The sequence below is a fragment of the Sorex fumeus genome, unplaced genomic scaffold (assembly GCF_029834395.1).
Source record: "Sorex fumeus unplaced genomic scaffold, SorFum_2.1 ptg000036l, whole genome shotgun sequence".
Classification (NCBI taxonomy): Eukaryota; Metazoa; Chordata; class Mammalia; order Eulipotyphla; family Soricidae; genus Sorex; species Sorex fumeus.
The window spans coordinates 7,672,936-7,817,114 of record NW_026606093.1 but is presented as its reverse complement, the minus strand read 5'-3'; the positions used below and the strand labels follow the sequence as shown (position 1 = coordinate 7,817,114).

At 39.8% G+C, this 144,179-nt stretch overlaps 1 pseudogene; it reads left to right on the top strand.

Moving 5' to 3' along the window:
* Positions 1 to 53,493: 53,493 nt before the first annotated feature.
* On the top strand, positions 53,494 to 113,742 carry LOC130027126 (cysteine-rich PDZ-binding protein-like; annotated as a pseudogene).
* Positions 113,743 to 144,179: the final 30,437 nt, after the last annotated feature.

The following is a 144,179-nucleotide window of genomic DNA, read 5'->3' as shown; positions in this document are numbered from 1 at the left end:
AGTACCCTACAAACCTCAGGGCGACCCTAGAGGCAGGCCGGCTCAAGAAAAGACCAGAAATTATCACTGCTATAGAGAATGAGGAATCTAGGACTCTGCAATGACTAACTCAGTCTGGGCCTACTCTCAGTGTCAAGGAAAAAAACCTGGAAACCAGGATTTCTCCCACCCCTGAAGAAGGGATGGGATGGACTCCTTTCTGCCAGGACATCTCTGTGGAATATGAGGCCTGAAGGCTCGAGGCCATCCAGTTCATCGTGGGACATCTTCTGGCTAGGCCTGGGTAGCTCTGATGTGCCAAATCAGATTAATGCCACTATTGGTGTGTCTCCTGTCTTTAGTCAATCCCCAGGACTTCTCAGTAAATAATGGGGTATCCGAAATGGAGAGTTCTCTAAGCTTACTGTGTTTATGCAAAAGAACAAGCCAGGTTTGTTAAACTATCTTGCAAAGTTTTGAAATGAAGGTGGAGAGAAAACCATGTTTCTGTAACTTGCTTTTTGTAAGAATCAGATTCTAATTCTACAAAGGTGATTGAATAAATGTATTTAATCTTGGTCTAAAAGGTAACCCTCTTTGGGAAATTTAGATAAAACCTGGTTACTCTCTGTAGGAAAACAGCCTAATCTATAAAGGAACTCAATGTTATACATGCTGTCACTAGTCTGATCAGAGCATTGGAAGTCAGAGCTTTACTAGGGTGAAGCTCATCTCAAAGTGCAGAATTGCTTTTCCCCTGTTTGTGAATTGGCAAGAGTGTCAAGAAAGGGCATCTAAACTGGTTAAATTAGAATGGATTAATATCTAGTTCTAAAATGCTGTGAATTTTCTTTCTATACTTTCTGTATTGCATCTCATTTTCTGTGAACAGTCATTTGGAGAGAACAAGGATGTTAACAGCTCTTAATTTTTGTTGCATCATGGGATTAACACCAGAGAATGTTTCCTCTAAGCAAGAATGCTCTGCAGAAGAGGAACGACGGACATTGGAGGTTTCCAAAAGGAAGATGATGGATGATTTACCAACAAGGAAAGTTGCTAACTCCTGGACCAATGCAGTGGAATATTATTAAAGAGACTCAATAGCAAGTAAGGTAGAAGTAACTCAGAACTGTGCTTTCTGTGCCATTAATGAACCTAGTGGAAATCTTGATCCTTCTCTCCTAACACCTGTTCAACATCAAGGAACTTAGAGGAGGATCGCAGCTTGACTTTATGCAAATGATCAAATGCTCATATGTTCAAGGTATAAATATCTGTTGGTTCTTATTGATAGCTTCAGTGTATGGGCAGAAGCTTTTCCAATCTGCACTGAGAAAGCCAGAGAATGGCTTGGTGTTTCTGTGTCCAGTAGAAAAATCTGGACACAGGAAGTCATTTTTCTATCAGCCAAACCTGTGGGTAGAGTACTCTGTCCTTACTGGGTCAGAAAGGAACTTCTACTCCTCCAGGATCTAACCATTTCAAAGTGATATCCCTCAGTCTAATCGAACTGATCTTTTCTTTCAGATAACTTCAGGAACCCAACCAATTCATTGCTGAGGGCCACTAAAAAGCTGAGGTAGCATGAGATTTCACCCCTTGTGTAGGCAGGGCCAGCGCCCCATTGTCAGCATGAAGCAGCTCCAGAAGATGGACCTTCTGCCATTCTCCCTTAAAGATTCAAGGTGGTGGAATCTCTGGGGGGGGGGGAGCAATAGGATGTAGGCAGGTAGATAGGGAAGGCCCCCTCCCAAGGCAATGAAGAATGGGGATTTATGTGTGGTGTTGGGAGAAAAATGCTGCTACTCTATACTGATCACACAGGGATGGTCTGAGACTTCACGGCCAAGCTCGGGGAGGGCCTTGAACAACGTCGGAGAGAAAGGGAGGCCTGGGAGAATTGGTTTGAGTCTTGAAAATCCTCCTAATTCTGGGTAACAATACTGGACCCTGCCCACTGAGGAAATTACTCCTCTGTATGAAGAGCCCACTGAGGAAGATTCCTCAATATGAAGTAGAGAAAGGGAGGAATGTTAGGTCCCTAGGGACCCTGAGGGAGATTCCAGAGTTAAAACTCTATAAATTAGTAACTCTCCCTTTCCTGTCCTCCTTATCTGTTACCTCCCTTAAGAACTCTTCCCTTATCCACCTCCGGAATGCAGGGCTGAGAATCAGAGGAAGCAAGGTGATAACCAAATGTCCAAGTTACCTGATGCCCACTAGTCACAATGCCTATGTACGTAAATGCTGATCTTTGAATCTATAGGCTAAGGAGTGATGTACTTCTACATGGATTGGTTAAGAAAGCATATGTTGTTACAAATCTATTGGCTATGAAATGCGCGGGCTTTGCTGTAACGGCCAGTGAAGGCCTATATAAGATCCCCTTTGAAGAGGTTCGGGGTCTTGCCTCACCTAACTGACCTGCGTGTCTGTGTAGGCGGCTTGACCCTGGCTAGCCAGTCTTACAATAAACCTTGCTTGCTGTTTGCAGTCTCTGGAGTTTCTTTGTCGTTAAAGGGAGATCACGATCCGTGCCCTAACAACTTTTTTATTTTTCCTCTTGAACTCATCCTGTAGTTCTCTTCTATGTTGTTCTTTCCCAGACTATTTTCCATTTTACATTATTTTGTAGCAATTTCTCAATCTAATCTTGGAGCCCACTGATCTTTCCCCGAGACACTGTTAATCTGCCGTTCAGAGTTTCTCATGATTTTTTTAAATATCGTTTTCCATTCTCTTTATTTTTGGTTTCAGTCTTCTCATATCAGCACTGATACTTTCTTGTGCTTTGTTGACTACCTGTACCATTGTTTCTTTTCACTTATTAAACATCCTCACAATGGTGTCACTAAAGTCTGCAGATTTACTGAGCTGGTTGGTTGACCCTTCTGTATTCTTTCTTTCACTCATTGAGCTTAGTGTGCTTCAATGGATCTTTCCAATCGGGTTTGTTGTGCATCTCCTCTGCTGTGTGTAGTGTGAAATATAGAGAAGGTATTGCACATATATATAGCCACATGCTTCAGGAGTTGTGGAGCTGGGACCTTTGATCTGGTTTAAGAAGAAAGACGTGGAGCCTGCCATGCTTATGTGGAATGAAGGGAAAGGAATCCACCCACTCCAATTTAAAAATGGTCCTGGAGTTATCAGCCAGGGGAGAGGTCTACCTGTAAGGGTGTGATGGTGTACAGAGGTTTAGGGTCTATGGGACTGTGCTCCTTGATATTTTATGTATTGAATTTTAAAGACTGCTATATTGCTGTACTGACATTGTTTTTAACTATTTTTTACTGGAATATTTAGGCTATTCTATGTAAATATTATGCCATCTGACAAAAAAAAGTGTTAGCTTAACTTCTCTTTCTATTTTTATCCTCTTGATTTATTTTTCTTCCCAAATTTCTGTGGCAAGGACTTTCAAGACTATGTTGAACAATATTAGAGAAACTGAACATCATTTCCTTCAACTTGATCTCAGTGGAAGACTTTACATTTTTTCTTATAGAGTATTATGTTAACAGTGAGTTTGTTCTAGATGTCCATTATTATCTAGAGATTTGTTCCTTCTATCATTATTTTGTTAAGATTTTTTTCCCTCTAGAAATGGATATTGAATCTTGTCAAAAAAGCTTTCTGTGCTTTTACTGAACTTATCATTTAAAAAAATTTTTTTTGATCAATTAATCACTTGACATCCCGTTAATCATTGATTTGCTTGAGTGGACACCAGTAACATCTCCATTCATCCCTGTTGTGTGCTAGTGTAGCTCAATGGTGTCTGCTCATTCTAGGAACACGAAGAGCCTCAAACTAATTGTCAGGGTCTTGACGAAGAAGTCTGACCATCTCGTAGGTGGGCGGCCATGCAGTCTTTTGATGTCCCGTGAAATCAATTCGGTAACGGCTCTATTCCTGCAGTCATCTCCAAATCTCATTTTGTGTCCAGCCCATCTGATTTTCAATGCCCTGGCAAACGAGACAGCATCCCTGTTTCTTGACGTCGACGGAGGTCAGAACTCCCGATTCTTTCTCTCATTTGAGTGAAGTGTGATACTCCAAGCATAGCTCTTTTGATTCCTCTTTGGGGACCTGAATAGAGTTCTCATCCTGTTTTCGTAGGGCTCAGGTCTCTGAGGTGTATATTAATGCAGGAAGAACAGTGGAATCGAAGAGATGTGCCCAGAGCCGGAGGTTCTTCGTCCTCTTAGCTATTTCTTTACCGCTCTTGAAGGTGTTCCAAGCTGCTCTCTTCCTCCCGTGCAACTCAGGTGCCAGGTCATTTGTCATGTTGAATTCTTGATCTAGATACACATAGCTGTTGCATTTGGAGATGTTCGTTCCGTTGAAAGTGAACGGAATGTCAGGAATGAGACCGTTTCTCATAAACATTGTCTTCATGAGAGTCAGCTGTAGTCCGACCTTTTCACATCCATGGTCGAAGTCTGCCAGCAATTGTGCTGCTTGGCTAATGTTTGGTGTTATTAGAACAATGTCATCAGCAAAACGGAGGTGGTGTAGTTGCCAACCATCTATCTTCACTCCCATTCCTTCCCATTTCAGTCGTCGCATGGCATTCTCGAGGGTGGTACTGAAGAGTTTTGGTGAAACGGTATCACCTTGCCGAACCCCTCTCTTAACATGGACGGTCACTTCTTTGTAGAATGGTGAGATCCTGGTAATGAATCCGTAATACAGCTCATGAAGGATCCTGATGTATTGAGTTTGAATGCCCTGTTTGGCTAGGGCTTTGATGACTGCTTCAGTCTCAACAGACTCAAAGGCCTTCTTTAAATCAATATACATTAGATAAAGTGTCATCTTGAACTCCCGAGAAACCTCAATGAGCTTGGTTATCGTGTGGATATGGTTGATGGTGCTGAATCCTTTGCGGAACCTGGCTTGTTCACATGGTTGTCCTTCATCTAGTGTTCTGCCAATCCTATTCAGGATGACTTGAGTGAACAGCTTGTAGATGACAGACAACAGGCAGATCGGGTGATAGTTGCCAATATTGTGGATGTCTCCCTTCTTGTACAGTAGTACAATCCTCTGGTTTTCCACTGGGACGGAATCTTGCATTCAGACAGGTAGCATGTGAAGAGCCGAGCCACTGTATTGATGAGTACTGACCCCAGGTTCTTCAGGTGTTCAGGTCTGACCTTTTCTGTGCCAGGTGCTGTTCGCTTCTTTACCCATGAAATGGCACGTCAGATTTCAGAAAGGAGAATGTTGGGAACGACATATCCATCTTGCAGAATTTGATATGTTGGCAGGTAGACATGGCTATTGAAGAGATCCGAGTAGAAGTCATGGATAATCTTCTCCATTGCTCTTCTGCAAGATGTGATAGATCCATCAGGATGTCGGAGGGCAGTCATCTTGGTCTTGTAGCTGGCAAAGGACAGGTGGGTGTTGAAAATGCTTTTCCCGCTTCTGCTGCAACTGCCAGCACTGATGCTCTTCTCTCTTTGGGGTCTTCCTTTATCGCTTCTCTGCACTGCTTTGCAAGCTTGGACATTCACTTACAGTTGCCTGAAGCTTGTGTCAAGTCACGTTGGTGAATAAGCTCAAGTTTTCGAAGACAGGCGTTTTGTTGTGGCTATCTTTCTGTTGGTGTTGCCTGCACAATCATGGAGGTACTGAACCCTCGATCGTATTCCTCATCAATGTTGTCAACTATGGCATCTTCCCATTTTGCTGCAATAGTGCCAAAGAGCTCCCAGTTGGTAGTGTTCTGGGAGTTCTCTTCTTAAACTTTGCAGCCCTTTCTTCTCTCTCCATGAAGTAGAATTTTGCACGAAGAGACGGTGGTCCAATCCTGTTTGGAATTTTGGGACAACAGCGACATCGGTCAGGCAAAACCGTCGATTGAATATGATGTGGTAAATTTTGTTGTGGAACCGCCCACCGGGAGACTCCCATGTCCAATGTTTAGATTCGGCCTTCTGAAACTGTGACCTCGACTACCTCCACTACCCAGCTGCTGCCATGCTCCAGGACACTTTCCAGATGCTCGGGCCGAGACTCACACATGAGTGAAGCCCCACAGAACCAGGTAAGTGGAACTCTGTAACCTTGGACTCCAGGCTCAACGGACCGGGGAAAAGAGATCCTCTGCTTACTACCACCAATTGCCAGTGACCAAGGAATTAAAACCAGGAGCCCCACCCCACGCTGCCCTGTCTGCTTCCACCAACCACCGGCTACCCAGGATTACACACAGAAGACCCACCCTACCAGTACCAGACAAATACCTCACTGGCCGACCTCCACTACCTCCACTACCTCCACTACCCAGCCTCCGCCACACTCCAGGATGCTTTCTGGACTGCGCAGCCGCAAAGTGGCCAGGCAACACATCATAAAACACTTAATACCCATCTTTTGGAATTGCCACACCATATTTATAGGGTTCAATGTGGTTTGAACCATGGGAACACCTGCAAGGGCGATTAGAGGCCACCCTAAAAACCTCTATCCCTTTGGGAGAGCCTGGCAATTTACCCAGAATATCCTGCCTGCATGGCAGAACCTGGCAAGCTATCCATGGCATATTTGTTATGCCAGAACCAGCAAATACAATTTTTTAAAAATTTATTTTAATTTATTTTTTATTTTTATTTATTTTATTTTATTTATTTAGTTTTATTTTTCTTTTTAGCTGGAGTGGTAACACAGTGATAGGGCATTTGCCTTGCACACGGCTGACCCGACTAACCTGGGTTCAATTCCTCTGCTCCTCTCGGATAGCCTGTCAAGCTACCAAGAGTATCTCGCCTGCATTCAATATGCCAAACACAGTAACAACAAGTCTCAAAATGGAGACGTTACTGGGCCCACTCGAGCAAATCGATGAACAATGGGAGGACAGTGACAGTGACAGTATTTTTATTTACTTTTTATTTTAATTTATTTTATTTTATTTATTTAGTTTTCTTTTTCTTTTTCAGATGGAGCGGTAACACAGTGGTAGGGCATTTGCCTTGCACATGGCTGACCCGACCAACCCAGGTAAATTCCTCTGCCCCTCTCAGACAGCCCAGAAAGCTACCGAGAGTATCTTGCCCGTACAGCAAAGCCTGGCAAGCTACCCAAGACGTATTCGATATGCCAAACACAGTAACAATAAGTTTCACGATAGAGCTGTTTCTGGGCCCACTTGAGCAAATCGATGAACAATGGGAGGACAGTGATTGATTTGACTTTTCTTTTTGTTGATATTATGTATTATATTAATTAATTTGCATACATTTAATCGTCTTTGCATCTTTGGAATGAATCCCACTTGATCATAATATGATTATTTTGGCATATTGTTGAATATATCTTTCTAAGAACTTATTGAGGCTTTTTGCATAGATTTCCATCAGGGATATTGGTTTTTAGTATATTTTAGTCATGTCTATGTCTGATTTTATGCTAGCATAATGTCTTCATTGAAGCTATTAGGAAGGATAGCTGTCTCTTCAATATTTTGGAGGACCTTGAGGAGTATGGGCAGTTAATCTTTGGTGAATTGGTAGAATTCATCAATGGACTTCTCTGAACTGGAGTTATAAGCTTAGCCGGGAGGGTTGAGACTGTGAACCTGCAGGACTAGGGTTTTGGCTGTGACCAATCATCCTAATGGGTGGAATCCTGCTGTGCAGTGCTCATCTCCACAATGAATATTCCCAACCTGGCCAGGTATAGTTGTCTTATGCTTTTTTTTTTTGTGATTTTTTGGGTCACACCTGGAGATGTTCAGGGGTTACTCCTGACTTTGCACTCAGGAATTATTCCTGGCGGTTCTTAGGGGACCATATGGAATCTTGGGATTTGAACCTCGTTTGGCAGCGTGCAAAGTAAATTCCCTACCCGCTATACTATCACTCCAGCCCCATCTTATGCTTTTTTAAAAATTTGGACCTAAGAAATCCCAAGACCGTATCCTCTGAGATTGAGTACAGAAGGGAATTCTTTGAAAATCTTAATTGGTCAGTCGGAATTTGTCTTGTGGGGGTAAGAAGTAGGGAGGTAGAATAATTACTTAGGAGTATCATTATTTCTGAATAGAAGCAGAAGTACAATCCCATTCCCTTTTATTTGATTTATTATTTTGAGTCACACCCAGTGTTGCTTAGTTTTTACTCCTGGCTCTGTGCTCAGAGACTACTTCTGGCAGGGCTCAGGGCACCATATATGCTGCCAGGCATGGAACCTGGGTCAACCACATGCAAGGCAAGCACCCTACCTGCTTTCTATACTGCCTCTCCAACTCATAATCTCTTTCCCCTTTAATATATTTTAGCTAAGGACTTGTCAGTCTTTTGCAGCCTGATAGATATTTGTTATCTATTATATTCTTTCCTTGGTTCATTTTTGCAAATCTCTGCTTTCCAATACCTAAACTATTTTACCAAGAGGTTTATTTCATCCTTGGGTCTTTTTGTTAGGAGGACAAATTCCAACATCTCCTCCTTTTTTATTTTTTAAATGGGGACTTTGGTTTCCTGTGTGTGTTACTTTTTTTACTTCTCTGGTGTGAGTTTTTTCAGTTTGATGATGATATTGGTTTCTGAGAAAGGGCCCATTTGATTGGGAGGTGTTGACACCATCTCTGTACCTGTTACAGAATATAATTAGCATTGCATTTCAGCTTCTGCAGGAATTCAGCTTTTAATGGTATTCCAAAATTCTAGCTATATGGGATTGAAGTTATCCCACCAATCCCAGTGAATGCCCCACTCCTGCATTGCTTATTGGTAATGAATCATTTGCTGATGTAATAAAACATTAATCAATTCTGAACAAATTTTAGTGAGATCCCATGCATCAGTGGTCTACTTCATTGCAGTGTACTATCAGGGAGTATGATACATGCGTGACTAAAATAGGGTCACAGATGTAGCAAACCTCTGCTGCAGGCCTAGATGCTCAACTGCCAACTTCAGTGCTTCCAGCTGGATCCTGATTTACTTATCAATGGAAGCTGGAGTTAACTCTTGAATAGTGTTTTGTAAATTCTAGAGTTATTAGATCAAACAGTGCTGTCAATGAGATGTAACAATGGTGGAATGCTAGCTGCTTGCTATCATTGAGCAAGGTCTGTATTTAGAGTGAATATAGCATATACATATTATATACATGATGTGCATCCAGCATACGGATTAGTAAGTATAACAGTACTATCACGGCTAACGTAGATAGGGATTTATAATGTTCTGGGGATTTGGCTTTTGAGCATCACTTCTGCTTATTTTCTTGCTCTCTTGAGGCCTTGCCATGTGATGTTAGATGCTGCAGTTCTAGCTGTTTTTGTGCCTTGAGGGGAATGTGTCTGTTCTAGCTGATCCAGCTTGTACCTAACTGTGAAGCATCTCATAATCCAGAGGAAAGGAAGTATGACTCTGGTGTTGTTTCATGGTAGGACTTCACTCTTCTTGCTGGGAGCCACAATAGTGGTGCTCCTCTTAAGACACAGGTATGCCCTTGCCCCCTTGTTAATTCCCTTCACCTTTCCCAGGTATATTTTGGCAAGGGTTTAATAAGAAATTAATGTTTTTGTAAGCAGCTTATGCAATTTTTGAGAGTCCTTGAGCGTAAAGTTTTTTAAAATTTAAAGAAAATAATGCAGTACTTAATCATATTTTGGCCCATGTCCTCAAGGTGCCAAAATTGAACACAAGAGACCAGAGAACAAACTTGGAAGATATTTTATTTGAGAGGAGAACATGGAGGGTGGGAAAGCTTTTGGAGTATCGGTATTTTTTTAAGATTCCCAAGAAAAACAAAAAAAAACTATTTCTTTTTATATATTTTTAACTAAGAGGGATGGGAAAGCACTCTGCCTTGGTGTGTGGGTTATAATAGAGCAGGGTGTGAAGAAGAGGAGAATGTTGGTCACTCCAATCACCCCCATTTTAAACTTTTTAAAAAGAGCTTATAGTTAGGTGGGCTGATGCAGATGGCTGGAGCGATAGCACAGCAGGTAGGGCGTTTGCCTTGCATGCAGCCAACATGACCTACCCGAGTTCGATTTCTCCGCCCCTCTCGGAGAGCCCGGCAAGCTACCAAGAGTATCTTGCCCGCACGGCAAAGCCTGGCAAGCTACCCGTGATGTATTCAATATGCCAAACACAGTAACAACAAGTCTCATGATGGAGATGTTACTGGGCCTGCTCGAACAAATTGGTGAACAACAGGAGGTCCGTGACTGTTCACTGATGCAGATGAGTGAGGAGCCGTGGTGGGTGTCTCTGTTCATTCACGATTCCCAGGTTCTTCATTATTTTTAAGAATGGAAATTTTATTTATTTATTTATTAATTCAAAAAAGTTTAGTGAATCACTGTGAGATACAGTTACAGACTTAATGAAAATGTTGAATTGCTCAGATTCAGAGTTGGAAAGTAGAAAAGTTTACTGGAAAGTAGAAGAGAAAAGAGAATGAGCTCCTCAATTGGGGAGGAACTTGGTATAGGAATAAGTTAAAAGTAAGAGTTAGTCTCCTTGTGAGCCTAAAGGCCTGGAGCATAATTTTATGATGGATAATTGTTAACTTTCTGCTTATCAGAAAAAGTCCAGGAATTTGCAGGGAGTAAAAAATGTAGAATGGTCTACCTTAAGGTGGGACAGCTCACAGCTGCTGGGGAGGGTAAACTGAGGCTTCCTCTTTTAGTCTCTTTCTACTATGGCTTGATCTTGTGGATTGTTGAATATTTTGTGGGACAATTTAATGCCCCAGCAAGAGAAGAATTGTAAAAATCATTCTGAAATATAATCTGTACCATTATCACTTTTAAATTTCAAAGTTTTTCTCCAGAGAGCAAATGCTGACATACAATGAACTATAACGGCCATGGTTTTATCTTTATAATGGGTGGTAGCATGGATAACATTAGAATAAGTATCTGTAGATGCCTATAGATGGGAGGCATCCACAGATGGGAGGAATAGAGATGTTACTGGCACCTGCTTGAGTAAATCAACAAACAACGGATGACAGTGGTACAGTGATACAGTGATCGATAGATGCACTAATATACTAGATGGGAAAAACTCTACATAATAAGTGATATGAATTTGCCACAAACCATTTGGCACCTGACATTTTAGGTTAGTTCCCAGATGAGTCAAAAGACCCTGTTCTTTAACATTCTGGTCTTCTTCACACCCTGCTCTATTATAACCCACACACCAAAGCAGAGTGCTTGCCCATCTCTCTTAGTTAAAAATATATAAAAGATATAATTTTTTTGTTTTTCTTGGGAATCTTAAAAAAATACCCAGACTCCAAAAGCTTTCCCACCCTCCATGTTCTCCTCTCAAATAAAATATCTTCCAAATTTGCTCTCTGGTCTCTTGTGTTCAATTTTGGCTACTTGAGGACAAGATTGTTTGAGTATTTAAAAAAATAAAATTATTTTATTATCAGTGTATACTAATATATATGTGCTGGAGCAATGGCACAGTGGGTAGGGCATTTGCCTTGCACACAGCCGACTCGAGTTTGATTTCTCCGTCCCTCTCAGAGAGCCCGGTAAGCTACTGAGAGTATCCTGCCCGCCTGGCAGAGCCTGGCAAGTTCCCCGTGGTGTATTCAATATGCCAAAAAGAGTAGCAACAAGTCTCACAATGGAGACGTTACTGGTGTCTGCTCAAGCAAAGCAACAAACAATGGGAGGACAGTGCTACTAATATATATGTTTATTAATTAAAAAAAGTTTTATCCGTTATGAATGTGAATTGATAATTCCAGGCAAATGCAATTTTTTTTGCCTTTGTTATTGACTTCTGAATATAGAAAAATAGTTTTATTTCTTCTTTGGTTTTTCAGTCACCACTGGCAGTGCTTAGGGGTTGCATCTGGTTCACAGATCAAGTATCACTTTTGGTGGTGTTCAGGAATTGGTGATGCTCAGGACTGGCATCTGGTTGGGCTCTTACTTTGCTTTCTCTGTCCCTATAGTTTGATTTTCCAAGGACCCTCAGAAACAAAAATGCTTAAGATTCCCCACTTATACTTTCCTAAATTTCTAGGAGCCTGAAAAAACCCTAAAATATATAGTAGGATGATTTATAACCTTTGTAATAGGAAGCATCACAAGACAATAAAAAGGGTTAACTGAGCAATTTTAAATGTTATAAAGTGGTATGGTGGACTTCTAATTGAATCATGAACACTTAAAACTCAGCTGTCCTGACCAGAAGAAATTTATGATTTCATTCTAGAAATGGAATAAAGAAATGAAATAAGGTCTAATTCCAATATGTAAATTAGGGAAATCTAACCCTTCCAGTTTGGTCTTGAATAAACTGCTTCCTATTTGACATGCTGAAAAGCAGAGTCTTCCTTTTAATTTACACTGTGGAATAATTGCCCTGGTGGAAATTAGAAACATGCAATGTAATATATTAGTTTTACTCAATGATTCTTGAGAGGTGATACCTCAATTAACAAATCCTCAGGACAGTGTTGAAAAAAATGCTCCAATTTTTATCTTCATAAATCAAGTCAGGCAGAACTTCCTCTAGGCATTGGTGTAACATCACCTCTGAACAGGGACTCTTAGCCATGCTTAGATAGAGGCCATGGCTATGCTCTGACAGATTCATAAGATATATCAAAATTCTTTTGTTTTTGCTTTACTTTACTTACTTTACTTTGTTTAATTTAATGTGAATAAATTTTGATGGATGAGGTAAATCAACCAGATCTCTGAATTCGAAACTTCCACCAGCTTTGAAAATCTTGCTTCTTTTATCTGCCACCTTGCTGTCTCCAGGAGCTACTTCACAAACAGAGAATTAAACTAGAGATGTCAGATGGATACCGTAAGGCTTTATTTTCTCTCACTTGAAGGGATTCAAGCTTAAGGAGTTTGTGAGAGGAAGGTGCTGGTGAATGGAACTGTCTGGAGTGGGGGTGACAGAGAGGGAGGAGTAGGTAGTGGGTCTTCTCTAAGCATGAAACCATTAATTCATCCCAGGTGTCTGATGAATGTGTCAGAAAGTGGTGAGTTAATTTTCTTTCATTCTTCACTGCAATATTTTTGTTTTGTTTTGGAGCCACACCTGACTGTCCTTAGGGTCTGGTTCTGCAATCAGGGATTACTCTCGAAAGACTTGGTGGACCATATGAAGTGGCAGGAATTGAATCTGAGTCAAGGCAAGCACCTTAATCATGTACTACTTGGCCCTGCAGACTTTCCATCTCTGAGAAAAATAGAAGGGCTCTTGGGTGCTTGTTCTTCCTGTTCCGGTTATGATGCTTCAATTAGGACCAGCAATAGGTTTGCTGGGACCAAGATAAAATTCAAGAGAGAGAACTTCTTTTAGAATTAAAGCTAAAATTCATTAAGAATTTTGTGTCATTCAAATTAAATGACCACTTCACACTAACTAGGAAGAGTATAATCAAACAATAATCACTTGTGGTGAAGAGGTGGAAATGGAAAATGATGCTAACCTTGAAAAATAGTCTGGTATTCCTCAAAGAGTTAAGCCTTTAACCCATCAATTTCAAATAGAAAAAAACCTGTTCTATTTGAAACTTGTATGTAAATATTTACAGCTGCATTATTAGTATTTCATTATTCACCAATAAACATTTATTAAAGCACAGATTCATGCTACTGCGTGGATAAATATTGAAAATATTCTAAGTCAAAGAGGTCAGGCACACAGTATATAATTTTATTTTAAAATAAACATTAAATTATTCAGTCCATAGAAATAAAAAGAACATTGGTAATTACCAGCATGTAAGAAAGAGGCAAATGGGGAGTGGTAATTGTAGGGTTTTATTAGGAATGATGAAAACATTTTTAGATTAGGCAGTTGCATGTCCTTATAAATGCACCAAAAGCACTGAATTGAATGCTAAAAATAAATTTATAGTATGTGACTTATATTTAAAGAAAAATTATGTAAAAGATTTAAGAACACAGGCGCCGAACACGAAACCAAAAGAGTAGTCCCAAGGGTGGGAAAGAGGAACGGCACCACCCTTTTTAGCCTTTCTCAGTTGTCGGGGACTTGTCAGTTTCCCAAGATAAAGTTCTTTTAATGATCACAGTCTTAGTCAAGTCATTTCTTCTAACTGAAGTCCTGAAATATATCTCCAGATTTCTTGTTTCTATCAGTCTTATGGAATATAGTGGTGAGCACTGAATCCAGATCACAATTTGGTAGAAATGCAGAGTCTCAGATCTCTTCCAGGTGTGTCGATTTAGAGAATACCTAATAAAAAAGATTCCCAGGTAATTCATATGTTCATTAAGAACTTGAAAGTCAGAAGATGAATAAGCAGATAGGAAATAAGAGTTCTGGTACTGAATTTGTACTTGGCTGGCTGTGCAAGCTTGGGCAAATTGTTCAATCTTTCTGGGCCTCAGTATCATTATCTCTGAAATGTAGGAATTGAATTTTTAAAGATACCATATTTGGTAGGACTAGAGACATAACTCAATGGGCTAAGCTCATGCTTTGGGCTTGGAGGCCTGCCTTAATCCTGGGCACTGCATAGTATCTTGAATATCGCCAGATTCCAAGTGTGGCTCCCAAATCTAAAACACACACACACACACACACACACACACACACACACACACACACACACCCCTCAGATACACACAGACACACACACACATACACACACACAGTCTACAAACAGGTTAATGGTTATATAAATATCTGCTAAATGTGAGTACTGACTTTGAACAACTCAGATCTACCTGACTGGCTGAGGAGTCTCTATGAGACTCCGCATGGGGATAGGCATTGAAATGCCAGGGAAATGGGGTGGGTGGGAGGAGTGCAGAGTTCTCCAATGGGGCAGGGACTTGGCGTTTCCATAATGAAGCAAACTAAGCTTTTATCATTGAAAGCACATGGTGACAGATTTAAAGCTTGAGGTTTTCTGTGCTGACTAGATTTTATCCATTTGCTAAAGGAATGTGACAACTCTGAATCCCCAAGGTCTTTTTCATATATTTTTTGTTGTTCTTTGGTCCCAGCACTTTATCTGATTTACTTGTTGGAAATATAACCAGTCATAGATTGATTACAAAGAATTAGCCAAGACTTTAAAACATGAATTACTGGTAAAATGGTAAGCATTAAGAGAATATAAAATAATGAATATTTATTTCATATTATCTTCATTTGAACAACTTCTATTTCCTCACTCTAAAATTTGAGGACTGGTCTGTCTTTCTTTCTTTCCCTCTTAATTTCTTTCTTTCTTTCCCTCTTAATTTCTTTCTTTCTTTCTTTCTTTCTTTCTTTCTTTCACATCCACATGGCCTAATGAGTAACAACAGAATACTTTCCCATAAGACAAGTTGTGATGGCAATTTCTTGTCTGCTAGCCTCTGATAATAATTTTGAAAATTGCAGGCCCAGTCTGCTGTTGATGTTCAGTTTTGGCTTCTCCTGAGACCAGGTTTACACCACTATACAGTATGACATATTAAAGTTCATACTCTGAATACAGATTTTATGTTTCCTAAAGGGCCTTATTATGGAAATTACCTTTTGACTGTCAATCTGTCAATGCTTCATTGGCAGTACAGTTGGTGATTTCGGATATATGGAGAGAATACAGGAGGGAAGGGATGTTCTGGAAATGCAGCAGCCCTGTGAGATATGTACTTAAATAAGCAAATCAGGTCACTTGACTCAGAATTATGATTGTTGATTTTTCTAATACATATTCAGAGAAGATTGAAAAATGTATGAAATTTAATCATACTATAAAGCTGTCACAAGAAAATATATACTGAATATCAAGTAGGGTAACATATCTTCTGGAGAGTTAATCTGTGATAATTAATATAATTAAAGAATATTATGGCAGCATAAGTAACCAAAAGAAACAGAAGGCACTAGGACAATAGTTTTAGGGAAAAAATTAGACAAATCAAATATAACAGTGAAACATTTGATATTTCATAAGTTTCTTTTAGAAATTTCTATTTTGCTTTTGTGAACAAATTTCTAAGCTAAAAAGATTATTTTAATATATAATTCAAAGATTTAAAAATATAAAAACACTATTTAGGGGCCAGTATGCTAGTCTGGCAAGTGTACTAGTGCCTTTTACACAGCCAAACTGGGTTTGAACCACTATGGTCCTCTGAGCACCACCAGGAGTGATCCCTGAGCACTGATCCAGGAGTGAGTTCTGTGCATATCCAAATGTGGCCCCCAAATCAAAACCAAAACAAACCCCTTCAAACCTCAATATTTAGATAACTATTAATATTGTGATGCTATTAGTATCAGTGAGTAAGTTTGTTCCTTTACATTAAAAATGTGTATTTCTATAAACCATACTGAAAGTGACTGAAATTTATTTTTCTTCATTCATTAAAAGTTTTATCTCGGGGCTGGAGCGAGAGCACAACCAGTAGGGCATTTGCCTTGTATTCGGTTGAGACGGGTTTGATTCCCAGCACCCATATGGTCACCCAGCACTGCCAGGAGTAATTCCTGAGTGCAGTGCCAGGAGTAACCCCTGTGCATTACCAGGTGTAACCCAAAAAGAAAAAAAAGTTTCATCTCAAACTTTAGTGTTCAGCTGAATAAACTGGGGTTTTCTTAAGATGCATTTTTTTTTTTACATTTTTTAAAATTTGGGTAAAATTTACACAGAATTAATCACTAAATTTTTAAAGTTCATAAATCCAGCTGCAAAAATTTCTCGAATATCAACCAGATCCTGAGTGAGACCTCTGGGGCAATCTCAGGAATGGGTGTCCTCCAGTTTCTCTCCCTTCCAAAGCCCCAGCAGCTGCACTCAAAACCCAACAGTTGCCACCATGCCTCTGAATAGACTGCAAAGTTCAATATTCTGGATTTTCTGGAGCATGTGACCGTTGGCCATTCCACATCTCCAAACTCTACAATACTCACATCCCAGTAGGAGCACGCCATATTGGATGGGAATGTAATGTAGAAACCAACTCATCTTGACTAACAAAAACATTAACAGAAGGCTCACATAGGCAACAAAAAAGGGCAACAGGGGCTGGAGCGATAGCACAGCGGGTAGGGCTTTTGCCTTGCACACAGCCAACATGGCCGACACAGGTTCGATTCCCAGCATCCCATATGGTCCCCTGAGCACCGCCAGGAGCAATTCCTGAGTGCATGAGCCAGGAGTAACCCCTGAGCATCACCGGGTGTGAGCCAAAAAGAAAAGAAAAAAAGGGCAACAAAAAAAGGCAACAAAATGTAAATCCTCAGACAAGGAATTTATAGTGAGGCACAGCAATTTTCACAAGTTTTCTTTTATTAAAATATTTTTGAATCTTTTCATTAGCCATTTAATGGTAACAAGCAATATAAAATAAATTATTGTGAGTCTGCCACAGGGACAGACTTGCAGGATGGTTAGGAAAACTGAGACAATAGTGGAGGAAAGGTGATAGCAGTGGTGGGATTGGTGTTGGAAAACTTAATGCATCTAACAAATCATCATGAATAACTTTGTAAACCCCAGTGTTTAATAAAGAGGGGCAAAAAGAAAGTGTATAATTCAGTAGCATTTGGTACATTCACAATATGTATGAACATTGCCTACTCGTCCTAAGACATTTATGTCAACAAGGAAACTCCACCTCCACCAAACAGTCACTCCCAATTTGTCTCTTCCACCCAAGAGTCGGATAATTATAAATATGCTTTCTCTCTGTGTGGATTTACCTATTGAGTTATGTTTTAAATAAATGAGGTCATACAATATGACATCTTTGTTATGTGGTTTCTTTCACTAAAATTTTGATTAAAAGATTCAGGATAGAGACTGAGATACTCATTTTAATACACTCACAGAGTACTTGTAAGGTTTGCTCAGAACCAAACGGCAGGCAGCAGATGAAAGAGTGGTTGTTCCCAGAATTGAAGATCACCTTCCCCAGTGCTGGAAGACACGACTCATGGCCTACCTGGCAACAGGAAGTCACCAGGCTGCATTCCAAGCTTGCTCACCTTGAGCCTCCACAGATAACAAGGCCAGACCAGGCTCACTAGTTCCACTACTCTGTGTTCCCTTTTCCCTGCCCATGACAACTTAAAAATCCCTCTTAGAAATCTCCCAGCACTGGCTCTATTCCAGCCTCATCTGAGGTTCTTCCATCTGGGAGCGCACCCCAACAAAGTTCTCCCACTTCCTTCACTTGACTTGTCTCTGTCTCTGTGCCACCTGAGACCAGCGATCTATTGCTGCAATATTTAATAATATAATAGCACTGTTTAGCACTGTCCTCCCATTGTTTATCGATTTGCTTGAGCAGGCCCAGTAACTTCTCCATTGTGAGACTTGTTGTTACTGTGTTTGGCATATCGAATACGTCACGGGTAGCTTGCCGGGCTTTGCTGTGCAGGTGAGATACTCTTGGTAGCTTGCCGGGCTCTCTGAGAGGGGCGGAGGAATTGAACCCGGGTTGGCTGGGCCAGCCGCGTGCAAGATGAATGCCCTATTGCTATGCTATCGCCCCAGCCCAATAATATAATACTGAATTATAATAGTAATACTACTAATAATGTAATATAATAGTAAGTATTACTGATGATGCTTGGATAGGCCCTAGTGCTTCTAATGGGTGATGGCTGAAGCTTAATGAAGAATAGGTCAGGCTAGCACATTGACTGATTTCAGCAGAATAACCAGCTCATTGCACCTGGTAGAATCAAAGGTACTTATGTTTAAACTCAGACGGGAGTGCTTGCTTGGGTGGTGTGTTCATGGCCAATAGACATTCCCCAGCTGGCCACAGATGAGGAACCGTTGCAGACACATCACCAGACAATAAACACCCTTTATCCCTAATTTCGCAGACTCAATGTAGGGTAGAGCATCTTCCAGAGAGTGGGGGAAGGTAACATAACCCCTGAGTGAGAGGAAGACCAGAGCCAGGCTGAACTGCTTATAGTGAAAAGAGGAGCAGTGATCACAGATTATGGGGAGCCGGCACCCTCTTCGGCACTGTCCTGTCCTTTGCCTCTGAGACAATGTTTCTTCAAAGCTCTTTTGGCTCCAGAAGACTCCCAGGATGTATTATTAACAGGTAGAATCATCTGGTAATGTATAATCACCCCCTTGGGATCGGGAGCAGTGTCAGCACCGGATCCAACAGACTCACTCACACATTTAGACATTGACTTGATATTAAAAATAAAGATAGCACTGTAGTAGCACTGTTCTTCCATTGTTCATTGACTTGCTTGAGATGGCACCAGTAACATCTCCACTGTGAGACTTGTTGTTACTGTTTTTGGCATACTGAATACGCCACGGGGAGCTTGCCCAGCTCTGCCATGCAGGCAAGATACTCTCGGTAGCTTACCCGGCTCTCTGAGAAGGACGAAGGAATCAAATGCGGGTTGATCATGTGCAAGGCAAACGCCCTAACCACTGTGCTATTGCTCCAGCTCAAAACTGATTACAAAATAAAGATATGATATTAAATATATTGTGTTCAAGATATACAACAGGTCTTTCCTACAGAATGTGTTAAACCAGAATTTGTGCAATGCGATTAGTGCTGCTTTATTTTGTTACATTATTTTTGTCATGTATATCAGGATTAATGATAAAGATAAAAGCCCTCCCATTGTTCATCGATTTGCTCGAGCGGGCCCAGTAACGTCTCCATTGAAGACTTTGTTGTTACTGTGTCTGGCATATCAAATATGTCACAGGGAGCTTGCCAGGCTCTGCCGTGTGGGCGAGATACTCTCGGTAGCTTGCCGGGCTCTCCGAGAGGGGCGGAGGAATCGAACTCGGGTCGGCCATATTGGCTGCGTGCAAGGCAAACGCCCTACCACTGTGCTATTGCTCTAGGATTAGGCGGCTGGAGCGATAGCACAGCGGGTAGGGCGTTCGCTTTACAAGCGGCCAACATGGCCGACCCGAGTTCGATTCCTCCGCCCCTCTCGGAGAGCCCGGCAAGCTACCGAGAGTATTCGATATGCCAGACACAGTAACAACAAAGTCTCCAATGGAGACGTTACTGGGCCCACTAGAGCAAATCGACGATCAACGGGAGGGCCTTTACCTTTACCTTTATATCAGGATTTGGCACACTATAGTTTAGGTGAAATACAGCCTAAAAAACAATCTGTTTTTACCAGCCTATAAGCTCAGAATGACTTATTTTTAACAGCTGAAGAATATTTCTTGCACAGCGGGTAGGGCATTTGCCTTGCACACGGCCGACCAGGGTTCAATTCTTTCATCCCTCTTGGAAAGCCCAATAAGCTACCAAGAGTATCCCGTCTGCATGGCAGAGCCTGGCAAGCTTCCTGTGACATATTCGATATGCCAAAAACAGTATCAACAAGTCTCACAATGGAGACGTTACTGTTGCCCATTTGAGCAAATCAATGAACAACAAACGGGAGGACAGTGCAAAAGTGCTACAGGTGACTATTATATAAAATCTGAATTTTGGGGTCCATAAATACTTTTTTTGGAACAAGGCCATGTTAATCTGTTTACTTATTTTTGATGACTGATGTCATGTTGCAATAGCAGAGTTGACAGAAAACACATTGCTAGGAATTCATACATCTTAACTATATGGCCAACCCCTGATATATAAGATAATTTCAGTCTTCAAGTATAGAATAAATACATCAAGATCATCTATAAAGACCTTGTGAAGAGAAAGGAACTTGATATTAATCAATAAACCAGTGGTAAGATAATATTAGGAAAGATCAACTGAGTTTTATAGAGCGCAACTTTTAAAAATGCTCTAGTTTTTCTAGTCAAAATAAAGAGCTAAAGATCAAACTTCTGGTCTTAAACAAGCATTAGAACCATTTTAAAATTTTTTCTAAAAAAAAATTCCTGGCCATCTCTTTTGAGACTCTTACATTTCCATGGCTATAAAGCAGTATGTAAAAAATGTCAAGTGCTTTTAAAGAATGGATTTTACACTTGCAATTTTCCAGAGCTATGGATTTACACTTCAAAAAGCCAGGCATGACTTCATAATTGAATTTCACCTGATCTTTTTTAAGTGACGGGCACTGGAGCTAAGGACAAGCTCAGAACTTGACATAGTTTTTAGAGGTTGAATCTATCCTGAATTTAAGTCTTCGAAATGAATAGTCAATGACTTACGCATGTGAAATGCAGGTAAAGTGTCAATACTTTGAGTTCCTGTCTAAGCTATTTCACAATGTTAATTTTCACAATGTTAATTTTCATGGATTCACAATGTTAATTTTCATGGATTATTTTTTATTTTTAAAAACTAATGAACTAAATGCTATTTGTGGTGTATATCCACACTTAACTGGTGTAACTTTTAAAATAAATTCTAGGGAAATAATATATTGAGATTTTCCCATTTTAAGAACTTAAACGTAAACGGCTGTCATTATTAAAAATAAAAATAAAAAAAGGCTGAAACTTCCTCTAGAAAAGTAGAGATTGGATTAGAGAGATATGATACTTAAGGTGTTTGCCTTGTTTGTGGCTTGCCCCTGTTTCATCTGTGGCATAACTTGCATTTCCTTGAGAACTGCCAGGAGTCATTCTTGAGAGCAGAACAAGGAGTAACCTCTGCACACAACCAGGTATGACTCCTTTATGCACCTCCCTCTCCCCCAGTAGTTGTGGCTATGCAGGATAACAACCACTCAGGCACAATTATGCTCGTTCATTTATCCTTCTACAAAGAAAGAGTGGTCTTTTAAAAAATTGGAGGTTATAAAAACTCATATTCCAGGACACACTGGTGTGTGTGTGTGTGTGTGTGTGTGTGTGTGTGCGTGCGTGCGTGCACGCTTGTGCCCGCATGTGTGTAGTTCGGGAAGCATGAGTGTGAGCCACGCCTGGTTATTCTCAGAGCTTACTCCTAGCAATGCTCTGGGGATCATATGTGATGCCAAGGATTGAACCAGGGTCAGCTGGGTGCAAGGCACGCTCAACTTAATGAAATATGTTTTTCTCTGACACATTGAAAAAATTTCAGGTCACAAGAGCAAAGAAGTTATCAAATTATGTTAAACTGTTGATCCTGGATTGCAAAACTTAGAATGCCAAGTAAGCCTAGCCCCTTAAAATCTGGGGAAATGACAAGAGATGACAGAGGGATACCAGCTGAGGACCTTGAACACTGTGGTTATGAGAAAGTGAGGTAGTTGGACATCAAAACCACCATAAGCATAAAACTACTATAAATGCATAATTCAAAATAAATAATCAATTTTTTAAAAAAAAGATTTAGTTTGCCAAGAAGGTTGGGGTGGCTGGGAAGGGACCATGAAATGTTGGTGGAGGTGTGCTAACGCTAGTGATGGGTATGCAGTTGTATATTGCATGACAACTTTATAAATCACAATGCCTAAATAAAAAATAAAGATCACTATCACTGTATCACTGTCATCCCATTGATCTTCGATTTATTCGAGTGGGCGCCAGTAACATCTCTATTCCTCCCAGCCCTGAGATTTTAGCAGCCTCTTCTTACTTGTCTTTTCCTAACAATTGGAGGCTCTTTCAGGGCCAAGGGAATACAACTTATTGTTGTTACTGTATTTGGCATATTGAATATGCCATGAGGAGCTTGCCAAGCTCTGCCCGTGAGAGTGGGATACTCTCGATAGCTTGCTGGGCTCTTTGAGAGTCATAAATGGGTAGAAAGTGTCTTACAATGTGGAAAGTGGAAAGCGGCCTGAAGCGTGGTGGTGGTTGGGCAGTGGAGGTCGGCTGTTGGGGCTGAGTTCCTTGGAGTGGGGAGGGCTCTAACCCACCTCACAGCTTGGTGCAGAGTCCTCCAAGCCCCCCCCCCCCAAATAACCCCACACACCTTAACCATTTTCATCAAAAAAATAAAGATATAAAGAAGAAAGAATGTCATGAGGACATTTTGTGGCAGAACTTAGACACTTTACATCAAGAAAATTCACTGGTCATTGAATCCTTATTTGATTTTCATATACTATAGTGAAAAAATAAATATCGTACTTACATCTTTATAAAACAAAGTTACAGGCAATAATAAAATATATATAAATGTGACCTAAAATTATACCTTTAGTCAGGACAGTTTTGCTTTTTTATGAAATTTGAGTGTACTATGAAGTTATTTCTTCTAAAACCTTGTGCATAATGTTTGAAATTTTTAAGCAGTGGAGAAAGAGATCCAAGGCAAAGAGCCTCATCAAAAATGGAAAATATAAATTACATTAACATGCTTTCTTCTTTTTTGTTCTCTGAATACTGCAAAGTCTGGAGATGCTGTCTTCCACAGGCTCAGGATTCCCCTTTTTTGACAACTGTGTCAAGTGAGTTATTCTCAAAGTTCCCCTGCAGTTCTATGTTATAATTTACTAGAAAAACATAATTCACGGAAAGTTTCTATTCCTGTGGTTATAGTTGTTACAAGGGAGGGATGCAGCTTAAAATCAGGCAGTGAAAGATGCACAGGACAAAATCTGAAGGTGATATAAACATGGCATTTGTTTTTAGGGTATATTATCTTTCTGACATCAATACAAGGTTAATCACAGAGTATTCTAATCAAGGATACTTAATATGAGCATTGTTGTGTAGAGTTTTTCTGGGCACGATTGATTTTTCACCCATTCAGATGTGCTCAATCACCAGGTAAACTGATACCATAAAACCCAAAGCTCCCTCAAGTAAATCACACAGTTGATTTTTCTTGGAAGTGATTGATCCCGACCTTAGATATAGGTACACCTATTGGGAATCACACAGATGATTTTCTAGAAGCCAAGGGAAAAGGTGAGATCACTTACCACAGAAAGCCATGGATTAAAAAAATTATATATTTTTCTTTCAAAGTAAAAATAAAAAGAATATAATTTTGTATAGAGTAATATATAAAAAAGATTACTAGTGGTATTCTTATTATCCTATGCTTTTTGTAAAGCACATTTTATTGCTTTATTATTACTATATAATTTTGCAGATACATGTTCAGACCTTATAGCACCCTGTGGAAGGTTCCCAGTGCATTTACTCTACCTCCTGGCTTACCTTAAGCAATTTGTTTTGCACTTGAGAATTGTGATTGGAGAATAAATAAATTTCTATATCTCTTAAAGTTTTTTTTAAATAGATTGGACTTCTTTATTATAGTCTTGGATTCCATATAACTTTCAAGACACTTTAAAACTGTCTATATTGTCCACTGTTATAAATCAATTGGCATTACATGCTCAATATATAATAAAAATTGAGGCCTGGAAAAGTATCACATTGGGTTAGGTGCCTGCTGTGTAAGAATGTAGCTGTGGTTTCAAACTGCTGGTGTCTCATCGCACCCAGTGAGATCCTGGCAGCTCTGCTGCCTGTGACTCCTGCCACCACCTATGATTTCTGACCACAAGGCACCAGATATGTGTGAACATCACAACAGGGTCTCGTCCTCAGCAAAAGGTGTGAGAGCGCTAACGTCAGGAAAGGTCACCTGTGTCAACAGCAGAACCAGCGGAGTGCTAACCTTGGTGCCACTGCTGCCACATGTTTAAGCAATCCAGCCTAATACCTGATACCCGGTGAGCACCACACCTATGATTGTTGGCGCATTGCAGTCAGGCATTCATGTGACCTTTGGTCACTTAAGTGACATCAACAACAGCAATGAAGGGACAAAAGGGGCAGAGAGAAAAAACATGTATGTATTTAATTAACCAAGGCACCGATGCTACAATGGCATAACAACTAAAGTAGGAAATATTAAACTTGCAAAATCCTAAAATATTTGCTGGTGGATTTTACAGAAAAAGTTTGCAATATCTGCTATTATCTCTTAGTTTTTGACAAATATTTATTGCAAGACTGTGTTTAATACAATTTCTATAATGCATAGATATTTATTACATACAAGAGCAAAAGTATCTTACTTTAAATTGTGTATTAAATTTTATTACATACATAAGCAAAAATATCTTACTTTAAATTGTGTATTAAATTTTACTTCATATATACCATAGTATAGTTGATAATATAACTTTTATTGCACATTTAGGACTTTTCCTTCAATTTTTTTGGATGTTGTAAACTGCAGTACTGTGTACCTGTATCTTTTTCTATGTGTATAATATGTGAGCATAAATTTATATTAGTGTGGTTTCTGGATCGTGACTGATCAGAACTTAAAATATTTTTTAGAAAACTTATCTAGAAGGATAGTTCCAATCTGCATTCTTAGCAACAGTATATTTTTCATAACAGTACTGATGTTGAGTCCGGTTACAACTCTGTTGTAACCCAGAGAAGCTCAAGGCCCAGCTGCCTAGACTCCCCTCTCTGCCTTCTGCCTGGTCAGGACAGACTGGACTGGAGGAACTGCCTCAACAGCATGTGAGCTAATTACTGCCAGCTATGATTTTTGAAAGTAAGAACTTACAGTAAGGACTGACTGCTCGATTCGCTTCTGTCTACTTGCTAAATGCCCAGATTCTGGGAATGGGTAAGGTGTATCCGTGTATGAAATGGGGCTTAAGGTATACACTGATTGTACAGCGAGTGTTCTGGGCTCAGGTCTCACGGACTTGTCGGTCCCCAGAATGCCATGTATGAGTGAGATGGAATCTGTCTCTCCTCTTTAGCTCTCTCTGGGTCTGTCACTTCTTATGCCTTCAATTCTGGGAGATGCTGACAGGTCTCCCTAACACTGATGGTGTTAAAACCAGACATTTTTAAGGCAAAAAAGTCATATATACGGTAAGCAGATTAATCCAAGCTTCTTTTGGGAATAACATTCACTTGTCCTGCCACAATGATGAAAGATATAAATAATTTTTACTCGCTAAATTAAAAAGATGGTGATGCCCTTGATTACATTTACATTTACTGTTAATTCTCTGTGCTCCTGAACACAGGAGAAAAATAATTATGATAATGAAGGAAGCTATTTTTAAACAAATGTATGCATGTACATTTGGGCATAGAAATTTTATGTTCTCCAGAGAATAAAAAAATGCTTACAGATCATCCCTTTGTTCAAGAAAAAATGTAATATCTACAATAAAACACGAATTTTAAAAAAGTTCATTTCACCTTTAGAAAAGAAGAATGAGGCTGCAGTTCAATTTCTGTGCTCTTTGATGGTAGGCTAAAGGTGTGTACTGACAGTGATGTATTTGGAAATTATTCTGATTCAAGAGTTCACAGAGCCAGAAGCCAGGATGCCTGCTGTAATTCTGCCTTTTACCACCAAGAGCCTGCCTTTTATATTTGGAGGGGAATAAAATACCCAGGTTCAGGAAGGTAAAGTGTGAGGAATAAGGTGGGAAAGCCATTCTCTCCTCATCAGCTTTTCTGAAAAGCCAGCTGGAAATGAAATGAAACTCCATTAACAATGCATTGTGAGGACACTGAGGGTTAAGTTCTTAGACCTTGATGCTAAGCTTCTTATGTTTTAAATCTGTCAAAAAGATTACTGACCTTCTCTTTGATACAATGAAAAAGTTAGCAGGTCGAGTTGGTAAAACTGCAGGCTTTTTAGTCACAGATGAAGCATTATTTATTAAGAAAATCTTGCAGATGAAGCATTATTTATTAAGAAAGAAAATCTTGCCTGTGTGCTCAACTGAGGAAGTAAGTACCTTCATTGTGCAATAAATATGCTCTTTCCCCCTGTTCAATGACAAAGATTTTGGATGCAAATAGCAAATAGGCATGTAATGGAATTTATGTATCTATGAATTAGGTAGGGCATTGTGAAGAAGTCAAAGGGAATAAGCATAATATCTCATTGTGTGGCCTGAATAGGAGACTCACAGACTTCCAATTACTCAGGATCAACTCAGCACAAAATAAAAGGGAGCCTTGGAAGTTAGGTGAAGAAAGCAATAAAGAAAAAACAAAGCTCTTTAGAAATGGAAATCTTATTTTGGTCACTGCCCACTGTTTAAAAGTCTTTGATTTATGCCAGTGTTTCAGCTTTAGTGAGGTAAATGACTGAGATAACTTTTAAGAGAATACCTCCCTATAAAACTACAACAAATGCACATTTACTTTTTTGAACTACCCAGTGAACTACCTAGTGGGCTATTCTTACTCTCACTATGCAGATATCTCAACCAAAATGGACTATATTTTTGCTGATTGTCTTCTGATTCAAGAGAGGACTGCCATTGCCTATAAACAGTGCTTTGCAAATTCAGCCAAATAGAATGTCTTCATTTAGTTTGACTTATGACTGTTTATGCAATAGAACATGAAGAGAAATTCTAGCAATCATGTGGAAATTTTGTCAATGAAAATAGAAAATAGTTAACATATCTAACATGTGTACAAATGTATCAAAATCCAAATTAGCTGGATAATTGCCATCATTGTTTCTAACTTCCTCTTGGTTTCTTTTACAAATTGTAATTGAAAACTGGAACTTAAACGGAAAATAAAATTCTTACGATTGCTGATTAGATCACTCTGGAACAAGGAATATTTTTCTATTGAGTTACTTCCAAAGATTATTTGCTCACTGATAGCTGTTAGACTAAATTTGGATTACTGATTATAATTTTTGGGTTCAGTTTATTAAAAACAAGTCAGCATTACAAAATAGTGAACTATTTAATCATAGAGATAGATGCTAACTTATATGGTTTATTTTAGTTATAGAAATAAATAAAAGGGAATATCTTTTTAAGTGAAATTAAGGTTTTGAAGATCATTTAGTAGTTATCTTAATAAGCTTTTCTTTTGCTAATTTCTCAAATAACTCACAATTGTGACTGAATTGTCAACTAATTCTAAAGATGTTTTATTGTGGTTGATTTTTAAAGTAACATCTGTCTTTTCAGCTTCTGATTTTATAGACTACAATTGTCGTGACTTAATATTTTTATAGAATATTTTTACCTAGATGCAACCATTTATAGTAGAGAAGACTTTGAATTCAGAAGTGAATTTTGTTCTTGTCCCTAAATGTCACCAAATGGAAGTAAAATCATTTTTTCTGCACTTGTCAGGCTTTACAGTTTTCATCAGTGTGTTAACTTTATTTGTAGCTCACTTATCATACTGAATTAGTAGTACAAAATGTACTCTGGTGATTTTCTTTTTTTTTGAAGAGTACATTAAACTCACAGCAGCATGCATGATTTCTCAAAAGCTTAGCTGGATCAGTAATATTTATGGAGGGCCACATGAAAGCTATGCAGTTTATACATTACTCTAACTAAACTAAAACGTTTCCTCTTATTAAGACAAATGTTTTGCTTTATTTTTTTAAAGAATAAACTATGTACCTCAACAATTTCATATTGGCCACATGCAATTTTTTTTAATTGATGTAATGGGAGTTGTAAGGGGATAAACCATTTCATTTCGCCATGGACAGTCCTGAGTTCAGAATAGAAAAATTCCATATTTCAGGAAAATTCATGCATGACAAACCTGGATGGTTGGTCATGCAACCAGCCGATCAAGCACATTCACATGTAATTTCCCCATGTTTTCAATATAATGCTGTGAAGATCTTCATGTATAACCCTTCAGAAAATGGTTATCTTTGATATTCTTGTTATATCCCCTCTGCCATAAGCAACAATATATGTCACCAAATATATTTTTGGTGCATTTGAAAGATTTTTAATTTTCACATTGGAGTTTTTATACAGTATATAAAATACACAGTATATTTATATTTATATACATTATAGGAGTGTAAATGTTTATATACTCCAACGACATAATAGAACATAACTTTTTAAATTTTTTACATAGGATTTCAACTTTTTATTTAGCTTTATCCCATGTATTTCATCATATATATAAAATATATGTACATATAAACATTGATTACATTATGTTTGATTTTTGTCTTATAGCTGAGTAATATTCCCTAGTGTATACGGAGCACATTTTCATAATCCAGTATCTGTTCTTGGACATCTGGGTTGTTTCCAGAGTTTTGTTATTTTGAATTGTGCTCCAATGAACATAGGAAAACAATTTTTTTCTGAAGGTTTTTTTTTTTTCTTTTTGCTTTTTTGGGTAACACCCGGTGATGCACAGGAGTTACTCCTGGCTCTGCACTCAGTAATTACTCCTGGCGGTGCTCAGGGGACCATATGGGATCCTGGGAATCGAACCCGGGTCAGCCTTGTGCAAGGCAAACGCCTTACCCGCTGGGCTATCACTGTAGCCCCTGAAGAGAGTTTTTTGACTCTGGGGTAAAAGCCAAAGAGTAGAATTGCTGAATAATATGAAAGATCAATTTCTAGATTTTTATTTTTGAGAAGGGCTGGAGCGATAGCACAGTGGGTAGAGCGGTTGCTTTGCACGCCGCCAACCCGGCCGACCCAGGTTCGATTCCTCCACTCCTCTTGAAGAGCCTGGCAAGCTACCGAGAGTATCTCACCTCCACGGCAAAGCCTGGCAAGCTCCCTGTGATGTATTTGATATGCCAAACACAGTAACAACAAGTCTCACAATGGAGACGTTACTGGGCCTACTTGAGCAAATCGATGAAGAACGGGAGGACAATACAGTGCAGTGCAGAGAAGTGTCCATATTGTTTTCCAAAATGGCAGATTCAGTCTGATGGATAAGGCTTGTCCCGAGCCAGTGGAGATCGGCCATGAGCATGGGGTGATTGGGTTCTGGAGATTTTCAGCTGCGAGGGCTCTATTAGGCCACTCTATACATTTTAATTTGTGCTTTTAGCCCATTGACATTGAGAGGTATTCTTTTCATGGAGTTTTTGTGCCATCTTTCTTTGGAAGTTTGGCATCTTTGTTAGATTCATCTGTATTAGAGTAGCCCCTTTAATTCTTATAAAGATGATTTTGAGTCTCTATAAAGTTCCTTAATTGCTTTTTATCCATGAAGTTCTGTACTGCCCCTTCAAATATGAATAAGAGCTTGGCTGGGTAAGCTATTCTAGGTGAATCATTCATTTCATTGATTCCCCCCCTCCCTATCTTCCTCTGTTATATTCTGGCGCAAAGGTTTTTAGTTGGTAAATCAGTTATAAATCTTAAGGATGCTCCTTTGTATATAATTTCCTTCTTCAACCTTGCTGCTTTCACTATTCCATATCTATCTAGGCTTTCATAATTCTGACTGGGATGTGTCTGGGGTACCTTTATTTGATATCTTCTAGTTGGCACCCTCGAGCCTCCTGGATTTGGATGTATGCACTCTTCATTTCTGGGAGCTTCCCAGAAATGATGTTTTTGACTGTTGTTTCATTAGGTTTGCCTTCCTGGCTCTGTGGAACCCCAGTGATTCTTATGTTGTTACTCTTAAATCAATTCCAGTTTCCCTTTTCAGAAATCTCTTCCATTTATTTTGAAGCTTCCCTTCCCCCATCTTCTGCTGTTGTTTAGAGATTTTATGTACCTTGTTGTGGAATTCAATGATTCTGTCCTCAGCAGCTGTTACTCTGCTGTTGAGGCCTTAGTAAAAGTAGTAAAGGCCCTCCCGTTGATCATCGATTTGCTCGAGTGGGCCCAGTAACGTCTCCATTGGAGACTTTGCTGTTACTGTGTCTGGCATATCGAATACTCTCGGTAGCTTGCTGGGCTTTCCGAGAGGGGCGGAGGAATCGAACTCGGGTCGGCCATGTTGGCTGTGTGCAAGGCAAACGCCCTACCCGCTGTGCTATCGCTCCAGCCCTTCCAGTGAATTTTTCAAGTTTTATATTATTTATCTCTGCTCTAATTTTTATTAGTTCCTTCTAGTACCTTGAGATTGATTTATTGTTCTTTAGCTAGTTTTTAAACCTGTGAGTTTTTAACTATTGGTAAAGTTTTGAGCTATTGATTTGAGCTTTTTCTTGTCTCCTAATGTAATACTATATTGTAATGAAACACTCATAGTACTGCTTTTGTTATGTACCACAGGTTCTGATCTTTGATGCTCTCTCTCTCTCTCTCTCTCTCTCTCTCTTATCCTTTTTTGTGCCACACCCCTAGCAGTGCTCAGCTCTTAGCCCTGGCTTTGCAGTCAGGGCTATTTCTGGCAGGATCAAGACCATATGGAGTTGTGGGGATTGAACCAGGATCAGCTGTATGCAAGACAAATGCCATACCAACTGTACTATCACTCTGTTTTCCCCCCATTTTGTTTTTATAAGAGGATGAATTTTCTTCCTTTTTCTTTTTTAAAATTTTTTATTAATTTTTATTAATTCACCCAGGTCCTCCAAATTCCAGTAGGCAGGGGTCACACCCACCAACTGGCCCCCTGGCGCCATGTAATCCCATCAGCGGCCAAGACTCAGAGACTATAAAACCCAGTTCCCGGAAGAAAACAATGCTGAGTCTCCTGTCCCCGTGCCTGGCTGTCCTCTCCGGGGCCCCTTGGAGGCAAGCGGGTTGAGTTTCCCTCCCCGCCTCGACCAGGGCTCCGGCAGCCGAAGACCTCCAGAACCAGCCACCACCATGCTGAGACCACTCTCCACACACATGAAGGTACCGGCAGAGGAGCAAAGGCATGCAGGTCCCAGGGCTGAACATTCGCGGCTGCGCGACATCTTATTATGACATCTTATTATCCCATTCCTACTTTGGACAAACTGGCAGGCTACCGAATGTAACCTGCCCACATGGCAGAGTCTGGCAAACTCCCTGTGGTGTACCCAATATGCCAAATACCAGTAACAATGACGGGTCTCATTCTCCTAACTCTGAAAGAGCCTTGAATATGGCACTTTTTAAAAAAAAATCTCAGGGCTAGGACAAAGGAGACGTTGCTGGGGCCTGCTCAAGGCAATTGACGAATAACAGGATGGTTGTGATCGTCGTTGTGATCGAATTCATCATGAGGTACAGTAACAAAAATTTCATGTTTGAACTTCGATCATATGGTCATCAAATACCCATCCCTTCACCAGTGCACATTTTCCACCACCAAATTCTCCAGTATCCCTCCACCCCATTCCACACCTTCCCCTGCCTGTGTGGCAATTTGTAAAATATTCTTTCTCTACTCTAGTTACCTTCGATATTTCGAGACCAGTTCTACAACCCCTCTTATCTGCCAAAAATGCAATTGCTAGACAATATATTTTGTACCAAGAGTATCCTGCCTGCATGGGACAGTCTGGCAAGCTACCTGTGGCGTATTTGATATGGCAAAAACAGTAACAATAACAGGTCTCATTTGCCTGACTCTGAAAGAGCCTTCAATACGGCAGCTTTGGGAAAGACGAGTAAGGAGAGGCTGCTAAAATCTCAGGGTTGGGACGAATGAAGAAGTTACTGGCATCTGCTCGAGTAAAACGACGAACAACAGGATGACAGTGATACAGTGATCGCTTGTTATGGATATAATATAATGTCTTTAGGAATTCTAAGATTTTAGTAATTAGGATCTGAAGAAATCACTGCCGCAAGTTGCTCAGGTCCGAGATTCATCTGTGTGTCTCTGGATCATGGCCACGTGGGAGCTTGAGTAGATGGTGGGCGGATGTGGCATCATCTTGACGTCTCAAGATGATGGGGGGAAGGAGCTCATTTGTTTTGAGGAATTCTTTAATTTGGTGTATATGTCTTGAAAAATTTAAGTTTTCTTTATCTTTATCCCTTAAACAGGATGCAGCGTCCATCCTCATCTCTTTTTTTTCTATCTGAACATGTGTGGATGCCCCCCTTTTAAAAAAAAGTCCTCTATTACTCTATGTAATTGTTTTCTAACCTTTAATTCTAAGTTGATTGTGAAAGTTCAATTATTCTCTTGCAAGCAGCTGAAGGTTGGATTTTGTTTTATAATCCATCCAGTCACTCTGTGCCATTTAATAATAGAATTCAGTCCATTAAAATTCAGAGAAATTATTGGTTAGAAAGCATTTTTGCATTTGGCATTTTTTCTTTGGTAATGTTCTTTCTGGTTGACTTCAAAAAAGCAGTTGGCATTTTTCTTTGAGGATTTTTGTCATCTTTTGTCATTAAACATTTGTTTTTCTTTTCCCAAATAGGAGAGCATTTAGTATTTCTTTTTATAAATAGGAGAGCATTCTTTGAAGAGCTAGTTATAATAGACCAAAACTCTTCAGTTGTTTGCCAGTGAATGTTTTAATACTCCCTCAAGTCTGAGTGATAATCTTTTAGTATAGAAATATTTTGGTTATGGTCTGTTTTTATTCAGTACTTGAATTTGTGATTTCATTCCTTTCTTGCTTGCAGAATTTCAATTTAAAAATTTTAATTGTTCCTATTGTGGGCTGGAGCGATAGCACAGCTATAAGGCGTTTGCCTTGCATGCAGCCAACATGGCCAACGCGAGTTCGATTCCTCCGCCCCTCTCGGAGAGCCCAGCAAGCTACCGAGAGTATTTTGCCCACACGGCAGAGCCTGGCAAGCTCCCCGTGACGTATTTGATATGCCAAACACAGTAACAACAAGTCTCAGGATGGAGACGTTACTGGGCCCGCTCGAGCAAATCGATGATCAACGGGGGGACCGTGACTGTGACCCTGACTGTTCCTATTGTATGTGAGTCTTTGCCTCTCTCTCTCTCTCTCGCCACTTTAAATTGTCTCTCTTTGTCTTTGGTTCTTCCAAAGACATTACAACATGTCTTTCTGTTATTCTACTTGAGTTTATTTTGCTTGTTTCTTTTTGTGCTTCCCAGATCAGTGTAAGAGTCTCTTTTCTCCTACTGGGGAAATGCTCAGCAGCCCTTTCTTCCACCAGCCATTCTTACCCTTTATTTCCTATAAAATTACCATGATTTAAAGATTGTTCTTAGTTCTGTCAATTACACATATTAAATTTTCTTCATCATTTTGGTGATGATGGGCCCCAGGTGGCTTTTGCAAAGTGAAGAGGAAAGAGACGGCCACTTTCACAATCCACCTCCACCACTCTGGGCCTGCTGGGAAGTCTAGGACTGATAAAGCCTGTGATGGGCTCCTGCATGGCACAGACCTCAAGCCCTGGCAGCCCCGCTAGGTAGTGATCAAGCCACACCTGATGTCCACTTGTTCTGTGTAGCATGGGAGTTAATCTCCACCATGTGATTCAACCTGAGTTCCCATTCAGGGAACTCAGGTTGGAGAAAGGAATTGCTCTTAGCAGGAAAGTCAGTCAGTCTGAGGCCTTGTCTAGGCTTTTCTTGGGTCCTTTGCCTTTCTCACAGAAAGAATTCCAGGAGATGAGCAGTTACGTGAAAATAGATTTTGAGGTTTTTGAGGAAAGAGAAGGAGGGAGAGAAAGAGAGAGTTACATGCTCAGAAGAGAACACTGATTTCTTCAAAGATGGAGAGAGCCCCTGCACACATCCCAGCACTAGATATGAGAGCAAAAAGTACACATCTCAAGACAGGAGATGTGGACTACACATGTGCTTGGGTACATGTACTTGGCCATGACACATAGACACAAGCAGCAGACGGGCTAGGGCAGCACATGCATATGCTTCCTTTGTTCAAATAGACTTTGATAGGGCTTCTCCCCAGCTGCCCCAGCTGCCCCTAGGGGCTTTCTCCCTAGGTAAGAGTCCATTGCTAGGGTGGTTGCCTTGGCCTGTAGTTGACTGTGGGTTTGAGGGTTGATCAGATACTGTCATAAAGGAAGGAATGTAGAGCTTTTGGGGAAATTTCCTTCAGGTCCTTCTCTTTCATATTCTTATCACGGTCTTTGCTGATTTGTTCTTTCTGAGGGAGGGGTCCAGCCTCCTTACTGTCTGCTGCTGGCTGTCAGGTGAAGGTCTGATCAGGTCTTAGATCCTATGTCCACAGGTGGGTCTTGACAACCTCAGGTCCAGTTGTTTTATTACCCCAGGAATTTCGTTGCCATGGGGGCACTTCTCCATTTACCTACCTGCTTCAGTTTCAAAATATCTTCATTTCTTCTTCTATATCCCAATTAATTTTTGCCTTATCTTGGAGGTCACTCATTTGATTGCCAGCTTCTGTTTTGCTACAGAGTCTGCTACTTGCTCTGTAGCTCTTTTTGTTATTTGTTTTAGTTAATTGCTTAACCTATAAAATAAATCTTTTTTTGAGGTTATTGAGTCTATCTTCCAATTGTTATCAGTTAAATAAACATTTAAGGGATTCTTGGTCTGCTATCATTCTAGGTATTGTCAAAAGTTCTGGTGTTCTTGAGAGTTTTCCTGGACTCCTGAACTCATCTAATAATGCAACTGCATCCCTTTAGTTTTTCATTATTCCTTGTGTTTTGTGGGCACTAAGGTGGCACTTTGAGTTTCAGACATTCCAAACTGCAATCTAGTGCTCCCAGTTCTAATATCAGGTTATCATGCAAATATCTACAGGTTGGCAGCTTTATAAGAAGTCTTGAGTATTTTCAAGAACAGCCTGATGCCTGCGGCTTTCATTTATGTCCACCTGTATGACAGCAGGGACTTGAGGCTCCTTTGCCCTCCAGCTGCTAGAGTCCCGAGATCTAGTAACCTGGACTGTAGCCCAGGGTTCACAGTAATTGGTGTCTGACAGAGTATGTGGTATTGCAGTCCAACTGGATAGAATCGTTTTTGGGAATTTGTTCACATCCAATAATGTATGTTCAACAATTGTTCTTTAGCTATAGGAGTATTTTCACAATGTTTAGTCACATTTTCGTGTGATTGCTTTTAACCATTTTCTGTTCATCAATCACCTTTTCCCATTTCCTGATGAGGGCACTTTTTCCTTTTTGCTTGTTTTTGCATTGAATTTTCTGGATATTACCTTTTATCTGATCTGTGATGTGCAAATATTTTTTCTCAATCACTGGTATGCCATTTTTATTTATTTATTTATTTTTATTTTTTAATTTAATTTAATTTATTTATTTTTTTAAAACAATTTATTTATTTATTGAATCACTGTGGGAAAAGTTACAGAGCTTTCAGGTTTAGGTCTCAGTCATGTAAATATCAAACACATTTTCCTTTACCAATACTTATTTTGTACCACAAACCCCAATAGGACCCCACCTCCCACCCCTCCCAATGCCTGTGAGGCAGATGAATTCTAGTTAACACTCTATCTACTTGGACTAGATTCATTGTTTCGATAAAAGATGCACCATTATTATTTTGATTTTATCCCCCCCCCCCCCAATCAGACATGCTGAAAAAGCATTGTGAAATGATTTGCTTTCTACAGCTGGGTTCAAGAATTAAACGTTGTCGCATGGTCACTATAGCGGCTGCACGGTTTTGGATTTCTGCTATTTTACTTATTAACCCTGGAAGTATTTCTACTGAAAGTCAGATAATTAAGAGATTGGTTTCTGTGCTCTGGAGTCATGGCCGTGCCGGAGAGCCGCTTGTGGGGGGCAACTGGTGACCTCGGTAGGGCGTGAAGGACGGGCCGGAACGCCCCCCTTCCCATGAGGTTTTTGTCGCCCCCGATCTCCAGTTCATACCTGCTGTCCACAAGGCTCCCGTGCGGCCGCCATCTCGCCATTTTTATTTTAGATCTCATTTCTAATAAAGCTACAGAAGTTTTTTAGCTTTATGTAGTTATATTAATTTATTTCTGCTTTCATTTTCTCTGCATATATATATATATATTCATCCTTTAGCCTGTATGGTTTTATTTGAAAGGACTGCCTTAATTTTTTATGGAGGAGGACTTAAAGGTAGTTTTCAGATTTTCTCTTGGCACTTTCAAGATAGTATCTAACTTTCACTCTTTCCAGTTTAATTGTGATGTGTCTTGATTTTCTTTCTGTTAGGAACTCTTTCAAATTCCTAATCTGCAATTCTCAATTGAACATCAGGTTGGGGAGGTTTTTGGCTATAATTTCTTTTGTCAAAATTTCTTCACTCATCTCTCATGTCTTTCTTTCCAGTGACTACAACTTGGATGCTGTTATTTGTTAGTCTGTTCTATAAATCTCTGATGCTGTCTTTATTTTTCTATATTCCCTCATACTTTTCTGGGGATTCTTTAATTCATCTTGTCTTCTAGAATACTGATTCATTCCTCTGCTTCTGTTATTCTACTGGTTATTCCCAATTTTTATTTTCAGATCTTTTGCTATGCTCTTCAGATCAATAATTTATAGTTGAAATATTCTCATACTATCGCTTTCCTTGTTTGAATTCTCTTGTTGTTTTCTTAAATTTAGTAAAACAGTTTAATCATTATCACTTGAATTCTTTATCCAGGAGACTAGAGAGGTCTTCTGAGAATTTGGGTCTTTTGTTTTGGGGCCACATCCAGTGGTGCTCAGGGTTTACTCCTGGCTGTGTGCTTAGGGATCATTCCTGGCAGGGCGCTGAGGACCATCTGAGTTCTGGAGATTGAACCTGGGTTGGTCGCATGCAAGTCAAGTGCCCTACCTGCTGTATAATGGCTCTGGTCTCCAAATTTAGGGTCTTTCATAGGCTATTTATCATTGTCCATCGGTGGAGATGAACTCCTCTACTTCTTCATTACTCTTAGCATTTTAGTTTGCTCCCCAGGTGAGAGTCTGAGTGGAGAACCAAGATGGGTGGGATGTGCTTTCTTTATGGGGGAGAGGGTTGCCCACCATTATGCAGGAATTTGCTTGGCTTCTTGCTTGGGTTTCAAGGAGTGGAGCTAGGCTAGCCACTTCTTAGTGTTTATAATTTGAAATTATAAAAAATTTATGCCTGGAGTTTGTGCATTTTAATTAGATATTAGACATCATGATTTTTAGTTATTTAGCTGGGTTTCAGGCATACAGTGCTCCAACACCATTTCTGCAACATGTCAATCTACTCCACCAATGTCCCCAGGTTGCCTCCCACTCCACTTTTTTTTTAATGTACGAGTACTGCTATTTATTCAGCCATCAACTAAGCTGATTGAACTGGGGATGAATTCCATATTAATCACTTAATCACTTAATCCCCGTTATTCATCGATTTACTCGAGCGGGTGCCAGTAACGTCTCCATTCATCCCGGTTGCGTGCTAGCGTAGCCCAATGGTATCTGTTCGTTCTAGGAACATGCAGAGCCTCAAACCGATCATTCAGGGTCTTGACGAAGAAGTCTGACCATCTTGTAGGTGGGCATCCACGTGATCTTTTGATGTCCCGTGGAATCCAATCAGTAATTACTCTAGTCCAGCAGTTGTCTGTAAACCTCATTACGTGTCCAGCCCATCTGATTTTTGATGTCTTGGCAAATGAGACAGCGTCCCTGATTCTTGAGAGTTGATGAAGATCAGAACTCCGGATTCTATCTCTCATTTGAGTGAATCGTGATATTCCAAGCATAGTTCTTTCGATTCCTCTTTGAGAGACCCGAATAGCGTTCTCATCCTGTTTTCGTAGGGTCCAGGTCTCTGAGGCATATGTTAATGCAGGAAGAATAGTGGAATCAAAGAGATGTGCTCGGAGCTGGAGGTTCTTTGTCCTTTTAGTTATTTCTTCAATGCTCTTGAAGGCATTCCAAGCCGCTCTCTTCCTCCTGGGCAACTCAGGTGCCAGGTCATTCATCATGTTGATTTCTCGACCTAGGTATATATAACTGTTGCATTCGGAGATGGTGGTTCCGTTGAGAGCGAATGGAGCGTCAGGAACAAGGCTGTTTCTCATAAACATTGTCTTCGCAAGATTCAGCTGTAGTCCGACCTTTCCACATTCACGGTCAAAGTCGTTCAGCATTTGTGCCGCTTGGTTGATGTTTGGTGTTATTAGAACGATGTCATCAGCAAAGCGGAGGTGGTGTAGTTGCTGACCATCTATCTTCACTCCCATGCTTTCCCATTCCAGTCGTCGCATGATGTTCTCGAGGGTGGCACTGAAGAGTTTTGGTGAAATGGTATCACCCTGCCGAACCCCTCTCTTGATATGGATGATTACTTCTTTGTAGAATGGTGAGATCTTGGTTGTGAATCTGCAATAGAGCTCACGAAGGATCCTGATGTATTGAGTTTGTATGCCCTGATTGGCTAGGGCTTCCATAACCGCTTCCGTCTCAACAGAATCAAAGGCCTTCTTTAAATCAATGAATGTTAGACAGAGCGGCATCTTGAACTCCCGAGAAACCTCAATGAGCTTAGTAATCGTGTGGATATGGTCGATGGTACTGATGGTCAGACCAATGATGTCGTACTTGATCTTTCGCGCTTGTACCATAAGGTCTTCAATGGATGCAGTAGATGCCAGCGTACGAGCATTAAAAGTACAGACAATCATTTTTGTTTTTCTGCGTTTTGGCAGAACGTCTAAATGTTTAAAGTAATATGGTCCATATTACTTTAAAAATATTTTAATTGGATATCCATGAGATAGACCATTACAAAACTGTTCATAATTGGGAATCAGTCATACAATGATTCAGCACCCATCCCTCCACCAAAGTATATCTCCCACCACCAATGTCTCCCATTTCCCCACCACCATTTCCCAATCTCCCACCTTTTCCCCCAGACTCCCTCTATGGGAGGCACTTTCCTTCTTGCTCTCTCTCCTTTTCCTTTTATGCATTTTGGTTTCAATACAGGTGCTAAGAGGTCATGATGTTTGTTCAGGGCATTCGGTATTTTTATCGCAATGGTAAGACTGGAGTTGCTTTTCTATTGGGGTGTGGATGTGACTGCCAAAGCTTCTTGAAGTACAGGGAGGTGGAGGGAGGAGTGGAGGTGGGGAGCGGTATCTCATCCCAACACCGTGAAAGCCTGGAGATTTCAGTCACAAACGGAATTTTCCATTCAAACACTTGAAAGACATTCCCATATGGTCTGACTTAGAGTTGAGAATTCTTTTAATTATGGGGAATCCTTATATGTGAATCTTTGCTTTCCTGAGGCTGCTAATAATATATTATCAGTTTCTTTTTTGACATTTGCCATTTTAGTTACAGTGAGTTTTGGGGTTTATCTGTTTGAGTTTATTTTGTTTGGAACTCTTTGAGATGCCTAGATCATGTAATAGTTGTTCTCCTTCATAATTTGGGAAAGTTCTCAGCTACTATTTATTAAACAAATATTCTTTCTCTTTCATTTCCTCAATCTTGAGAAGTGAATATTTCTATTGTTGCTTTCCCATAAATCTCATATATTGTCTTCATTTTAAAATATGTCTTTTTTAAATCAGTTTTTAAAAATGGTTTTCTCTACCTTTTCCTCAAATCTTATTCATTTGGTACTGTTTATCTAATTCTTCTGCTAAGGCCTTCTATTGTATTTTTTAGTTTGGCTAAGGCTTTTTGTTTGTTTGTTTCTTTAACAATTATTATCTCAATAATTTATAGTTGAATTTTTCTTGTACTTTCTCTCTTTTTTATAATTTTTTTTTTGTTTTGGGCTGGAGTGATAGCACAGCAGTAAGGCATTTGCCTTCCACGCAGCTGGCCCGGCAGAGCCGGATTCGATTCCTCCACCCCTCTCGGAGAGACCGGCAAGCTACTGACAGTATCCTGCCCTCACGGCAGAGCCTGGCAAACTACCTGTGACGTATTTGATATGCCAAACACAGTAATAAGTGTCACAATGGAGACGTTACTAGGCCCACTCGAGCAAATCAATGAACAATGGGAGGACAGTGCTACAGTGCAGTGCTTTTTTGTTTTAACGAATCACCATGAGATATAGTTACAGACTTACAAACTTTCATGATTTCGTTTCAATCAAGCAATGTTTGAGTACCCATTCCTCCACCAATGCCCATTCTTCACTACCAATGTTACCAGTATCCATCCCTCACCCCCCATCCCTTTCTACCCCCTGCCTCTGTGGCAGGACATTCCCTCTTACTCTCTCTGTCCCTTTGGGTGTTTTGGTTTGTAATACAGTATCAAGCAGCAATCATGTTCAGTCCATACTTTTAGCATGTATCTACTATTCCGAGTGATCCCTCTGACCATCATTTACTTAGTGCTCCTTTAACATCCCAGCTACCTTTCCCCCCAGTGCATGAGATCGGCTTCCAAGCCATGGAGTGATCCTCCTGGCCCTTATTTCTACTGTCCTTAGGTATTAGTCTCCTATTAAGTTACTTTATATTCCACAAATGAGTTCAGTCATTCTGTCTGTCCCTCTCTTTCTGACTCATTTCACTTAGCATGATACTTTCCATGTTGATCCACTTATATTCAAATTTCATGATTTCACTTTTTCTAACAGCTGCATAGTGTTCCATTGTGTAGATATACTAAAATGTTTTAACTAGTCATCTGTTCTTGGGCGTTTGGTTTTTTCCAGCTGTAAATAATGCTGTAAATAATGTAAATAATGCTGCCATAAATATACAAGTTGAGATGTCATTTATACTGTACTTTTTTTTGCATCTCTGGAATATATTCCAAGAATTGGTATTGCTGGGTCAAATGGGAGCTCGATTTCTAGTTTTTTGAGAATCGTCCATATTGTTTTCCAAAAGGGCTTGGACCAGTCACCATTCCCACCAGCAGTGAAGAATAGTCCCCTTATGCCTACATTCATGCCAACACCAGTTGCTTTTGTTGTTTTGGATGTGTGCCAGTCTCTGTGGTGTGAGATGATATCTCATTGTTGTTCTGATCTGCATCTTCCTCGTGATAAGTGATGAAGAGCATTTTTTCATGTGCCTTTTGGCCATTCAGATTTCTTCTTTGAGAAAGTTTCTGTTTATTTAATGGCCTCATTTTCTGATGGGATTGAATGTGTTCTTCTTGTAGAGTTTAACCAGTGCCTTGTATATTCTTGATATTAACCCCTCAATGGAAGGGTATTGGATGAATATCCTTTCCCATTCTGTAGACTGTCTTTGTATTCTGGTCACTGCTTATTTTAAGTTGTAGAAGCTTCTTAGTTTAAGATACTCCCATTTGTTTATGTTTGTTTCCACTTGCTTGGTCAGTGGTGTTTTATCCTTGAAGATCCTTTTGGATTCAATATCGTAGAGGGTATTGCCGACCTTTTCTTCAATGTAATTTATGGATTCTGGTCTGATTGAGGTCTTTAATTCATTTTGATCTGACTTTTGTGCCTGGTGTTAGGTAGAGGTCTGAGCCCTTTTTTTTTTTATAGTTTATTTCTTTATTGAATCACTGTGGGAAAAGTTACAGAGCTTTCGGGTTTAGGTCTCAGTCATGTAAGTATCAAACACATTTCCCTTTACCAATACTTATTTTTAACCGTGAACCCCAATAGAACCCCACCTCCCACCCCTCCCAATTCCTGTGAGGCAGATGAGTTCTAGTTAATACTCTATCTACTTTGACTAGATATATTGTTTCGATAGAAGATGCACAATTATTGTTTAGAGTTTACGACCCCCCCCCCCCCCAATCAGATATGCTGAAACAGCGTTGTGAAATGATTTGCTTTCTGTAGCTTGGTTTAAGAATAAAATGATGCGGCCGCGCGGTTTTGGATTTCTGCTGTTTTACTTATTAACCCTGGAAGTATTTCTATTAAAAGTTAGATAGTTAAGAGATTGGTTTCTGTGCTCTGGAGTCGTGGCCGTGCCGGAGAGCCGCTCGTGGGGGGCAGCTGGTGACCTCGGTCGGGCGTGAAGGATGGCCCAGAACGCCCTCCTTCCCATGAGGCCCCTGCTGCCCCCTGCCCCCGGCTCAAACCTGCTGTCCACAAGGCTCCCGCGCGGCCGCCATCTTTCTTTCCAGAGAGGAGCGGGCGAGCGGGACAACACCCTTTCCCCTCCGGGCAGGCTTGGTGGCACGGTTTAACACACAGTCCATTTGCTTTTCTGCTCCTAGCGGGTGGCTCTCGGTGCTAAGTCCTTGTGCCTCTGGGGCCGTGGCCGTGCCGGAGAGCCGCTCGTGGGGGGCAGCTGGTGACTTCGGTCGGGCATGAAGGACGGCCCAGAACGCCCCCCTTTCCATGAGGCCCCTGCCGCCCCCCGCCCCCGGGTCTGAGCCCTTTTTAATTTTCATGTAGCTGTCTAGTTTTGCCAGCACCATTTGTCAAGGAGACTTTTCTTGCTCCACTTCGCATCTCTTGCTCCCTTATCAAAGATTATTTGCTCATCTATTTGAGGATATGTGTAAGGATGTTCAACCCTTCCACTGGTCTGCAGATCTGTTTTTTTCCCCCCAATACCATGCTGTTTTAATTATTACCACTTTGTAGTACAGTTTGAGGTAGGAGAAAGTGATGCCTCCCATCTTTCTGCTCTAAGTTTTTTATTTCCTTCCTCCTGCCTAGTTTGGTACCTTTAGAAAATGGTCATTTTCTCAGATCTTAAGCTGTGAAGTTAAGATATTAATGTGGTCACTTTCTTTCTCCCTGAAGAATGCTTGCAGAGCTATAAACTTTTTCTTAACATTCTTTTGCTGTGTCTCACAAGTCCTGGTAGATTATGTCCTCATTCTCATTTGTTTCCAGGAATTGTTTGATTTCCTCTTGGACTTCCTCTCTAAGACACTGGTTGCTCAGTTGTGACCTGTTTAATTTCCAGGTTTTTGATTTGATTAATTTTCTGTGTCTGACTAGCCTCTATTTTCAGTGCATCATTGTCTGAAAACATAGTTGATGTAATTTTTATTCTCTTAATTTTGTGGAGGTTTGTTTTGTGGTCCAGCATGCCAGACGTAATTCCTGAGTGCAGATCCAGGAGTAACCCCTGAGCATCTCCAGGTGTGATTCAAAAAGCTAGAAAAAAAGTGAAATATATTTTTAGGAAGACTAAATCAAATTTTATTTATTTTGTTATTTCCATAGCTATACTACTTTTAATTTTTATGCAATACACAAAATTATTGCATCCTACCACTGACAAAATGCCCACAACTCTTTTCCAGTGTCTCTCTATCAGCTTTAATCTCGTCTTTCCCCTGTTCTATTTCACCAACTACTGGTTGTTGACTTTGTATTATAATACCAAGTGTTGTCATTGTTCAGTACTGTCAATTCTCTTGTTTTGTCTTTCTATGGTTCATGAATGAGTAGTATTGTCTAGTATTTGTCCTTCTGCCTCTGACTTATTTTCTTGGCATAATATCATACAGTTACACACATGTTGGGACAAACTGCAAAATTGATTTAATCTTGCTCAAGATAAAGATCTTAAATAAAAATATTAAGTTAAAATTAATTAAAACTAATGTTAAAAGAAAAATGACACTGATAGATTTTTTTGAAAGTATCTATTCTGAAATGTCTTGTGAGGCATTAGAAGAAGCCAGTATAAAACATAGCAAGGAAGCTGGGTAGCTTTGATACTTTCCTAGCTTTAACATAGATATTTCCCAAATGAAGCATTTCTATGACCTACTTTTTTTGTCGGTCACCATGGAAACACAAGAGTAAAAATTTTAAAGCAGAAGATGAGAATAATAATGAACAAATGAAATAATATAACTCAGAAAAAGTAAGAGTGTTAAAGTTAAAAATTATACAAATAAAATAGGGTAACTATAACACTATTGTGTCATCTTAAAATATATTTGGAGAGCTAAGTATAAAATGCTTAAAGGGAAGCTAAAAACCATGAAGATAATGTGGAGTTAAAAATAAAGAGAGGCTGGAGAGATTGTTTAAAGGACTGGAGCACTTACCTTGCATGCTGAAACCCTAAATTTTATCTCTGAAACTGTATGCCTCTACCCACTAGCACAACTGAGGTGGCGCTGGTGACTCATAGCACTACCAAGTCTGAGCATTAAACTATCTGGCTTGCTTAACCTGGTTGGCCAAGTATAGCCAGGAGTGGCACTCAGATCTGCTGACCATTACTTTAGAGGCTGCCTCCCACTCCCTGAAATTAGGTAAAAGGTAAAGGTAAAGGCCCTCCCGTTGATCGTCGATTTGCTCGAGCGGGCCCAGTAACGTCTCCATTGGAGACTTTGTTGTTACTGTGTCTGGCATATTGGATACTCTCGGTAGCTTGCCGGGCTCTCCGAGAGGGGCGGAGGAACCGAACTCGGGTCGGCCATGTTGGCCGCTTGTAAGGCGAACGCCCTACCCGCTGTGCTATCGCTCCAGTCCCTCCTGAAATTAGAAAAAGAATAAATTTTAAAGTAAGAGAAATTAAAAATAATTACATGAATATTTGAAACTTTTTAATAACTAAAGATATAACATTGTGACAAAAAGTTATTTCAAAACCTCAGGTCAAAGATAAAGAAATTATGCCACAACAAATCTATTTAAATTAAACTATTTAAAAGAATTTTTTAATTGATGCTGGGGATTAAATCATGGGCCTCCAAATGTGAGGGATGTATGGTACCACTGGGCCACATTCCTACCCATAAAGAATTAATTTAATTACGTTTATTTCATTAAATTATTAGATCAATATTTGACCATTAAGGAATCATTTGGTACTCTTCACTAAAATGTAAACTTACATAGAAATATAAGCAAATGAGTATTGGCAGAATAACAGTGTTAATTTTCTTTCAAAGATATCAGGAGATGTAATGATAAACAAATGTGACGACATTAAATGAAGCTTTTGTACCTCAAAGAAAATGATGACCAGGATTAAAAGACAACACACAGAATAGAGAAATGATTTATCCAACACGCATCTAATAAGGGATTAATATCAAAGAAACATAAGGTACTGGTAATACCTTTACAGATATTTTTACAGGGAAAAAAATCAACCCTGGAACCAGAGTGACAGTACAGTGGTTATGGTGCTTGTCTTGCATGCAACTGACCAGGGTTCAGTACCTAGCACCCTGTATGGTCCCTCAAGCACCACTAGAAATAATTCCTGAATGCAGAGCCAGAAGTAACCTCTGAGTATTACCAGGTGTACCCCCCACCCTGTCCTCAGCAAAGTCATCCAAACCCATTAAAAATGGGGAGAAGAGATAAACAGAAACTTCATCCAATAAGAAACACAAATGGCCAAAATCACATGAAAAAAGTGTTCTACATCACTAATCATTAGGGAGATGCAAATAAAAACAATGAGATATCTGTCTCACGCCACAGAGACTGACAACATCAAGAACAAGAACAACCAGTGCTGGCATGGATGGGGGGAGAAAGGGACTCTCATTCACTGTTGTAGCAATTTTGACAGGTCCAATCTTTCTGGAAAACAATATTGATATTCCTAAAAAAGAGATCTAGGAATTGAGCTTCCATTTGACTCAGCAACCCAGCTTCTTGGGCATATACCATAAGAAACCAAAAACAAAATTGAGAAAAGATATTTATTTGCACCCTTATGTTCCTCGAAGTCCTATCCACAATAACCAAGATCTGGAAACACCCCAAAGTATCTAAGAATAGATGACTGAATAAAATATGGCACACATACACAGTGAAATATTACTAGACCATAAGCAAAGATTAAAGTCATAAAATTTGTTGCTATATGGAAAGACCCAGAGAACATCATACTGAGTGAAGTTAGAGGGACAGAGACAGACATAGAATGATCTCTCTCATATGTGGGACACAAAGAAATGTTGAATTGTGAATACCACAAGGCAATGGAAAGAAAGAACATGAGAACTGGTATTATACATACATACATACATACATACATACATACATACATTCTGTCCTCCCGTTGTTCATCAATTTCCTCGAGTGGGCCCAGTAACGTCTCCATTGGAGACTTTGTTGTTACTGTGTTTGGCATATCGAATACATCATGGGTATGTATATATATGCACTGGTATTATAAATACATATATTTATAATATATGTATTTTATATATATTAGTAGTAATATATACTCAAAGAAGTAGTATGGTGGGTGGAAGACAAACGGGGGTGGTGGGCATCAGTGAAGGGATGTGGACACTGGTGAAGGGATCTATGTTGAAAAATTTTATGTATGAAATTCAGTCATGAATAACTTTGTAATTTCATGGTGACTAAGTTAAAAAAATAAATATTGGGACCTAAAAAGATAATTAGGAAATATAGCTCTTGTCTATCGCTAATACCTTCCATTTCTTTTTCTTTTTTTTTTTCTCTTTTTGGGTCAAAATTGGTGACGCACAGGGGTTACTCCTGGTTTATGCACTCAGGAATTACTCCTGGTGGGGCTCAGGGTACCATATGAGATGCTGAGAATCGAACCTGGGTTGGCCGCGTGCAAGGCAAACCCTTACCTGCTATTGCTCCAGCTCCATATCTTCCATTCTTAAAACACACATGCATACAGAATTAGAAAGCAGATGTTAGTGGTCCTAAAAAGAGAGCAAATGTTTCCTGTTAGATAGTACAGCCTAAGGCTCTTTTTTTTTCTGCAGTCAGTAGGCCCTGATTTATTGCTAGAAATGAAAATTGGATACAGAACCAGGAGAAATTTCTAATCTGTAGCTTTTTTTGACTCACCTCCACCCACTCATGTTATAGCACATCGTTCATCAGCCACTTGGGGTATTGATAAAAGAAACTTACTGTTGGATTCCTGTCCAATCTATTTGGACAGAAGTTTCTAAAAATTAAATCCAGGGATAAGTGTTTTAACAAATATGACAGGCAATATTGATGCCCATTAAATTTGAGAACCACTATTCTAAATGATTGTACTAATAATATGAGAATGGGGAGGCGAGGACTTCTGATGACATATTTTGTCACACAGAATAGATAAGAGGCAGCAAAAATAACCATAGAACTTTTGTCCAAGTTAAAATTGAAAGAGAAAAGAGAAAATCATATAAGGAATTCTTATCAAATTTGTAGACATCTCAGTAGAAAGAACTGTTTACATGATAGATGACAGCGTTAAAATTCAAAAGGGTCTTGACAGGCTGTGAAATAGAACTGAAATTAAGACATTGAAATGTAATAGGGATAACTGTAAAATCCTATATTTGGGTTGACATAAAAATTCAACGCACAATATCAATATGGGAGAAAGTGACTCAGTAGAAATTCATAAGTGAGGCACCAAGTGATTTCATACACTATAACCAGTATGATAGCAGCTGCGATGATAACAAAGCTAAGACAATATGAACTAAAATTAGGAGAAAGAGGCCAAGTAGGAATCAGCAGTCTTTAGTTTCTCCATGTCTCACAGGGTATGTTCTTTATTGGTGAAATGTTTCTAATTCAGAAACATTTGAACTTAAGAATTCAACCAAGCATAGTCCCTATACAAGGATTATATGAATATTAATAAAAATTCCATATTTTTGTTTGAATAAAACATTTTTTTAAAAAGAAAAGAATTCAACTATACAAATCTGGATAAGAGTGTATCATCACTTAATCACTTAATCACTTAATCCCCGTTATTCATCGATTTATTCGAGCGGGTGCCAGTAACGTCTCCATTCATCCCGGTTGCATGCTAGCGTAGCCCAATGGTATCTGTTCGTTTTAGGAACATGTAGAGCCTCAAACCGATCATTTAGGGTCTTGACGAAGAAGTCTGACCATCTTATAGGTGGGCGTCCACGTGATCTTTTGATGTCTCGTGGAATCCAATCAGTAATGGCTCTAGTCCAGCGGTTGTCTGTAAACCTCATTACATGTCCAGCCCATCTGATTTTCGATGTCTTGGCAAATGAGACAGCGTCCCTGATTCTTGAGCGTTGACGAAGATCAGAACTCCGGATTCTATCTCTCATTTGAGTTAATCGTGATATTCTAAGCATAGTTCTTTCGATTCCTCTTTGAGAGACCCGAATAGTGTTCTCATCCTGTTTTCGTAGGGTCCAGGTCTCTGAGGCATATGTTAATGCAGGAAGAATAGTGGAATCAAAGAGATGTGCTCGTAGCTGGAGGTTCTTTGTCCTTTTAGTTATTTCTTCAATGCTCTTGAAGGCATTCCAAGCCGCTCTCTTCCTCCTGCGCAACTCAGGTGCCAGGTCATTCATCATGTTGATTTCTCGACCTAGGTATATATAACTGTTGCATTCGGAGATGGTGGTTCCGTTGAGAGCGAATGGAGCGTCAGGAACAAGGCTGTTTCTCATAAACATTGTCTTCGTAAGATTCAGCTGTAGTCCGACCTTTCCACATTCACGGTCAAAGTCGTTCAGCATTTGTGCCGCTTGGTTGATGTTTGGTGTTATTAGAACGATGTCATCAGCAAAGCGGAGGTGGTGTAGTTGCCGACCATCTATCTTCACTCCCATGTTTTCCCATTCCAGTCGTCGCATGATGTTCTCGAGGGTGGCACTGAAGAGTTTTGGTGAAATGGTATCACCCTGCCGAACCCCTCTCTTGATATGGATGATTACTTCTTTGTAGAATGGTGAGATCTTGGTAGTGAATCCGCAATAGAGCTCACGAAGGATCCTGATGTATTGAGTTTGTACGCCCTGATTGGCTAGGGCTTCTATGACCGCTTCCGTCTCAACAGAATCAAAGGCCTTCTTTAAATCAATGAACGTTAGACAGAGTGGCATCTTGAACTCCCGAGATACCTCAATGAGCTTGGTTATTGTGTGGATATGGTCGATGGTACTGAATCCTTTTCGGAATCCAGCTTGTTCACATGGTTGTCCATCATCTAGTGTTCTGCTAATCCTATTCAGGATGACTCGAGTGAATAGTTTGTAGATGACAGACAATAGGCAGATTGGGCGATAGTTGCCAATGTCGTGGATGTCTCCTTTCTTGTATAGTAGTACAGTCTTGCTGGTTTTCCATTGGGATGGAACCTTGAGTGTATCATAGTCATGCTAAATAAATGATGATTGAGAGTTAACTCAGATAAGCTTTTCAAATGTTTAAATAACTTACATAAAGTAACAGTCAATGAACATAGGAGCCAGTCAGATCTGCTGGAAAGTAAAGGCTAGTATATAGAGGATTGAGTAGATGCTAATAGAGCATACAGATCTGGGAGAGCCAGAACTGAACTGATAGGAGATTTGATTTAGTATGTGGAAGGTAAGTTCAACTAAATAGTAGATGGTGAAGATTAATTTGAAAAGAAAGAGGAAGAAGTGAGTGGTGAATACATAGAGGTCACATTTATTTATTTTTATTTTATTGTTATTGTTATTATATTTCATTATTATTTTTAATCACTGTGAGATAGTTACATATGTTTCCTGTTTGAGTTTCAGTCATACAATGATCGATCACACAACCCTCCAACAGTGCCCATCTTCCACCACCAATGTCCCCAGAATTCCCCCCATCCCACCCCTCCTCCTGCCCTATGGCAGACAATTTCCCCCATACTCTCTTATAAATAGCATAAGATGTTCTGCAGCTGTGAGACCGGCTGCATGCTCCTGGAACTTCAAAATTCCAGAAAACTGAGCAAGCTGCTCAGTTCGGAGATTCTTTTGTGTGCCTCTGGATCATGGCTGGTAAGGAGCTTAAGTAACAGCCAGAGAGCTGGAAGCAGTTTGTGGGCATGACCTTCAGAGTCCCATGGGGATGGGGTCGGGGGCAATGAGAAGGACCGGTTCATCCCCTATCCCTTGAGGCCTAGAGTTTGTGATCACTAAACCCACATAACTGCACTTCTCATTGGGTTCTGGAAGCTGGTGGCTGCTGGGGATTTTAGTGGGCAGGTGGAGGGACAACACCTACTCCTGTCTGAGGCACCCCAGTGAAGTCGGTCTGACTTAAAGTTTGGATGCATTTCTGCAGCAAGCTTGGTGTGGAGCTTCTTTTGTGTCTCTCTGGATCATGGCCCTATTTTTCCATCTTTTCCAGAGAAATAATCTACTGGCATATGCTCTGCAGGGCATGCTCACTTGCCTGGAGCATGCTGCTCTACTGGTCCTAACTTTGGTTTTTGATCTCTTTCGAGATTTATGGTCTCTGAAATAAGGTCAATAAATGAGCCTGTGTAGATGAGGTAGAGGTAGTTTGTAGGTGTTGCTCCCACATGCCTAACTTTTGGCAATTTAGTTTTTTGGTAAGCTTGTCCTCAAGTGGTTTGGGTCCAGCCAAAGGCACAGTGGTAATTTTGGGGTATCAGGAAATCTGAAGGCACTGTCAGGTTGCTGATGTACTCGCCCCGAAGGTACAGGTTGACCTGCTGGGAACACCATTTCCCGGAGAGGTCATCTTTACAATGAAGAAATACTACCAAGACCTGAAGAAAGTGATAAGGTATAGTGAAAAAAACAATGAAATGAAGGATTCACCAAGAATACTTGACCCAACCAGACTCTCATTCAGATTTGAAGGAGCAATACACAATTTCACAGATACACTACAGTTCAGAGCTTTATATACTAAAAACCATTTTAAAAAGAGCTAAAACGGTTATTTTAAGGGAGGACAAACTCCACATATATGCCAAACTCCTGCAGAAAGATGGTACAAAATGCCATGACATTAATCTCTCTCAGTGTCAATGGGATAGACTCACCAAGTAAAAGACACAGAGTGGCAGAATGGATTAGAAAGTGGAACCCAACACTCTGCTGCTTGCAAGAAACACATTTAAACAGTCAGAGCAAACACAGACTCAAAGTCAAAGTTTGGGAGACAATTTTTTAAGCAAACACCCCCCTCAAAAAGGCTGAAGGGCTGTAAAGTTCAGGTTGAAAAAGTTTATGAGACAGCAAAAGTCATTTCCTAGTGATAAAGAAGTACATATATACAACAGGAAGAACTCACACTCTTTTTTTTTATTTATTTTTTATTTTTTTTTTACAGTTGTAGATTTACAATTTTTTGTGCTTGGGTTTCAATTATACAATGATCAGATACCCATCCCTCCACCAGTGCCCGTTTTTCACCACCATGGATAATATCCCTCCCACCCCCATCCCCCCATCCCCCCCTGCCTCTGTGGCAGGGCAATCCCCTGTGTTCTCTCTCTCCGTTTGGGTGTGTGATCTGCAAAAGAGGCATTGAGTGGCAAACATAGAACTCACACTCTTAAATATATTGAAGGACCTATTAAGGGACAAGCAAAATCATTGAAACAACTGCTTATTGACTTGAAGAAAGACATGATAGCAACACAATAACAGTCGGAAATTTCAGCATCGCTTTGTCACCTCTTGATACATCAGCTAGATTAAAGCTCAGCAAGAGAACACTTTATTTGAGAGAAAAATGGAAGAGAGGGGATTGGTAGATATATACAGGGCATTTCCTCCTCAAAAGGCTAAATATACATTCTTATCCAATGCACGTGGAACATTCTTTAAGATACACCACAAGCTGGGATACCAAATAGACTTCCTCCAAGTCAAGATAATAGAAATCAGAAATCACACCAACTGTCATCTCAGAACATGACATGCTGAAAGTAGAAGATAATCATAAACAGAGGTGGAGAAACTCAACAAACACAAACAAAACACTGTCCTCCCTCTGTTCATTGATTTGCTTGAGTGGGCACAGTAACGTTTCCATTTTGAGACTTGTTGTTAACTGTGTTTGGCATATTGAATACGTCATGGGTAGCTTGCCAGGCTTTGCTGTGCAGGCGAGATACTCTCAGTAGCTTGCCAGGCTCTCTGAGAGGGGTGGAGGAATCGAACCCGGCTTGGCCGAACTCAAACACCTGAAAATGAAATAGCTCATTATTAAATAGCTAGTGGGTCAAAGAAATCACAACTTCTATTCAATATAGTACTGGAAGTAATTCCCATAGCTAAAAATTCCTTGGAAGAAAGCAGATATGAGGCATCATTTTAACCAACTGAAGTTGTTTGAAAGCTGTACTGGAAAGTATTAATTAAAACAGCATGGCACTGGAATAAAGACAGACCCTCAGATCAATGGAATAGAGTTGAGTATCCAGAGGTAGTCCCTCAGGTGTGCAGTTAATCTTCGATCACTGTATCATTGTCATCCAGTTGTTCATCGATTTGCTTGAGTGGGCACCAGTAACGTCTCCATTCATCCTAGCCCTGAGATTTTAGCAGCCTCTCTTTACTTGTCCTTCCCAACGGTGCTGCAATGGAGGCTCTTTCAGGGTCAGGGGAAGAGACCCATTATTGTTACTGTTTTTGGCATATCAAATATGCCACAGGGAGCTTGTCAGGCTCTGCCATGAGTGTCCTGCAGGCAGGATACTCTCAGTAGCTTGCCAGGTTCTCTGAGAGGGAGAACTAGACTATAGGAAGTCGCGTGGCTGCTTCTTGATGGGATTGCATGGCACCAGGGACAGTTTGTGGGTGTGACTGCCTAGCTACTGGAAAATGGGGAATCTGGGTGGAGGAGGCCCAGTCCCGATCCTAGCAGGCTTGGAGATCTCAGCCCCGGGTCCTGCACACCTAGATTCCTCTGCCTTTTCCTTCATGCATGAGGCTCGTCTGAGCATGTGGAAGAGTGGCCTTGAGCATAGCTGTGGCTAGGTTCTGGAGGTCTTCAAATAAATCTTTGATAAGATTAAAAAAATATATGAAGGGGAAAAGAAAAGCCACTTTAGCAAGTGGTGCTGGGAAAACTGTTCAGTTTCATGCAAAAATAAACTTGAGACCTCTTTACAAGTCCATGCACAAAAATGAAATAAAATGAATTAATGACCTTGATTTAGACCTGAAGATGTAAGTTACTTAGAGGTAAATGTTGGCAGAACTATCCATGATATTGAAGTTAAATTCATCTTCAAGGATGAAACATAACTGATAAAACAACTGGAAGCAAAGATAAACAAATGGGATTATATTAAACTAAGGAGCTTCTGCATTTGAAAGGAAATAATGACCAAAATACAAAGACAACCCACGGGATGGCAGATATTTTTTACCCAGCACTCATCTGATAAGGGCCTAATATCCAAGATATATAAGGCAATAATAGAATTATTACAAGAAAAAACCCAAATAGCCTTATCAAGAAATGGGGGAGAAGAGAGGAACAGGAACTTTCTCAAGAAAGTATGTCAAAGAAGACAGAAACAATGGTGGACTGTTTCTGGTGGATTTGCCCATGGTTATTAATTTTGCCACAAAGGGTAAAGGGGAAAGATAGTTAAGACAGAGGAGGGAACACTATGACAATTATAGTTGGAAATGATCACTCTGGATAAAATCTGAGTGCTGATAGGAGGTAAACTGGTATGCAGGATACCCTTGCAGCTTCTTAACTCAAGTTACATATGCGTGTCTTTTCTTTCTCCCTAATGAATACTTGCACAGCAATAAACTTTCTCTTAACATCACTTTTGCTTTATCTCACAAGTTCTTGTAGTTATGCTCCTCATTCTCCTTTATTTTCATGAATATTTTACTTTCTCTTTGACTTCTTCTGTTCTCTGGATGTTCAGTAACAAGTTATTTAACTTTCAGGTGTGTGAGTTTCTCCACTTCTGTTTGTGATTACCTTCTACTTTCAGTGCATCATGTTCTGAGCTGATAGTTGGTATGATTTTTTATGCTCTTGACTTGGAGGAAATCTATTTTATGTTCCAGCATGTGGTATACCTTAAGGAATATCCCATGTGCATTGGGGATGAATATATATTCAGCCTGATGTAGGCAGGCAGGCTAATAGGGAAGGCTCCCTCCGAACACAATGGCAGTAAATTCCTGGGAAGTAATAATACCTGATAGCCCTGCAGTTGCAAAAGCCAACTTTGCTGAAAACAGGAACTGAGGCTCCACCTGGCTCACCTCGTGCCAGTAACAGACACTGAGAAGTCTGGATAGAGGTGACAGACTTCAGCAGAGATGAGAACTGCAATCAAACTGAAAGAGATTCACTGGAAGCTTCAAAGCTGTCCCTTCGTGACAATATCTGATCAAACTCCCACCTCCAGCAGAAAACTCCAGACCAAGGCAACCCGAGAATGTGCATATAAAATTCGACCTTCAAGGTCATTCAAGGCTTCTCCATCTTTGGGGGAAGCCTGCGCTCTCTCTTGAGTGCGTTATTCTACCCTTTCCCACTCTCTGCCTCCTTTCCTTCAAAACCTTCAAATAAAATCTGTTTCACTTCATTGGTTGTCTACTCCTGGAATTCTTCTCTGGGAGGTTAGATAAGAACTCCAAGGCCCTGGGTAAGTCCTGGGATTGGCTTCTCCTTTCTTGCAAAGAGCAAATCCTCACTCCAAACTGAGTCCATGGTTCCCCGAGAAATCTGGTGGTGGGGATCAACTCCCCTGCCTAGAAGACCAAGCTGATATCAGGTGTGGCTTGACACATCCTGGTGGAGCTGGTGGGGGCTCGGGCCCATTAGAGCAGGGGATCATTGTGGACTTTATCAGTCCTAGTCTTTCCAGCGGGGCTAGGCTGGTAGAGGTAGAAGGCAAAAGTAATTGACTGTCTTTCTTCCCTGCCTCACATAAGTCACCAGTGGGGCCCACCGACATCAAACCTTTGAGGAGGAAGTGTCCTGTATACATCTACTAGCCCCATCTCTTTCATTTTTTCCTTCAAATAAAGTATTTCCTTCCTGAGCTTTAGTTGAGTTGATGTACCAAGAGGTGACAAAGCGGTGTTTAAACCTTTATTTATTATTATGTTGCTATCAATGTCTTTCTTCAAGTCTTAAGGAGTTGTTTTAAAGTATTTTGCTGGTCCCTCAATCACTTGTATCACTTATCATCCCATTATTCATTGATTTGCTCAAGCAGGCACCAGTAACACCTCTATTCGTTCCTGTTGTGTGCTATTGTAGCCCAATGACATCTTCTCACTCCAGGAACACGAAGAGCCTCAAACTGTTTGTTCAGGGTTTTGATGAAGAAGTCTGATCATCTCATAGGTGGGCGGCCATGTTTCCTTTTGACATCCCGTGGAATCCAGCTGATAATAACTCTAGTCCAGTGGTAGTCTCTAAGCCGCATTACTGGTCTAGTACATCTGATTTTTGACGCCTTGGCAAAAAAGACAGTGTCCTTGATTCTTGATCGTCGATGGAGGTTGGGACTCTGGATTATTTCTCTCACTTGAGTGAAATGTGATATTCCAAGCATAGCTCCTCTTTGGGATACCTGAATAGCGTTATCGTCCTGTTTTTGTAGGCCCCAGGTTTCTGAGGCATATGTTAGTGCAGAAAAATCGGTGGAAACTAAAAGATGTGCCCAGAGCCGGAGGTTCTTCATCCTCTTTACAACTTCTTCGATGCTCTTGAAGGTGCTCCATACAGCCATCTTCCTCCTGTACAGTTCTGGCACCAAGTTGTTCCTCATGTTGAGTTCTCGACCCAGGTACACATAGCTGCTGCATTCAGATATGTTCTTTCTGTTGAGAGCAAATGTAACGTCAGGGATTAGTTCATTTTTCATGAACATTGTCTTTGTGAGATTCAGCTGCAGTCCGACGTTTCCACACTCACGGTTGAAGTCAGCCAGCATTTGTGCCGCTTGGCTAATGTTTGGTGTTATTTGAACGATGTCATCAGTGAAGTGGAGGTGGTATAGTTGACAACTGTCTATCTTCCCTTCCATTCCTTCCCATTCCAGTTATCGCATGATGTACTCGAGGGTGGCACTGAAGAGTATCGGTGAAATGGTATCACCCTGCCGAACCCCTCTCTTGACATGGATGATTGCTTCCTTGTAGAATAGTGAGATCCTGGTGGAGAATCCATAATACAGTTCAAAGAGGATCTTGATGTACTGAGTTTGAACACCCTGTTTGGCTAGGGTTTTGAAGATTGCTTCAGTCTCAATAGAATCAAAGGCCTTCTTTAAATCAATGAACATTAGACAGAGCAGTAGCTTGAACTCCCAAGAAACCTCAGTGAGCTTGGATATCATGTGGATATGGTTGATAATGCTGAATCCTTTTCGGAACCTGGCTTGCTTGCATGGTTGTCCTTCATCAAGTGTTCTGCCAATCCTATTCAGGATGACTTGAGTGAACAACTTATAGACGACCGACAATAGGCAGATCAGGTGATAGTTGCCAAAGTCTCCCTTCTTGTATAGTAGAACAGTCCTGCTGGTTTTCCACTGGGACAGAATCTTGCACTCAGACAGGTAGTGTGTGAAGAGCTGAGCCAGTGTATTGACGAGTACTGGCGACAGATTCTTCAGGTGTTCGGGTCTGGCCTTGTCTGGACTGGGTGCTGTACACTTCTTTACCAACAAAATGGTGTGTCGAATTTTGGAAGGGAGAACGTTGGGAACTACATATCCATCCTGTGGAATTTGGTTTGTGGACAGGTGGACATGGTTATCGAAGAGATATGAGTAGAAGTCATGGATAATCTTCTCCATTGCCCTTCTGGAAGATGTGGTAAATTCATTAGGACGTCAGAGGGCAGTCATCTTGGTCTTGTAGTTGTTGAAGGACAGGGGAGCATTTGAATACTTTTCCTGGCTTCTGCCACATCAGCCAACACTGCTGCTCTTCTCTCTTTGAGGTCTTTATCGCTTCTCTGCACAGTTTCGCGAGCTTGGCCATTAGCTTGTGGTTGCGTGAGGCTTGCGGGAAACCATGTTGTTGAATGAGCTCGAGAGTTTCTGATGACAGGTGTCTTTTTTTGTGGTTTTCACACCCTCAGCATTCCTCATGCAGTCATGGAGGTGCTGAGACAGTCAATCATATTCCTTGTCGATGTTGTCAATGATGGCATCTTCCTACGATGCCGCAACAGTGCCAAAGAGCTCCCAGTTGGTGGCCATTCTGGGAGTTATCTTCTTAAACTTTGCAATCCTTTCTCCCCACTCCATGATGTAGAATTTTTCACGAAGGAGACAGTGGTTCGATCCCATTTGGAATTTTGGGACAACAGTGACATCAGTCAGGCAAAACCAATGATTGAATATTATGTGGTCAATTTCTTTGTGGAATTTTCCACCAGGAGACTCCAATGTCCAACGTTTATATTTCACCTTCTGGAGTTGTGAGTTACCTGCCGTGAATGGTCTTGGTTGACATGATGAACTCAGACAGTCTCTTACCCTGTTCGTTCCATTCTAGGCCTTGGATCCTGATGTGGAGTTCTTCGGGTGACTTTCTCGGTCCTATATTGGCATTAAAACAACAATGATCTTGTAGAAGGTGTGGTATTCTTTATAGAACTTCTCCAGCTCTTTGTAGAGCTTCTCAATTTCTTCTTCATCGTAGTTGGATGTTGGTGCGTAGATGATGAAGATAGAAACTGATGGCGGTGAGCCACATCTATTCAAGCGTAATCATCTGATTCAGGTTGTTAGGCATTTGAATGAATCAATGCTCATGGCCAAGTTAATGTTGACAGGGACACCGATAACTCTATTGTCAAGGACAAGACAGTGTTGAAATCTCCATTTGCTATTCTGTTGCTATCAACGTCTTTCTTCAAGTCTTAAGGAGTTGTTTTTAAGTATTTTACCAGTCACTCAATAGGCGCTCATATGTTCAGAAGTGTGAGTTCTTCCTGTTGTATATATGTATTTCTTGATCCTTAAGAAATGACCTTTTCTATCTCATATAACTTTTTCAGCCTGAGCTTTATGACCCTCAGCCTTTTTTGAGTGGGCTGTTTGCTTGAAGAATTGTCCTCCAACTTTGACCTTAATCTGTTTGCTCTGGCTGTTCAAATGTGTCTCTTGCAGTCAGTAGAGTGTTGGGTTCAATTTTGTAATCCATCCTACCTTGACTCTTAATTGGTGCATTTGGTCCACTTTAAGAGATATAGTTGTCATGGAATTCTGTGTCATCTTTCTGCAGGAGTTTAGAGTGTTTGTGGTTCTTGTCTTGCATTAAAGTAGCCTGTTTAATTCTTTTTGTAATATTGGTTTTGAGTCTATGAAATTCATCAGTGATTGTTTATTTGTGAAGTTGTGCATTGTTCCTTCAAATCTGAATGAGAGTCTGGCTGGGTCAAGTACTTTTGGTGAAGAGTTCATTTAATTTTTGTTGCAACATTGTGCACCTGTGGATAACATTGGCTTGTTCATTCTCCCTTGTCACAGGGAGCTTAGATTTACTGAGTAATACCCATCACTTGTAATGGGTAGTGCTCCAGATGCACTCCCATTTCCTTGGTATTCATCTTTAACTTCTCTGTGCTCTGCTTCCCCTATCTGTTAATCACCTATGTCCCCAAATCAGACCCAGTGACTTGTAAGGTCAGATCCATCTAAGGACTCTGGATTTTGTATTTGTAAGTGAAATATTGCTTTTCTCTTTCTTTTATGTCCTTTGCATAGTTTACTTTAGAGAAACGTCCTTTTTTTGTATAGACACAGGAAGACAATGCTGTGCTTTTATAACTTGGGAGTTATTTATTCCTGAGCATGTGTCATGTTTACTTGACTTAAGCCTCAGTTGCCCTTGGTTCCTAGCATCCCAAAGGCAGGGGCCCAACAAAGGCACCGGTGGACCCAGGGCAAATGGTAAGCTACCCTGACATTGAAATGGGACAAGCCAAATGCCATAAATTTATAATGAGTTAAGTGCACGGTCATGGACTAACTCTGTCACGACCCAAAGAGAAGTGACTGGACAAAGATCCTGCTAAGGTTAGGAAGGACTAATCGGGCATGAGGATGGCAGTCTGGAATCTATAGCGAGATGTCCCCAAGAGAGCTACCCTATAAGCTTAATATATCTCTTACTGTGTCCAGAAAAAATGACTAGAAAGATTAAGAAGTGAATTTAAATTATTTAAATAGATATAGATTAAGGAAAGGAGAAATATTCCTTTAGATGAAATTCCACCCTTAAGCGGATCTCCTAGCAGAATAAGATCTTTATCTTAGAAGAAGCTTCCTGGAAGGAAGGGCTTTACATATGTTGGTTGTGCTATCTGACTGATGTCTAGTTGCTACTCCCAACCTTGGAGATTGGGCTATTGACTAAGGTAGCAAGACTGGGCACAGGGAGACTAGGATGAGGAAAAGTAGGTGATGGGAATGAGAGGGCAATGTGAGACTGGAATGGGGTGTTCAGTGAAATTGGAATAGGCGTGTGGGGAGAAAGGAATAAATGACAGGACAGAGATTGAAAAAAAGGGCGACTGATCACCATCTAACTTGGCTTCCCTGTTCTCTCCCTCATGCGTCTATTTGCGGTGGCAAGACACAATGGGGAAACGCCTCATGGCCACCAAATACACGTGGTGAGTGCCATCCCCCCAACCTCCAATTTTGTGAGCATACAATAATATTCTATCTTTTTGTTGTAGATAATTTGGGAAATAATTATTTTACTGAGACTGTTTGAAATGTGAAAACCAATACAACTTTAGAAATTACTACTATTGGGGCCAGAGTGGTGGGACAGAGGTAAGGATTTGCCTTGCAGGCAGCCTTTTTATTTTTAAAATTTAAATAAATCTATGGAACATAGTAAGTTCTATAAACATTTGTCTGACTGAAAGGAAGTTAAGGAGAGGATGATTTTGTTCAAGTAAAGCCAAAGTAAAGATTTAAGCAGTTTCTATTCAAAGTAGAACAAAATATTTGTGAATTAATAATTTTTGAAGTCAAAAGATTTTCAGTAAGAATTTCTCCTACATTCCTCTTTTATTTTTATTTAGTTATTTATTTTCAGTTTTTTTTTGTTTGGGGGGGGTCACATACAGCAGTGCTCAGGGGTTACTTCTGGTGGTGCAAGGGGGACCATATGGGATGCTGGGAATTGAACCAGGGTTAGCCACATGCAAGGCCAGTGCCCTACACACTTTCATACATTCTTTTTAACTCTAAAAATTTTATTTTCTATATATCTTTGATCCACTAAAAACATTTTTATTTTCGTAGATTTATAACAGAGACTCTAAATTTTAGTATTCTCTTCTTCAGTTATCTCTTCTTGATTATGATCTTGATGTAGGCAGGCAGGCAGATGGGGAAGGCCCCCTTTCACGGCAATGATAGTAAATTTCCTGGGAAGTAATAGCCCTTAAGTTTTGAAAACCAACCTTGTAGAAAACAGTAACTAAGTCCTGATAAGACCCTCACCTGTCCACCTGGTGTCAGCAACAGACCCAGAGAAGGCTGGGCCCCGTGTCCTGCCCTCTCTCCGCGCCCCCCCCACCCCCACCCCAGAAACTCTAGCAGAAACAAAAGGCTGGGGAAGGAATTTCAAAGAAGACCATGATGACTCCCAACCCTACCCACCTTGGCGACCTCCTTAGCAACCAGACTTTTACCTAAGTAGAAACCCCATGTGGGTTTCCCCAGGTTGGAGAAACTATAAAAGCCACCTTGAACAAACGAAGGGTACACATTTGCTGCCTGAACCCATGTGCTGCTTGAGCCCACCTGGCTGAGCACATGTATTGCATGCATCTTCCCTCTTGAGATGTGTACTTCCATGTGTACTTCTATGCTTTCATGTCTAAGGCTGGGATATGTGTAGGGGATCTCTCTGCCCTTGGAGGAGCCTGGGTTCTCTCTTGAGCGTGTCACTCTCTCTCTCTCTCTCTCTCTCTCTCTCTCTCTCTCTCTCTCTCCCATTTTCTCCCCCTCCTTCCCTTCAAAACATCCAAATAAAATCTGTTTTACATCACTGCTCCTCTACTCCTGAGTTTCTTTTCTGCTAGGTAAGACAGAAACCTAGTAATCCTGGGTCCAGGTCGCAGAGGAGTATCAGGAGAAAGGACCATCATTCTCCTCCCCACTTCACATAATCCACCTGTGGGGCCCATCGACATCAACATATCCTAGGTCTTAAAGGTTATGAAACTAGAAATTAGACTTCACAGCTTTAAAGGAATAAAATATCCAAAACCAATTTTTTCTAAAAGTTTAGTTTTCTATCTTTTTCAGTGAAGTGGTTACTCAATAGCATTTTTTTAAACAATTTTCTTTTTTTTAATAATAGACTGCATGTGTTTTTATAGGCAACCAATTAGCAGATTAATGAACCATTTAACTCTATTTACTTAAAACCAATATTCAAGAAAGAAGAACCTGAAATGTGTCCTCTTATACTGACCAACATAACTAAGTACAAATGAAATCAATGGTAAACCCCACCAGCATGCTGCATTATATGTCAATAAAATAAGCCCACCCCCACCCCAGCGGCCCTGGCAAACATAGATAAATGATTGTGCTCTTTCGCATTTGGTGGTGCTCACTCTGGCTGATGCCTTCTCGTCACTTCTCACTGGCCGGTAAACCTGTCACTGAAACAGGCGTCATTCAGTTATGGTTAGTGAGTTTGCAGCTGTAAAACACAATCAGTGTGCAAAGTAAATCTTGTATTAAAAAGAAAGAAATAGGACCATATTTATTTCTGTGAGCTTTGGATAGGATACAGCACTCTCAACTCTGTGTTTCTTCAGACTGGGAGACCAAGCAAAAGATTGATGAGACCTTATTCTCATCCCGTTGCAGAAATCTCAGAAAGATGGTGGCGAGGAGTCTATTTATTTAAGATGAGTATTTGTAATTTAAATATATAAGTAGATTTTTTAAAAATAAGATATTTAGATTGAAAAATATTTTTTTTGCATAAAGCAGTTCAGAATTTTTTTTTTACTGTGATCCATAAACACCAGAATTTTTTGTTGTTGTTGCTTAACCAAAAGATCAACCACCATTATAAGACAGGACATAAAGATTAATAATATGTTAATAGTTTGTATGACAATCTACTGATAGTTCTTATTTTTAGTTTTCTTTATTAACAACAGAAAAGATAAAACTTCAATCTCTACAACACATAAAACTAAGAAGAGAGCATAAAAAGAAATTTCCAAGCCCTCAATTCATTGACAAACCTGAAAATCAAAGCCAGATGAAAAGCATCCACCCAGTCTCTCCCCAAAGTATGGTGGCTCATGGGGTGGGTAGGAGGATACAGTTTTTCTAGTTAAGGAACATCTAGAAGCCTACATGTACTAATTTGCATATCGCTCTGACCCCAGTAATGATTCACTTTATTCTGTTTGCTAACTATTTAAAGCAGATTCGTCTGAACTCCATGGGTTCCACTTAACTCTAATCAGGCTTCAACGTTACAGAGTTCTTAGGTGGCAGTAAAGTAGCTTTTAAATCAAAATTGCCTTTGCTCTGTGTGCTTTTTCTTTTCTTTTCTTTTTTTTTTTTGCTGGGAAATTGCAAAATTAAGTGGCCACACACAGAGTGATGAATTCATTCACAGAGAATGGTTAAAAGTCACAATTATTCCCAGTTCTAGAGAACATTGTAATTGCCTCAGGGCCACAAAGAAAGGCCTACACAGTAGAATAGAGTGTCTTGAGTGTACACCCAGAGCAAGTTTCCCCATTTACAGACCCATAAGTGGTCTCTTCTATGCGCTCATGTGCACAAACATGATCAACCAAATTAAAGGTTACTGTTTATCTGATCCTTAGGGAGCGGCACAAGAGGCAATAGGCACTTGCCAAGAATCAGAGGGGATAGCCCTAAGGCAAAGAAAAGTACATTCAAAAGTTCTGATACAGATCAGCTCCTAACACAAAGTCCCACTCCTGGCTGGTTTTGTCAACTTGTGCTTTTTGCTTGTTTGTTTGTTTTGGGGACATATCTAGCTATGCTCAGATGTTACCCCAGATTCTGTGCTTAGGAAAGCTGCTGCTTTTCAGGTGGGGGATAGCTCCTGGGTTCGCCACATGCAAGACAAGCACCCTCTTTGCTATCTCTCAGGCCCCATCTGTGCCATATTGTTACTATAAAGGCTCAATTCCACTGTCAATTCCACTAGAGAGTTAATAAAACAAGAGCAGGTTGACAAAGAGCTTTATAGTCAATCAGCTTGCATGTTGGAAGATGTCCCGCTCGTGTCCTCAAAGCAACCTTCTTCTTGTTCACAAGAAAGGGTTTTTACAGGGAAAGATCCTGGAAGAAAAGGGAACTGCAGACCAGGGATTTCCCAAGGATCAAGGAAATCCCCTCCTGGGCTGTTTCCCTGAAGCACATTCCATTTTATCCACAATGGAAGATCTTTCCTCACTTCCATCACAGGCCTTTGATGCTATATGCCCCAGTCTCATCTCAGTGGTTCAGATATCTCAATTAGTTTCTGTCTTTTTCTACCTCATCGTTGACTCACAGCTATCAATGCTCTGTGCGCTCAGAGCTCCACTTTTTTAAGAATACGGTGCATAAGCTATATATTGACAAGTTACTGGTGATTTATTTTGGTTATGCATTCATTTATGTGATTCTGGACTTACTTTCAAATGATATCTAATTTTTTAAAAATTTAACCTCACTTTTAACTATCATGCTTACCTGCTAATATTATTGTATTTGTAGATATTGAGGCACACTTGGTAGAGCGTTTGCCTTGCATGTGGCTGACCCAGGTTTGATTCCTCTATCCCTCTTGGAGAGCCCGGCAAGCTACCGAGAGTATCCTGCCTGCACGGCGGAGCCTGGCATGCTCCCTTAGCGTAATTGATATGCCAAAAACAGTAACAAGTCTTACAATGGAGACGTTACTGGTGCCCTCTCGAGCAAATCGATGAGCAATGGGAGGACAGTGCTACAGTACATCTTGAGGGCTGGAGCAATAGCACAGCGGGTAGGTTATTTGCCTTGAACGCGGCCAATCTGGGTTCGATTCCTCTGTCCCTCTTGGATAGTCTGGCAAGCTACTGAGAGTATCCCGCCTGCACAGTAAAGCCTAGAAAGCTCCCATTAGCGTTTTCGATATGCCAAAAACAGTAACAACAAGTCTCACAATGGAGACGTCACTGGTGCCCGCTTGAGCAAATTGATGAACAATGGGAGGACGATGCTACAGTGTAGGGCAGTAGTTGAACATAAATGTTAGATATTCAGATTGTGAAGAATATTTTTTTACTTCAAAATTATTTTATTTTTATTACCCCTTCCTTCCCTTTGTTGTTGTTAGGATCAGGCATCATACTTACTTTGTTGTGGAGCTCACACATATTTGGTCACGGTGCTCCAGAGACAGAATATAGTTTTCCAGGATCTGGAACTCACATATGGAGGGGGTGGCAGAAACAGAAGTTGTCATTTCATATTTACAGGGCGTACAGTCTATCATTAAACTATAGTCAAGTCTCATTTTCTGAAAAATACAGGCCATACCTAACATTGCTTGTGGGTGGGAGGCATTGGGTGTCAGAGATTGAACCTAAAACTTTGCACATGCGAAGTATATGCTCTACGACTGGAGTCACATCTCCAGCCCTTCTCAAAATTCTTTTTTCTTTTTAATTAAGTAAAAAAACTTAGTAACTCTGCTTTATAATTTACAATCTTGTCTTTAGTAGAATTACATGCATCCAATATTCCAACATCACACTCTCACCAGTTTGTCCATTACCCTCTGGCATTGTCTCCAAATCTCCTCCTCAGACCTACCCCTACCTTAACACTTCGCCCGCACCTCCCCCGCCCACATCTCAACACATGTCATTCCATGTTTCTTTATATCCAAAATGAGAAAGATCATTCTGAATCTGTCTTTCTCTTTCTGGCTGAATTTCCTCAGCATATCTTCTACATTGCAGCAAATTACATGATAATTGTCTTCTGGTTTTCACTGTCACAGTCACGGTCCTCCCGTTGTTCATCGATTTGCTCGAGCGGGCCCAGTAACGTCTCCATCATTAGACTTGTTGTTACTGTGTTTAGCATATCGAATACGTCACGGGTATCTTGCCAGGCTCTGCTGTGCGAGCAAGATACTCTCGGTAGCTTGCCGGGCTCTCTGAGAGGGGCGGAGGAATCAAACTTGGGTCGGCCATGTTGGCTGCTTGTAAGGCAAACACCCTACCACTTTGCTATTGCTACGGCCATACCACCCTGAACGTGCCCGATCTTGTCTTCTGGTTTTAGCTGAGAAAATTTAATTGTGTATACGTACCTCTTTCTTTATCTAGTCATTTGTTCTGGGACACTTGGGCTGTTTTCAAATTTTAGCTATTGTGACCAGAGCTACAATGAGCAGAGGAGTGCAGATGTCTTTTCTGAATAGAGTTTTGGGGCTTTCTCAGATTTTGGTAGATGCCCAGAAGTAGAATTGCTGGGTGAAATATGGAAGCTCAGTCTTTTTTTTTAAATAAGTGTCAATATTAATATCCAGAAAGGTTGAGCAAGTTGACATATCCACTGACAATGGATAAAGGTTGCATTTTCCCATAGCCATACAAGAACTGGTTATTTTGATGTGTGTCAGTCTAACTGTGTGAGATGGTATCTTACTGATGTTTTTATTTAAATTTTTCTGATGAACAGTGATACAAACTGTTTTTCATATATCTATTGGCTATTTGTGTATATTCTTTATGGCATTTCTATTAATCTCTTCTCCCCACTTTTGGAGGGTTTGATTTTGTTGTTGTTGTTGCTGTTAAGTTTAAATAGTGTTTAATATATCTTGGATATGAACTCTTTGTCAGAAGAATGGAGGGAAAATCTTTTCTCCCAGTCTATGGATTGTCTTTTTATTATGATCATTGTTTCTTTTGCAGTGAAAAGAGCTTCTAAACTTTATATAGTCCCATTTGCATACATTTGCTTTCATTTTCTTGGCCAGTGCAATTGAATGAATCATTGAAGATACCTATAGATTCCATGTCATGAAGGGTTTTGTCTGTTTTCTCAATATAATTGATTTTAAGTTTAATTTTCATATCATTTATGTGATATTTTGCATATCATAATTTCTTTAAAATTTCTTTAAAATTTTGCATGAATATTTTTGTGGGGACTAAATAGAATCTGTATATTGCTTTGGTTAGGATTATAATTTTGATAATACTAATCCTTACAAGCCACTCTCTTCCTCCTGTGCAGCTTAGGTGCCAGGTCATTTGTCATGTTGACTTCTCAACCTAGGTACACATAACTGTTGCATTCAGAGATGGTCGTTCCGTTGAGAGCGAATGGAGCGTCAGGAACGAGGCTGTTTCTCATAAACATTGTCTTTGTAAGATTCAGCTGTAGTCTGACCTTTCCACACTCACAGTCGAAGTTGGCCAGCATTTGTGCCACTTGGCTAATGTTTGGTGTTATTAAAACAATGTCATTAGCAAAGCAGAGGTGGTGTAGTTGCCGACCATCTATCTTCACTCCCATTCCTTCCCATTCCAGTCGTCGCATGATGTTCTCGAGGGTGGCACTGAAGAGTTTCGGTGAAATGGTATCACCCTGCTGAACCCCTCTCTTGACATCAATGATTACTTCTTTGTAGAATGGTGAGATCCTGGTAATGAATCCGTAATAGAGCTCACAGAGGATCGGATCCTGATGTATTGAGTTTGAATGCCCTGATTGGCTAGGGCTTCAATGACCGCTTCAGTCTCATCAGAATCAAAGGCCTTCTTTAAATCAATGAACGTTAGACAGAATGGCATCTTGAACTCCCGAGAAACCTCAATGAGCTTGGTTATCGTGTGGATATGGTTGATGGTGCTGAATCCTTTGCGGAATCCAGCTTGCTTGCATGGTTGTCCTTCATCTAATGTTCTGCAAATCCTATTTAGGATGACTCGAGTGAACAACTGGTAGATGACAGACAATAAGCGGATCGGGTGATAGTTACTAATGTCGTGGATGTCTCCCATCTTGTCCAGTAGTACAGTCCTGCTGGTTTTCCACTGGGACAGAACCTTGCATTCAGACAGGTAGCGTGTGAAGAGCCAAGCCAGCGTATTGATGAGTACTGATGGCAGGTTCTTCAGGTGTTCAGGTCTGACCTTGTCTGGGCTGGGTGCTGTTTGTTTCATTACTGACGAAATGGCATATCAGATTTCGGAAGGGAGAACATTGGGAATGACATACCATCCTGTGGAATTTGGTATGTCGTCAAGTGGACATGGCTATCAAAGAGATTTGAGTAGAAGTCATGGATAATCTTCTCCATTGCCCTTCTGGAAGATGTGATAGACCCATCAGGACGTCGGAGAGCAGTCGTCTTGGTCTTGTAGTTGGCGAAGGACAGGCGGGCATTACGAATACTTTTCCCGGCTTCTGCCGCATCTACTAGCACTTCTGCTCTTCTCTCTTTGAGGTCTTCCTTGATCGCCTTCAAGAGCATCGAAGAAATAGCTAAGAGGACGAAGAACCTCCGGCTCTGGGCACATCTCTTTGATTCCACTGTTCTTCCTGCATTAACATATGCTTCAAAGACCTGGCCCCTATGCAGGCAGGATGAGAATGCTATTCGGGTCTCCCAAAGAGGAATTGAAAGAGCTAGGCTTGGAGTATCACATTTCACTCAAATGAGAGAAAGAATCCAGAGTTTCGACTTCCGTTGTCAATCAAGAATCAGGGACGCTGTCTCGTTTGCCAAGGCGTCAAAAATCAGATGGGCTGGACACGTAATGAGATTTGGAGACGACCGCTGGACTAGAGCCATTACCGACTGGATTCCATGGGATGCCAAAAGACCGCGTGGCCGCCCACCTACCTGATGGTCAGACTTCTTCATCAAGATCATGAACGATCGGTTTGAGGCTCGTGTTCCTAGAACGAACAGACACTATTGGGCTACACTAGCACATGACAGGGACAAATGGAGATGTTACTGGCGCCCACTCGAGCAAATCCACGATTAATGAGAAGTTAAGTGATCAAATCCTTACAATCCATGAACAGATGTGTTTCCATTTCCTTGTGTCTTATTTTATTTTTGTTTGTCCTTATATAAATAACTCTTTCACCTCTTTCGTTAAACTAATTCCAAAGTATCTGATTTTTTGAGGTGCAATTATGAAATCTTTTTAAAAAATTTTTTGGTCTTCATTTTGAGGTGTTCATTTCATTGAGGTTTTTATTTGTGTTGTTTTTACTATCTCCCCATTTTCTTCTGGTTCATAGAGTCTCACTTGATAAATCTGCTATGAATCTTAAAGAAGATCCTTTTTATGTAAATCCCTTCTTGATTTTTCTGTTTTCCTGCATTTAGTCTCTTTACTTTTCTCATTCTGATTTTGATGTGTCTGGAATATCTTTGCATCTCTTTAGGCTGGGACCCAATGGGTTTCCTGAATAAAAGTAAAAGGTAAAAAGGTAAAGGCCCTCCCGTTGATCGTCGATTTGCTCGAGCGGGCCCAGTAACGTCTCCATTGGAGACTTTGTTGTTACTGTGTCTGGCATATGGAATACTCTCGGTAGCTTGCCGGGCTCTCCGAGAGGGGCGGAGGAATCGAACTCGGGTCGGCCATGTTGGCCGCTTGTAAGGCGAACGCCCTACCCGCTGTGCTATCGCTCCAGCCCAAAAGTATACAGACACTTCTCAACTTTGGAAAATTCTCCTTTATGATTATTTTGACTAGTATTTACTCATCCAATTGACCTTATTATTTCTTAGGGAGTCAGATGATTCTTATATTATTCATTTTAAACCTGTCCCATAGTTGTTTTTTTTCTTTTTTGGCTCACACCCTGAGATGCACAGGGGTTACTCCTGGCTCTGCACTCAGGAATTACTCCTGGGGGTGCTCGGGGGACCATAGGGGATACTGGGAGTCGAACTTGGGTCGGCCGCATGCAAGGCAAATGCCTTACCCGCTGTGCTATTGCTCTAGCCTCATGTCCCACAGTTTTCTGATTTGCTGGTCATTTATTTTCAGACTTTTTCATCTTCTCTTTTTTCCCAGGGTTTTCTGTATCTCATCGTAGAGTTCACTGGTTTTATCCTCAACTGTCGTTAACTTGCTGCAGAGGCCTTCCATTGAGTTTTTGTATTTCATCTTTCAAGCCAGTTCTTTCTCTTTTAACTAGTTTCCTAACTTCCAATCTCACATATTTTTTTTGTCCTATGCCATAGTTTCTTTGAGCTCATTAAACACCATCATCATAATGTCATTAGAGTAATCATCTGAAATGTTCTGGAGCTGGTTAGTACCTATCGGACCTTCACTAACTGGTCGTGGTGAGCTTTTCATTCATTGAGCCTGCTGCAGTCTGGGAGTGAATCTTTGTAGTTCACAGCTTTCCCTCCTGGGAGCTCGATGAGGGACTCAGATGAGTGTTGCGCTTCTTCTTCCACACTGACCTAGCTCAACACTTTTTCACTCTGTCAGATAATTGTTTAAAGTTCTAGTTTTGGGTTATATGGCGATTTTCAATGTCATTAGTCCTACCTCTCCAATGGCTATAACTTAGTGTTCTCTGATTTCTTGCTACCATCACTGCCTTGTCAGTTTCTTCTGTAGGATAGATGGAATGAATTAGGAGTAAGTTATTATTAGCATGATGTGCCTGGGGCAGTCAGAGCCATACCAGAGTTAGTGGGCTCACTGAAGAAGACACATGCACATGTGAGGCCTGCGAGTTGTGAGGTAGGGAGAGGTCTCCTCAATGTGGCCACCTGGTTCTGGATAGACAAAAGTGTTAAGAAGTTGAGCGAGGGATTCCTTCTAACTTGTCTATGCAGTTCTGGATAGACAGAAACATTCAGAAGTGGGGTTAAGCTTGTCCAGGTTTGAAGCAGATGCAATGTGGCACAAGAAAGGGAACAAGCAATTATGGGGCCTGAGACTTCTGTTGGCTCAACAGAAACCTTTAGAGGTTGCCATCTTGCTTGTCCAGGCAGGAAACTTGGGTGATGTTACACAGCATGGGGATACATAAAGCAGCTGGGAGCTGGGATTGTGGTTGCAATGCAGGAACAGTTGTGTTGAAGGCTCAAAATTCTCTTATATGATCTAGACATATTTTCAGCTATGAGCATCAAAAATCTGGAAGACAATTACTGAAACAAGATGTGTGCTATTTTTCCAGCAGATAAAATAATGGTATAAGTGGATGAGTGTTCTAGAATTTTGCAAATGTGTGAAAACATTTGTTTTCTATTGACAAAGTACAGAAAATTTTTTTTGACAAAAGTCTCCATACTCCCATGTCTTACAGGCTGCAATTCTGTGTTGGATCTAAAGTGTTGGTGGAGGGCCCCATGGGGCAGGGTTAGAGGTCCACAGGAAGATTTGAAGGCAAGGAAAAGGATTACTGGGAAGGAAGGCCCTTTGGATTATGATAAGCATCTCAACTAAAAGACTCATACTGGGATTTTCATCTTTTAGGAAAAACCAAAGCACATTATTGAAAGTTCTTAAACAAATTTATAAATAAAATTTGCAAATATGGATTACAAAACCAAATAAATTAAATAATTAACAACTGAAATTTTTTTAAAGGATCTTCTTCCAAAATCTCTATAAAAATTTATAATCAACTTCAAATTCTCATATTTTATTTCTGCTTCCTAAGCATTTTGGACATATTTCTCACTCTCTCTGCTCATTGCTTCCAACACTATTATCCATTATATTTAAAATATTGGCAATAATCTTTTCTTTTTTTCTTTTTGGGTCACCCCTGGTGATGCACAGGGGTTACTCCTGGCTTTGCACTCAGGAATAACTCCTGAGGGTGCTTGGGGGACCATTTGGGATACTGGGAATCGAACTTGGGTTGTCTGTGTGCAAGGCAAAATCCATACCTGCTATATTATTGCTCCAGCTCCTATTGGCAATAATCTTATGCCAAAAGAATCTTGCATTTTGAAATCACAAAGGAGCTAGTCAAAAGAAAAGGGGACACGTATAGACAGATTTCATGGAGTTGACAATATTCAGTAGCCATATGTATATAAATATTTATATAAACACACATATATATACATGTAAATGTATATGTATATGCTTAAGGAACTGGGTAGGGATACTTAGTGTGGGCATATGTATGATGCAGATATACCAGGTATCACAAAGTCAGAAAGAGTTCAGAAATGGCTGTGATCAAGTTGTAAAGTGATGGAGGTTAATTAAAAAGCACTAAAAAAAAAAAAAGAAAGAAAAGAAAAATCACCTAGACTAGAAAAACTGGAAATAGACTGCTCAGGCCAGAGGCAGATACCAAATTGGGGACTGCACCAGTTTGGATGAGTGAGCTTCTCACCCTGAGTGAACACCTCCCTCTTCCCTAGCTGCCTTGGCCTGCGGGGGTAGTTCGGGGTGGAGATGAGAGATGGGCATCCACGTCCACTCTCTGAACATCACAGAGCACAGGCTTCTTGCTGACTGCCTTTCCTTTCAGATTTTCTTGAAATACACTGCTTATTTTTTAATAAAATGAGTTTCTTTGCAGAGTGGTTGGGATACAGGGTTTGAAAATTCATCAGTTTTTTTCCCCCATTCACTTTAAAAATGGAAGGAAATGATTGTTTTTATTAATTTTACTGAAACATCGTGAGATAGTTATACGCTATCATGTTTGGGTTACAATCACACAATGATCAAACACCCATCCCTCCACCAGAGCACATTCCCCACCACCAATATCCCCGGTATATGCCCCCTCCTCCCCCTGCCTCCATGGAAGACAATATTCCCCATACTCTCTCTCTACTTTTGGGCATTATGGTTTGCAATACAGACACTGAGAGGTTATCATGTTTGGTCCTTTATCTACTTTCTGCACACATCTCCCATCCCGACTGATTCCTCCAGCCATCTTTTTCTTGGTGACCCCTTCTCTATTCCAGCTGCCTTCTCCCCTTTACTTATGAGGCAGGCTTCCAGCTATGGAGCAATCTGTCTGTCCCGGGTATCTACTGTCCTTAATTGTCAACCTCATGTTATGTTGTTTTATACACCACAAATGAGTGCAGTCCTTCTATGTCTGTCCCTCTCTAAGAAAAGGATTTTTGATAATGTAGGATTGAGAATGTTGAAGTACTATTATTGATAGCTGGGAATTCCCAATTTCTGGTAACTCAAATATGAGAATTTAGTTATTCTGCCTACGATCACGATCACGACCATCCTGTTGTTCATCGATTGCCTCGAGCAGGCCTCAGTAACGTCTCCTTCATCCTAGCCCTGGGATTTTTTTAAAAAGTGCCATATTCAAGGCTCTTTCAGGGTTAGGAGAATGAGACCCATCATTGTTACTGGTATTTGGCTTATTTGGAACGCCACGGGGAGTTTGCCAGACGCTGCCGTGTGGGCAGGTTACATTCGGTAGTCTGCCAGTTTGTCCAAAGTAGGAATGAGATAATAAGATGCCTACATGTTTCCTTTTTTAGAGCTTGATGCCTGCAGGCACCAATTTTCAGCTATTGATGTCCTTTTCCCTTTGGGGATTTAGAGTGTGAGACTAGTGTGAAGCAGTTCCTTTCTCAGGGCATATTGATTGATGTCCATATGACTGTGACAAAATCAGGGGAAAATATTTGGCAAAATATTCCTGACTAGGCTCAACTAACTAAAAAGTTTTTTATTTTAATGAATCATTGTGAGATATAGTTACAGACTTACAAATTTTCATGATTACGTTTCAAACAATGTTCGAGTACCCATCCCTCCACCACCAATGTTCCCAGTGTCCCTCCCGCCACCCCCACCCCTTCCCACCTCCTGCCTCTGTGGCAGACACATTCCCTCTTACTCTCTCCCTCCTTTTGTGTGCTATGGTTTGTGATATAGGCACTAAACAACCATCATGTTTGGTCCATAGTCTACTTTCAGCATGCTTCTACCATGCCAAGTGATCCCTCCAACCGTCATTTACTTAGTAGTCTCCTCTCCATCCCACCTGCCTTTTCCCCCAGCACATGAGATCAGCTTCCTAGACATGGAGCCACCCTCCTGGCCTTTATCTCTACTATCCTTAGGTATTATTCTCCAATTATATTACTTTATATTCCACAAATGGGTGCAGTCATTCTATATCTGTCCCGTTCTTTCTGACTTATTTTGCTTAGCATGAGACTCTCTATGTTGATCCACTTATATGCAAATTTCATGATTTCATCTTTTTCTAACAGCTGCATAGTATTCCATTACGTAGATGTGCCAATGTTTCTTTAACCAATTATCTGTTCTTGAGCACTCAGGTATTTTACAGATTCTGGCTATTGTAAATAGTGCTGCAATAAATATAAAAGAGCAGATATCATTTCTACTGTGCATCTCTGGGATATATTCCCAGATGTGGTATTGCTGGGTCAAAAGGGAGCTCAATTTCTAGTTTTTTGACAAATGTCCATATTATTTTCCAAAAAGGCTGGGCCAGCTGGTATTGCCACCAGCAGTGAAGGAGAGTTCCTTTATCCCCACATCCACACCAACACAGGTCGCTTTTGTTTTTTGGATGTGTACCAGTCTCTGTGGTATGAGATGATATCTCATTGTTGTTTTGATCTGCATCTCTCTGATGATTAGTGACGAACAACATTTTTTTTTCATGTGCTCTTTGGCCATTCGGATTTCTTCTTCAGGAAAGTTTCTGTTCATTTCATCACCCCATTTTCTGACGGAATGGATGTTTTCTTCTTGTAGAGTTCAACCAGTGCCTTGTATATCCTTGATATTACCGCTTATTGGAGGGGTATTGGGTGAGTATCCTTTTCCATTCTGTAGACTATCTTTGTAATTTGATCACTCTTTCTCTTGAGGCACAAAAGTTTTTTAGTTTAAGATAGCCCCATTTGTTTATCTCTGTATCCACTTGCTTGGTCAATGGCATTTCGTCCTTAAAGATACCTTTTGGTTCAATGTTGTAGAGGATTTTGCCAACCTTTTTTTTTCAATTTACCTTATGGATTCCTGTATGATGTTGAGGTCTTTAATCCACTGTGATCTGACTTTTGTGCATGGTGTTAAGTAGATGTCGAGCCCATATTTTTGAATGTAGCTGTATAGTTTTGTCAGCACCATTTGTTGAAGAGACTTTCCTTGCTCCACTTCACATTTCTTGCTCCATTATCAAAGATTAGATGATCATATACTTGAGGGTGTATGTAAGGATATTAAAAAAACTCCTTACTTTTATGAAACTCTCAGTTGAATACTAAAATTTATCTTGTCAAGCTAAAATAAATTACTATCTTTTTGAGTATAAGCTATATTTATTTATTAAAAGCTTCTAAATTAAATACAAGCAAATACAAGCAGCTCTAGATATTTCTCAAGTAATGACTGGAAAGCAGTTTGGGTATTTACCACTGTAATTGGGCTGGAGCGATAGCACAGCGGTAGGGTGTTCGCCTTGCACGTGGCCAACCTGGCTGACCCATGTTCGATTCCTCCGCCCCTCTCGGAGAGCCCGGCAAGCTACCGAGAGTATCTTGCCCGCATGGCAAAGCCTGGCAAGCTCCCCGTGACGTATTCGATATGCCAAACACAGTAACAAGTCTCACAATGTTACTGGGCCCGCTCAAGCAAATCGATGAACAACGGGAAGAACGTGACTGTGACTGTGACCACTGCAATTGTATAACATTTGTTGAACACAAGATTTATTCATTTATTTGTTTAATTGTGCTATGGATTTTGGACCACACCCATAGTTCTCAGAACTCATTCTTAAAATTGTGCTTAGGAATATCTCCTAGAGTGTTCATGGGACCAAATGTGGTACTGGGGAATTGGACCAGGTCTTTCCAGTGAAAAGCAAATGCCTTAATTACTCTAGGTGAAGATTTAAACCTTTACATAATCCCTAGAAGATCTACAATACTAAAAACAATATTTAAAAGAGGGCATAGATATACATTACAATTATTAAATACAAAAATTCATAAAATAAAGTGCAATTTTAGATTATGGCAGTAATTCAGAAAGTAATGTGTATTTTTATATTATTGCAGGAATTCTAATAAGCCTATATTCAAATGAGATACAGGGGAGGTTGTAAATTTTTTTCTTCATTATGTCTCCTGCTCTATTCTTCTTATTCTTAGAATAACATATGGTAAGAAAAGAGACCAATAAACATTTCTTGATTAAGTGAATGAAATACAAACTTGTATCCAAAGTGATTATTTAAGAAGGAAAGCACTTATTTTTATAATGCTGTCACTGCTTAAACTATTTTTTTAAATAAATGTATAAGTCTAGTTACATTCCCTAAGACCCATATTTTAAGTTTTAATAAATATATTCTAAAGGAGCGAGCTTACTTATTCCATGAACCCAAACAACTTTCCCAGTTCATTTCAAAGGGTAAAATCTTTAAGTTTAGAATTTCAGAGGTTTTTAAGGGAGTTCTTCAGGAGACATGCCAAAATATTTGCATTAATAAAAGCTTCATTGGAAAAAGTGCCTAATTTCCTAAGACCAAGATTGAAGCAGATAAGGCTTACCTGATTTATTTGTGTATGCTTGATTAAAAAAATTAATTCCATTACTTATACTTGCATTCTAAAATTCCTGGAAAGAGAATAAGTGCTTTTAATTCAGTAAAGATGAATAAAAAGTGCTTGTTCTTTCCATCACTCTTCCAAAGGATTTCGATTGAAAAAAGGAGTTATTCCTTCCTTATTGATTCAAATTCTTTAATAATTTCATACACTTTTATTAAATCCCAGAAATACAAGAATGTTGTGGTTCCATTTTTAAAAAGTTGTTTTTAAACACAAAGTCATATGCAACTATTTCAAAATCACAGAGTAGAATTACACAGAAAAAAGCAGTTTATTTGAAATAAAGAAAACATATGCGAAATATACCATGCAATAAGACATTAAAATAAGAACAAAGGGATTTCCCACACCATTAGTTGTTTTGAGCTATGCCTCTTTTATAAAAATGTAGTTAAAGCAAAATATAAAAGTTTAACAACTACCATAAAGTGAAGAACATGTGAACATTATCTATATCAAGAAAGTGAACATTGTTTATACCTTAGAAGTTCCCATGGGTGCTTATTTTTTATTTTTTTATTTTTGAAGTTACATAATTTTTGTTTGGAGGTTTTGAAGGGAAGAGGGGAGAGGAAGTGGGAGAGAGTGGAGAGTAACGCGCTCAAGAGAGAACCCGCGCTTCTCCAAGGGAAGAGAGACCCTTCACACATCCCAGCATTAGACATGAAAGTATGAAAGTGAACATCTCAAGAGTGGAAATGTGGGTGACACATGTGCTCAGGCACCACATGTGCTGGGCTACATGGGCCTCATGGGTGCTTATGACTTATCCTTCTTTCCCTCCACACTAAAGAAATTAATAACTTACAAAACATTTTTTCCTCCCATGAACAGTAATTTGGGTTATAGAAGATTTACCCATTCCACCAGTCCTTCAGAGGCTAGACAAATAAACAAATTGACATCGACAAATGAGTAGGAGGAAACAAAATTTAATGACACATTGGAGCTGGAGCAATGGTACAGCAGACAGGGTACTTGCCTTGCATGCAGTCAACCTGTGTTCAATCCTTGGCATCCAATTGGGTCCCCCTGAACCTGCCAGGAGTGATCCCTGAGTATAGAGCCAGGAGTCAACTCTGAGCACCACTGGGTGTTGTCCAAAAACCAAAAAAAAAAAAAAAAGACACATACATGGAGATTCTATATGTCTCATATTGTAATGTAAAATGATGGGAGTAGACCAATGATATAGGTAAAGGTAAAGGTAAAGGCCCTCCTGTTGTTCGTCGATTTGCTCGAGCGGGCCCAGTAACGTCTCCATTGGAGACTTTGTTGTTACTGTGTCTGGCATATTGAATACATCACGGGTAGCTTGCCAGGCTCTGCCGTGCGGGTGAGATACTCTAGGTAGCTTGCCGGGCTCTCCGAGAGGGGCGGAGAAATCGAACTCGGGTCGGCCATGTTGGCTGCATGCAAGGCAAACGCTCTACCGCTGTGCGATAGCACAGCAGACCAATGATATAAGCTTGTGTTAAAAAACTGAGTGTCAAGGAGATGGTTTCATATAATTGGGTGTGTACATGTAAGGTATTCTAAAAGAGGTGGGCAGACATTGCTTCTCATTCAAAAAAGGCAACAGACAAGAGCTTCCTCTCCAGCTTGAGGGCCTTCATTGCTCTCGAATAATATACTTTCTTTAAGCAATGGTATTAGACTTTCTGAAGTCTAAAAGACTTCTGTTTGTTGTTGTTGGCTTTTTTTTTGTTTTGTCTTGGGGTCACAACTATCTATACTCAAGCATTATTTCTGGCTCAGCACTCAGAGATTACTCTAGAATGGGGGGACAGAATGTGTTTCTGGAGATTGGACCAAGTCAGCCAAGCGCAAGGTAATGCCCCACAAGTTGTTCTATTGCTTGACTCTCCAGAGAACCTGTATTGATAAATCTTAGTTCCCCATACTAGATGACACTTAGAAGAACTATGATAGGCATGTGTTATTCTTTGAAGAAAATATATTATTTAATTTTGTCATTTTTGAAATATTCTAAAGGGAAGTTCTGTTGTTTACAAGTTTGTGAAGGAAAGTGTAGCTTTGCCAGAGGCCAACCCAAGTTCAATCTCCTACATCCTATATGGTTCCCAGAGCATGTCCAGGAGTAATTTCTGAGCACAGAGCCAGGAGTAAACCTGGAGCATATCTGGATGTGGTCCTAAAACAGAACAAAATAATGAAAGTTTGGAGGTAAATAATTTTCCATGTCTTGAAAACTGTTCGGGTCATTTGAAGAACTGAGTTAATTCACTTGTTTAAAGCCAATCCTTCAGTTGGTTTTTCATTAATTCTTTATCTTGCACCTAACTATAAAAGACATTTCTTCCAAAACAAACAAAAACTCACAAAGATTAATAATTGAAGCAGATCACGAAACCAGTCAGGTATTCTGAGGAAATGAAAAAGAAAATGGAAGGGAAGGAAATGGAAATGGAAAAGTCAGTGGAAAAGATTTCTAGAAACTGGGCTAAAAACATTTTGAAATGACAGGTTCTCCTAGGTTGTCATGTCACATTCGAGGCTCTTTCAGGGTCAGGAGAATGAGACCCATCATTGTTACTGGTTTTTGGCATATTGAATACGCCACGGGGAGTTTGCTAGACTATGCTGTGTTGATAGGACACTTTTGGTAGCTTGCCAGGTTCTCCAGAGTAAGACCTAGGGTTTTATAGTCTCTGGGTCTTGGTTTATTACTAAAATATTAGAAATCCAAATTTGCGTGGCTGCTATTGTGGCCACACGACATCATATGCTCTTCATAATCAGCAATAGAAAACAAATTATTAATGATGTCTTTTTGGCAGGTCTGAATGTTGGGGAAAATTCCAAATAATAATGTTGGGTCTTTTGTCGTAATATTGAACGTGATCAACATAGAGAGAGGGAGAGAGAGTAAAGTGAAATCTCCCACACAGGTGGGGGGTGGATAGGAGGGGGGTATACTGGGGTTCTTGGTGTGGAAAATGTGCACTGGTGAAGGAATGGGTGTTTTATCATTGTATGACCAACCAAGACTTGAACTGAGAGGCTTTGTGACTGTTCTCACGGTGATTCAATAAATAATAAAAAAATGTGCCCACCAAGGAGACAGACTGCAGGGTAGGAGAAAAACTGGGAACACTGGTGAAGGAAAATGAATACCAGTGGTTGGACAGGTGGTAAGCATTGTGTAAAACTCAAGCTTTGCGAATCGTAGTGCTGTAATAAAGACATTTATAAAAGTAGGTTATTCCATAAAAATCACACCCACCACCAAAGTGCCAATACACCCTCCCACAGTCTCTTTTAGTATTTCCTCTACCCTTTATGCATAAACAATATTGCCCAGCACCCCTCAGTTCTATAGCCCAAATCTAAAGATTCATTTCATATTGATTTGTCTTTGTATTTTTTAAAATTTGTTTTATAGTCTGTATAAGAGTTAAGTCGGGCGCTTGAGAAATGTACATCAGATAGGGTGTATGCTGTGCATGTGACTGACCCGGGTTCGATTCCCAGCACCCTTGCTCCCTGTACCCTGCCAGGAATGATCCCTGAGAGCCAGGTGTGTATCCCACCCCCAAAAAGGCTGAAATCAGCCAGTAGTTGTTTTACTCTTTATAAATTATTTTGCTTACCCACTACAACTCCGTTTCTATAGTCACAAGTGAAAAGATTTCATCTCATAGCTGAAGAGTTTGTCATTGTGTCAGATAAAATCTTCTAATCTGCCTTCCTGAAATATGTTTTAAAGCATCTTAGATCTAGCTCTTGACAGCCATCCTCTCAGAACTCATGTGGAGTCATGCAAAGGTAGTTTTAGCATTAAGTTCCACCAATTATATCTGGACCTTGAGGTCCTGCAAGTGTTCCGGGGGTTTCTCATCTCACCAAGCGGTGTCCTTGTTTATCCTACTTTGGATACTCACTGTAGAATATATCAGTTTGTTTTGACTTGCTACCAATCTCAATTTCTGAAAGCTGAAAGCTGTTGATTTCAAATATGACCTGTCAATCAAAACCTTAGTATTTCAACCAAGTTTACATTCCATTCTATTTTATCCTGTAGGAGGAAAAAAATTCTTAGATTTATGCAAATATATAGCCACGAGAAAGAAGAATAAAAAATTTAACATTCTGCTGGTGGTAGAAAGAGAAAATAAATATTTGAGTTCTATTTCAAAAAGGCATGTAATTTATTAGAGAGCTGCAAGTCACAGCAAAAAATCAAAAAGGGAAAATTTCTTCTTTTTTATTGGATCACTGTGAGATAGAGTTATAAAGTTTTAATTTTTGAGTTTTAATCATACAATGATCGAATACCCATCCTTCCACCAGTGTACATTTTCCACCACCAATGTCCCCAGTATACCTCTTCTGCCCTCCTCACACTTCCTCCTACCTCTGTAGCAGATAATTTTCCTTTCTCTCTCTCTCTCTCTCTCTCTCTCTCTCTCTCTCTCTTTATGGGCATTATGGTTTACAATACAGATAATGAGAGACCATCATGTTTGGTCCTTTATCTACTTTCAGCACGCATCTCCCATCCTGAGCGATCCCTCCAGCCATCATTGACTAAGGTAAAGTTTCTTTAAGTATGAAAAAAAAGCCCAGAAAATACTTTAAATGTTTCAAATAGAAAAGACTTAAAAAATATTCCTCCTTAATAATCCCTGTGAGTCTGAAATCATTAATAAGCTTTGCATTCTTGACAAGCGTGCTCTTAAATGTTCTTGGCAGGCCTAGGGATGTCCTGAAATTTATTTATTTATTTATTTATTTATTTATTTATTTATTGCTTTTTGGGTCACACCCGACGATGCTCAGGGGTCACTCCTGGCTCTGCACTCAGGAATCACTCCCGGCAGAGCTCAGGGAACCATATGGGATGCTGAGAATTGAACCCGGGTCGACCACATGCAAGACAAATGCCCTACCCTCTGTGCTATCATTCCAGCCCTGTCCTGAAAATTCTTAGCCCATCAGGCAGTTGGTTTAATGTGAGGGCCCAGTGATGTATCGCTGCTCTGGCTATGTGACTCTGAGGGTTACCTGGGTCATTTTGTTACATTGTCTTTAGGGTGCACTCAGGAGTATTGGGACCACATGGTGTTGGGGACTGAGCCAAGGTTATCCATATGTAAATCATGCACTTCAATATTTTTAAAAATTGTTTTTTAGGTAAAATGGTTACAATAGTGTTAAAGACGTAGCAGTGTTGATTACAAGTTGTCTCACCCTATTGCCACTGAAGTGCCCAGGAAGACAAACACCTTAACTCCTATGCTATCTCTCTGGTGAGAGCTCTTCCTTTTTAAAATCTTCATTTACCTGAATTCCTGTCCCCCACAGATCAAGGATGAATAGCAGCAGCCCTGGGGACTAGTTAGATGCACGGCACCGGGAAGGAACCCTGCCACCGGTAGGGTGCCTGGGTGAGATACACCTAAGGATAGTAGATACATAGGACAGGAGGATTGCCCCATAGCTGGAAGCCTGCCTCATGAGAAAAGGGGAGAAGGCAGCTGGAATAGAGAAGGGATCACTAAGAAAATGATGACTTGAAAAACTGGTAGGGATGGGAGATGTGTGCGAAAAGTAGATTATGGACCAAACATGATGATCTCTCAGTATTTGTATTGCAATCCATAATGCCCATAAGTAGAGAGAGTATGGGGAATATTGTCTGCCATGGAGGCAGGGGGAGGGTGGGAAAGGGGGATTATACCAGGGATATTGGTGGTGGGGAATGTGCTCTGGTGGAGGGATGGGTGTTTGATCATTGTGTGATTGTAACCCAAACATGAAAGCTTGCAACTGTCTCGTGGTGATTCAATAAAAATTTTAAAAAATCTTCATTTAATTTTATGATATTGAGGTCTTTAATCCATTTTGATCTTACTTTTGTACATGGTGTTAGGCAGAGTTCTGAGCCTATTTTTTTGCATGTAGCCGTCCAGTGATGCCAACACAATTTATTAAAGAGGCTTTCCTTACTCCACTTCACATTACTTGCACCTTTATCAAAGATTAGATGAGCATATGATTGAGGAGAGATGTCAGTGTATTCAACCCTGTTCCATTGGTCTGCAGTTCTGCCTTTGTTCCAGTACCATGCTGTTTTAATTATTACTGCTTTGTAGTACAGTTTGAAGTTCGGGAGGTTGATTCCTCCCATTTTCTTTTTCCCAAGAATTGCTTTAGCTATTCGTGGGGGCTTATTGTTCCATATAAATTTCAAGAGTGTTTGCTCCATTTCTTTGAAGAATGTCATGGGTATCCTTATAGGGATTGCATTGAATTTATACAATGCTTTCGGTAGTATTGCCATTTTGACAATGTTAAGTCTCCCGACCCATGAGCAGGGGATATCTTTCCATTTCCTCATGTCCTCTTTTATTTCCTGAAGTAGCGTTTTGTAGTTTTCTTTGTACAGGTCCTTTATATCCTAGAACTCTCCTAGAATATTTTCCTGTGAACTTCTGACTTTATGTTACAAATTCATTATAGACTTATCATTTCAGTGTCAAATGTTAAAATGTTTAATAATTGTACTGATGTATAATTCACACAACAGTAATCATTTTAAGGTATAGAATTTAGTGATCTTCAGTGTAATCACAAGGTTTTACAGCTTTCATCAGTTTCTAATTTCAGAGCATGTCCATCAATACTGAAATAAACCCCACACATGTCAGGAACCACCAGTAATCTTTTTATTTCTCATGATCGGGTCTCTAGACTGTGGGGTGATAGGGTTGCCTCAGCACCTGTGTGGAATGAGGGAATAAGTCCAGGAATTTACACTTGCCCTGTTACCTTCTAAGATCCTAAGAACCATCTGTCCCTTTCTCACTCGAGTTCCCTAAAGGCAGGGCTGTCAAGTTCTCATGCCCCAAACTGAGGTTTGAATTAATGCTGTGTATTAAGCCATGAGCTATCTTTAGGGTCTTCCAGTAATCTTTAAAAAAATCTTTAATAACCAAAAATAAAGAAAGTGGCATACATTTACTAATATTGACATTTAATGTTTCTATTTATGTGCTTTCATATTTCCACCTACCCAAAGAAAATTCTGTAATTTTCTGATAATATTTTGGTTGTGTGCCTGATAACTTATTGTTTTATGTCTATGAATCTATTTTGCCTTTGTATTTCAAAACTATATTCACTAGGTATAGGATTCTATGTAAATAATTTTTCTATTGTTTAACATTTTAAACATGTTGATTCAATGTTTCTTGAGCTCACAAGAGATAATGGGAAATTTTCTATTATCTTTTTTACCTTAGCTTTTTAAATTTGATTACTTTTGATTTGCATTTATCAGTGATTTTCAAAAATGTTATAATGTGCTTTGGCATAATTTCTTCACAGTATTTTTGAACTGTGTCTCTGAACTTCTTGGATACCTAGATTTAGAATTGTCATCAAATAGAAAATATTCAATCATTTTTCTTCGAGTGGGTTTTTTCTCCTTCTTTAATTTTCTTCTGGGACTAAAGTTATATATTAACTAGGCTACTTTAATTTGTCTCTTAACAGTCACTTTTTCGTTTTTAAAAATATCTGCATTCAACCACAACACCCTAAAGGAAAGAGAGAGCAAAAGGGAATGTCCTGCCACAGAGGTGGGGTGGCAGGGGTGCTGGAGGGTGGTGGTGGGAGGGCTACTGGGATCATTGGTAGTGGAGAATGGGCACTGGTGGAGGGATGGGTACTCGATCATTGAATAACTGAAACCCAAGCACAAAAACTTGTAAGTCTACACCTGTAAACCCCATGGTGTTTCACTAATAAAAATTAAATTAAAAAATCTGCATTCTACTTAATTAATTAATTGTGTTGGGTCTCTTAAACAGTGTTTAGGGGAATCAGGGACCATTTCTGCCACCACTTGCCCTGAGAGTTTTGGTACGACAGTTTAGCGTTCAGATTCCACAGTACTGGGGGGTACCTAGGCGTTGTCCAGTCCCTCTCATGGGCCACTGGGCATACACTGATGTGTTCACTTAGCATGACCCTCTCTTGTTCTGTTCATGTTGTCACAACAGTATTCTATGGTGTGTGTATATAGAGCATCACGGTATCATGGTATCATGGTCCTCCTGTTGTTCATCGATTTGCTCGAGCGGGCCCAGTAACGTCTCCATCATGAGACTGCTGTTACTGTGTTTGGCATATCGAATATGTCACGGGTAGCTTACCTGGCTCTGCCGAGCGGGCGACATACTCTCAGTAGCTTGCCGGGCTCTCTGAGAGGGGCGGAGGAATTGAACTCGGGTCGGCCATGTTGGCCGCTTGTAAGGCAAACGCCCTACCGCTGTGCTATTGCTCCAGCCCAATATAGAGCATATATATATATATAATAAGCATCATAATACATATGTGTTCAATCTGTACATACCTATAGATGCATATATACATATGTATTATGTATGGTTACAAAAAACATAATACATATGTATATATGTATCTATAGGTATGTAAGAGTCATGCAGCTGTTCAGGGACTAGGAAACTGATGTGTTTCTGGATGATTCTAAGTCACTTGGTCATGCATATATAGCCACTAGTGACCACTGCTGGGCCAAGACTAAAGGTTGGCTAGGTTTCAGCTTTATATGGCAGTAATGCATGTACTCAGAAACTTGCAGGAAGCAGAATATGACTGGCCATCTAAATAATAACACATGAGGATAGAAAGAATAGGTGAAAACTGTGAGACAGTGTTTCAAAAGAACAGAGAAATTGGGCTCATGCGTGTGCCGGATTAGAGTGACCTGAGAAAATGTGCACACTTACTGGTTCACACAGTAACTATGTGCCAAGCCCAAGGGTGTTTGGATGGTGATCAGGTCTCAAGTATCTAGCTGTCTAGACTAGCACAACTATGGAGATGAGGGCAGTGTCTGGTAAACTTGATGTGGGTTGCCTTTGAGAACTTTCTGTGTGTCAGTCCCTGTTGGCATCAGAACTCATACTAACAATCAAATTGGCTATGTGCATGCAAGAGTGAAGAACAGTCTGAGAATACCTGGAGATAACTCTTGCAGCTGCCTGCGGGCATCTCTGTGCCATGCATGGAGGGGATCTAAAATACACTCAAGTGTGCATATTCATGAGCAGCAGTTGGGTGGCGAGTTCAGCAATTGAGAGCGCCTAGTCTGGGTGGGTTCAGAAACTCCTCAATTGCCATGAGCAGAGACCTGGGCTGAGGGACTGTCCCAGCGTGGTGGAGAGAAGGCTGGTACCTTGGAGTCAGTTGGTGATCGAGTGCTCTAGCAGTAGAGCACAGAACGTAGGTACGGGATGACTGGGGGCCATCAGGGAGGGGGTGTAAATTATATGAGAGAGCTGGGCTCCTTAGTTTACTCTATGCTTTGGAAGTCTTTGGAGTGCTTTTTGTCTATAAGATTGTAGCTTGCTTTCTCACAGTCAGATGTGGACTGGCAAGGCTGGATCTGTTTATTTGCCAGAAACGAGCTGTCTTCATCATTGTCTCAAGTATTTGCTCAGGATGAGTGGAATGTTTCCCAAAGTTTTCCCTGAGGATCTTTCACTATGAAGAGTAAGAGCTGACGTGGCATCTGCCAGCACTGTCAGTTCAGTTCACCAGACTGTTGCCTGACAATAACTGACCACTGTTTATAACTTATAGATTTGTTGGTTTTTGTCTCTCATCCTCATGGTGTAAATGTAGACTCTTTGTCCTGGGCTGTTAAGTATTTGGTGGGACTACCATGCTACCTAGCGTTAAGTTCTATATTTCACAAATGACTTTCAGGTAATTATTTGCTACACAATGAACGATTTCCATTTTGAGGAGGGCAGCTCCTTGTTAAATGTCTGGATGTTATCCTTTCATATCCTGCTGCAAAAGGCTACCCTCTAAACCCCTAACTCCTTGGTTTCAGGTTGGTGTAGGTTGATCCAACTTTTTGGTGTAAATTTCCTGTGACAGCCGGAATAGATAAACAGATTCTCCCTATTTGCCATTTTAAGTCCACTCTCATGTAGTTGAGAACATTAGATTGTTTTTATTAAGACTATTTAATTAATTACTCATCTATCTAAGCTCTTGTCAATTTGTGTGTTCCTCTAAGAAACTGTAACTTTATTTCTAAAGTTTAATCTAAATCTTTAAATAAGTTCCATGTCTATATTTATTTTTAAAAATATTGAGTAGTTGGTGGAGGGATGGATATTCAATCATTGTATAACTGAAACCCAAGCACAAAAATTTGTAAGTCTACAACTGTACCTCATGGTGTTTCACTAATAAAAATTTAAGGAGAAAAATATTGAGTAGTAATAACTATTTTAACTTCTTTATAGTTCTTTTTTTTTTTTTGCCATACCTGGTGGTGCTTAGGACTTACTCTTCTTTTGGGATCACTCAGGGACCATATGGTGTGCCAGGAGTCACACTTGGGTGAGGAGTGTGCAAAGGCAAGCACCTTACCTAGAGATTTACTTGAGATTTAATTTAGATTTTGTCAGCAATAACTTTTTAATATCTTTGTGATAGTCAAGTATTAAGTTTGCTTATATTTCAAACTATAGGGTACATTAATCTTATTCTTTTATGATTGTCATTCAGGTAGATTCATATTTCCAAAAATTCACAATTTTTAAATTTTGTTACTATCTTTTAAAAATGTTTCCCCCCCTGGTGTGTGTGTGTGTGTGTGTGTGTGTGTGTGTGTGTGTGTGTGTGTGTGTTTAAAAAACACCAATCTCATTATGTTGACTTTGGACCCTTGTTGTTACTTTGTTATGTATCTTTAAGTTTCACATAAGAGAGCAATCATTCTTTTCTTTGTTTGTTTTGGGTTTTTGGCCATTCATGGTGGTTCTCAGAGCTTACTCTGAGGGAAAGGAGGCCTATTCCAGCTGAGAGTGAGTTTAGAGATTTCAATCACAATTCTGGCATACCTGGGTTTTTTCTGCAGATTCCCTCATGGGTAAGGCTCATCCAAGCCTAGAGTGATGACTGCTTCTTTATTAGGGTTTTCTTCCTGCCCCTCTGTTACTCCATGATTCTTATACTGTTTCTCTAGACTTCATTTTAATTTTCTCTTCTCATCTGTTGGTTTATTTTGAGGGTCTCTTCTTTATTTTTAAATTTTTAAAAAAGTTTAATTTAATTTAATTTTTATAAAGTAGTTCACAATATTTGATTACATTTAATATTCAAACACCAATGCCAGCACAATTAAACCTTCCCATCACCATATTTTAGATGTTTCCATTCCAAACCCCAACCCCTGCCCAAAACCAAAACCGAAATAATTTATTTTGTATTGTCTGTTATGAATAAAACACTGAAAATGTTCCAAAAAACTTTCCTTAGAGGTGAGAGTGTGAAGATAGTTATATTTCACCCAGGGGCCATTAAGCCCTTCTTTAAGAGATATGTTGTTAATGGTTGAACCTTTTGTGCATATCTATATACATTTATACCTATGTCTATGTCTATGTCTATGCCTATATATCTCTATCTCTATCTCTATCTCTATCTCTATCTCTATCTCTATCTCTATCTCTATCTCTATCTCTATCTCTATCTATATATGTCTCTCTCTCTCTCTATATATATATCCAAACCTGCTAGGATCAGGTCTGGGTCTCCTCCACCCAGATCCCCCATCTTCCAGTAGCTAGGCATTACACCCACCAGTTGCCCCCGCTATGTAATCCCATCAACGGCCAAGACCCAGAGACTATAAAACGTGCTCCCGGAAGCACGTGGCTGCATTCGTGGTAACACAACCTCTTATTGTCTAGTTGTCACTCTCAGAGAACCCAGAAGGCTACAGAGAGTATCCTGCCTGCACAGCAGAGTCTGGCAAGCTCCCCGCGGCATATTTAATATGTCAAAACCCAGGAACAGTGATGGGCCTCATTCCCCTGACCCTGAAAGAGCTTCCAATATGGCACTTGCTAAAATCTCAAAGGCTAGAATGAATGGAGACATTACTGGTGCCTGCTCGGGGAAATTGATGAACAATGGGATGACAGTGATACAGTTATCTATCTATCTATCTATCTATCTATCTATCTATCTATCTAATCTGTCCTCACTACAAGGGACCCAGCCCCAGCATCCAATCTCCACTACCCAACTACCGCAATGCTCCAGGCTGCTTTCTGAACGCTCATGATGATCCTCACGCATGAATGAAGTCCCTTGGAACCCAGATAATGTGGAACTTTCTGACCTTGCACTATGGACTCAACGGGACCACAGAACAGAGATCCTCTGCCTGCTTCTGCAGTCTCCAGTGACTCAGGGATCACAACCATAAGCCACACCCTGCCAGCACCAGATAATCTCCTCATCGGCCGTGTTCCAGAACTCAGTATTCTCCTCCCAGACAGGAGTATAAAATGAGGCTCCCAGAACCATCCCACTGTACTCCGTGCCATGCCATGCTGTGGGGCTGGTGAGAACCTTCCCCACCCCAAGGGACCCAGCCCCAGCAGCTGACATCTACTACCCAAGGACTGCCACACTTCAGGCCTCTTTCCTGACCTCATGGCCGCTTTGTGGCCATGCATCACATAAAAGACACTTCCTACCCATTTTCCACAATTACTACACCATATCTGATGGGGTTCAGACAGTATGCAACAAAATATAGAGAAAAATATATGTGCCTCTCCGAGAGCCTGACAAGCTACCAAGAGTATCCCACCCGCACGGTCAGGGCCTGGCAAGCTCTCCATGGTTTATTTGATATGCCAAATACAGTAACAACAGGTCTCTTTCCCCTGACCTTGAAAGAGCCTCCATTCATTGGGAAAAGATGAATAAGAAGAGGCTGCTAAAATCTCAGGGCTGTGTGGAATAGAGTCATTACTGGTGCCGGCTCAAGTAATTCAATGATCAATGGGATGACAGAGACAGTGATCTAAAAATATATTTCCCTCTATGATTGGTTGCCTTCTACTTTAAACCCTATCAAATGTGGCGTGCTGCTCTTGAAGTATGAGTCGTGTAAATTAGGAGATATCACTTTCACAGTTGTGCAGTCCAGAGATAGGTTTACTCGTGGTTGAGGCTCAGCCAGAGTATGTGGAGAGCAGCTGTGAACATGGCGAGGGTTCAGTTCTGAAGGTTTTCAGCCGCCAGGGCTGGGTATCTTGGGGCAGGGAGGGGCCTCACCCAACCCCCCTTTGGGGCGACCCCAATGAAACAGCCAGGCCTTGGGTCCTGCGGCATAGCTATGGCTGTGTCATTTTATGCTCTCTTTCGAGAGAGAAGGACAATGAGTCTCTGGATTGTGGTCGTTGATGATATTATCTGGCACCAACCAGAGGTTGCTTGTGGGTGTGACTGCCAAGGTGCTGGAAATATGGGGGAACATGGGAAGCTGTAACCCATTCCTGGTTCCATTGAACCTTGAGTTTTCAGTCACAAGTCCCGCATACCTGGGTTTTTTGCAGATTCACTCATAGGTGAGCCTAGGTGAGGGTCTCTTCTATATCCTGTTTTAGTCTGGAGATTATCTGCATCTCATCTTGGAGCTCACTGATTCTGTCCTCATTAGCTGTTACTTTGCTGCTGAAGCCTTCTAATATGGTTGTGTGTTCAAGCTTCCCAAGTGAGTTCTGAATAAGAGGCAAATTTCTGGTTCTAATTTTATATGATGTGGGAGATTAATTGGTGGTTGCCACTTGGGAAACCATGTCCCCTGGCTGCCGAAGTTGGAATGTTTGAAAGTTGTAGCTTTATAGATTGCAGCAGTGGTTCAGTGCTGATTACTGATTGGAGCCCATGCCTGCACACAGATTTCCATAATTTAAAACTAAAATCCAATTACAATTAGAGGAAGATTTCTGTCCCATGATTCCACAGAAGGAACTATCAAAAAATTGCTTAGGACAAGCCTTTAAAATAAACCACACTTTTGTAAAAGACACTTAGCATAAAATTTGTTAGAAGAAAGGAAATACATATTCTAGAAGCATAAAATCAATGATGAACTCTTATTCTGAAAAGTTACGTTTTGATCCTGTGAATAACTCAAAGGATTAGCTTTTTTGGGTCAGTTCTATACTAGTACAAAGTAATATCACCCTGTTCACCAAACTTTGGTAAACCAGGATGTCAGGAAAAAAGAGCTCACAGATTTTTGTTTCAATTTTACAAAACTTATTCTTTTGGGCAGCTAAAGTAACAATAGGTAGTGTTCAAAATTTTAATTTATACATTAAAAATAAATTCCTAAAATTAGGGGGAACAAAGTTTGGCTAACAAATTTCAATTCATCAAAATTAATGTGAAAATTATGAATTTTACAAATTTTCTTATTTTTTGCGCCATTGATATATAATTTTATATGCACATTAGTTTTATTATTTGACTTAATGTTTGGCTTCAAAATGTGTCGTAAGGTTTCTGGATGATTCTAACAATTTGTAATTATTTGCATTTCTTAACAGAGAATTGGCATTGAATTATTAACAACTAATTGCATAGCCACACAGGATTTTAATACAAACTGATACTTTTTATAATAAATGTACTTGGTCTATGACTAGACATAATTTTGTCACTGATATCTTTTCTAAGTAGTTGGGATGCCAGCAAGTCTATGGCTTCATCTCTAGAGTTACTGTCTCTAGAGTTTTGCAATTGTACCTATTTCTGCAAGATAGCTCTAGGAAGACCCTCTTTTTTTTTTTTTTTTCCCCCCTTTATTTTATTTTATTTTTTTTAAAGTTGTAGATTTACAATTTTTTGTGCTTTGGTTTCAATTATACAATGATCAGATACCCATCCCTCCACCAGTGCCCATTTTCCACCACCATGGATAATATCCCTCCCACCCCCATCCCCCCATCCCCCCGTCTCTGTGGCAGGGCAATCCCCTGTGTTCTCTCTCTCCTTTTGGGAAGACCCTCTTTTACTTTGTGATTTAAAATATTACTCTCAAAAAGACCAACTCCTCTCATGGCCATAGATAACAGAGGTATTTGTAACAATTAATTTGAAATACTAAATAAAAATCGTTAAGAATGCTGGAAACCATATCAACATCTAATGAGAAAACACTTTCCAAAACCTACATAGGACTGGAGAGATAGTTCAATGGGCTGAGTACATGCCTCTGTTTGATCCCTGTGACTATATATCTCCCAAGGACACCATCAGAGATCCCCCCAGTACAGAGGTGGGAATAATCCCTGAGCATGATTGGATGTGGCCCCCCAAAAGAATTTTAAAAACTCAACAAAACAAAAAAATCATCAATAGGCACAACAAAACAAAAAAATCATCAATAGGCACACACACACACACACACACATACACACACACATACACATACACACACACACACACACACACCTTGGAATGACTCAGTGGCCAAAGTGCCTGCCTAACAAGTGGGAGGCTTAATTTTGATTGAATGTGTGTATGTGTGTGCATGCGTGTGTAGACACACACTGTAGCACTGTAGCACTGTCCTCCTGTTGTTTATCAATTTTCTTGAGCAGACACCAGTAAGGTCTCCATTGTGAGACTTGCTGTTACCGTTTTTGGCAAATGAAATACATCACGGGGAGCTTGCTAGGCTTTGCCATGTGGACGGAATACTCTCGGTGTCTTGCTGGGCTCTCTGAGAGGGGTGGAGGAATCAAAACCAGGTAGGCTGTGCATGAGGCAAACACCCTACCCACTACGCTATCGCTCTGGCCAATATATATATATATATGCATATATACATACACGCACATGTACATTCTAGAGTACATACATACATACTTTAGAGTATCTTTTGAATTAGTAGAATCATTTTAGTAGAATCATTTTCCCACTCATAATATAAATATTAAACTAAATATTTTTACCTAAAATTCTGATCAATAACTGATTATCTATGAAAGTCTTAAACATATAGAAACCTATCTTCTTAAACATACACTGCTTGAGAAGAGTGTTTTTACCAAGTGAGGTATGGTATATTCCCAGGAGTGATATTAGTGGGTCATATGAAAGCTAAATATCTAGATTTTTAAGGAATGTCCACATTGTTTTCCAGAAAGGCTGAACCTATTGGCATTCTCACCAGCAGTGAAGGAGAGTTCCTTTCTCTATCCATACCAATTCTGGTTGTTCTTTTTGATGTGTTCCAGTCTCTGTGGTGTGAGATGATATCTTGTTGTTTTGATTTGCTTCTCCCTGATAATTAGTGATGTAGCCTCAAAACATAAATGCATAAAAGCCATCTACACTCCTATGTTCATTGCAGCACTGTTCACAATAGTCAAAATATGGAAACAATCCAAGTGACCAAGAACTGATGAGTGGATAAGGAAACTATGGTACATTTACACAATGGAACACTATGCAGTTCCTAGGTAAAATGAAAACATAAAATTTGTTTATATATGAATAGACATGCTGAATGAAATCAGTCAAGGGGAGAGGGACAAAGAATTATTGCACTCATTTGTGGATTATTAAAAAATAGTATGTGAATAATACTCAAAGATAGTAGAAATAAGGGCGAGAGGGACTGGTCCATGGTTGGAAGCTTGCCACAAAGTGGGAAGGTAAGTGCAGTTGGGATAGAGAAGGGACTACTATGATAATGACAATTGGAAATGATCACTCCGGATAAGAACTGTGTGCTGAAAGACGCAAAATGATATATATGATACCCTTTAAATAACAGCATTGCAAATCACAGTGCCTAAAAGGAAAATAAGAGAAAGAGAGTAGAAAGGTATCTGCCATAGAGGCAGGCTGCAGGGGCGGGACAGGGGTTTGTCAGGAGGAAGATTGGGGACATTGGTGGTGTGCACTGGTAAAGGAATTGGAGTTGGTACATTGTATGACTGAAACTCAATTCTGAACTGTCAGGGTCCTGGCCAGTTGACCTGGGAACACTGGAGTCTGATCCCCAAAGGCACTGGACTTTCTCCCTATGGGAGAAGTAGTGGGGAAGGGAAGAAGCCTCTGCCCTGACCTCCTGCTCACTGTGGGATTCCTGCTGTGCCACCACTGAGAAAAAAGCCGAGAAAGAATGTTGCAGAGCAGGGGGAGTCTAGTGGTCAAGCAGTTCTTCATTTATTGACTCTTTCAGAGGGTTTTTTATGCACAAAATCAGGGGCATTTCACGCAAGTATCACGCTTATCTTGTCTAGCCCAGTACAGATTCTGTCTACTGTTAATAGTGCTGCAATGTACATAGAAGTGTTAGCATAGAAAAGCAGATGGCTTTTCTGTTGTGTGTTTTTGTGCTTCTGGGGCACATTCCCAGAAGTGGTATCGCTGGGTCACATGGAAACTCAATTTCTAGTTTTTTGAGAAATGCCCATATTATTTTCCATAAAGGTCGGACCAGTCATCATTGCCACCAACAGCATATTTGATTGGCCTCTACAGCAATGGAACTAGTCTTTATACTTCCAAGTGCTGTCCTGGCAGCTCTGCTGTCTGGAATCCTCAATACCACAGCGGAGTGTGACATCTGGGATGCATTCTGTAATCCCTGGCAAGTACTTCTTCGACCAGGATGTGCACAAACACCACAACTAAAGGAGCATGACTTCCAGGAAGCACATATGCAAGCATCCCAGAGAAAGTGCAAGACTCCCTGTGACCACTGAGGCTGAGTCCATGATGACTTCAACCTAAACATGGGTGACGGGTCACTGTAGTAAAAGAAAGAAAAATTTAAGGTGCAAGCTAACACTGATAAATGTATGAAAATGATAAATGTAGGTACCAGTTAAAAGCTTATATGTTCAACACTTGATATATAATTTCCTGAGTTGTCATTAGTTTATTAATTTTGGTTTTGGGGCCATATCTGGCTGTGCCCTGGGCTTACTCCTGGCTCTACATTAAGGGATAGTTCCTGGGAGTCTTGGGAACCTATATGAGGTGTCTGGGATCAAACTTGGCTTGGCCCTATGCAAAGGAATTTCCCTACCCTCTGTGCTATCACTCTGGCCCCAAATTATTAATCTGTAAGGTTTCTTAATTTTATTGATCCAAATCGTTTTTGGGGGGATATTTTGGGGGCTATACTCAGGGATGCTTAGGGCTTACATGTTGACTCTTTGCAAATAAATCACTCCTTGAGGGTTCAGGGAACTTGCAAATGAATCACTCCTGGAGAGCTCATAGGAACTCCTTGGAGTGCTGGGGATGAACCTTGGTCAGCCATGTGCAAGGCAAAATTCCCAACTCTGTACTACCCTTTCAGCTCCAATCTGAATCTTTTTAGGTGATTGTTTTAGTCACTTAGAATTACTGCTGTTCTTTTAAATCTTGTCTGAAGAGAGACTGTTTTTCCAAATTCCTAATGCAGTAGAAGTAAGAACAATAATGAACACATATGAATTTACATATGAATTTGTTTCAGAACAAGTCACAAATACTAATTAATTGCTTTGATTGGGTAGCAATTTGGGAGAGAAGAGAAAGTTGCTCAAAATAATTACAGACATATGGCTGGAGCAATAGCACAGCGGATAGGGCATTTGCCTTGCACACAGCCAACATGGCCGACCTGAGTTCGATTCCTTTGCCCCTCTCGGAGAGCCCAGCAAGCTACCGAGAGTATCTCGTCCGCATGACAAAGCCTGGCAAGCTAACCGTGATGTATTCAATATGCCAAACACAGTAACAAGTCTCACAATGTTACTGTGCCCACTCTAGCAAATCGATGAACAACAGGAGTGACAGTGACAGTGATATATATATGTACATATATATATATACATATATATTTATTTAAAGGGGCTGGAGCAATAGCACAGCGGGTAGGGCATTTGCCTTGCACGCAGGCAACATGGCCGACCTGAGTTCGATGCCCCCGCCCCTCTCAGAGAGCCCAGCAAGCTACTGAGAGAATCTCTCCGGCACGGCAAAGCCTAGCAAGCTCCCCGTGATGCATATTCCATATGCCAAACACAGTACAAGTTTCACTATGGAGACGTTACTGGGCCCGCTTGAGCAAATCGATGAACAACTGGAGGACTGTGATATATTTAAAGAAGAAAGAGCCACAGGAAAGACTATTAAGGATCCTTTAAATTAAACAACATTTTTTGAAAACAGTAGCTTTATTGCAGGCACTTATCTTTGCTTATCTTTGCTTTCAGGGGGAGATTATTTTTCTAAAAGTAATCTTAGTTTCACAAATTTTTAATTTTAGATTTCCACAGATTTAAATTTAATTTTTGATTAAATTAAATTAAAATTTAATTTAATTTAAAATCTAATTTTTAGATTAATAAAACCTGTTATCAATTTAAAAAATAAAAAAGTAAAAAGTCTGTTAGGAAGACCACTTCTGGACTTTGCTTGGTGAAGCTTCATTTAATGTTTATCTATCTGATGTCATTATTCAGCTTTAATTATGCATAAAAATAGAACAAGTAGACAGTAATTGATAGTGCTTTTTGCATTTGTTTTCAACAAAGCTTTATCACCATAGGGGATCCTCAAGAATTTATCCAAACTCTCCCTGTCACTTGGAAAAAATATAGACACCCCAGGCATAAAAGTAGATTTTTTTCTTCCTCTTTTTTCCTGTTTATTCTTTTTTCCTTCTTTAGTTTTTTCATATTGTGAGTGCCCTGGTTGGGCAGATAAGCTCCTAATTCTATTAATTTTCTTATCAAAATCAGCAAGGTAACCAAAGCTTCCAATTTAGTGATTTATTATCCCGAGCAAGCCAAGTGGAGTGCTCCTTTCATATTCTGTAATTGGCACTAGAGAGGAAGAGACTTTCAAAGGAAATGCACTCAGTTTACCATTTCCATTTCAATTCGCTGTTCAGCAAACAAATGGAGCATCCTTTCACTGGCTTAAATCATTTACAGTGACAAAGCCAGCAATTCTGCATTTGAATATCTGCCAGTGGATATCTGTGTAGGAGAGATGCTGACCCTGGGAATAAGCACCTGCCTTTTGCATACTGATTGCTGGATTCTTTTGCATATAAAAGGTTGCATACAAACATGGTTGATTTCCATATTTAAGGACTGAAATAGAAACCAATATCAAAGATAGGATATCATCATTTGAAAATTAAAGTAGTGAGTGGATTGAGGCAGAACGGTGTGTGTGTGAGTGGGACTGATTCAAACAACAAACTAGAAAGGAGAAATGAGAAGATTAGATGCTTCTTCTTTGGTGTTGTTACAACAGCTCAGGATGGCCCAAATATTATGTTCATAAAATAGAAACTTTAGATTGATTTTTTTGTTTAAGACTAAGTCCTTTAATTAATTAATTAATATTTATTTTGCTTTTTGGGTCACACCCAGCGTTGCACAGGGGTTACTCCTGGTTCATGCAGTCAGGAATTTTTTTTTATTATTAATTTTACTGAATCACCGTGAGATAGTTATAAGCTTTCATGTTTGGGTTACAATCACACAATGATCAAACATCCATCCCTCCACCAGTGCACATTCCCCACCACCAATATCCCTGGTATAACCCCCTTTCCCACCCTCCCTCTTCCTCCATGACAGATATGGTTCCCCATAATCTCTCTTTATTTTTCGGCATTATGGTTTGCAATACAGACCCTGAGATGTTATCATGTTTGGTCCTTCATCTATTTTCTGCACACATCTCCCATCCCGACCAATTCCTCCAGCCATCTTTTTCTTAGCAATCCCTTCTCTATTCCAGCTGCCTTCTCATCTTTGCTCATGAGGCAGCCTTCCAGCTATGGAGCAATCTGTCTGTCCCTTGTACCTACTGTCCTTAGGAGTCAGATGCACTCAGGAATTGTTTCTAGCAGTGCTTGGGGGACCATCCGGGATTCTGGGAATCAAACCAGGGTCCGCCAAATGCTCTACCCAAATGCTGTGCTATCACTCCAGCCCCTGACTAAGTTTTTTAAAAAAGTAAATTTTGGGATTGGAGAGATAGTACAGGATAGTAAAGAGCTTGTCTTGCACTGAGTCCAACTCAGTTCTATCCCTAGAACTTCATATGGTCCTCTGAAAACCCGTCAGCCAAAAGTAAGCCCTGAACACTGTCAAGTACCCCCCACAAACAAAAAAAAAGGTAAATTTTGTGTAATAATTTTTCTCCACCATCTTAATGATTGCAAATAACAATATAAACTTTGTTCTTGTAGAGGTGGAAGGAAACTTGTCTCTTACCTCTTTAAGGTCTTTTCTGAACTGGTTTAACAAGCCAATTAACATTAGCAGAAGGAAAAAGAACAATTTCAATTACATATGTATAACTGAAAATTGATATAAACTCTGGAGTAAGTAGGACAGACAGTTATTTTTGAACTAATGAATTGGATAAGGAACCTGGGACATTAAGGAGAAGAAGGGTACTCAAGTGTTGAGGAGAGGAAGAGTTAAATTACAAAGTGGATGCTCTGTTATTAAATTTGTATTGGTTTCTCAGATTGAAAAATTGTTTGTGAAAAATAAGGGAACAGAGAAACTGATTAAAAGCTCACTTTGAATTTGAACTGTTGAACTGAGCATATCTAGAGGGATATTAGTACTGTGGTGGTGGCTGGTGGGTTGTTTCCAGGAAAAGTGAGTGTTGTGTTAGTGAGCCCCAAGATAGGACAGAGTGATGGAAATTATATTAAGGAAAGAAGGAAGGAAGGAAGGAAGGAAGGAAAAATATCAATATATTCCTAAAGTGTTCAGAGTAGATAAACCCAAGAATGGAAAAGGAACTTGTTGTTATCAAACTGTGCTGTATAGGTTTTTGTGTAGTGGTTTAAATAGTCCCAATTTTGCATGTTTTTGTTGCCAGTAGGAGAGATTACTCTCATTGGAAGAATTAGGATATCCCTTGCTGCCAGTGGGAGACTGGCACTCACCAGCAAAGGAGGAATGTTCCTTGGGTGGCTACAAGGTGGATTGGGAAAGAAAGAGGAAATAATATCAAGAAAGGAATCTATGACTCCCCTTTTTGCCCACCTCTCTCACTCAGGGAAGTACCTAGGAAAAAAGGACTAATATAAGTCTACAAGCGTCACATCTCACCAGCAACATGAAGACACTATCAAGCTGCACCTGAAGTTCACTTGTTCTGCATGGCATGAGAAATGATCCCTGCCATTTTCTTCCCTAGAGATTTCACCCCATTAAATCTTTAAGGAGTACATGGATGATAGTTTGTCTTCTGTAATTTATTCATGTTAACTAACGGACACAGACATTGCCTATAAGTATGCAAAGGTGTGAAATCTTGTGCCAACTTAGTATTTAGTATTCATGGAGCTCAGTCAATAGTTTATTGGGTTTCAGAGTTATTAGTCTGAAAGAAAAATGAAATCAATTAGACAACTTTTTAAAAGCATTAGATCTTGGGGGAGATAAGATTTTCCTGATCCAAAGTGGACAGTGTATTTAAGAAAGCATGAAAATAATTGTCATAGTGTTTATTCCTTTCTTTCTTACATTCTGCCTTAATAGGCATTTTATAGGAATAGGGTATAAGTACCACAACTCAACAAGAATTAAGGGCAGTCTCCTAAGCTTGGCTATTTCCCTTAATTATCTCAGTGTCTTTTTTTATGGCCCATCTAGTGCTTAATTGTTATTTCTTTTGGGGCAGACACTGTTTTCCGTAGCTTAATTTTTTCTCTATTCTTTATTGAATTGTAACACTGTAGCACTGTCCTCCCATTGATTTGCTTGAGCGGGCATCAGTAATGTCTCCATTGTGAGACTTGTTGTTACTGTTTTTGGTATATAGAATATGACACGGGGGAGCTTGCTAGGCTCTACTGTGCAGGAGAGATACTCGATACTCTCAGTAGCTTGTCAAGCTCTCTGAGAGGGATGAAGAATCGAACCCAGGTTGGCCGCATGCAAGGCAAATGCCCTACCTGCTGTGCTATCGCTCTCCTTCTGAGAAAGAATTTCTGATGAGTTCTGTTGATGGTGGTCACCTTTTTCCCCTTCTAGGATACTAACTTCCTCTTTGGTGCTCCTCTGTGCTTATGTGAGTCCTCTAGTGCAGCTTCGGAGGATGTGTTCATTTATATTAGGCTTGTTCAGTTTCTTCTGTTCACATTTATTATGGTGAGATTGGAACAGGTTACTGTACTATTGGCATAATGTGTTTGTGACAGCCAAGCTATCCTCCTCAGAATTAGGTAATGGAGATTGAGATGTGAGTCCAAAGTGCCAGAAAAGGGGAAAATAATTGCGGTCCTGTGATCGGAGGCTGCCCCAGAGGCCATGCCCACTGCTGCTGCTATACCTGTGGGGGAGTTTGCCGAGTCATTGCCTGAGCAGGATTGAAGTCCCACTTCTGATGTGGTTCTAGATCTTGCCGGGGATCCTCTCTGGCCTGGGTGCTCAGGGGCACCTTGGCCAAAGGAGTGTGTGGGGGGTGGGGGGTGGGTCTTGCATTTCCCTGGGTTGGTTTTCTGGGCACATTGCCCCAGAGCCACGCCTACCACCTGTTTGCTGTAAATTTTAAGGATGCTCCTTTATATGCAATTTCTTTCTTTGCTCTTGTTACTTTCAGAATTTTATCTCTGTGATTTTTGTCTATGATTTTTCTTTTTCTAATAAGGATGTGTCTTGTTGTATTTTTATTTGGATTTCTTTTAGCTGGTACCCTTCAGGCCTCCTGAATCTGCTTTCATGTGCTCTTCAGCTCTGGAAATGTCTCAGCAATGATATCTTTGACGGTTTCTTCTTCATCAGGGTTTTCTCTCTGTCCCTCTGGGACTCCAGTGATTCCTATGTTATTCCTGTTGGCTTCATCCCGATTTTCTCTTGACATCTGTCGTTTTATTTTGAGGCTCTTTTCCATTTTCTATTGTTATCTGGAGATTCTCTGCACCTCATCTTAGAGCTCACTGATTTTGTCCTCAGAAGCTGTACTCTTTTGCTGAGGCCTTCCACTGAATTTTTCAATTCACTTACCAGGATTTCAAGGTCTGTCATTTTTGTTTGTAATTTTGTTTGCATTTTCCTCACTTGTGCTCTCAAATCCTCTTGTGCTTTATTGATGGTGCATCCCATTGTTTCCTTTAGCTCCCTATGCATCCTCAGTAGCTCCCTTATAAACCCCTTGTCAGTGAGGTTATCTAGCTCATTATTACTGGTTGGGTTATCTGGGTTAGTTTCTTCACTAACTAAGCCTGGTGGGCTTCACTGCTACTATTGTACTTTTGGTGCAATATTAATTGAGGTAAGCTGAATGAATTATTGGCTAATGTGTTTTTGGTGATCAGGCTGCCCTAATGAAAGTTACACCTAAGAGGCTAATTTATGGTTATTATGGTATATGGAAGGAGAGAATACCTCAAGGCGGCTTTATAGCCATCCCAGCCCATGCCCAGCAGTGGCTCTGGAAGTCACACCCACTGGGCTTCTGACCTGGATTGGGAGATATAGAGTTCCTGGAGCTGGGTTCCTAGTGGCAGCAGCAGAGCTCTGCCTGTGTTGCTGTCCCTTGGAGGCCTGTCCTTGAAAGAGGAAAGCATATTTAGAGTCAGTGCAAAAGTTAAATCTAAGTTTTTTAGTCCATTGACAGGCTTGAGTAGATTATGTTTTTTGGACAGAAATTCTCCCTGACAAGGCTTTAACATACACTAACTGTCCTGGTCAGACTTAAAACAGCATTTGCGGTTTTTCATATCCTGTCATGTGCAAGGCTGTGTTTATCAGTAAACAAGGTTTCACCTGGATTATACAGAGGGTTATATTTTGAATTGTTCTCATTTGATCACATCCATTCACATGTGATCTGTTATTTTACAGGTTTCTTTGTAAGGGACTTAGGGTTGCTGATAGTTCCTAAGAGTTATTCCTGGAAAGTTCAAGAGTAGGGCTTAGTACTTTGTCAGTCCCAACTATCAACCATTGATGGCCTTTTATTTCCAGCACGCTCTCAACTTGATGGGGGAGAGGGGGAGTCTAGAGTTCTTGTGGCTGTTCTAGAATAAGTTGTATGGACTCCTACCATAAGAGCAATTACTGCCACAGTTCAGAGTAATCACGGCTAACCTTGGGCCACACTGTCAAGCTTTTTAGATAAGTAACCTACAGGTCTAGGAGTTCCCCCAGCTTTGGAGTTATCAGACCTTGTGCTTTTCAGATGCATATAAGGTAAAAGCCTTATGTAGATTAGGTATTGCCAAAAACAGATCTGAAAGTAAATGATCTTTAAGAGTTTAATGCCACCTGGCAGCTCTTATTCCACCTGAGGGGCTCAAAACCAGCCCTCCTTATTGCTGCATGAAGAGGTTTTCTATAATGCTATAGGGTTGCAAAGTCATTCTCCAAAAGGCCCTCAACTGTTTTATGGTTTCAGTCACTGTGAGATTAAGACTTGTTTTTTCACAGTCTTTTGTTGGGGAACGGACAAAAGACACGTTGTGCACCAGGTCCGGACACACATGGGGTGAAGGATGATGGGTGCATGAAGAAACTACTTCGGGGGACAGCTGATGGCCACTCACTTTATTGCCAGATACACACATAATTTATAGAGGGTCTCAGCTTAAGTGGAAGGTCCAATCACATCAAGTTTAGCATTTCTGACCTTCCAACTCTGCTTTGCTTGGCCCAATCCCAATTACGACTGGATGCTACAGTTAGGAATGCAGTTAGGTGAAAATTCTTGGGGTGTGAGACTCAAGACTAATACCTGGTGCTTGTAAAATGCACCAGACACTCCCTACTAGGTCATTATTCAGGGACAGGTCTTATCTGCTATGCAGGGACAGATCTCATCTGCTCTGGTGCCTGTTGCCATGCTACACAGTCTTGGATCCAGATGCCATATCCTTAGGGCAGTTTGTTTCAAAGCAGCTTTTCCAACTGTTAACATGCACTCTGCATGGGTTTTACTTCCAGGTTCTTGAGTCAGGCTGACAACATTGGAACACAAAACACAGAAATCAGGAAGGGAAGTTTTATTGTAAGCAAGAAACCCGAAGTCCAAAAGTTCTCAGAAAATGCAAGCCCTGAAGGGCTGGAACAATAGCACAGCAGGTAGGGCATTTGTCTTGCACAAGGATGACCCGGGTTCGATTCCCAGCATTCCATAAAGCCCCCCGAGCACTGTCAGGAGTAAGTCCTGAGTGCAAAGCCAGGAGTAACTCTTGTGCATCGCTGGGTGTGACCAAATAAAAAAAAAAGACAAAACCTGAGCAGCTTGCCATTGGAGTTTGACGGAGACTCCTCTTTTAAGAATTTTCTTATCTTTCCTTACTTTGTCTTCTAAGAAAAGGGTTAGGACTTGTGAGATTGGGTAGTTATTGATTGAATAGGTAACACAGGATGGTCTGTGCTCCTATTTTTAGGTCTAGGTGTAAATTTCTACTTACACTTAGAAAGCTCTTTCTGTTCATGTTTCCTGAATCTGTTAATGTCACGAGGAGGTTGCTAACAGCATGTGGGTTCCTAGAGGCAGGATGTTTCAAGCAGTAAGGGAGTCAGCTGTGGTAGGCAATGCTGATTCTGTGACTCTTTGTCCATATATCTCTGCCTGGTGCATTATCCCTGGTGACAGTGAGTTCCTCTGACTATATTAGGCAGGAATTAATTTAATTGGTCATTTAAAATCTCTCTGAAAAAGTATCCAGTGAAAATAGATAATGGAATGACTAGGGGTGGAAAACAATAAGTCATAAAAAGAAGCTCTCAGCTCAGCACACTTACACCCAAGCAGATTGCAGGATAGCAGGGTTCTCAGATAGGGACGAGGAGGCCGGAAAGGGCAGATTAGGAACATGGTCCTGAAGAGGGGGTTGTTGGTATGAACTGCAGAAAGGTGGGCCTACAGTGTGCCTGATAGCTTGAATAATCTAGAAGATCTTCAAGCACCAGAAGATAATTGTCTCAACGTGTCTCAACACCTTAATCTCTGTTTTTCTAGCCCACCTGCTTTAATTTAATAATAAATGCTCACCAACCCAACTTTTGTTAAAAAAGTATAAAAAGGGAAAGATTTTTTTCCCCTCTGGATTCATTAAGAAGACATCTCTCATAAATCTGGCAGTTTCTCTTTCTTCTTTTCTCTACTCTTAAATAAAATATACTTTGAATTTGGCCATTTTATCTCTGGTTTCTTGCTTTCAATTCTGACTGCTTGAGGACGAGAACCTGAGATACTGCCTACTGTAACATCACACCCACTGCACGTGATTATGGTGGAGAACCAAAGAAAGCCAAGGGTACAGGAAGCTACTGAACTGTGATCCTAGTAAGGCTCAGTGACAGACGACTGAGGAGACCTCAGCATGGGATCTCCTAGTACAGGGCTTCACTGCAGGTTTCAGACCAGGAATGCACTCAGAAGACAGTGACTGGCATAAGAACAAAGTCAAGTTATTGCAATCTGAGATGTGCAGATGGCACAGGGACAGGACCAGAATATCATAATCTTGACCAAGGGTGGAAGGACGGGACAGTGATGTCATTCACAGATAAAGAAGGTAACTTGATCACTTGATCACTTGACTTCCTGTTAATTGTTGATTTGCTCGGGCAGGCGCCAGTAACGTCTCCATTTGTTCCTGTCGCGTGCTAGTGTAGCCCAATGGCGTCTGTTCATTCTAGGAACTTGAAGAACCTCAAACCGATCGTTCGTGGTCTTGATGAAGAAGTCTGACCCTCTGGTAGGTGGGTGGCCACACGGTCTTTTGACGTCCTGTGGAATCCAGTTGGTAATGGCTCTAGTCCAGTGGTTGTCTCTAAATCTCATTATGTGACCAGCCCATCTGATTTTTTGATGCCTTGGCAAACGAGACAGCGTCCCTGATTCTTGATCGACAACAGAGTTCCGACCTCCGGATTCTTTCTCTCATTTGAATGAAACGTGATACTCCAAGCATAGCTCTTTCAATTCCTCTTTGGGAGACCGGAATAGCATTCTCATCCTGTTTGCGTAGGGCCCAGGTCTCTGAGGCGTATGTTAATGCAGGAAGAACAGTGGAATCAAAGAGATGTGCCCAGAGCCGGAGGTTCTTCATCCTCTTAGCTATTTCTTTGACGCTCTTGAAGGCCTTCCAAGCCGCTCTCTTCCTCCTGCGCAGCTCGGGTGCCAGGTCATTTGTCATGTTGACTTCTCAACCTAGGTACACATAACTGTTGCATTCAGAGATGGTCGTTCCGTTGAGAGCGAATGGAGCGTCAGGAACGAGGCTGTTTCTCATAAACATTGTCTTTGTAAGATTCTGTTGGTGGGAATGTCCACTGGTTCAGCCCTTCTGGACAACAGTATGGACGATTCTCAAAAAATTAGAAATTGAGCTCCCATTTGACCCAGCAATACCACTCCTGGGAATATATCCCAGAGAGGCAAAAATGTATAGTCGAAGTGACATCTGCACTTGTTTGTTCATTGCAGCACTCTTTACAATAGCCAGAAACTGGAAGAAACCTGAATGCCCAAGAACAGATGACTGGTTAAAGAAACTTTGGTACATCTACACAATGGAGTACTATGTAGCTGTTAGAAAAGATGAAGTCATGAAATTTACATACAAGTGGTACAATATGGAAAGTATCATGCTAAGTGAAATGAGTCAGAAAGAGAGGGATAGACATAGAAAGATTGCATTCATCTGGGGGATATAAAGTAACAAAGTATGAGATTAATACCCAAGAATAGCTGAGATCAGCACCAGGAGGATTACCCCATAACTTAGAGGCCAGCCGGGTATCCTAGAGGAAAGGGCAGTTCAGATAGAGAAGGGAGCACCAAATAAAGGATGTTTGGAGGATCCTCCCAGGAGGGGAGATGCATGTCGAAAGTAGACTATGGACTGAACATGTTTGCCACTCAATGCCTCTTTTGCAGACCACAACACCCAAATGGAGAGAGAGAACACAGGGGATTGCCCTGCCACAGAGGCAGGGGGGATGGGGGGATGGGGGTGGGAGGGATATTATCCATGGTGGTGAAAAACGGGCACTGGTGGAGGGATGGGTATCTGATCATTGTATAATTGAAACCCAAGCACAAAAAAAATTGTAAATCTACAACTGTAAAAAAATAAATAAATAAAAATAAAAAAAAAAGATTCAGCTGTAGTCCGACATTTCTACACTCATGGTCGAAGTCGGCCAGCATTTGTGCCGCTTGGCTAATGTTTGGTATTATTAAAACAATGTCATCAGCAAAGCAGAGGTGGTGTAGTTGCCGACCGTCTATCTTCACTCCCATTCCTTCCCATTACAGTCGTCGCATGATGTTCTCGAGGGTGGCACTGAAGAGTTTCCGTGAAATGGCATCACCCTGCCAAACCCCTCTCTTGACATCAATGATTACGTCTTTGTAGAATGGTGAGATCCTGGTAATGAATCCGTAATACAGCTCACGGAGGATCCTGATGTATTGAGTTTGAATGCCCTGATTAGCTAGGACTTCAATGACCGCTTCAGTCTCAACAGAATCAAAGGCCTTCTTTAAATCAATGAACGTTAGACAGGGCGGCATCTTAAACTCCCGAGAAACCTCAATGAGCTTGGTTATTGTGTGGATATGGTCGAACAGGCTCCCTTTATGTCTGGATAGGACAGTCCTCTTATGAAACCTGTGTCTCTACCTTGTTTGGTGGATGGCAGTCCCTTCTGCTGGATTCCATCTTTTACCTATGACTATAAAACCAGAAAGATCAGGGCCTTCTGAAGATCAATAGATCTGTTAGCACTAGGGAAGAGAACAGTGTTCCAAGGGCTGGCAGGCTATGCCCCAGTGACTAGGAGGTGAAAACACAGCCTTCAGATCCCAGACTCAGGGAATGAGAGGTCACGGTGTACTCTGGCAAGGAACAGAGACACGAGGACCATCTCAAGATAAAGTTTTCTTAAATGTGTTGACATGTTCAGAGCTTTTTCTTTGTTTAGTTTGGTTTTTGGGTCATACCCAGTGATGTTGGATCAGGGGTTATTCCTGGTAATGCTTGGGGGGACCATATGGGATGACAGGAATCAAATCCAGGTTGGTGGCTTGAAAGATTGTTTCACACCCTCAAAGGATTTTTATCCAGAGTCCGAGCCTAAGAATAAAAGGAAACTGTTAAATACTCTCAGCAATTGTGGCTACAGAAGCAGGAGGCAGGATTATACTGGATTGAGACATTCTTTTCCCACAGGCTATTTGGCACTCCATTGCCCAGGCTATGTTTGATGTCATATTCGCAGAAGAACTGCTTCTCCTGCCCCGCTAGCATTCCCATATTCCATACACCTGTGGATTCCTGCCACACCTCTGCTTTGTGGTTAATCCCTCAACACTACTTTTGTCATCCTATCCTGTAGGTAGGATTACTTCCTATTTGTTGAAGATGAAATCTGTCTTAATTCTTAAATCAGAATAGCCTCTCACATCTCAGTAATATAAATATCTTGGTAATATAAACAGTTTCCAAGTTATTTTTTACTTACAAAGAGGAATATTTCTTCTTGTATTTAAGCAAACACACATATCGTCACAAAAATATGAAGGTGACAGGGAAAGAGAAATGCAATTGATTTAGATTTACTAATAATGAACACAATCTGTCAAATTGATGTAGGCCACAGTTCAAAAATCTGCAGAGTATATCATATACTGTCAAACAACCCACCTTAAAATTATATTCATCCTAGTAGTCCATTCATTCCTGTGAAGGAAATTTCTATATCTCCCAATTTTTTAAATTCAAGTTTGTTTTATATCACTGAAATTTTATCTTCAGATTTTTGACAACTTGTGCTCTGGAGAATATTTCAAATATTTCCCCCATACACATCTCTGAAGCCAAAACATTAGTACAATTATGTCAATGGCTTTGAATACTTTCAGTTGAGTACTGTATTATAAAACAATTGGCAGGGAGGTTTGCTTAAATTTGCAACAAAAAATTTTCTAAGATAATATTAAGCCAGACACAGTAACAACAAAGTCTCCAATGGAGACGTTACTGGGCCCGCTCGAGCAAATCGACGATCAACGGAAGGGCCTTTACCTTTACATTTACCTTAATATTAAGAATTTATTATACCATAGTTGATCTTCAGAACAATTAAAGTTTTTAATATGCATATTTTTATTCACACATTTATTTAAGATTGCATGTGTCTCTGCATAAAAATATTTCTAATTCAGTTTCAATGTACCATATGGGCCTAACCCATGTGCGTTTTGGGAATTTATTTAAGATGTTTCATATATAACCTTCCTTTTTAATGGAGACACACTGTTTTTCAAATTTTGAATTTTAAGAAGTTTTGTCAAAGATATTAAAGTTTTGAAACATTTATGAAGACAATTATGAAACAATATTTAACATCCTTCTAACCAATGCAAAAAAGATTTCAAAAGTTATATGTTATATTGTTATAGTTATAGCTCTTTTGGAATCAAGCTTCAGTTTACTTAAGTAATTTTAGAGATAAAACTGATCACAATCTCAGAGATACTTTTCTTATTTTAACCAAGAAAAGTTAGTCTTGTTTCATTTTGTTTAATATGGCTTACTGAACCATATTGTAGGTGTTATAGCCTCTTTCTAAAAATCCTTATAGTAGTTCACTAGATTAAATTAGTTTGAAAATGAATAGAGTGTTCCTAAGATTTATTTTTCTTAAATCTTCTGCTTGTTCTTTCACATTCACATTCTTTCCTAGACCCTTTTATCAATTTCATAAATCACAAGTTGAAATTTAAGACAGTCTTTTTGTCTACAAGACATTTTCATTTTTTCTACTTTTATTTTATTTTTATAAGGTTGTTCACAATAGTTCATTACATATAATATTTAAACACCCATCCCACCACCATGCACCTTCCCACCATCATAAGAGGAAAGTGAGTGAAGATTGTTGTATTTCATCCTATAGCCAATTAAAAAGCCATTGTATAAAAGGTTACAAACATATATGTTATACCCAAACAAATATGTGCTACTTTAGGTACATCAGTGGGCTAGAGTATAAGAGGTCGCAGCCATGTGCTTCTGGACGTTCTATTGCGCTCTCTCCCGGGAGATTTATTTCCAAAACATTTCCATTTTTTACCCTACCTAAAGCTTCTACTTTTTATAATCCACACACTATAAGTTTAAATCCCTATTTTAAAAATATTTTAAGCCCAATAAATAATAATTTTTAGATAGTGAATTCCCTATATTAAGCGTGGTAAAACTTTTTTTTTCCTTTTTGGGTCACACCTAGCGATGCTCAGGGGTTACTCCTGGCTCTGCACTCAGGAATTTCTCCTGGCAGTGCTCAGGGGATCATACAGGACCCGAACCTGGGTCAGCTGTGTGCAAGGCGAATGCCCTACACACTGTGCTATCACTCTAGCCCCAAGCATGGTAAAACTTTATTTTGAAGAGACCTGGAAAACAATTTAACACATACACTCAAAACAGAATCCTCAAAACTTTCATTATGACTCAATATATTCTTCAGTTTAACCAGAAGAAGAGGAGGAGGAGGAGGAGGAGGAGGAGGAGGAGGAAGAGGAGGAGGAGAAGAAGAAGAAGAGGAGGAGGAGGAATCAATACAATATTTCCAGAAACATTCTAGGAAGATTATTTTGCTTTAAATATTTATATTACTGCTTAGCCTTGTTCCAGTGGTGGAGTCTCCCACTGCAGGACTTCCAGTCTCCTCTCTTGTCAGGGAATACAAAGTTCTGCATTTTAGTGGCTTTTTAGGCATCTGAAATGGGTCTTTTGTGTTAAAGGTCTCCATGCCTTTAGGCAGGATAGGTTTCAGACACTGTTTTGCTGAACACACATTAGTTGCCCCACCCCCACCATCTTCCTGCATGCAAGAGTCTTAGAAAGCTAATTATAGTTATTTCCTATATTTTCACTCAATCCTCCATTTTCAGTTATCCCTAAAGTCAAAGTGTTTCAGCTGGGACATGCAACATCTATCAGTGAAAGAGTAGGGTTTCCTGGGTTGCTTATGTGAAGTGGAGAAGAGAGAAGAAACAGCATCAAAACATTTTTTCATTTCCTTCTCTACTCGCCTTGGTCACCTGAAGAAGTGAATGGGAACTTTATGACTGATGAAATTCTGTGATAAGCCCCAGCTTGGCACAGCCCTCAGGTATCACTAGCTCTACTAGGCAGCCGTCAAGCTGAATCTGAAGTCCACTTGTAGTTTTCCCAGTGTTGGAAATGATCCACCCAATTCCTTGGGAGCTGGTGAATCCAGGCTAGAGTGAGAAATAACTCTTTGCAGGAAATGAAAGCCAGTCCAAAATCTTAACTGGTTATTCAAGTCTGTTGACTGTCCCTTCACAGAAAAAAAAAATTTCCAAAGGAGATGAATAGTGAATGCAAGATTTTTTTCTTTTCTTTTTTTTTTTTATTGAGCCACCGTAAGACACAGTTACAAAGCTTTCATGTTTGATATTCAGCTATAGGGAAATAAAGGGACATATAGAGAGAAGTGGATAAAGATACATGCTCAGAAAGAACACAGCCTTTTTCAAAACGGAAACTGCCAAGTACACAATTTTGTTGAAGTTTGCTATTTTCACACTTCATTTGGCAGAGGACCTGGTCCATTGTCCTCTTAACTACTCACTTCAGAGTGGAAACCATAATTCTTGCATTATGTTTCTTTTTTTCTCCTCTATTCTCATGAAGGGACTTCCTTGAGCAGCCCCTCAACTGAATTTTCGTTTCATTTGTCTATATATTACAACTATTCAATAACATCTAATTTGTAAGTACAGGATTAACTTTTAAAATGCTCAGCCCTACCAGGTTTTCAGAGTTCAACCCAAAATACCTTTTAAATCTGATCTTTGAGTCTCTGTAGAAACACATAGTTTCACAGTTTTTTGTTAAATCTCAAAAGCTTTAAAAACATTGTAGAGTACTGCTATCTAAACCTTAGATGAGACTTAGATGTATCACCATTTAAGTCTCATTCCCTGAATTATCAGTTACTTCAGCCCTGCATTTGCGCTCAAGCCATGGGCACCTAGTATCTGCCATTTGATTATTTGCCTGGGAGGAAATGAGGATATTGTTTTTACAAAATAATTATGGCAGCTCTCTTGATTATTGCCTCAGTTTTCCTGTAAACAAGATATTCATAATAGATATCACCTTGGAGCAGATATAAAACTGGAGCCTAAAATCTAATGCATTTAGTCTGTTAGTCCAAGGAGGTTTTCTAATAGTGGTTTCATCTCCTAAATTTCTAACCTCAGTGCTTGAAGAGGGCATTTATAAACCCAGTTTCCCCTGACTCTATGGGAACTTCCTGAAGGGGAAATATTTGCTGTTTAGAGGGAATGAAGGCATTCTCATAATCTTTCTCACCTTGTTTTAATTTGTTCCTCAAATTTGATTAAACTAGAGCATTTGACTCCCCTCCCCTTTTTAAAATTGTTCAGAACCTCATTCATTTCTATCCCACTCTTGTCTCCTGTACCTCATTTTTGTGGGACATATGGTGATGGGTCTGAGCCCCATCAGATATGGCATAGTTACTATGCCATATCGGATGGGGTAGAGAGAAATATATAAATATATGCCTCTCGGAGAGCCAGGCAAACTACCGAGAGTATCCCACCTGCACGAGCAGAGACTGGCAAGCTCCCCGTGGCATATTCGATATGCCAAATACAGAAATGACAACAGGTCTCATTTCTTTGACCCTTAAAGAGCCCCCAATTGTTGGGAAAAGATGAATAAGAAGAGGCTGCTAAAATCTCAGGGCTGAGAGGAATAGAAATGTTACAGGTGCCCGCTCAAGTAAATCGATGATCAATGGGATGACAGTGATGACAGTGATACAGTGTTGGTGATGTGTGGTGGCAGATATTCGAAGGGATCCAAGAGCTTTTTCCAAGACTGTGCCCTTTTTCTTTAAGAGAAAACACAGGAATTTGTCTCTGTAATCAACAAAGGGCATAATCCTTCTTCTGCATAAATGAAGTCTTTTTACTTACATAAACAACTAGTTTGGCATAAGCAAAGAAAAAAGGTTTGTGGAATGTTTCTTTAGACTACATAAAATAGTCTCTCACTTTTTCTCTCTTTCTCCTCTTTTTCTTCTGTCTCGTTCCCCCCCCCCCCCACACACACACACATACACTTCCAGGATTGAGATTCAAGCACTATATTTATTTTTATTTTTTTAATTTTTAAAATTTTTATTAGTGAAACACCATGAGGTACAGTTATAGACTTATAAATTTCAGTGCTTGGGTTTCAGTTATACAATGATCAAGTACCCATCCCTCCACCAGTGCCCATCCTCCACCACCACGGGTCCCAGCATCCCTCCCACCCCCCATCCACCCCGTCCAACCCTGCCACTGTGGCAGGGCATTCCCCCTTGTTAGCTCTCTCTGTTTTTGGGTCCTGTGTTTTGCAAGAGAGGCATTGAGTGGCAATCATGTTTGGTCTATAGACTACTTTTAGCATGCTTCTCCCACCCTGAGAGGTTCCTCACACCCTTTATTTGGTGCTCTCTTCTCTATCTAAGCTTCCTTTTCACCTAGCACGTGTGGCTGGCCTTCAAGTCATGGAGCAAAATTTCTGGTACTAATCTCAGCCATTCCTGGGTGTTAGTCTCACGTTTTGTTGCTTTATGTTCCCAGATGAACGCAATCTTTCTGTGTCTATCCCACTCTTTCTGACTCATTTTGCTTAACATGATACTTTCCATGTAGTGCCACTTGTATGTAAATTTCATAACTCCATCTTTTCTAACAGCTACATAGTACTCCATTGTGTAAATGTACCAAAGTTTCTTTAACCAGTCATCTGTTCTAGGGCACTCAGGTTTTTTCCAGATTCTGGCTATTGTGAAGAGTGCTGCAATGAACCAACAATTGCAGATGTCACTTCGACTATACCTTTTTGCCTCTCTGGGATATATTCCCAGGAGTGCTATAGCTAGGTCAAATGGGAGATCAAATTATAATTTTTTGAGAATCGTCCATACTATTTTCCAAAAGGGTTGTACCAGCTGACATTCCCACCAGCAGTGAAGGAGGGTCCCTTTCTCGCCACATCCACGCCAGCACCAGTTGCTTTTGTTCTTGTGGATGTGGGCCAGTCTCTGTGGTGTGAAATGATATCTCATTGTTGTTTTGATCTGCATCTCTCTAATGATTAGTGATGTAGAGAATTTTCTCATGTGCTTTTTTGCCATTCGAATTTCTTCTTTGCAGAAGTTTCTGTTCATTTCCTCGCCCCATTTTTTGATGGGGTTGGGTGATTTCTTCTTGTGGAGTTTAACCAGTACCTTGTATATCCTTGATATCAACCCCTTGTCGGATGTGTATTTGGTGACTATCCTTTCCCATTCTGTAGGCTGTCTTTGTATTTTGGTCACTGTTTCTTTTGAGGTGCAGAAGCTTCTTAGTTTAAGATAGTCCCATTTGTCTATCTCTGTTTTCACTTGCTTGGCCAGTGGCGTGACATCTTTGAAGATACCATTAGCTTCAATATCATGGAGGGTTTTGCCAACTTTGTCTTCAATAAACATTATGGATTCGGTCTGATCTTGAGGTCATAAATCCATTTTGATCTTACTTTTGTGCATGGCGTTAGGCAGAGATCTGAGCCCACTTTTTTGCATGTAGCCGTCCAGTTTTGCCAGAACAATTTATTAAAGAGGCTTTCCCTGCTCCATTTCACTTTTCTTGCCCCCTTATCGAAGATTAGATGATTATATGTTTGGGAGGAGATGTCAGTATATTCAGCTCTGTTCCATTGGTCTGCAGCTCTGCCTTTGTTCCAGTACCATGCTGTTTTAATTATTACTTCAAGCACTATCTTTAACCTTTAATGTAACCCTTATTGAACTGTCAGGGAAAATGTCCAGTGGAGCTTTCCTTTGTTTATCTAGTCTTAGAATTCTTCCCCATTTTCTTTGGTCCTTGTGCCTGACTTTCTCTAAGTTGTATTGTACATTTTGAGAGCCCCCCTCCACCCATATTGGAGATTTTTGTGTACTCCTGATCTGTGTATTAAGTCAGCCCTGTCCCCACTCCAACAGACATATTTTTGATTTTTTTTGTGCACTTCTGGATATTGCTTCATCTATCTTTGGATGTTTCCTTTATGACAGAACAGAACTGTTGTGTTATCTAGGGTACATACACTTGATCTCCAAAAATGCCCAACTACTAAGGTAGTGATGTAAAAGAAGTGGCCATGGTCTCTGTGTTTTTTTCATAGTTCCCAGATTCTTTAATATCTTCACAAATAAAAATATTATTAAAAATATAAATATTAAATAATAATATTCTGATATTCAGAGTTAGAAAATAAAATTTATTGGGTAGTAGAGAAAAACTCAGTATGGGAGGAAAAATTAAAGTATAGCTCATTTTTCGGAGGTGTGTTACTTATAAAGTTACAAGAATGTTAAACAGAATTTAAGGATCCTACAGAGAGGTCTGGGTCTTTTGGATGATCTATTTATCCATTTGCCTTATGGCAAGTGCTGCCCAGGCATCGGGGCTCCGAGGGTTGAGGGGCTGCATCGGGCCAGGATGGTGTGCTAGAAGTGTGAAAAGAAACTTGGCCTGAAAGTAGATAATGGGCCAAACATGATAATCTCTCAGTATCTGCCTTGTAAATCATAATGCCCAAAAGTAGAGAAAGAGTAAGGGGAATATTGTCTGTTATGGAGGCAGGGGGAGGATAGGAAAGGGGGATATACTGGGGAAATTGGTGGTGGGGAATGTGCACTGGTGGAGGATGGGTGTTTGATCATTGTGTGATTGTAACTCAAACATGAAAACTTGTAACTATTTCATGGTGATTCAATAAAATTTAAATTAAAAAAAGAAAGAGAGAAGAAACTTGGTAGAGTCATTACTCCAGACACTTGGAAAGATGATGCTAGGAATACTACAGAAAGTGATGGAAGAAAGCTGAACGAAAATAAAGCTTTGACTTTAAAAAAAAGCAAGGTTTGATCCATATGGGAAGAACAAGTTCTCCACTTGCAAAATTGCAAAAGTTTTGTTCACCAGCCTGGCTTTCATTACTGCCAGGGCTGTGCCTACAAAAAGGGCATCTGTGCAATGTGTGAGAAGAAAGTTTTGGATACCAAAAACTGCAAGCAAACATCTGTTTAGTAGTACTGATGGCGTTCCTGGCTTTCTGTGTGATTTTCTGCTTTGAATTGTCAAAATAACTTAGACACTCAAGTTAGAAAAGAAAAACACTTTATGACAATTATGTTTTTCCAGGGAAAGCTGTGTTCAAGGCTTTGATTTTTATGACTATTAAAAAGAACCTTCTGCTTCGGCACCAGGCTGTTTTCACCGGGGCCCCCTTGGAGGGGAGCGGGTTGAGTTTCCCTCCCTGCCCCAAGCAGAACCCTAGCAGCTGAAAACCTCTAGAACCGAGCCACAGACATGCTCAAGATCACTCTCCACATGATCCGAAGAACCTCACACATGTAGGAATTGGTAGAGGAATCCAGGTGTGCAGAACCTGAGGTTGAGATCTCCAAACCTTCTCTGATTGGGACTGGGACTCCTCCACCAAGATCCCCCATTTTCCAGTAGCTTGGCAGTCACACCCACAAACTGCTCCGGGTGCCATGTAATCTCATCAGTGGCCAAGATCCAGAGACTATAAAACAAAGCTTCCTGATCCTGAAAGAGCCCCCAAATATGCCATTGGGCTATGCTAGCACGCGACAGGGACAAATGGAGACATTAGTGGCACCCGCTCAAGCAAATCAATGAACAACGGGATGACAAGTGACAAGTGAAAATGCCCATTATCCTGTAGTCCCCGTGAGCCCAGGATCTGGAACAGAATTTACCATCTTGGAAAATTGTTAACTTCCCTTCCTCAAAAAGTGATCACAATTTTTATAGGAATGTTTAAAGCATGAAATGGAGACAGCTTAAAATGGAGCTGCACACAGCAGCTGGTAAGGGAAATCTGAGGCTTCCCCTTTTAAGTAATAATTAATAGTGCACTTTTCTAGAGAGTGGCCGTAAAAAATGCAGCCCAGTCAAAGTGAGAAATTAATTGATATTTTAAAAGACTGGTGTTTGGTAGGAGGGATAAGCAGGTACACCCAAAGAGGTCAAAACAAGCATTCTACTGTGTACAACTGTCTCCTCCAGCTACTCACTGGCTGAGTACTATGGAGTGTATAATTTTCCCAAACATTGCCTACATTTCATTATATAATTTGCATGTGCTGAAAAGCACATGCACATAAATCCAGGAGGCCAAAGGGTACTAGTACAGAAATAAAAAAAAATTTCAAGACCCATCCTAATCAGAATTGAGGAAAGTCATAGATAGAGACAGGATACCGAAAGCAGAAAGATCAAAGAAGAAAATGGCTAGAAAGGAGAATCCTTAAGATTCATGGCAGCCTTATAAGATGAAACCCTCTGAGTCCAAAGACAGTGGTGGGATGTAGTGAAAAAATCAGTGATATGATTGCCTCATCAAGAGTACTTTACTTTTCTGAACTCTCATTCAGATTTGAAGGAACTCAGTTTCACAGATTGTAGGATAACATTGCTTTATCCTTTCTCCCTTGCCACAAGGAGCTTAGGTTTATCGGGTCACACCCATCAAAGTGCTCCCGAGTCACTCCCTTCTTTTGTTTATCTATAACCACTTCTCTATGCTCTCTTCCCCAAACAGTTAATCAGCTTATTCCCCTAACCAGTTTCTGTTAATTTCTAAGGTCAGATCTTTCTAGGACACTGAACTTGTATTGTAAGTTAATATTGCCTTTCTCTTCTCCTTATGTCTTTTGAATAGTTTACTTTAAAGCAATGTCCTTTTGTATAGACACAAGAAGACAATTGATATTTTGCTTTTGTAACATGGGATTTAATTGGCTTTGAGTATTATTAATTCCCAGGCATCTTCTTTCTCAACCTCAGTTGCCCTCACTTCCTAGTGCCCCCAAAGGAGGGTCCCAATGAGGGACTGGATGGAACTAGGGCAAGTGGTAAGCTATGTGCTACCCTGGCATTAAGATGGACCTGGCCAAAGTGCCACATTTCTTAACTATAAGTTAAGAGTTTGATATGGACAAATGCTGTCATGATCCAAAAGTAATGATCAGACTAAGACCCTGCTAGGGATAGGAAAAATTAATCTGGCCTGAGCACTGTAGTCTGAGATTGATCAGGATGAACCCAGGAGAGCAATTCTATAAGCTTAATGCATCTTTTACTGTGTCCATACAAAAATGATTAATATTATGAATGCTTATATGTTTGTTGGACAAGGAGAGGAGAAACACCCATGGGATTCCACCCTTGGATGGGTGGTCCTGCTAAAAGAGAATCTGTCCTAGAAGCAGCATCCTCTGAGGGGAAGAACTTTAACCCTATTGAGTGTGACCCCACCTATGTGTAAGCTCAGCCCTTCAAGGTTGTGGGGATTTAACTAGACTGTAAGAGTGGGCTACTCATATACCCTCGACCGAAGACCAGTTTGTCTCTATTGGGGAAGGCCGACCTCTTCAACCGAGTGCGCAGCTTCGGGAGGGATGCACATGGAGCGGTGAGGGAGGAAGGGGACACCCGCCTAGGCAGCCAGATCAGCTGAAGCAATCAATGGGGTGACAGATGTCGCAGCCAGATCGATAGCACAGTGGTAGGGCATTTGCCTTGCACACAGCCAATATGGCCGACCTGAGTTCGATTCCTCCGCCCCTCTCAGAGAGCCTAGCAAGCTACCGAGAGTATCTTGCTCACACGACAGAGCCTGGCAAGCTACTTGTGACTTATTGGATATGCCAAACACAGTAACAACAAGTCTCACGATGGAGACGTTACTGGGCCCACTCAAGCAAATCGATGAACAACGGGAGGACCGTGACTGTGACCGTAAGAGTGGTCTGGAGAATTGAGATCAGATCTAGAGCCAGAGCCAGAAGGAGAAAGGGGTTCCAGATTGGGGGACCAGGAGAGAAGGAGAGAGAGAGAGACAGGAGTGAAAGGGGATGAGAATGGAATAAATGGCATCTGATCAATCAATGGGCTTGGCTCTTGCTTCCTCTGCTGTCTGTCCCATGGCCTGGGCTGCCCTGGCTGGGGGTTTGCCCTGGACCCCCCAGAACCTGGGCAGCCAGGGGAAGAGCCATCGGGGCCACTGCCTGGACACCCTCGGAGTTTTGTTTATAACAGAGAATAACTCAGTAACTTCATAGACTCAAAACCATTGTTACATGATGAACTAAACAAACTACTTTAAGATAAGCCCCACAAGTACACTAAACTCCTACATAAAGACGACAAAAATGAAATAAATGCATCACAGAGTGGCAGGATGGATAAGAAAATTTAACCTAACATTCTGCTGCCTTCAAGAAAAACATTTGAACAATCAAAGCAAACACAGACTCAAAGTCAAAATTTAGAAAACAATTCTTTAATAAAATAGCTCCCTCAAAAAAGCCAGGTTGGCCATACTAGCATCAGAGGACATAGATTTTAGGTTTATAAAAGACGGTGAGTATCATTTGTTAATGATCAAAGGATCTGTATTCAGAAATAATGCACTTTCCTAAACATATATGAATCTAATGAAGGAACAAAAAAATACATAAAACTGCTAATAGACTGAAGAAAGATATGATAGCAACACAGTAGAAGTTGGAGATTTCAACACCACTATATCACCTCTCCATAGATCAAATAGACTGAAGATATGCAAGGAAATACATTATTTAAGGAAAGAAATGGAAGAGAGGGTTTAATATATATATATATATATATATATATGTATATATGTACATATAAATATGTGTTTTAATCCCTTCCCTTAAGCTGAATACACATTTTTCTCCAGTAAACATGGTACTGCCTACAAGATAGACCACACGCTGGGCTACAAAACATAACTCCATAAAATTAGGAGGATAGGTATTGTATCAATTATCTTTTCAGACCAGGATGCAGTGAATATAGAAGTAAACAAACACAGAAATGGAGAATCAAATTAAACACCCAGAAATTTAACAGCTTTTTTACTGAGTAACCAGTTGGTTAGAAAAGAAATCAAAGAAGAAATGGAAAGATTCCTGGAAACAAATGATAATGAGGACACTAGCTATTAGACGTTTTGGGAAAAGCAAAAAGCAGTTTTAAGAGGAAAGTTTATAGCTCTACAAGCATGGATCAGGAGGGAAGGAAGGGCCCACATAAGTAACTTTAACCTCACAGCTTAAGGATCTTGGAAAATTACTAATAAAAGTAGCTCAAACCAGGTAGGAGGAAGGAAATAATGAAGTTTAAAGCAGCTGGTTATAAGAAGTTATATGGGAGGTTATAGGAATCCAGGAAGTTATCCATTTCTTCAAAATTATCTTGTTTTGTGGTATACAAACTCTAAAATTAAACTCCTAAATCAAAGAGTTGGGGATTGGAGTGGGTAGGATGTTTGCTTTACATGTGGCTGACCTGGGTTCAATCCCTGGCATTCCAAATGGTCTCCCAAGCACTGCCAGGAGTGATTCCTGACAACATAGCAAAGACTTTCTCCTGAGCATCACATGGTGTGACCCCAAACCACCGTCCTCCTTCCCTCCAGAAAAGAAATCAAAGAGCTGGAATCCCAAAAACACCCGAAAGGATCAATGAAACCAAGAGTTGATTCTTTGAGAAAAGTAAACAAGATCAATAAACCACTAGCAAGATTCACAAAGAACAGAGAAAGAACCTTAATAAACGGAATCAGAAATGAAAAGAATATCACAACAGAAACTATAGAAATCCACAGTATCATCAGAGATTATTTTAAGAATCTGTATGCTATTAAAAAAAAAGAAAACCTAGAAGAAATGGATAAATTACTGTATTCCTTTAACCTCCCAAGGCTGAACCAAGAAGATTTGAAATACTTGAACAGATGTATCACCATCAAGGAAATGCAATGGTAATCAAAAGTCTTTCCCGAAACCAAAGTCAAGGCCCAGATGGATTCACTAGTGAATTCTTTCAAACCTACTGCCAATCCTTTTCAAACTTTTCCAGGAAATTGAAGAACAGAAACACTCCCAAACATTTTCTATGAGGTAAATATCACCCTGATACCCAAAGCAGAGACACCACTAACAAAGAAAATTATTGACCCATATCCCTGATGAACACAGATGCAAAGTTCTTCAACAAATTATTAGCAAATAAAATCTAACCACTAACAAATGATCATACACAATGACCAAGTAGGAAACATTCCAGAGATGCAAGGATGTTTTACTGTTCACAAGTCAATCAACATAATTCATCATATCAATAAAAGAAAAGGTAAAAACCATATGATCATATCAATAGATGCAGAGAAAGCATTTGACAAAATCCAGCACCTAATTCTAATAAAAACTCTCAACAAAATGGAAGTTGAAGGAACCTTCCTCAATATTGACTAAGTCATCAACCACAAACCCACAGCAGGTATTATTCTCAATGAAGAAAATCTAAAAACATTTCCCCTAAGATCAGGCACAAGACAAGGTTGCCCATTTTTGTCACTCATACTCAATCTAGTACTGAATGCACTTCCCATGGCAGTTAAACAGAAAAAGATATCAAGGGCATACAGATAAGAAAGGAAGAAGTCAAGCTTTCACTATTTTCAGATGACATGATATTATGCCTAGAAAATCCCAAGGAATCTACAAAAAAGCTCCTGGAAACAATGGATGTGTATAGTAGAGTGGCAGGTTACAAAATCAATATCCAAAACTCCATGGCTTTCCTATGTGCAAATAATGAAAGAAAAGAGAGTGATATTAGAAAAACAATCCTGTTCACAATTGTGTCTCAAAATCAAGTACCTTGGAATCACTTTAACTAAAATGGAGAAGAACTATACAAAGAAAACTACAAAACACTACTTAAAAAAATAAATAAATAAAAGAGGACTAGAGAAGTTGGAAACACATCCTAATACATTGGGAGGATTAATATTGTCAAAATGGCAACATTTCCCAAAGCAATGTACAGATTCAATGCAGTCCTTATAAGCATACCCATGATTTTTTCAAAGAAATAGCTCAAACACCACTGAAATTAATATGGAAAAATAACCGCCCACGAATATCTAAAACAATCCTTGGGGAAAAGAAGATGGGAGACATCACCTTCCTCAATTTTAAACTGTACTACAAATAGAGAGCAATTAAAATAGCATCATATTGGAATAAAGACATTTCTGCAGATCAATGGACAGAGTTGTATATCCTGACATAGACCCTCAAATTTATGATTACCTAATCTTTGATAAAGAGCAAGAAATATGAAATGAAGCAAGGAAAATCTCTTCAAAAAGTGGTGCTGGGAAAATTGGGCAGCTACAGGCAAAAATAAAAAAAATTAAATGAACTCTTTCTAATGAAAGGCACAAAAGTGAAATCAAAATGGATTAAAGACCTCATTGTTGGTGGGAATGTTGACTGGTTCAGTGGTTTTGGAAAACAATATGATCAATCCCCAAGATGCTAGAAATTGAACTTCCATTATAACCCAGCTATGTCACTTATGGGAATATATTCTGGGGGTACACAAACACATAGCAGAAATTCCCTCTGCACTTCATGTTAATTGCAGTGCTATTCACAATAGCTGGAATTTGGAAACAACCTGAATGCAAATAACCTGAGAACAAAAATGGTTAAAGAAACTATGGCACATCTACACAGTGGAATGCCATGAAGCTGTTAGGATTTTTTTCTAAGCCATGAATTTCGCTTATAAATGGATGGGCATACAGTGTATAATGTTGAGTGAAATGTGTCAGAAGGAGAGGAACATACATAGAATGATTGCCCTCATTTGTGGGACATAAAAAAAGAACATAATATTAGACTAACAACGAAGGACAGTAGAAACAAGGGCGAGGAGGATTGGTTCATGTTTGCAAGCCTGCTTCAAGTGCTGGGAGAGAAGGAGTTGGGATAGGGAAGGGACCATTATGACAATGATAAGTTGGAAATGATCACTCCGGATAAGAACTGTGGGCTGAAAGTAGGTAAAGAAACAAACTTGGTAACTTCTCTATATTGCAAACCATAATGCCCAAAATGTAGCAGGGTCTAGACAGAGAGAGAGAGAGAGAGAGAGAGAGAGAGAGAGAGAGAGAGAGAGAGAGAGAGAGAGTGCCTGCCTTAGAGATAGAAGGGGAGGGGGAAGGTGGCAGGAGGGACATTGGTGTAGGAAATCTACGCTGGTGGAGGGATGGGTGTTGGAATATTGTAATAAGTGAAACCAGATCATGAAAAGATTTGTAACTGTGTATCTGAGGTTTATTCAATTAAATGAATAAATAAAGCAGAAGAAAACATAAGAAACTTTACTAAGGAGGAACTTAGTATATCTAAGGTAAATTTGGGGTCTTCATGTGAATTTTTTATAGGAAAACTGAATCTCTGTCTCTCACCATCTCACTTTCAGTGTATTTGTGTGTATGTGTGTGTGTGTGTGTGTGTGTGTGTGTTTGAGCAACATGACTATTACAATGTATTACAAAGTATCCGCGAATTTCCATTTGCTTTCTAGAGTTGTTTTGTCAAGTTTTGTTTTGTATTGCTAATATCGGGCTATGGAGTTCTCTATTTTAAGCCATTATTTAAATCATCATTATTTAAATCATTGTTTATTGAAACCATTTTATGTCTTAAGATTTTTATGCAAACTAAATCACTAAACAGAAATTTTCAATTAAAATCATTCTAGCTTTTATGTATACATACATATTTGGATTAAGGTAACATAAATTTTAGTTATTATAACCAGATACCAAATAAAACAAAATGCTTGTTTATGGAAAGATATAAACATAATAAAGACATATAAAACATAAGTAAACATAAGAATTAAAATTCCAATGTTACATTAATTTAAACAAAAACACATAAACAAGATTATTGCTTGGAGCTGGAGCAATTGCCTAGCAGCAAGAGCATTTCTCTTGTATGTGACTGATCTGGTTTCAATCCCTGGTGCATATGTGGTCCTCTAAGCCTGCCAGGAGTGATCCCTGAGCACTGAGCTAGAAGTAAGCTCAGAGCATTGCTCCAATACAAAACAATAAATAGAACAAAACAAAAATAAAATTATTACTTCAAGAAGGTCATTTATGGAGATGATTTTAAATCTCACTAATCTTTATTTTTTACTGTTTTTATTCTATTTAAAATAAGAGTGAAGTATTAGTACTCCAATATCTAATGCCAATCCAATTGGCACATTCAACCTCTGTCCAGCAGAGAATGCTGCACGGAGAATGAGAATGGTCACAGACACAAGACAAACATGAACTGTCCATCAGACTGCTAACAGACAGCATTAGTACTAGTGGCAGCCATCACAGGCAGACCATTTATTCAGTACTATATTTCTCCCTAATCTGGTGTCCCAAGACATGAACCTTTGTTCAAGCTGACAGAAACGTTAAGGACAGTTAGTACGCACATCAACATTAAATAGGTACACGAAGAGCAGAGTATGGAGTACTTCACATAGGCAGTCAGCAGGTACCCTTGAAGTATATTGTGACAGCTTCTTATCCAATTTTACCTATATTTCCCACTACTACTAAAAGACCCTAAACCATTTCATTCTATGTCTCCTGACTGAACATTTGTTGCCATTATATATTTAATTTCTCTTCTCTTCTTTCCTGCATGTAATTTGGCAAAACCCATATTTTAAGATCTAAGCTGTTTTACTCAGGGGAATATCTCAACCTTAGGTTCTTGTGTTGGGGGGATGATTTTCCATATTCTTATTTCATAGGAGATGCATAAGAAATTTTGAAAAATTAAGTATCACACCTATTTTTTAGCATTTTAAGAGTATAAAAGTCATATAACTTAATTTGCTTATTGAATGTTCAAGCTGAAATTTGAATTAAGAATCATAAGGTCTGAAATTCTGATCTCTGATCATTGTACAGTTCTTCTACTTAGATCTACTCTCTAGTTTTGTCTGCTGTCACTACACTATTCTTCAACTTCATCTGTGTTTATGGAAGAATTAAAACCCCAGGTCCTTAACACTTCAATATAAATCAGACCCTAAATTAAAACATGTCAGCTTCTTGATTTAGTTTTTTTGCACATAAAATTTCAAAGAAAACTCATATTAAAAATGGAAACACTATTTCCCATGAAATACAATTTTGATGATATAGTGCCTCCCTCCTAATTCTTTAGGATCTTTTTATTACATTTTCTGGGAGGAAAATGCCAGAGATTATTTTCCCTTGTAGAGTTCTGTCCATGGTGTCTGGGAAATGTTCCGGGGTAGTAGGCACAATGATTTAGACATTTATTTGAGCTTTTAATCTTTTCTATCTATATGCACCGCCAAAATAAAAACCAGTGAAATATGTACCCTATAAATCTGCTGTTCCCTCTCTCCTCAAAAATATTTCAGAAAGAACTTGACACTTGTAATCAAAACTGGGCTTATATGCTGCTTCTCTTTGATTCAGCAATCCTGCATCCTTTTCTTTTTCATTTTAAATGACATGAACACAGTTGAGGCCAGAAACACAGAGACTGGAGAAGTGTAAATTCTACTGATGTAAGATGAATTTTCATTTCACTTCAAAAGTGTAGATTATTAAGGGAAGAAAACAGTGAATTTAATAGTAAAAGAGAAGGTATACAACAATAGTGACAGGCAAACATTCATTGAAAATAGAGTCACAACAGTCTTTTAGAGATTGCCTATAGGCAAAAGAATTTTACCAAAGATCTGGGAAATTTGGGTCTGAAAAAAGCTTATGAGGGACTTTATTCAAAGGAAAAGAAGAAAATATTATGGTTGTTATGGTATCATAATTTTTGGTGTGTTTTCAGGTACACAACATATGAAAGTAAGACAGTAATGATCTGGTTTTGGGGAAAAGAAAAGTGGTACCTAAGGAAGGAATAAAAAGATAAAGCTATGTCAAAATTTTTACCATATATAAAACACTTTATATCATAGACTGTGATACGTGCTTTCCAAGTGTTATCTCATAAAATTTATTCTACTTTATGCATTAGGAAGCATTCTCTTGTATAAATTTTTAACACAAGAACATAACAAGTAAAAGTAAAAGTAAAGGCCCTCCCGTTGATCGTCGATTTGCTCGAGCGGGCCCAGTAACGTCTCCATTGGAGACTTTGTTGTTACTGTGTCTGGCATATCGAATACTCTCGGTAGCTTGCCGGGCTCTCCGAGAGGGGCGGAGGAATCGAACTCGGGTCGGCCATGTTGGCCACTTGTAAGGCGAACGCCCTACCCGCTGTGCTATGGGAGACCGCCTGTGAACATAACAAATGTGATAAATTTTGAATTTATTTCTTTCTTGCAAAGGATCCAAACCATGAGGCAGATACAAGCACCTCAACATTTATGAGACACTTTGAATCCTCATACTTCCACAGGCTACTTCATCAAGACAGCCTAGGTCCTTTGTCATGAAGGATTCCCAACATGAAACCGGCTGGATTGCCATGGTGCCTACAGGGGCCACTGTGACTTGAACTCATGGTCTTGAGCTTGTTGGATGGGATGAATGATTTAAGTCACTAGGCCATATTCTGATCCTTAAGTTTTAGAATATCAGCATGACTATTATTGGTGGCTTATAAGCTGCGAAGTCATAAATACTACAGATATGTGAAACGTGAAGTTTTAGAACAACTGATTTACTCGTGAATTATGAAGTAAAATTGCATAAATCCAGAAGGTGGGACTAACATGAAAGAATATATAACATTTTTGTTGGTTCTTCTTATGATTATAGCAAAATAACACAAAAGCATGGTTTAATCCACAAAATTGATTCAAAATTCCAACAAAAATGTCTTTCCTGGCAAAGAACAAGCAAACACCTAGATAGGAGACAGAGGATGCCACTGTCAAGAAAGAGATACTACTTCTGTATCACAAACAATAATGCCTAAAATGAAAGAGAGAAAGAGAAAGAGAGATAAGAGAGGTGCCTGCTACCCATGGCATATTCGATGTGCCAAAAACAATAACAATAACGGGTCTCATTTCTCGGACCCTGAAAGAGCCTCAATACGGCAGCATTAGGAAAGATGAGTAAGGAGAGGCTGCTAAAATCTTAGGGCTAGGACAAAAGCAGATGTTACTGGTGCCCTCTCGAATAAATTGATGAACAACGGGATGACAGTGATACAGTGAAGTTGATTAAATAAACTATGGTTACACCAATAAGATGGTGAAGAAGGAAAGCAGGCACTATGGTGAACATTGTGTTGTACACATAAAACTGTATTGATAAAAGTATTATAAATCATAGTACTTACAAAAAGTTATCATGATGAACCAAATTACAGGCTATTCTTACGAGAAGCCTTGGAATAATTCTAGAAATAAATATATAAAAAGAAGCCAGAAAACTTAAAACAACTGGAAACAAAGAAACATGCTTTTGCTGTTTGGTCAGCAACATACATTTAACTGATGAGAAAATAAAGGAAGAAATAAAGATTTTTGGAAATAATTGGATTAAGTTTATGAGCTTTTGAAACATATTGAGAAGTTTGTAACAATAAAGCTTATTCCACAAACAAAATACAAGATAAAACATTCCAATCACAACATTTAAGGAGCTGGAATAGAAATAATAACTGAACTCAAAGTAAGTAGAAGGAAGATTATTATAAGAATTAGTATAGACAAAAAAACAGAAATGAAAAGGCAGTACAACAGATTTATGAAACCAAGAACTGGTTTGTTGAAAGCACAATCAAGATTTATAAATTTTTTGATAGCGTCATGAAGAAAAAAGGAGAGGAAATTTTAATAACTAAAATGAGAAGGCACAAGTTAAAATGGAGACTTCAAAAATACATAGAATTGTATGACCTCCCAAACCAATGTTTCCAACTTCTTTCCCATCTTTATTCTTTATGACCACTATTCTTTATAAAGCAACAAACAAGTGAATTTAATATATATATACACATATATATAATAACAACTCTCACTTGCTTAATGTTTATATGTACATACATTGGATAATGTGTATAAATATACATATGATGTATATATATACGCATGAAGAACTTCTCATGGAGCTGGAGAAGTTCTATAAAGAAGACCACACCTTTTACAAGATCATTGTCTGTGATTTTAATGCCAAAATAGGACTGAGAAAATTGGCCGAAGAACTCCACATTGGGACCCATGACTTAAAATGGAATGACAGGGTGAGAGATGGTCTGAATTCACCAAGTTGACCAAGACCATCCATGGTAACTCACAGTTCCTGAAGGCCGAATCTAAATGCTGGACATGGGAATCTCCCGGTGGAGAGTTCCACAACAAAATTGACCACATCATATTCAATCCTTGGTTTTGCCTGACCAATGTTGCTGTTGTCCAAAAGTTCCAAACAGGATCAGATCACTGTCTCCTTTGTGCAAAATTCTACTTCACTGAGTGGGGAGAAAGGGCTGCAAAGTTTAGGAAGAGAACTTCGAGAACGACCACCAACTGGGAACTCTTGGGCACTATTGCAGCAGCATGGGAAGATGCCGTCATTTACAGCATTGACGAGGAATACGATCGACTGGTTCAGCACCTCCATGATTGTGCGAGGAAGGCAGAGAGAGAGAAAGAGAGAGAGAGAAAGATAGAGAGAGACAGAGAGAGCCACAAAAAGACACCTGTCTTCAGAAACTCTCGAGCTCATTTGCCAACATGGCTTGGTGTGAGCCTCAGGCAACCACAAGCTAAAGTAGAAGCTCACAGAGCAGTGCAGAAAAGTCATAAAGGAAGACCTCAAAGAGAGAAGAGCAGCAGTGCTGTCTGATGCGGCAGAAGCCGGCAAAAGTATTCACAATGCTCACCTGTCCTTAGCCAACTATAGGACCAAGATGACTGCCCTCAGATGTTCTGATGGATCTATCACATCTTCCAGAAGGGCAATGGAGGAGAATATCCATGACTTTTTTTGGATCTCTTTGATAGCCACGTCCACCTGCCCACATACCAAATTCTTCAGGATGGATATGTCATTCCCCATGTTCTACCTTCCGAAATCCGACATGCCATTTCGTTGGTAAAGAAGTGAACACCACTCGGCCCAGACAAGGTCAGACCTGAACACCTGAAGAATTTGCCATCATTACTCATCAATACACTGGCTCCACTCTTCACATGCTATCTGTCTGAATGCAAAGTTCCATCCCAATGGAAAACCAGCAGGACTGTTCTATTATACAAGAAGGGAGACATTGGCAACTATCACCTGATCTGCCTGTTGTCTATTGTCTACAAGCTGTTCATTTGAGTCATCCTGAATAGGATTGGCAGAACACTTGATGAAGGACAACCATGTGAGCAAGCCAAGTTCCGAAAAGGATTCAGCACGATCGACCATATCCACATGGTAACCAAGCTCATTGAGGCTTCTCAGGAGTTCAAGATGCCGCTCTGTCTAACGATCTTTGATTTAAAGAAGGCCTTTGATTCTGTTGAGACTGAAGTGGTCATCGAAGCCCTAGCCAAACAGGATGTTCAAACTCAATACATCAGGATCTTCTGTGAGCTGTATTATGGATTCACTATCAGAATCTCAACATTATACAAGGAAGTGATCATCCATGTCAAGCGAGGGGTTTGACTGGGTGATACCATTTCACCGAAACTCTTCAGTGCCATCCTTGAGAACATCATGCGACGACTGGAATGGGAAGGAATGGGAGTGAAGATAGACAGTCGGCAACTACACCACCTCCACTTCGCTGATAACATCGTTCTAATAACACCAAACATTAGCCAAGTGGCACAAATGCTGGCCGATTTTGACTGTGAGTATGGAAATGTCAGACTGCAGCTGAATCTCACGAAGAATGTTTATGAGAAATGGACTCGTTCCTGACTTTTCATTTGCTCTCAATGGAACAAACATCTCCGAATGCAACAGTTATATGTACCTAGGTTGAAAACTCAACATGACAAACCATCTGGCACCTGAGCTGTGTAGGTGGAAGAGAGCAGTGTGGAACACCTTCAAGAATGTCAAAGAAATAGCTAAGTGGACAAAGAACCTCTGGCTCTGGGCACATCTCTTTGATTCCACTGTTCTTCCTGCATTAACATTTGCCTCAGAGACCTCGGACCTACAAAAAGAGCATGAGAATGCTATTCGGGTCTCCCAAAGAGGAATCTAAAGAGCTATGCTTGGAGTATCATGCTTCACTCAAGTGAGAGAAGAAATCTGGAGTTCTGAACTTTGTTGATGATCAAGAATCATGGATGCTGTCTCATTTGCCAAGTCGTCAAAAATCAGATGGGTCGGACACGTAATGCAATTTGGAGACAACTGCTGGACTAGAGCTGTTACCAACTGAATTCCTTGGTATGTCAAAAGATCGTATGGCCACCCACCTACGAGATGGTCAGACTTCTTAGTCAAGATCCTGAAGAAACCGTTTGACAACATTGGGCTACACTAGCATACGACAGGGATAAATGGAGATGTTACTGGCACTCATTCGAGCAAACGATGAGTAACGGGATGTCAAGTGGTCAAATGATTAAGTAATGTATGCATATAATTTAGAAATAAACACGAAAACCTCATAAAATACATAGAATTGTAAGAGACCACTTTAATTAAATTTATGTCACTAAACTGACATAATTTATGTCACTAAACTGAAGAATCTAGAAGAAGTGCATGAAATTATAGGTTCATAGTATCTCTCAAGACTGAATGTGGAGGAAATTAAAAATACAATTTTAGGCTATCTAAAAGCAAGGAAATTAATAAGCATTAATCAAGTCTCCCTCCAAATCAATATGGTTTTAATTATGAGTTATACCAAAACTTTAAATTGATGCCTATTATTTTCAGGCTATTCCAAAAAATTGAAGAGAAAGTAATTCTTCCAAATACTTATGAACTCTACATTATCATAATACCAAAAACAGAGGCATCATTAAAAAAAGTATAGTACAAAATTTCTGATAAAATAAATGCAAATGTTCTAAACATATTTCAATGAATCAATTGAACAATAATAAAAAGGATCATTTTTATTTCCAGTATGATTTATACCAGAGATGCAAGGATAATTAAAAACATAAAAATAAATGTTATATCGCTTGTCATTTGTCATCCCGTTAATCTTCGATTTGCTCAAGCAGGCACCGGTAATGTCTCCATTCATTTCTGTCACGTGCTAGTGTAGCCCAATGGCATCTGCTCGCTCCAGGAACACAAAGAGTCTCAAACCGTTTGTTTAGGGTCTTAACGAAAAAGTCCGACCATCTGGTGGGTGGCCAACCAAGTGTTTTTTTGACATCCCATGGAATTCAGTCAGTAACAGCTCTAGTCCAATGGTCATCTCCAAATTGCGTTACGTGTCTGGTCTTTTTTTTCCAGTAAGAAAATCATAACCACATATTTAAAATTTTAATTTTATTAAATACTACTTTTTAAGTGGAATTTTCTATCTAATTATTTCTTCAGCTTTGTAGTTTCACAAGATTTGCCTGATCAAAAATAAGTGCTGACTGTGATGCCTCAAAGAGTTGTGTGTTTTCATTTTAAATTATTACTATCATGCCAATTAGCCATCAGTTATAACAAAGATGGGTCAGGTAACCTTTTCTATTTTTTCAAAATCTTCTTTATGTGTAATATTTTAATGAAAAGTTATAAATCACATTTTGTATTAAATTACTAATTTTATAGTGAAGCTTAAATAATTGACTCAACAAAAGGTTAGTCTTTTACTCAATAAAATTGAAAAGTGTAAATACCATCTACTTAATTAACAGACAAACTTTTTGATTTTAGTTATGCTGACTTTGTGACTCCTGTTAACCTCATTTTTAAGACCTTGCTCCATTAATTTTACTGTATTAGTTGGTATAATTGTAATTATTTTTAAAAGTTCTATCCAGATGGAATATATTAATATTGGAATTTTCCTGCAAGGCATAAGAACAGACCTATGGCACTTACCTATGCTCTGTCTCTGATAAGCACTGAAGAGTAAGCAGTAGGAAAGATTAACCTTCATACATTTTCTTGATTTCAACAATTACCAGAAATTACTTATATATCTGGAAACACTGTCATATTTACTTTCTTTGGTTTCTTTAGGTTTTTTAAAAACATATTTCCCCTCATTTTTTAAAATTTGTACAATTTAAGCAATGTATTTGATGATAACATAGAATTCCTATTAATATTCCAGACAAGATGAGTATTCTGTGAGATTTTAAAATTTTTTGGAGGAGGACACATCTGGCAGTGTTCAGGGTTTACTCCTGGCCCTGTACTCAGGGGTCACTCCTGCTCATGCTCAGGAAATTATGCATGCTGTTAGGGATCAAATGTTGGTTAAGTTGCATGCAAGGCAAGCACCTGACCTATCCCTTAAACACTGATTTTTAGTTTTTTAATTTCAATTTTATTGGTATTAAGGTAACATGGCTTATAATAGTGTTAATGTTTTCGCTTTCGGCATATGACATTACCACCGTTACCACCAAAGTGCCCCAATCCCTTCACCGCTCTTGCCAGATTCCTCCCATTGCATTTGGTCAACACAGTACTGCTGTCAGAGTCTATGCTTGTTTTCAATGGACTCCGAATTCTCTTGCTTTGTTTAATTTTATACCACATATGAACAGGATCACTCAGCAGTGTCTTTCTTCCTCTAAGATACTTTGCTTAATATGATGTTACCCTAGTTTCATCCCAATTGTAGCAAAAATCTAGATTTCACCTTTCCTTCTAGCTAAATAGTAATCTGTTGTCTACATAAATCGCAACTTTATCCATTCACCTGCCATTAAGCATATTCAGCATTAAATGAAACTAATAAGCAATAATTAACCATCTGGGAGCTGCTACTGAACATGTAAGTAACAGATGATGGTATAATTACAAGTTCTGATAGTTTTAATTGTAGTGCGGGATTAGGCTACTCAGCAGGAATTGTGCTCTAAGAGATGATTTCCGTGATGATGAACCCAAGGTTCAGTGGGTTAGAACCAGGAGAATATCCGCTGACAAAGTTAGCGAAGAACAAAGACCAACTGATTGTAGAAGTTAAACCTCTAGGATGAAAAGCAAGATAGAAAATTGTAGAGTGAATTACAAAAGGCTATAAACAATCACCAGCTCCTCCCGAAGAGCTTGTACACATTCTCTTCCTCTGTTTAGATACCACTTTTTGATATTATTTCTTTCTAAGTAAGTTCTTTTTCATCTTTTAGCACTCACATTATTCTTTAGGGAAGCTGTATTTTAACAAGCTCAAAGATCAAGGCCTACCATTTATACTCTTACAAAATTTGGTTCATTTCATTCTCATTAATGATCTCAGATATAATCATTCTGATATTACTGTGATCATTTATTAATACCAGCTCCTTCATAAATCTGAATATTTAATAAATGATGTCTGTGTCTGATTTGATTTATTTTGCAATCCCAATATCATGGTATGTAGCCTGACAAGAATTATGTATGTAGCTGGTGAATTAATAAATACATTCAAAATATAATCAAGATGCATTAAAATGTTCAAAAGCCGATTTTAAATTCATTTTTGATTCTTTTAAACTATCTTATTTTTGGTCTAGTTCTGTGCTTTTTTTTTTGGGCTGGCAAAGTTTTCAGTAGTTTTGTGAGATAACTATCATTATATGCTAGAGGGATATATTAAATTTATTGTTTTCCTGGAAAGCAATAGCACAGCGGGTAGGGCGTTTGCCTTGCACGCGGCCAACCCTGCTGACCAGGGTTTGATTCCTTCACCTCTCTCAGAGAGGCCGGCAAGCTACCGAGAGTATCTCGCCTGCACGGCAAAGCCTGGTAAGCTCCCCATGACGTATTTGATATGCCAAACATAGTAACAAGTCTCACGATGGAGACGTTACTGGACCCGCTCGAGCAAATTGATGAACAACGGTAGGACAGTGCTACAGGACAGTGCTACAGTGCTATTGTTTTTCTAGGATTTTTTTTTTTAGGTAAATACAGTTCCCCCCTTGTTTTTCCTATGCTTGTCAGTAACTACATGCAAAATATCTTTTGGGTTTTATTTTGGTTTATTTTGAACACAATTGAAAAAATTCGTGGTAATTTATTGCAGCAAGTTAGGAAATGAACAGAGCACTTAATCCCTCTTTACTAAAGAACAGCATTTCTATTTATTTCTTATTTAAAATAATTTTATTTCATTAAATAACTGTGATTTAAAAAATTGAGTTTCAGATATATAATTTTTTTATTTTTAAAATTTCTTTTTTAAATGAAATAGTGAGATAAACAGAGTTGTTCATGATTGCTATTCAGTCATACCATGCTCCAACACCCGTCCTTTCGTCAGTGTACATTTTCCACCATTTTCCCTCCCCCCTCTCCCATCTCTGTAGCAGTCAGTTTTCTTTCTTTCTCTTTCCCTCTCCCTTCATTCCTTGCTGCCATGCCTCCCCTGTTTTTCTTTTGGGTATTCTGGTTTACAATGAAGATATTGAAAGGTTATCATGTATACCCCTTTCCCTACTTTCAGCACTCGTTCTTGTTCAGCATGGCTCACATGAGTCGTGTCCTTTCCCTATTTACCTGCCTACATCACCTGCACTGTCTTTGGGCCCAGAGGATTTAATCAGATAAGTCTTTTGCAAATCTAAAGAATGCTCCTTTATATATAAAACTCTTCTTTTATCTTTCCGCTTCCAGTAATGCGTCTCTATTTGTGGTATTCATCATACTGATTAGGATATGTCTTGGAGTCATTTTTACTAGGATCTCTTTAACTGGTTACCCTTTGGACTTCTTGTATTTGGATGCCTGTGTTCTCTAGCTCTGGGTACTGTTCTGTGATGATATTTTTAACTACTACTACCACATTGGGGTTGCCTTCCTGGCCCTGTGGGATTCTGATGATTTTTATGTTATTACTCTTGAGTTCATCTCATAGTTCTATTGTCCACCCTTGAGTTACTCTGTGGTCTTTTTCCATCTTTTGTTGTTGCCTAAAAGCTTTTGCAACTCATCTTCGAGCTCATTGATGTCTTCAGCTGTTGTCAATCTACTGTTGAGGGCACCCAGTGAGTTTTTAATTTCAACTATCAATTTTTTTACTAATGACACTTCCTGTTATAGTTTTCATATTTCTGCTCTCATTTCCTCCTGTATTTTATTGTATATCCATTCCACGATTTCTCTCATATCCTCCTGTATTTTATTGGATGCCCATTATAATGTTTCTTTGCACTCTTTAAATATCTTCACCATTTTGTCTCTGAATTCCTTATCAGAGACATTATGTATGTGGGTATTCCTTGTTGAGGACTCAGGACTCATCTCTTCATCCACTCCTCATGATGGGGATCTGAATGTTTCCCCAGGGTGCCCGTAGCAGTGTGGAGGTGGATCCTTCCAGTACACTATCAGTGTCCCCCTCTCATTGTCAGGGAAGACCCGGAGGGAGCTGGGGAGGGTGGTGGTCTTTTTCTTCCTCTTCTCCTTGCTCTTTGGTGCTTCTGTGTGACTTGCATGGTGCGTTTTGCACTGATTGAGGGAACAAGTTATTTGGACTGAACTTACTGTTATTTTCAGATTGGGGTTGTACTGATTCTTGTACTCACTATTATTTTTGTAAGTTTGATTGGGGTAGTGGTTAATGGATTGTTGGTCTAATTAATGGGACAGTAATAAATGCCCCAAAGCAATAGGAACAAATATGAGAACCGGTCAATAGGAAGCTTTCCACTTGGTGTGGTGGGGGAGGATTAGAACAAGGAAGAGAACACTATAATAATGACAGAGGGCAATGGTTACTAGGAAGAGGAGGTACAGAAAGGTGGTAAAGTGTTAAGTAACAGCATATCAGTAACAGCAATGTAAAAACAGTATCTAAAATTTATAAAGTGCCTGTCATAGAAGCCGACTGGTGGGTGATAGAAAAACTGGAGACATTGGTGGAAGGAAGTGAATAATGGTGAAGGGAGCAGTATTGGAACACTGTATTTGTGAAACCCAACCATAAATAACTTTGTAATTCAGTGACAACACACACACACACACACACACACACACATGCAAACAAACCATTTGATTACTTCAAATTATACAATGGTTAGATTCATACATATACAGAAAATCCCAAAGACTGATAAAAATCTTATAAAAATTGAATCAATGCAGAAAAATGTCAAACAACACCATATTACAGAGAAATCTTTTGCATTTTATATTCATAAAATAAGACAAGAAAAATAAACTTTAAAATTCCCATTTAAAATTTTGTCAAAAATATCAAGTAGTAGGAATCAACTTTCTGTTTCTGTATTTTTGGGCCATACCCTATAGTGCTCAGGTTTTACTCTTGCTTTTGCACTCAGGGATCAATCCTTGGATGAATCAGGACCACATAGGCGGTGTCAAGGATTGGAACTGGGACTGCCACAATCAAGGCAAGTGCCTTACCCACTGTACTATATCTGTCTAGCCCCCCCAAGGAATCAACTCAATAAACAGGTAAAAGATTTATTTAATTAAAATCATTAATTACTACCAAAATAAATGGGAAACACAAGAAAATGGAAAAAACACCATGTTCGTGGACTGGAATAATCATTATTAAAATTGCTATGCTACCCAAAACCCTACATGGATTTAATGCAAATTTAGCAAAGATTCTCATTTTATTCTTTATTTTTTTTCCATTTTATTCTTTAAACAAATAGCTATTTACTTAGCAATTGCCAATTTTACTTATTTTTTATTTCATTTTTTGTTTTGTTTATTAAACAGATAGCTATTAAAATTTTTATTGAGCCATAAAATACTCCCAAAAGCTAAAATAATTCAGGAAAAATAAAAGATGGGAGGTATTTCATTCCCTGATTTAAATTTATTCAATAAAACTAAAATAACAAAGCTGTAATAAGGGAAAACTCTCAGAAAAATAGAATGAAATTGACAGCCCAGAGATGTATGGACAGTTAATTTATAACAAAGGAACTAGATGCAGTCACTTGATCACTTGACTTCCTGTTAATCGGCGATTTGCTTGAGCGGGCGCCAGTAACGTCTCCATTTGTCCCTGTCGCGTACTAGTGTAGCCTAATGGCGTCTGTTTGCTCTAGGAACATGAAGAGCCTCAAACCGATCATTCATGATCTTGATGAAGAAGTCTGACCATCTAGTAGGTGGGTGGCCACGTGGTCTTTTGACATGTCGTGGAATCCAGTCGGTAACAGCTCTAGTCCAGCGGTCGTCTTTAAATCTCATTACATGACCAGCCCATCTGATTTTTGACACCTTGGCAAACGAGACAGCATCCCTGATTCTTGGTCATCAACGGATGTCGAAACTCCGGATACTTTCTCTCATTTGAGTGAAACATGATATTCCAAGCATAACTCTTTCAATTCCTCTTTGGGAGACCTGAATAGCATTCTCATCCTGTTTGCGTAGGGCCCAGGTCTCTGAGGCGTATGTTAATGCAGAAAGAACAGTGGAATCAAAGAGATGTGCCAGGAGCCGGAGATTCTTCGTCCTCTTAGCTATTTCTTCGACGCTCTTGAAGGCCTTCCAAGCCGCTCTCTTCCTCCTGCGCAGCTCGGGTGCCAGGTTCATTTGTCATGTTGACTTCTCGACCTAGGTACACATAGCTGTTGCATTGGGAGATGGTCCTTTCATTGAGAACGAATGAGGCTGTTTCTCATGAACATTGTCTTTGTAAGATTCAGCTGTAGACCGACCTTTCCACACTCATGGTCTAAGTAGGCCAGCATTTGTGCCACTTGGCTGATGTTTGGTGTTATTAAAACAATGTCATCAGCAAAGCGGAGGTGGTGTAGTTGCCGACCATCTATCTTCACTCCCATTCCTTCCCATTCCAGTCATCGCATGATGTTCTTGAGGGTGGCACTGAGAGTTTCGGTGAAATGGTATCACCCTGCCGAACCCCTCTCTTGACATCAACGATCACTTCTTTGTAGAATGGTGAGATCCTGGTAGTGAATCCACAATACAGCTCACGGAGGATCTTGATGTATTGGGCTTGAATGCCCTGATTGGCTAGGGCTTCAATGACAGCTTCAGTCTCAACAGAATCAAAGGCCTTCTTTAAATCAATGAACGTTAAACAGAGCAGCATCTTGAACTCCCGAGAAACCTCAATGAGCTTGGTTATCGTGTGGATATGGTCAATCGTGCTGAATCCTTTGTGGAACCCGGCTTGCTCGTATGGTTGTCCTTCATCTAGTGTTCTGCCAATCCTATTTAGGATGACTCGAGTGAACAACTTGTAGATGACAGACAATAGGCAGATTGGGTGATAGTTGCCAATGTCATGGATGTCTCCCTTCTTGAATAGTAGTACAGTCCTGCTGATTTTCCACTGGGACAGAACCTTGCATTCAGACAGGTAGCGTGTGAAGAGCCGAGCCTGTGTATTGATGAGTACTGACGGCAGATTCTTCAGGTGTTCAGGTCTGACCTTGTCTGGGCTGGGTGCTGTTCGTTTCTTTACTGACGAAATGGCGTGTCGGATTTCAGAAGGGAGAACATTGGGAACGACATATCCATCCTGTGGAATTTGGTATATCGGCAAGTGGAGATGGCTATCGAAGAGATTTGAGTAGAAGTCATGGATAATCTTCTCCATTGACGTTCTGGAGGATGTGATAGATCCATCAGGAGTCGGAGGGCAGTCATCTTGGTCTTGTAGTTAGCAAAGGACAGGCGGGTGTTACAAATACTTTTCCCGGCTTCTGCCACATATACCACCACTTCTGCTCTTCTCCCTTTGAGGTCTTCCTTGATCGCATCTCTGCACTGCTTTGCGATCTTGGACGTTCACTTGCGGTTGCCTGAGGCATGCCCAAATCACGTTGGCGAATAAGCTCAAGAGTTTTCAAAGACAGGCGTTTTTTTGTGGCTATCTCTCTCTCTTGGCGTTCCTCGCACTATCATGGAGGTGTTGAACCAGTCGATCGTATTCCTCGTCAATGTTATCAACAATGGCATCTTCCCATGTTGCCGCAATAGTGCCAAAGAGCTCCCAGTTGGTGGTCATTCTGGGAGTTCTCTTTTTAAACTTTGCAGCCCTTTCTCCCCGCTCTGTGAAGTAGATATGTATTCGATATGCCGTTGTGTATTCGCTATGCCAAACCATTAATTACAATGGGTCTCATTTACCTGGCCCTGAAGGTTTCAACAACATGGCAGCACTGAGAAGGATGAGAAAGGAGAGGCCGATAAAATCTCAAGGCCGAACTAGGCTGCCACAACAAAGGAAGACAAAAATGATCATCTGTACTTTCAATGCACGTATGCTAGCATCAGATGCATCCATCGAGGACCTGATGGTACAAGCGCGAAACATCAAGTATGACATCATTGGTCTGACCGAGACAAGAAGGCACCAATCTCATCATGCCGTTTTCGACACTGGAGAAGAATTGTTCCTTGGAACATGTGATAAAAGAGGTGTCGGAGGCGTCGGTGTCCTTGTCAACACAAACTTGGCCATGAGCATTGATTCATTCAAATGCCTAACAACCCGAATCAGACGTTTACATTTGAATAAATGTGGCTCACTGCCGGCAGTTTCTATCTTCGTTGTCTACGCACCAACATCTAATTATGATAAAGGAGAAATTGAGAAGTTCTACATGGAGCTGGAGAAGTTCTATAAAGAAGACCACACCTTCCACAAGATCATTGTGGGTGATTTTAATGCCAAGATAGGACCAAGAAGATCAGCTGAAGAACTTCACATCGGGACCCATGGCCTAGAATGGAACGAACAGGGTGAGAGACTATCTGAGTTCATCATGTCGACCAAGACCATCCATGGTAACTCACAGTTCCAGAAGACTGAATCTAAACGTTGGACATGGGAGTCTCCCGGTGGACGATTCCACAATGAAATAGACCACATCATATTCAATCGACAGTTTTGCCTGACCAATGTTGATGTTGTCCCAAAATTCCAAACGGAATTGGACCACCGTCTCCTTCGTGCAAAATTCTACTTCACTAGATCCAGTAAGTAAAGCTAAAAGAGCCTCTTCAACAAGCCATGCTTAGAAACTGGTTACCTACTTAAAACTGGTTGGCTATTAGCATAGTAATAATATAATAATATCTTTTCATCCCATACTGTGCATAAATATTAAAAATAGATAAAATTGATATAAAACCATAAATATTAAAAATAGATAAAAAACTCGATATAAAACCATAACATTCATTGAACCCATAAAATATATCAAAGAAAGCAATCCTAATTTTTCATCATATTTATTAATTGTAGAGGTATTTTCAATGATCCAATGCCATTGGTAAAAAAAAGAAGGAAAAAATAAACAAATGCATGACTTCAAACTTAAAAATCTGAACATTGTAAAAAAATAACTGCTAAAATAAAATATCCTATTGAATGGGACAAAATAGATAGTACTGTGATAGGGCACTTACCTAGCACATGCCTGACCTGGGTTTGTTCTTCTGCATCCCATTATGGACCTTTGAGTGTCACTGGGAGTAATTTGTGAATGCTGAGTAACCTCTGAGCATCACTGGGTGTGACCTTCTTCGTCCTCCCAAAAGAAGAAAACTATTTTCACATTATACTGTCTATAGCACTGTCCATAGCACTGTCCTTCCGTTGTTCAATGATTTGCTCGAGCGGGCACCAGTAAAGTCTCCATTGTGAGACTTGTTACTCTTTTTGGCATATAGAATACGCCACGGGGAGCTTGCCAGGCTCTGCCAAATGGGTGGAATACTCTCGGTAGCTTTCTGCGCTCTCTTTCACACCATACATCTTACAAAATATTAATATCCAAGATATATAAAGACCACTATGATTAGCAACTTAAACCTCAAGCAACTCTATTAAAAATGGGGAGGGGCTTGAACATATGTTTTTCCAAAGAAGACATAGAGATGACAGTGATATGTCACCTTTTATAATTCTGAGAATGTCATAAATCAAACGCTCTGCAAAAAATTTGTGTTGGTGGAGATACAGTGAAAAAGGAACTCTCATTCTTTGTTGGTGGGAATGTTAGCATACTCGGTGTCTCCAGAAAATATGTAAACTTTCTTTTCTCAAAAATTAAAAAATACAACCTCCAGTACAATTCGGTACCTATGCTCAAGAACACAAAACAGTAATTTTAAAAGATATTTGCATGTCTATATTATTATAGAGCTGTTTATACTAGAAGTATAGGAACAACCAAATTACCCAACAAAGATAGTGGGTAAAGAAGTTGTGGTCCTAAGATCTGGTTGAAGAGACAGAACAGAGACTAAGTCATATGCCTAGCAAGCTGCTGACCCAGTTTTGCTCTGTGGCACAGAATATGATTCCCTGGTACTGTCCAGAGTGATTTCTGGGCACAGAGCCAGAAGTTAGTTATGAGCACAGCCAGATGTGGACCACTGACACCCCAACTGTCTTGCAATTAGAGGTCTGAAGGGATAGTACAGTGGGTATGGTGCCTGCCTTGCAGCTGGCAGATCCAGATTAGGTCTCCCACACCACATATGGTCCCTCCATGACTCCCACCCCTTCCCAGAGTGATCTCTGAATGCAAAGCCAGGAGTAAGCCCTGAGCACATCAGTTCTGGCTCCAAAACAAACAGACAAATTAATATAATAAAATAAAAAATAAAAATAAACAAAATTGTCAATGGCAGAATAAAATTTTGGTTGATCTAGATTAGTTTATGGGTTAGGAGTCAGGAAAACCAAGAATAAATTCTAACACTGACAGAGACATTTAAGCAAAGTTGAAATAAATGGGAAGGGAGAGAAGAGGTAGAATAGCATAATACTTTTGCAATAAAGTTAGAAGAATTTGGAACTGTGGAAGTAGGATGCAAGAGTTTAAGAATATTTAAGATGGTGCCAGAATTTTTGTTGTTTTGGGGCCACTGCTAGTAGTCCTCTGGGGTTACTCCAAGTGTGGTATTTGAGGTCAATCTTGGAGTGCTCAGGAGACAATGTGTCTTGAACTCTGGGATCCAGCACAAAAAAACACGTGATCTAGTCCTTTGAGCTATCTGTCTGGTTTTGTATAAGGAATTTAAAAATAGATGCAGAGTTCACTAGCTGAAATAAAACTTAAAGGTTAGGGAATAAAATCACAAATCCTGTATTGACTTCTGAAATTTAAGTACACATTTTCTGATAGAATAAAACCATTAGAAAATTGAGTTTTCAAATATCTTGAAGGAAGTGTTGTGGGATAGAAATGAGTGTTAAAAATTATTGAAGTGAAAGTGATATTTTAGTGGAATTAATTCATAAGATTTCCATAAACCAATGGGAGTACTGAGAAGAGCAGAGGCCCCAAAATGGAAGAGTGGTCACGTATAATACTAGATAAATATAAAACACTGAGGTGATGAGGGATTTGTGTGTGTGTGTGTGGGGGGGGGGGAGAAATGTAAGAAACTTCCTCAGTCTCATATAGTGAGTGAAAGGGGAGTTGCTGAGCCTTATTCATTTTTTTCAAGAAATATTATATATGTATATATTTTTAAATAACAAGTGAACAGTTGTTGATTCTAATTATAAACACCTTGCCAGTTTTGTTTTCTGCTTTCTTTTTGAATCTCTTAAAAACTTTATAGAGCAGGTGGCTATCTATAAGTTGTTTTTAAATATGTTTGTTTGATCCTCTATAGTTGTGATCTTAGTGTTTTTACAAATGAATTAGCAGAAGATTAGAAGGGCTACACATGGTGTGTTTTTATCATCAAATTACTGAGTGACAGAATGGGCATCTGAACCCAGAGAGTAGGGCTTGGTCTTATTCTTCATAGTCTTCTAACATGGCTGTATTTCTTGATGATTCTTACTTACCAATATTGTTGGATACTAGTACTCTCTCTAATTTTTTTGGATTTGGCAGCTTCTGTTCAATTTTTCATCTGAATCAAGAATGCCACGAGAATTTCCTGGTTGCTTCAAATATTGCCACCATCAGGTACATAGTATAAGGAATATAAAGTATGGATTATGTTTTGTTTCTGTTCTTATTTCTTTCCACCATTAAAGATCCATGTAAAAGGGTAGTCAGACATTCTATACATCAATAATATAAACCTAAACATTATTATAACCTGACCTATAATAAAATACAATAATAATTTCTTAGAGATGACATTTTCTAATCAAACATAGTTTTAACATTTTTATTTTAAGAAAGTAACAAAATTATGTAATATATAGTAAGTAACTTGACTGTGATTATCATTTCACAATGTCAAAAAATGTTAAGTCAGAACATTGGACATTTTAAATGTACTGCAATTGTATTTTTCAGTTATGCCTCAATCAAGCTGAAAAAAATAAGCATGTTACAAATGGAGAATGAGGGGGAGTAGTGTGGATCCGAGCAAATGACCATCACATCAAACTCAAACATAGAGTCAGCAGCAGGAGTGGTTTGGAGAGTGATCAGGAAGATGCTGACAAGACCATATTGTGAGAGGTCTCTTAAAAGAAAATATATCAAGGCCTGTTTTAAATTTCTAAGTTGAGCCAGAGAAAACAAATCAGATGAACTGATTTGAGTTAGAAAGTAGATTTATTTATTTATTTATTACAGTGACAGGGCGTTTGCCTTGCACACAACCAGCCTGGCCAAGCCAGGTTCGATTCCTCCGCCTCTCTCGGAGAGCCTGACAAGCTACTGAGAGTATCTTGCCCACACGGCAAAGCCTGGCAAGCTACTCGTGATGTATTCAATATGCCAAACACAGTAAAAAGAAGTCTCAAAAAAAATGAAAATATTACTGGGCCCGCTCGAGCAAATTGATGAACAACGGGAGGATGGTGTTTGGTATTTATTTATTTATTTATTTATTTATTTAAAATCTCCACTGGGCCACATCTCTGGCTTGCTTGCTTTCTTTCTTTCTTTCTTTCTTTCTTTCTTTCTTTCTTTCTTTCTTTCTCTCTTTCTCTTTCTCCCTCCCTTCCTTCCTCCCTCCCTCCCTCCCTCCCTCCCTCCCTCCCTCCCTCCCTCCCTCCCTTCTTTCTTTCTTTCTTTCTTTCTTTCTTTCTTTCTTTCTTTCTTTCTTTCTTTCTTTCTTTCTTTCTTTCGTTTTTGCTCTTTGGGTCACAACTGTCAACACACAAGGGCTACTCCTGACTCTGCACTCAGGAATTACTCCTGGCTGTACTAGGAGGAACCATATAGGATTCTGGGGATTGAACCCAGGTCGGAGAGTTCAAGGTAAAATACCCTCCCCACTGTCCTGTTGCTCTGTACTGAAGTAGTTTTATTGACAAAGACATTAAACTATTAATTATTTTCTGTTACCTGTTTTCCCTGTTAGTAAAGGTATTTGGTGGTAGGTAATGATATTGGGGAATTTCTTAGTAATAATTGATCTTTGACTTTTATGTTACTTTGTCCTTTACTTTTCATAATTGTTGTGAAAAAATAAATCACAGTGGAAAATAGACCTGTCCTCAGTTCCTAATGAAGTGTATCATAAAACATCACATAAAATTGAGCTAATGTTTATTTCATTACAAAAACCTAGCTGGAAAATTTGCTAATTACTAACTGTCCAATTTATAAAGACAGAGTACTTTCTACCAGCATTTTTTTATAGTCCCATTTATTTATTTATTTATTTTTAATTTTTATTAGTGAAACACCATGAGGTACAGTTGTAGACTTACAAACTTTTGTGCTTGGATTTCAATTATACAATGATCAAACACCCATCCCTCCACCAGTGCTCATTTTCCACCACTACGGGTCCCAGTATCCCTCCCATTCCCCATCCCCCTATCCTACCTTGCCTCTGTGGCAGGGCATTCCCTTTTATTATCTCTCCTTTTGGGTGTTGTGGTTTGCAAAAGAGGCATTGAGTGGCAATCATGTTTGGTCTATAGTCTACTTTCAACATGCTTCTCCCATCCTGGGAGGATCCTCCCAACACCCTTTATTTGGTGCTCCCTTCTCTATCTGAGTTCCCTTTTCCCCTAGCATGTATGGCTGGTCTCTAAGCCATGGAGCAAACCTCCTGTCTACTAGCATTTTCAAGATATATAGTAATTATTGTCAGGGTTAAACTTCCTGTTTCAGAAATTCTACAGTACCATTTGGAAAGTACTAAAAGATTATTTAACTTAAGTAAGTCATGATGCATTCTGTGTGGATATACTTTTTTTTGCCCTGATAAGTCTTTGGGGTTTCAAAATGTGCTCTTTAATTTTTTTGTTTTTCTTTCATCTCAACCAGGATCATGTTACTGGGAATAATTTTAATTAATGTTCCTATTTCCTTGCTTATAATTGCTCTCTTGATTTCTACTTTATCTAATTAAATATTTTGGGGTTATATGATTCTAGGAATTTATGTATTTCTCTAGACTCTTCAGCTTGACAACATAGAGTTGTTCATAATAGCTTTTTTATTTCTCACATCTCTGTTGTAATTTCTTTTTATTTCTGATCCAATTTACTTAAAAAAATTTTTTTTTCTTCCTAAGTTTAGTTAAGACTGTCTCCTGGTTTCTTCAACTCCGTATTTAAAAAAATTCGATATCATTGATTTCTTCTCTAGTTTTGGGAAGTGTTTGTTATTCCTATTCTAGATCTTAACGTTTTGATTTTAGGTTATAGATTTGAGATATTTTCTTTTTTCCAGGTGCTATTACTGTGAATTTTCCCTTAGTGCTGCCTATGCTGTGTATCATAGTTTCTGGTAATTTTTTTCTTCATTCTAATTTGTTTAAAAAAGTCATTTTATTTCTTTTATTTCCTCTACAGTGCAGCTACTGTTCATCAGAGATAGTTACAAGCTTTAATGTTTGAGCTACAATCATACAGTGTTCAAACACCCATACTTCCACCAGTTTACATTCCCCACCACCAATATCCCCAGTATACCTCCCATTTCCCACCCTCCCCCTGCCTCCATGGCAGACAATTTTCCACATACTCTCTAATTTGGGGCATTATATTTTGCAACACAGATACTGAGAGGCCATCTCTTTTGGTACTTTATCTACTTTCAGCACACATCTTCCATCCTATGCAGCTGTTAGGAGGGATGAAGTAATGAAATATTATTATAAGTGGATAAATATGGAGAGTATCATGCTAAGTGAAAAGAATCAGAAAGAGAGGGACAAACATAGAAGGACGACACTCATTTGCGGAATATAAAACAATATAGCATGAGACTGACACCCAAGGACGGTAGACACAAGGGCCAGGAAGTTGCTCCATAGTTTGAAGCTTGCCTCATGAGCGGGGAGAAAAGGCAGCTGGAATAGAGATGGGATCACTAAGAAAATGATGGTTGGAAGGATCGATTCACATGGGAGATGTGTGCTGAAAGTGAATCAAATTTTAAGGAACTATAACTGGCCATGATCTTTGTTCTGTCACTCCTCAGGTTAGAAGAGCGCTTCATCCAGACTTAACCTTCTGAATTTTCAGTTCATTGCTTCCCGACTGGTGATATAGTACCGATAGAGCCTTGGAAGGAAGATAAACTCTGACCAACTTTGAGAAGTTGCTATCAAGTACTACACCCCTCTCGGAGAGCCCGGCAAGCTACCAAGAGTATCTTGCCCGCATGGCAGGGCCTGGCAAGCTA